General features: G+C 37.8%; 1 protein-coding gene and 1 pseudogene across 1 annotated transcript; both read left to right on the forward strand.

Annotated features, from left to right (window-relative positions):
- Nucleotides 1-14,089: 14,089 nt before the first annotated feature.
- SLC27A6 (solute carrier family 27 member 6) lies at nt 14,090-72,478 on the forward strand. The gene is made up of 10 exons (XM_060091904.1): nt 14,090-14,820; nt 24,865-25,068; nt 33,570-33,728; nt 35,024-35,148; nt 54,258-54,452; nt 63,047-63,137; nt 65,890-66,088; nt 67,373-67,470; nt 68,637-68,767; nt 72,124-72,478. Exons 1-10 carry the CDS (start codon nt 14,295-14,297, stop codon nt 72,298-72,300), a joined length of 1,905 nt encoding a protein of 634 aa, XP_059947887.1. The 5' UTR covers nt 14,090-14,294; the 3' UTR covers nt 72,301-72,478.
- A 988-nt stretch (nt 72,479-73,466) lies between these two features.
- On the forward strand, nt 73,467-75,756 carry LOC132485392 (HIV Tat-specific factor 1-like; annotated as a pseudogene).
- The last annotated feature ends 47,048 nt before the right edge of the window (nt 75,757-122,804 follow it).

Consider the following 122,804-nt stretch of genomic DNA (forward strand, 5'->3'; position numbering starts at 1 on the left):
TTCAGTTTTCTTAAATTTACTGAGGCTTGATTTGTGACCAAAATGTGATCTATCCTTGAGAATATTCCATGCACACTTGAGAAGAAAGTGTTACCTGCTGGTTTTGGATGGAATGTCCTGTAAATATCAATTAAATCTATCTGGTCTATTGCATCATTTAAAGCTTGTGTTTCCTTATTAATTTCCTGTTTGGATGATCTGTCCATTGGTGTAAGTGAGGTGTTAAACTCCCCCACTATTATTGTGTTACTGTCGATTTCCTCTTTTATAGCTTTTAGCAGTTGCCTTATGTATTGAGGTGCTCCTATGTTGTGTGCATATAAATTTATAATTGTTATATCTTCTTGTTGGATTGATCCCTTGATCATTATGTAGTGTCCTTCCTTGTCTCTTGTAACATTCTTTATTTTAAAGTTTATTTTATCTGTTATGAGTATTGCTACTCCAGCTTTCTTTTGATTTCCATTTGCATGGAATATCTTTTTCCATCCCCTCACTTTCAGTCTGTGTGTGTCCCTAGGTCTGAAGTGGGTCTGTTTTAGACAGCATATATATGGGTCTTGTTTTTGTATCCATTCAGCAAGCCTGTGTCTTTTGGTTGGAGCACTCAATTCATTCATGTTTAAGGTAATTATTGATATGTGTGTTCCTATGACTATTTTCTTAATTGTTTTGGGTTTGTATTTGTAGATCCTTTTCTTCTCTTGTGTTTACCACTTAGAGAAGTTCCTTTAGCATTTGTTGTAGAGCTGGTTTGGTGGTGCTGAATTCTCTTAGCTTTTCCTTGTCTGTAAAGCTTTTGATTTCTCCATGGAATCTGAATGAGATCCTTGCTGGGTAGAGTAATCTTGGTTGTAGCTTCTTCCCTTTCATCACTTTAAGTATATCATGCCACTCCCTTCTGGCTTGTAGAGTTTCTGCTGAGAAATCAGCTGTTATCCTTATGGGAGTTCCCTTGCTTCTTTGCCATTTAATTACTATGTGTCTCAGCGTGTTTCTCCTTGGGTTTATCCTGTATGGGACTCTCTGCACTTCCTGGACTTGGGTGGCTATTTCTTTTCCCATGTTAGGGAAGTTTTCAACTATAATCTCTTCAAATATTTTCTCTGGTCCTTTCTCTCTCTCTTCTCCTTCTGAGACCCCTATAATGCGAATGTTGTTGTGTTTAACGTTGTCCCAGAGGTCTCTTAGGCTGTCTTCATTTCTTTTCATTCTTTTTTCTTTATTCTGTTCCACAGCAGTGAATTCCACCATTCTGTCTTCCAGGTCACTTATCTGTTCTTCTGCCTCTGTTATTCTGCTATTGATTCCTTCTAGTGTAGTTTTCATTTCAGTTATTGTATTGTTCATCTCTGTTTGTTCTTTAATTCTTTAGGTCTTTGTTAAACATTTCTTGTATCTTCTCGATCTTTGCCACCATTCTTTTTCTGAGGTCCTGAATCATCTTTACTATCATTATTCTGAATTGTTTTTTTGCAAGGTTGCCTATCTCCACTTCATTTAGTTGTTTTCCTGGGGTTTTATCCTGTTCCTTCAGCTGGTACATAGCCCTCTGCCTTTTCATCTTGTCTATCTTTCTGTGAATGTGGTTTTTGTTCCACAGGCTACAGGATTGTAGTTCTTGCTTCTGCTGTCTGCCCTCAGGTGTATGAGGCTATCTATGAGGCTTGAGCAAGTTTTCAGATAGGAGGGACTGGTGGTGGACAGAGCTCAGTAAAACTTTAATCTGTTTGTCTGCTAATGGGTGGGGCTGGGTTCCCTCCCTGTTGGTTGTTTGGCCTGAGGCACCCGAAAACTGGAGCCTACCTGGGCTCTTTGGTGCAGCTAATGACAGACTCTGGGAGGGCTCATGCCAAGGAGTACTTCCCAGAACTTCTGCTGCCGGTGTCCTTGTCCCCATGGTGAGCCACAGCCACCCCCAACTCTGCAGGAGACCCTCCAACACTAACAGGTAGGTCTGTTTCAGTTTCCCCTGGGGTCACTGCTCCTTCCCCTGAGTCCCAATGAGCACACTAGTTTGTGTGTGCCCTCTAAGAGTGTAGTCTCTGTTTCCCCCAGTCCTGTCAGAGTCCTGCAGTCAAATCCCACTAGGCTTCAAAGTCTGATTCTCTAGGAATTCCTCCTCCCATTGCCAGACCCCCAAGTTGGGAAGCCTGACGTGGTGCTCAGAATCTTTACTCCAGTGGGTGGACTTCTGTGATATAAGTGTTCTCCAGTTTGTGAGTCACCCACCCCACTGTATGAGATTTGATTTTATTGTGATTGTGCCCCTCCTACCATCTCATTGTGGCTTCTCCTTTGTCTTTGGATGTTGGGTATCTTTTTTGGTGAGTTCCAGTGTCTTCCTGTTGATGATTGTTCAGCAGTTAGTTGTGATTCTGGTGTTCTCGCAAGAGGGAATGGGAGCACGTCCTTCTACTCTGCCATCTTGGTTCTCCTCGCACTTGACAAAGTCTAACATCCCTCTGGATAAATGCTTGTGCTGAACTATTTATACATGAGAATTTCCTCAACTCGATGAAAGGTAGCAATCAAAAGTCTACAGTTTACATCACACTTAATGGTGAAAGATTTAATGTTATCTTCCTAATATCAGGAATGAGACAGAGATGTCCTCTCACCACTTCTACTGAATATTGTACTGCAAATTCTTGGTAGCACAGCAAAGTAAAACCAAGGAAATAATAAAGGCATCTAAATTGGAAAAGAAGAAGTAAATCTATGTTTATTCATTGATGACATGATTATCTGTATGGAAAACCCAGTGGAATGTGCAAAAAAGTTATTGTAACTAATAAATGAGTTTAGCAACAGTTCCAGGGTATTAGATTAACATATAGAAATTGATGGTATTTCTTTTTACCAGCAAAGAAATGTCAGATATTGAAAAAGTTTATAAATACTGTATATAGTAATATCAAGATTATCAAATACTTATACAAATCTGACAAAAGCTGGGCTGTAACTGTGCAACAAAAACTACCAACATAATGTTGACAGATGTTAAAGAAGACTGAATAAATGGAGAGACATATTGTGTTACTGGATTCAAAGATCAGTATTGTTAAGATGTCTGTTCTCCCCAAATTATTCTTTAGATCCAGTGCATTTGAATAAAAATCTCACAGACTTTATTTGTAGAAACTGACAGACTTATTCTAAACTTCAAAAGGAAATGCAAATTATATAGAAAAGCCAAAGCAACTTTGAAAAAGAAAATTAATGTTTGAGGATTAATGATGTATTTAAAATTATAGCTAGAATAATGAAGATACTGAGAAAATTCTGTACAGGTGCACAAATAGATCAATGGAACATAATAGAGATTACAAAAATAGAACCATTCATATATAGACAACTGATTTTCAACAAAGTTACAAAAGAAATTCAGTGTAGAAAGAAGTCTTTTTAACAAATGGTGCTGGAATAGATAACAGTATACCCAAAAATGAAGTTAAATCCATACCCTGCACTGTATAAATTATTAACTCAAATGGATCATAAATATAAATATAAAACCTGAAACTCATATTTGTCAAGTAGAAAGTATAGGAGGAAATTTCTTTTGTGAAACCTTAGGCAAAAGACTTTTAAATGGGGTGTAAAAGGCATGAACCATAAAAGAAAAAAAATGATAAATAAGACTTAAACAGAATAAAGAACTTCTGTTCTTTGAAAGACATTCTTAAGAAATCTGAGGGGGAAAAGCAGACAAACTGAAGCCCAGGAGAAAATATTTGCAAAGCACATATTGATAAGGACCTTTTATCCAGAATATATATAAAAAGAACTCTCAAAACTCTATAAGAAAACAAAAAAATCCATGCAAAATAGGCAAATGATTTGGATAGACACTTAAGGTGTATGAAGGCAAATTAGCACTTGAAAAGTAGCTCATTATTACTCATTAGGGATATAAAGTCAAAAGCACAGTGAGATATTTCTACACAGATATTAGAATGTCTAAAATGAAAATGTTTTAGCTTACTAAGTGTTGATCAGGCTGTAGAGCAACTGAAACTCTCATTCACTGTTAATGAGAATAAAAAGTTGTCCTAGCACTTTGGAAAACATTTTGGGAGTTTCTTTGAAAGTTAGATAGATCCTTACCCTATGACTCAGCTATTCTACCCCCAGCTATTTATTCAAGAAAATTGAAAGAATATGTCCAGGCAAATATTTGTACAATAATGTTCATAGCAGTTTTACTTATATTGACCAAACACTGAGAAAACACTAAAATTTCATTAACAGGTGGATGGATAAACAAGTTGTAGTATATCCATTCAATGTAATACTACTTATCAATATAAAGAAATAAGCCATTTCTTTTTGTTTTTAATTGGGGTATAGTTCTTTTACCATGTTGTGTTAGTTTCTACTGTACAGTGAAGTGGAGTTCCCTGTGCTATACAGCAGGTTCTCATTAGTTATCTATTTTATACATATTAGTGTATGTATGTCAATCCCAAGCCATTTCTACTTGCAGCAAAATAAGTTAATCTAAAAATAATTATGCTGAGTGAAAGAAAACAGACCAAACCAAAAAAAAGTGCACATTATATGATTCATTTACATGGAATTCTAGAAAATGAAAATTAATATATAATGATAGAAAGAACTGTCAGGATTTGCTTGGGGACAGGGGTGGGGCAGGTGTGGTGGGGAGTGGCAGGAAGGAGGGATTCAAAGGAGGACACTTTTTTTTTTTTTTTTTTTTTGCAGTACACGGGCCTCTCACCGCTGTGGCCTCTCCCGTTGCGGAGCACAGGCTCCGGACGTGCAGGCTCAGTGGCCATGGCTCACGGGCCCAGCCGCTCCATGGCATGTGGGATCCTCCCGGACCGGGGCACAAACCCGCATCCCCTGCATCGGCAGGCGGACTCCCAACCACTGTGCCAACAGGGAAGCCCCTCAAATGCATTTTTAAATAATTAAGTTGCTTTAAGAAAAAAATCCTCATTCGTATTTACTAATCCCTTCCTCATTCTGGCTCCATAACGAAGCTCCAGTAATCCCTATATTTACTCCACCCCCTTCTCCTAATCTAGTGTGAGGAAATATACCAAGCATTAAGCCTGGGAAGAAAAGTGTTGGACTATTTGAAAAGTTTCCATTTTGCTAAATGAGGTCCCTTCCTCCTCCTACACCTTCCCCTGCTCCACTTGACCCTGTGCTAATGCTCCTGTTTTATATTAAAAGGATAGATTGACCTTTAAATTCTGTTTGCAGCTTAATGTCACCCTGCTCCCACAATTGGGTCTGCCCCTTCCCTGCCTCTGGCAGCAATACTGCTGGATTAATTGTCTTACACACATTCTAATATTTGTCTGACAGCCTCTGGAAGGTACAAGGGCAAACTTGAGGTATTGGTAGCAATACAGGGAGATGCAAAAGACAAAACAAAACAAAAACAAAAACCTGAAACATTAAAGAACTTCTCAATAACTCAGCAAATCATCTTTTAGTAAATTAAATATTGGTGAATGTGTCACTCATCAAATTGACCTTTAGCACATTAGTAGTTTAAGGATCCATCAAATGTAAGAGTCAGTCGGGGATGGCCAGTTGCAGGAGTTGAAAGACCCACCTACCAACCTGCTGATGTTAGAGCCTGAGGACTTCGAGGGGAGAGGCCCAGGAATGAGTCCCAGCAGTGACATTTCTTTCACTTGTGGGCTGAGGGTCCCTCAGATATCAGGCAGAATCACTCATCAGTCTTCCAGTAGGTGCTCTCTGCTAAAGGAGGGCAGGCTGGTCCCCTTGGTGTCCTGCTGATTAAATGAAGCCAAGGAACTACTCAAGTTTCTTATATGCTTGAGGTGGGCCTACATCCCTCCCATTCTACCTGATACTACAATTGACCTTTGTGGTTATGTGAATACAGGATTATCACATCATATATCCTAATCCTTTAGTCTTAGTATTCAGGCTGGTGAAGGAGAGGTGCAACCAGTTAGGACTCTGTGGGGTAGTGATGGGAGGGAATGGTGGAGGCCAGGGTTCAAGTCTTGGGAGAAAGGAAAAGAAGGGAGAAGTTTTCCTGGGGTATTAGCTTGGTCTCTAAGCATCACCCAAGGAAACTCTTCTTTATTTAATGGAAGGTCCAGGTAGGATGGTTATGGAGATGTGAGAGCTATTGCTTATGCCTACCAAGACTCCCTGATGTGTATGGACCTGGAGAATGTATGCCTTATTGGCTATGGTTATCTATTTCTGATTTACTTACTTTGAGCCCTTTTATTTGCCATGCAGCTTCTCTAAATCTTGCCTGCTATTAGAATAGCCTCAATGACAGTGAAAAGGATTAAAAAATGTTACAATGAAGAATATGTACTTAGTAAATGCCTGGAGAGAATTAGAATATGCTAACTTTGTCCCAATGAAGTAAATAATACACTAGGTGATACAGCACTGAGGCACCCCTCAGTTTACAATTTTCTCTGCGTTTGTTATTGACATAGGAGGGGGTACTATTTAGAACTGTATAAGTACATGGAATTTTTGAAAAGGGCCCACCAAGAGAAGGATATGAACTAGAATTCTTTAGTCTTATCATGTGATCTTGGAAGCCAGAGGACGTAAAGACCTGAGTGTGACAATCTGAGGATTATTCATATCAGGGGGTTGAATTGGGCAACCTTTGCTAATATGAGTGTGAAGATTTATATGTAAGACTGCTGAGACCAGATTCCAGTGTATTGGGGTTGAAGAGCAGGTAAGAAAACTACTTAGTTCATCTGGTCTAGATGACAAGATCAGGTGGGTTTCGCCAGGTGACCCTGAAACCCAGATTGTACGCTTCATTTCACTGGTGATCTACCAGTATTATGCCAGGGCGCAGGGAGCGCGCCATTCATAAGCCTCCCTGGTGAGAAATGACCTAACATTCCCTCTAGAGCCTTGTCAAAGACAGTCCTGAGTTGCATGAGGTGCTCCTGTGCCTAAGCTTTGACAAATTATGTGGTCAGATGGCAGCAGCGAGAGCTAACCGTGCTTCTGCCCTCCCCTGGGTAAATCCTCTAGCCAGAGGTTCTGTCAGTGTGTCATTGTTAGAAGTCGTGTCTCTTGTATTCTGATCTTTAAACAAGGGTGTCAGTCACTGTGTTTATTCTGGTTCTCATTTTGTTGAAACAGAGCCACAGAAACTGGCATTGACTGTCTGTTGGAAACTCACAGCTGTGATGGAGTAGCAGGCTTTCTACATCTGTTATTGGGTGTCTTTCATTAACAGTAAAATACATAATCAAATCTGTATTCTATTCATGAAATTTCCACATTGAGAAAGGTCCATATTAGGCCTTTTGTAATCTTTCTAAGGGTTCAAAAGCTGATTTTAAAAAGTTGACAGGTTTTTCCTGTTGGCATGCATCAGAAATTCCTTGTCTGTAATCTTTAGGTTTTCATTTGGTATTATATTATGCAGTTCATGGATATCAACTATTAAATGAGACAAAATTTGTATGTACCTCCTGTAGCAAATCAGAACACACATTCTTATAATAATTTGGAGAACAGTATCTCTTTGAAGTGTGGCCTGGATTTAGAGGCCACGTTGCTGCCATATTTCTCAACTCTGAAAAGGTCTGTTAATTTAATTTAGCTTTTGTTTTAAATATGTTTTTCTAATTTACTATATGATATAGGCTGGAAATTCAGTATCATCAAAATCATAAAACAGATATGAATTTTGAATTAAATAGTTTCATGTAAAGTAAAAGAAAAATTTACATTTGATAGGCATGAAACACTTCAATAATAGCATTACAAAACAGATCAAAAACCTTTACAATATATAACATAAACTAACTTGTACATGTTTGTGTAAATATTATACATAGTCCCTGATATTTCCAATTTAATGAAAGTCATTAGTAACTGCTTTTGCACTTCCCAGATAATTTCATACACTGATGGTGAACATGCCAATGATACAGCTGATATGGAGGGTAAATTGGCAATATCTGGAAAAATCACAGATATGTTTACTCTTTCACTTAGCAATCTCATTTCTAGGAAGCTATCCCAAAGTTACACTGGCAAAAGTATATACTATGTGCACATGCTCATTAACTGTAACAATATTTGTAATGGCAAAAGATTGAAAACAAACCCATCAGCAGGGAGGGAGTTGAGTAGGTTGTGATAATAGCACACAATGGAGTATATGCAACCACACACACAAAAAATGAGGATTTCTACATAATGACAGACTGTAATCACAGGGACACATTAGGTGAAGGAAGCAAGGTGCAGATCAGTGTACACAGTAAGCTACATTTCATCATCAATAGAGATGTGCTATTTCAGGACAACTAGATAGTATGTTTATCTTGATGTACTACAACCTAAAGTACATAGAATCACCTATAGTCTCCCCCGGAATGTTTAACCTGAGCCTCATCAAGTCCTTAGGTCTAATTCCCAGTTTATTTGGAATACAGGGGACAAAGGAACATGTTAAAGGAGACATGGGGAAGCATCAGACCAGTGCAGAAGTTGGGACACTCTGCAAGACCACTGGCCTGTTGTCTTTAACTAGGAAATGTCTTGGGAAAAGATACAGTGGTTGTGATAAGGTCTATTCAGATTAAAAGAGAAAGAGCTTGAGTTGATTCTGGTTTAGACCAACCAACTCTAAAAGACATTTTGGAAGGAATTAAATATGGACTAAGTATTAGATAGTACTAAAGAATTATTGTTAATTTTATCTGATGTAATTATTGTATGGTGAGTAGGTAGGGAAACATCCTTTTTTCAGAAGCACCCAGAGGTATTTAGGGTAGAAATACTCTATGTTGTCTGTAATTTAAATACTTCAGGAAAAAAATTGGGCAGAATGTTAACAATCATGAAACCTAGATGATGAGTATATTGGGGAGGACATTGTAAAACCAAGTCCCCTAAAACCGAGTTCCTTTGCCAAGTCTGTGATGAACCTCTCAGTCAAAAACTTTATTTTTGGGCTCCCCTGGTGGCACAGTTGTTGAGAGTCCACCTGCCGATGCAGAAAACACGGGTTCGTGCCCCGGTCCGGGAAGATCCCACATGCTGCAGAGCAGCTGGCCCCGTGAGCCATGGCCGCTGAGCCTGCATGTCCGGAGCCTGTGCTCCGCAGCGGGAGAGGCCACAACAGTGAGAGGCCCGTGTACCGCAAACAAAACAAAACAAAAACTTTATTTTCTTTCTTGCCCTGCCCTTGTTCCTCTCAGGATTGAGGAGTAGCAAAGAAAAGGGAGGATTGAAACCAAGTAGAACCCTGCAGGGCGTTCCTGGGTAAAAAAGCCCCTCCATGTCCCCTCCATATTTGTAGAAAAAGACTTTGGTCTCCTAGGCCTTCCCCAAGTTCCAAAGAGCAGACTCAAGCAGTTACTAATTAGAGAAGTGGGGGAATGCAGAAACAAAGGAAAAGCAGTTAAGCAAGAAAAGTATGATAGTTTAAAAACTAGTTCAGCGATGAAAGAGTCCTAGTTCCTCCTGAAGGGATATGTATAATAATCTGATACATATCTTTGAATTGTTCTGTAGAACCTAAGACCCTCATCCAGGTAGAGGATGGGGACTACACACTCACCACGGGCAGTAGACGCCAGACTGATCAGAATCAGAAGGCTGATAATTAAGATTTGCAAAACATCACCCTGTTACCTCACCACCAGCCCACCAAAAGAAAGTCCATGAGCTGATCAGGTACCCTACAACCCTCACCCCTAAGGTCGACATTAAAAACCCTTCCCTGAAAGTCATCAGGGAGTTTGGGTCTTTTGAGCACATTCTCCTTGCTTGGCGTCCTGCAATAAATACTGAAATTTCTTTCACCTCAACCAGGTGTCAGTAGATTGGCTTTGCTGCATTTGGGCAAGTGGACCCGAGTTTGGTTTGGAAGCAATATTTGTATTATTTCTATCTTTATGTATGTTTGAAACTTTTCACTTAATAAAAAGCTAAAAACTGAAACGTAAACAAAGAAACACCAACTGAGGTGTTGCCTGGTCCCCTCCTCTCTCAGTCGATGACTGGGAGCAGGCAAGAGCTGTAGCAGCTGCCTTGCTTTTCTAAGTGGAAGGCACAGGTTGAAGTCTGCAGAGTCATGCCAGCTCTGGACCACCTACCTGCCCAGGGAGAAATGATTATTATAATTAAGCCATTGGCGGAAATTTTTAATTTTAAGTGTTATAAACTTGCAGGATGTGTCAAGAAATAAGATATACACTCTGAATCTTAGAAGTCCCACTCTCCCTGCCCATACCTTCTAGACTAAATCTTAGACCTTATCAGGTATGCAAAAATAGGGGCCCATGGAAAAACTCACTGCAATATTCAGAACATTGTTAATTCCTAATAAAAGCTGCCAAAGAGTTTCTTTGATCTCATTAATGATCAGATGACCTGCCTCCACATAGGTGGCTTATAAAATAGAAATGAGGCTTACGCTGAGGTCTCAGAGTCAGTGATAAAACTTTATATAAACATCTTTTCCAAATAGTACATGTCACCAGCACTGAGGAAGGGGAAGTTATCATAAACAGAATTATCCAGATGTATGCAAACTGTTTTTAAAAACCATGAATAAAACATGAGTGTAAAATGTCTTGGCAGAATTCTGACTGGCATGACTTTCTAGGCATAGTTTGTATTCTGTGGCAAAAATGATAATTAAATATTTAATTTGGGAATTGTTCCCTAGACCATTATTACTGAATCACTTATTTGGTGCTATAAAAATTTTATATTTCAGGAAGTGTTTGGTGTATCTAAGACATGTGGTAATGTTAATACCACCCAACTCTCTAACAGGAAGCCTCATCTTTAATGTTGAGTCGCTTCATGAGTCCTTGTGAGGAATAATATCGTGGGCAATAATTGTTCATTAATACAAACAAACAGATTGTAGGATGAGTAAGCTTCCCATTAAAAACCGAACTCCGATCAGAGAGTAAAACAGTAATTAAAACCTTAACAAAACCCTGTTCTTGGACAGAATTTTAAAGTGGATGAGTCGTACTTACACTCAGCATTTCTCACCCTCATTTCACCATCTCTCTTCCTCATATATTCCACTCCACCCCAACCCCTTCCCCAAGTGCCAGCTACAGTGTAGGAACTCAGTGCTTCTAGGCCCAGTGCAAACATCTGTTATGGTATTTTGATGCCAATGTAGCATCATCTGGGGCCTTTCTAAACCTCTATCTTCTTCCCCAGATCTCCCATAATCCAAAATGTGACTGCTGTAGGATTTCATCAGAAAACATATGGACACAAGTAACTGATCTTCACAAAGTCAAAATTTTCAACTTACAGTGCTAAAATCCTATGGGCATAAGTCATGGCTCATCATATGATGCTTTGTTCAGTTTTACTTTGATCTACTCACTAAACAATTCATCCTCAATGTAACTGAGGGTGAAGAGTGGGGTGGGAGTGAGTTAGAGAGGAAAGTCAAATCGGAAATGGGAAAGGGTTAGAGTAGAGCATATTTGGACTGAAAATAAAGCAAGATTTTTCTTTTACATGGGGCTAATGCAGGAATACACACAATACTTCTAGCTGTCGCAAGATGATCATTGATTCCTTCTTTGTGGTGAGATTTCAGGCATGGAATTGGCCTTAGCCAATATAAATTTTGGCAACATATGTTTTTAGTTCTCCTAATAAATCAAACTGTCTCACATTTATGGTGCCAAATATTTTCTCAGCTTACTTATATCAATAGTTGCTAAAAATTTTGTTCCATGACCTGGGATGATGTTAGGAGGTCCGTGATATGAAAAATCAGTGTAACACATGAGTTTTTCATGAAGTTAATTTTATTTATTCTCAAAGACTGTCTTTTATTATAATGGTATTCCTTTCCTTCTTTAATGCTGAAATAAATTCTTCCCTTTATGAAACAGTGGTGACAGTAGATGGTAATTGTTTTAATGTGTGCTTAATATTTTTAATTTTATACATTAAAAAGATGGCAAACCTATGTTTCTTTGCTCGTTTTCCAGTAGAGGTGGACAGATTTTACTTGTATTGGAATTCAAAAGTCTGAGACCAACTGCTCCATATTCTATTCTCTGCTTCAAATATTGTTTTCTTGGAGGCGACTGATTCAGACTAGATCTAGGAGAGAAAAACATAGAATGTCAAAGATGCTTTTCAAGCTGTAAACTAACTTCTCAGTTGTAAACTACTGGGTACTAATACTTTTCTTTAAATGGAAAGGTGTTTCTGAATTGAAAAGCCCAGAGTTTCCGAATAAATTTAGAAAGCATTTTCTTGATCTACACCAAAGGGTTTTAAGGGCTTGTCTTTCTTTTGGGCTCTTCACTGTGACTTCAAAGTAATCATTTTCAGATTATTAAACCAGTCTGCCTTGGAATTATCAGTTTTTTCTTTATGAGGAAATCTGAGGTTAGCTAGAACCCAGTTGCAGAACATAAGACTGAAGGAGGAAAAGCTGACAAAGTGAGGCAATGCTTAATCATTTCAATATGTGCAATTAACCATTTATACACTCTTTTTAAAAGCAGAGAGCTGGGATGGTGGTATGTGAAAGAAAAAAATGTGTAATTAAACACCCCTCAGTTTATCTTCAGTAAAATTTCACCATTGTATAAAATTTATTGTTATTTGCAATTACCTGTTTCGGCTCTTCTTTGCCCTCCCCCCCCTTTTGGATTCCTTAGTTTGAAGTTCTGTTCATTCTTTAAATTATTTCAATGGAAAAAAATTATTTTATGCTTTTTAAAAAAATATGGATGTGGGTATGGACTTAAGCTCCCACATCAATCAGTACTGGAAAATTTTATAAAAAGCACTATCAGGGCTCCCCTGGTGGCGCAGTGGTTGAGAGTCCGCCTGCCGATGCAGGGGACACGGGTTTGTGCCCCGGTCCGGGAAGATCCCACATGCCGCGGAGCGGCTGGGCCCATGAGCCATGGCCGCTGAGCCTGCGCGTCCAGAGCCTGTGCTCCGCAGCGGGAGAGGCCACAGCAGTGAGAGGCCCGCGTATCGCAAAAAAAAAAAAAGCACTATCAAGGCACTCTAAGGATAGAATTCTAGTATAAATGTCAATACCAACCTACTGATACAAGTTTTCACAAATACTTTTTGTAGAACGGCAAACGAACTTTGTGATGTTTCATGAACAAAGAGTTCAAATATTCCTTGATCTATCCAATTCATAAATATCTTTTTGTTGTTGCCTGTCTCCCTGTTCCCTGCCTCCCCCCTGCCCCCTACGGCAGTTTTGGGGTTTTTTCTTTAATTCTTCCCCTCGCCTCTCTAGCCTCTAGTTTACTTTCCTGTATTGACTATTTATTGAATGAATGAACTCCCCGACCCTGTTCCAGCATCCTGGTTCCCCTCGACCCCATGCCATGCGGCTTTCCTTCCTGGGACTCCAGTCGCAGCACACTCGCCGGGGGGCTGGACTTGACGTGCGCCAAGGGAGGAGCCGGCGAGGGGGCCAGAGCCGCTCCAGCGGCCGCGGTCTGAGCAGGAGTTGGCTGGAAGCCTGGAGGCGGGCCGGAGGCGGGCAACAGCTCCTCCGTGGCTCGGAGCAGAGCTGCACCGGCTCAAGAACCCTCGGAGGGGAGCCGCGGCCGGCGTAGAAGGCAACTCTTCCAGCGGGCGCGGCGGTCACCTGGGAGCCCCGCGGGGACCCGACGTGCCCGAGGGGAGCTCCCGGGCGCTGGGCTGCGGCTGCGGCGCGGGGCGGCGCTGCGCGGCCCGGATCCCACGAGACCTGGGACACCCGGGACGGAGGCGTGGCCGCGTCACCCTGCGCGGTTTCTGGTGGATCAAAGCGGGAAGCCGGTGCGTTTCTAAGCAGTCGCCACCCCAGCTTCTCTCAGCTCGAATTCAGCCTCCAAGTTGCAGGCACCGGAAAGACTACCTCGACGAGGACGGCATCTGCCCGTGACTTCAGTGGGGTTTGCTCAGGGGTTTGCTCAGGGGTTTGCTCAGGGGCTTACAAGGCACCGGGGACTGACCCAACCAGCCTGGGGAGGACTGACAGGCGCCTGAGAAAGCCGCAGGGCGGGGGCCGCCGTCGTGGTTCGGAGGCGAGGGGGCTGTGCTCGATTCGTAGATCCCGAGGCCCTGAGCTTATCTCATGGGCTGTCTGCTCATCCACCAGTTGTCCCACGCCTGATCCCCGGCACTCCTTGGGGCGACTTCTGTGCAAACTTCTGATTCTGTTTCGCAAGATTCCCTTCTTCCCAAGGTTGGGACGAGCTGCAGGTGCTAGCCTTGAACATTGCAGACCAGCTGTCTCCGAGGAGAGGTGCACCTAGAAGAGGACAATGGCAGGGCCGGGATCAGAGCTGCCTTCTGGCCCTGTGGCCCCCATGCTCCTGTCATGGCTAACAGGACTAGGGGCTGGAATGGTTTTCCTGAGCTTCATGCAGAAACTCCTGTACCCTTACTTCTGGGACGACTTCTGGTACCTGCTGAAGGTGGTACGCTGTGGATTTCAGATGGAGATGTACAGACTGAAAGGGGAGCTGGTCACTGTCCTGGATAAATTCCTGATGCATGCCAAGAAGCAGCCTCAGAAACCTTTCATCATCTATGAGGGAGACATCTACACCTATCAGGATGTGGACAAGAGGAGTAGTAGAGTGGCCCATGTCTTCCTGAACCATTCCACGCTGAAAAGGGGCGATACCGTGGCTCTGCTAATGAGCAATGAGCCTGATTTCATTCACGTGTGGTTCGGCCTGGCCAAGCTGGGCTGCGTGGTGGCCTTCCTCAACTCCAACATTCACTCCCTCTCCCTCCTGCATTGCATCCGCAGCTGTGAGCCCAGGGCCCTCGTGGTGGGTGCAGGTAGAGTATGGGGTGTGGTCGGCTTGTGCAGAATGACAACTCTGCCTCCTACCCCTGCCCCCTCAGTTTTTCGTTAGAATCAATTCACAACTAATATTCTGGGTGTGTGATGAAGTGTGCATGTTAAGGGTACAAAATAGTTTCATAATTCTATGGCTAGCGGTTTAATTCCCCCTCTCCCACTTCAATCACTTACTCTGTTGTAAATTACTAATTATTAGGACAGCTTTTTAAGACTTCTGAAATCTCTGCTGCTTATTATTTTAGCGAAGACGGGTGGAGGGGAGGGGTGCGCATTTTACCTTTCTTGATACCCTCAGTGAGTGCAAGAACGCAGAGATATAGAGCTTGGTAAGTTCTAAATTTTGTCAGATCTGACAAGATTATTTGACGAGGAGGAAAGGGATCCTGATTTCATTGTGGAATACCTACTGCCTCGAATAGTAACATCATCAGGGTTGACTGCCTTTGCAGAAGAAACATGTTTAATCGCAAGTGCATGAATGCCAGTCTTCATGTCTGCTCTTATTCTGCACTGCCTGCAAGCTAGGATTTGCCTGGCAAGGTTGGGCTCCCACCTCCCAGCCAGTGGCGGGCTCTTGGCAGACTCTCAGCCTCTTTCTCTCCCTTCTCCCACCCCAACCTGTGCATCATTTTCTTTATTTCAGTAAGTGCTAACCTTCTTCCCGCTCCCCTTTGATTTAGGCTTTGCATACATATACTGACAGTGAACTACAAAGAAAAGTCTTTGGGTGAGTGCCTAACTAATGAAGGACCTAGTAAGATGGGTTGCATAACAAAGTGGAAGTGAGGTATGAAAACTGATGCTTTGGTATAATCTAAGTGGTTTATGCTTATGCTTCTTGCATGGGGGTAGGAAGGTGGAGCATGAGGAGGATCATGGCAAGGACCTTAGTGAAAATATTTAAGTATTTTAAGTTAATAGATATATACTGACACCTCATATAGAAGTTTTAGATTCACAGAGAGGTATGGGGGGGGGGAATCTACATTTATACACCAGTGGTGTCTAAAGTACAGTACTTTCCGTGTAACCTTTATTATATAATAATTGCACGTCACACGAAAATGAATTAGGCAGTATATAGTAGAAAGGTTAGTTATTCAAGGCTTTCGCTTTTGCTTGTTCCAGTTGTCCTTCCAGCTCAGTTTGTGACCTGATGAAATAGCAAAAATGTTTACTCTTTTTATTTTATGATGATATTTTTTTCATAGAAAGGCATTTTATCTTAAATATAGCAGTGTGTACATGTCAATCCCAAACTCCCAATCTATCCCTTATTACTCTTAAGCACTGATTTTATCTTATGTTATAGGAGTGGAGAAGCCAGAAGGCCTCTATTGTGTATTTTTGTTCATTTTTTTTTCCATTCAACAGTAATACCTCCAAGATTGAAATTCAGCTCCTCTTCACCTTGGAAGGAAGTTAACGAGTATGATAAAGTCTCTCTGAACTGTAGAAATAAGTAGGATAAAGGAGTCACACAGAATTTTGATAACATGGTGAAGCAATATTTACCTTTAGTGCAGGGGCAGTGATAATATGAATGCAGCAGGGAAAACTATCACAGTGCATCTCTGGATATATTCTGACATTTTAGTTGCTTGTTCTAATTTAGATTGCAGTTTCTGGAGCAAATCTAAACCTTAAATTGTGCAAAAAATTAGTAAAGCCATAAAGTCCCTTTAGAAGGGCAAACTAGAAGGGCCACGATATCTCTGAAAAGATTTCTGTGGCCATGATGTTGAGGCCAAGCTGAGAAACATCCCATATCCTGTCTCCTGAGGGACTCCTCTTGAAGGGCATAGGGCTGGTTACCTCTCAAAACAGAGTTTTCAAACTTTGCTCTTGACCAAGTTCTTGCCTAATTAGAACCAATTAATTTTGCAGTTTTACTTGTGCCAGTTTTTGCTTTGCTTGCCAATAACTAATTGCATAGTTTCCTTGTTTTTGTTTTTACCACTACCAGTCAGGTTTTGTTGGAATTTTAAGCCAAAAACATTTAATTGCTTTGCTCAGTAAGTAGGTACCTGGAGAAATCAACCTTAAATCCTAGTAACAGTTCTTTTTAGCATACCTCCAAAATACATATATTGCTTATGTTTTTCAAAGGTAGGACAGTTCTATTTTTATTAATTACTAGTTTTGTTTTGTTTTGTAAAACAGCATGGCTTAGATCACGGTCACTTTTTTGTATTTGAAGCTCTTACCCTGAAAACCGTATTCTTGGCATCTTGAGTCTAATCCATGAACAATTTATACATATAGCTTTTAGAACTTTCCATTTCAGAGGTCTTAAATTCTCATTGGATGTTTCTAATGGAGATGTATTATGAAATCATTATATCCCCAGGGAGAGTGTATCAGGTGGAAAGACCAGTCAAGTGGTTTAGGTCAAGGTAAGCCAGACAGTCCCAGGTTTCACTTATGATCTGCCACTCCTTAGCTGTGTGATTGAAGATAAGATTATCAGCTGCCCTGAGTCTTGCTTTGCTCAGCTGTAAAATGGTGATAATACCATCTCCTTCACAGTGTAATTCTGAGGATTAAATGACAGCTTTTGTAAAGTGCCTAGCTTAGTGCCTAGTATGTACAAAGTAAATCCTTGGTGAATTAACACAATTGCTGTTATCATTATAGAGTCATCGGGGGCTTTTACTAAGGGATCTCATTTGGATTTTGCTGCTACATTCTAATTTGGTGTTAGCTGTAAGAAAAACTAGTGAGTCGAACTATCTGTTTGGGATAGGACCTTTAACATTTCACTTTGCTGTGTCTTAGCAAAATGTTATTTTTCATAAATTATATAAAAACAGTGTCAAACAGGTTTTATAGGCAGGCCAGATATTGTCCATGGTGGTCCATGGTGATAGGTGACATTTTAATCATGGCAGGTGTCTGATAGTTCTGTCTGTATCAACTAAGCCACCAGGGAAATAAATGTTATTCTTGCTCTAATTGTCATTAACAGAAATACGAATGTTGTCATTTACTCAAGACTGACTGTGTAAAAGGCACTCCCAGTGATTCTGAGAGGCAGGTACAGAGCTATATTTTGGAAACTGAAAGGGAAAGAAATTCATCTAGGGTGTCTAGGGTGACACAGCTTAATAGGTACAGAGAGGACTCAAAACCTGGTATCTGATGTAAGACTCTGCTGTATTATACACTATAGCCCAATGGTTTCTGGCTCTGTTAATCCCCTTTTGATATAACCATGAAAAAAATTGCATTCCAGTAATATAAAAATAGTAAAATTAAAGTTGCCAATATTAAGACATCAGGTTTTTCATGCACAGATAACTAGAAAAAATTTAAATGTTTATAAAACTATTATTCCTATTTCTCATTCTGAAGATTCAAAAATAGTTGCAAAAAAGCTTTATACCTGTATAGTTTCATTTAGAAGATGTGACAGGTGGCATCCCAACTTTCCCTGGAAAATTTCAGCACTTACTGAAAATTAAATAGTCTTGTATTAAACCTAGTTCTTTCCCCCCAATATTTCAACTCTGATATTGCAAATAGTGCCTGCTGCCAAGATTATCATCCACCTAGATATGCTCTTCTCTTTACTTGGAACAAAGAGAAAAATGTTGAGATGTTTGTGTATAGCTTTTAAAAGTTTTTGTAATTATATCCTTTGACATATTTAGCAATAATAAGAATAATGGTAATAATAAATAATAATCTCTTCCATTTTTAAAGTACTGTGTAAATAACAAGCTGTTTTTAGACACATTATCTTATGTCATCCTCACCACAGCCATAGCCTGGTTTTAAAGATGAGGGAAGCATGGTTGGGAGTGGGCAAGAAATCTTGTTAAGCTCCTACTTCTAGGAGAGGCAGTATGGGAACTGGAGCCTGGATTTTCTGATGCTAAATCTCAAAACCTGTTGGGTATACCTTTGTCTTTCTCCTCATTTCTGCTCCTGCCCATTCCCTCATCTCCATCTTTTCCTTTCCTCTTCCCTTCACTTTCCACCCCTCCCTCTGCCCTGCTCCTTTTCCTTCTCTCTCTGTCATCTTCCATCCATTCGTCCACTTTGTTTCAGCACTTTTCCCACCAATCCTCTTGCCTCAGTCACTGTATGCTGTGGCTATCCCAGTGACTCAATGGAATGGTAAAGGTCTGTTTGCCAATTCACGTATAGATATTTGTGTGCCTCTGAGGAATAGGCCAAGAACTTAGATGTAAGCTCTTAGAGAAGGAAGTTTGTTTTGTTTGCTGCTAAGTTCTCAGAACTTAGTGTAAAGGAGATGCTCAATAAATATTTATTGCCTGGATGAATGAATAGGTGATTGAATGACCTAATGAAAAACTGTAAGGTACATATGGGCATTCACTAACTGTTTACTTACTTGCCTATTTTTGCCCATGAATTGTCCCTCTGCTGTTCTTTTGGTAGCTGATTTTGGCAGTAGATATATCAATGGAATTTCTGGTTGTGTTATTTTATATCAATGTTGCTAAATGTTAGAATCATGACTCCCCAAAAGTCAAAGCATTTTAGACTTTGTAGTCTTTAGTGTTTAGACTAAACATCCACAGAATTTCAGATTTACTTGCATGTGTGTATTTTGCACTCTCTCCTTTCTCAATATATCACATATTAAATCATTATAATTATAAGTGGATAACTAAAAAATATATATTGATATTATCCAGAACCTTTTTACTTTATATTCAGTAGTGTTTTGTGTCTCCACATTCTTGGAAGAGTTTTGTGTTTCTATTCACAAGAAGTACAATCCTCTGTCAGCTCTCTAAACTTACAGTAATGCATGCAGCATTGCCCTGTTCATTTTTATGATCTGTTGCATTCGGACTGTGCAGGGCAAATATTCCAGTTAACAATCAAGCCATTGTAATTCTCCAAATGACTTTCAACCATAAAGGCATCTTCTGTTCAAAGACCAAAAGGAAGAGGTAGAGGAAAAATAAGACCCTTTAAATTCTGTAGAAAGTTCTATAGAAAGTAATACATATTCAGATAGATAAGACATGGCTCATGTGAACCTGTAGTATTTTATCCATGTACTATGATAGCCTCACATATCTATTTTAATTTTTATGTGTAGTAGAATGAATGGCTGTTTTGCAATTTTTTTTCCCATTTTAGACTCAGCTCTGTCAAGGATTACCTCCATTCCAAAAGAAAATAACTGATTTTGATTGGAAGTTTAAGTGGCTTCCTGGTTTACTAGTTGGAAAAGGTAGTGTTCTAAGCATGTGTTATTTTCTTCACTGATCATGAGGATACCGACCCTGGGATTCTTATGTACAGTATATGTTGAACATGTGTTTACTGTAAGGGAATGGTGCTTGAATACTGACAGGAGCAAAAACAATTTAAAGAAGGATTGTGCCTCCTCAGAGAAGTGGCATGGCTGAATGGGAGAAACACACATCTGAGTAATAATTATTTACTGGCAATAGGAGATGTGTTGGAAATAATGTCAAATGAAGTATTCTACTTTTTATTTTCTTGCACAACTTTGCCAATAATAAATACACTGTCTACTCCCCAAAAGATGTGGGGACAGCTGAAAGTGAAAACCCATAAACCCATTTACAAACTTGTGTGCTCGTATTCAGGGCAGTTAATAAAGGTGCTTCGGGGAAGAATATGTTAGCACAGTTGAAAGGCTTATGCTCCAGTGTACTTCCTAGGGTTATGATTATCAATAAACTAATATTTGTAAAAATAGCTGGCACATTATTGATGATGAAATTAGTTTCTGGCCTGATAAGAAGTATTGTTATCTACATCATGATATACGTTGCTTTAGGACATTGCTTGCTTAAGCATCAGTTTTCTTAGACACCATAGCCTACCCATGTGTTCTTTGAGAAGCCTGTTGAGCTGCTGTTAAGCAGTAGGATGGTAGTTATGAGCATGTGATGAGACCTACAACTTCACTTTGGTTTCTGTGTGAATATTGCTTTGCATTATGGAAAGCTCAAGTTAACCCTGTGCAGATGAATTTCATATTAGTTGTATTAACACATAAAAGTTTAAAGTTAAATGTTTGCCAGTGTTTTAAGAGCTACAAGCAATACCTTTGAGATACCTATTAGTTTGTTTTATATAGAATAAGATAATTTAAAAATAATTTTTGTAAGTCAGAGTAACACAAACATCATATGATATTACTTATATGTGGAATCTAAAAAAAATGATACAAATGGACTTATTTACAAAACAGAAACAGACTCACAGACATAGAAAACAAACTTATGGTTACCAAAGGGGAAAGGGGGGAGGGATATATTAGGAGTTTTAGATTAGCAGATACACACTACTATATATAAAATAGCTAAACAACAAGGTCCTACTGTATAGCACAGGAAACTACATTCAGTGTCTTATAATAACCTATAATGAAAAAGAATATATAGGTATGCATAACTGAATCGCTTCTCTGTACACCAGAAAACTAACACAACATTGTAAATCAACTATACCTCAATTTTTTAAAAAAAGAGTTTTTAATGCAGAATGAATAACATAATTCACACTAATGGCATATTAGAGGAATATATTACATTTTTACTCATTGATTTCATAGTCTTAGAAATGTGAATAAGAGGCATTATAATGATGTAGAAACAAGAAATTAATTTGTACAAACAGCACTAAAGGATTGTAAGCAGAGATCATAATTTACCTCTTTTTATGCTTGCAACCCCTCCTAACACAGTGCCTTGCAAATGCGAGGAACAGTGTGTATTTCCTGGAAAGATCTATTGCTTTGAAAAGAGAGATTCAGTCTTCTCCTGTAGTGCAGACTTTGTTAAATCTCTTAGAATTGTGTCTGTCTCATTTTCTTATGGTAATTTACTGATAAGACCTGCACCTACAGTGGATCCCATGGACAGAGCTCCATTCCATATCCAGCACCTATGGTGTGTGTGCCAGGCACAGTCAGTGAAAGGATGGAGTAGGGACAGGCATCATTTTGAGGTGCTTACAATTCTACGGGTTTCAATGGTAGGACACTTCACTAAGGAGTAAATCTTCATGAAACACAAACAAGTTTCCATGAAGTATTTAAACACATGCTATTTTTTGGTGGGACTTAATATTTAAAATTTACTTGCAAAATGACACTAAAACTTTCCATTTGATTAAGAAAGATTGACAGTGATAAGTAAATAATGATTCTTTATCCCCTACAAGACTTTTCAAATTTTTATTTCAATTTTCACTATCCTCATCCACACTTCCTACCACTTTTGAAGAAATAATTTGGTTAGATAAAATTCTGTTTGATAATTCTAAATGTCTCAGCTAAGTCAATTTAATTGTAATGTATGAAGTAGATTAAATTGTACCTCCTCTGATTCCTAGGAAATCCACTCACTTCCTTTTTCTTGTAAAAGTCATCACTCTGTAAGTACTCTGATTTTTTAGACTCTACAGTTCTAACAAAGATTTGGGGCCACAGTTAATCATATTGTAACTTTCTTTGTACTTATTTTGCCAATTTAGACACACATATTATTAAGAATACATAAAGTTTGTGCTGTGAATTTACAATTCCAGGTGAGAAATTTGAAATTAAGGTAATGAAATGGGTCAAGTCAGAGACTTATCCTTATACGTTCAGAATGCCCAGGAGAATCATTTAAACAAAATCTAGTGCTAAAAATTAAAAGAAGATACAAAGTGCAGATCATTTGCTTGTCCTGCTTTTTCATTTATTTATGACTTGTTCTTCCCCTGGCATTCCTTGTAATTTTTCACTTCTCCTTCTCACCAAAGCAATCTGTATACAGCAGCATGCTGTGTATGCTCAGTACAAATAGATTTTTCTCTGGAATCTTACAGGTTATTTTATTTGGATTTGTTAAAGAAATAAAAATTAACTCAAAAAATTTTAAACCCCAGTTTGCCTCCCCAACCAACCCTGATATTTCAACTCCTTATCATTTTTCTGTTTTCACAGTTTTCTTGCAGGTTTTATTGTGAATTTCCTAGTCCTATTTGATGTATTTCTCTTGTTGCTTCTTTGTGAACAATTTGGGTTATAGATTTTGAGGCGGTAAATCATGAGGTTTTTTTCAGATGTTTAGTAGAACTAAGTAGAACTAAGTCAGGGCTGACAGATGGCTTTTTGAAATAACGAGACAGTGATTTACATTTCCGGGAAGATGTTTAATGCAGCACCCTGAATTCAGCTTCAAAATAGAATATATCTGGTGATTATTTTTTATTTTTTGTTTAAAAATTATTTTAAAATGTAATTATTTAGATGGGCAGGTTTATATTTACATGGACCTTATCATTCTGACCAGGGTATATTTTACATTTAATAATATTTTTAATCATTGATTTCTTTAATGAGGTAATATATAGATTTTAGAGTTAGGTTAGACTAACAGTTCTGTCCACCAACTTGTGACCTTGGTTGAATTAGTTTCCTAGGGCTGGTGTAATAAAATAACACAAACTGGGTAGCTTAAAATGACAGAAATTCATCCCCTCACTGATTTGGGGGCTAAAAGTACAAAATCAAAGTATCTGCAGGGCCATGCTCCCTCTGAAGGGTCTAAGAAAGAATCTTTCCTTGCCTCTTCCTAGCTTCTGGTGGTTGCTGGTAATCTTTGGCATTCCTTACATTAACTCTAAAAGGCCACTGCTTAATATCCCCGTGGATGTTAATGTAGATTTTAAGATAAATAATATAGCACCCAGAAATCGCTTTTATCTTAGAAAAGTATGATGTATTATAATATGAAAATAAAACTGGAGCACTCATGTAGAACATGAAAGTGGATCTTCACTGTTAAAGATCCATGTCAAAGGAAAGGAGTGTTACATTTTAAAAGAATTTAAAGAATATAAATAACTGTTTGTCTCTCTACTCTGGAAAAAAAAATGATGCCTCGCTCGCTTCCACCTCATCCAAGGAATGCCAATGTTCTGCTTCTTTTGTACCCCATAGAGTGCTAGATACCTTCACGCTGAATATTTCCTTCTCCAGGACCTGCACCCACTTTCCATCTCCCTCCTTCTCTAACACTACCCTCCTCCTGGACAGATGACAGTTTCTCCTACATTAAAGATCAAATTAAGAAGGTCTAATTCAGTCTCCCAGAGTGACTCAGCACAGTCTCCCTTCCACAGTTGCTCATTTGTTAATGTGTACAGTAGATGCTTCCTGAGAGAAGTATCCCTTTTCCTTTCTCCAGTCTGAATTTCAACCCAGACCCTTGACCTTGTGAGGACCCCTAAGCTCTTCAGGCCTGAAGACACCCGTGTTTCTGGTTTTTCTAGTCCTCTGCCTTCTTTTTTGCTTGACGTTGGTTCTAGCCAGGCCTTGGATCCCACTGCTGCTGACACAGGCTCTGCTTTCACCAGCCTGCTCTCACCTGCCATTGTCATAGCCTCCTGTGCACCGTGGATCCTACTGCCTTTTCTGGAAGGCGTTCTTTTTCTCCTTTTGCTTTCAAAGACCTTTTACCTTTAATTATTCTAATCCAGGGAAAGAGTATCTCTGAATCTCCTCATTTAACTTTTCACTCTGAAAAGGTCTCTAAGCCATAATCTTGTGAATCTTGTGAATCCAGTCAGGCGTTTCTCCTGGATCATTACATTATAGTAGAACTAAACAGTGACAGACAGATGGCTTTTTGGAATAATGAGCTACTGAGTTGTATTTCAGGGAGAATGTTTAGTGCAGTGTCCTGAATTTAAATTTAAAGCAAAGTACGAAAATAGAGTTTTATTTAAAACTTGGGGAAAAAAAACACAATCTGGATAATGGAATCTCCGAAGTTCAGTTTGAATTGGGCTATTTACATTGATTAAATCAGGTAATAACTAGATTTTCCTTTCTGTTGGTCATGTTGAAACATACTCATAAAATGGCTGGGATGTTCCTTATCCAACATGAAAAGGAAGTAAGCGTTGTATTTACATATCATCCCTGTTCCAACATGCAAAAGAACACACAAGGTGAGTGCTTTGAGATTTATGTCTTATTTACTTATTCCTAACTCTTTGGCTTTCAGATTTGCTTGGAACTATAGAAGAGATCCTTCCAAGCCTCCCAGGAGATATCAGTGTTTGGGCAATGAAAGAGTCTGTTCCACAAGGCATAATTTCACTCAAAGAAAAACTGAGCACAGCATCTGACAGTCAGGTGCCACACAGCCACCATGTTGCCTCAAACCTCAAGACTCCTTATCTTTATATTTTCACTTCTGGAACAACAGGTAAGATCCATTTGTTCTTGAAACTTAAGAAGAATGCAGCGTATTTGCAAAGCAGCAGTTTCAGGCAAATCTCTGCCATGTGTAGTTGTAACTGAGCAAAGAACTCATGTGCCCTTGACACAGAAAGCCAAGCTCTGACAGTGGGAGTCTGCAGCCCAGTAAGGATTTATTGCAGGGCGCCCAGCCTCAGATCCACTCCAACTTGATCTTTGAGTTAAGGGTTTCTTAAAGGGGAAGAAGAAAGAAGCTAGGGTTAATCATCAGCTTGTGACATTTCTGTGATAGTTTCGGGGAGTCAGGCTGTCTCTGATTTACAACTCTCTGACCAGGTGGTCCATGGCTTGACGGTCTGTGAGCTCATCTCACCCCAGAGGAACAAACTGGGTTTACACATTAATGATATCTGTAATAGCTACTTTATTACATTAACAATGTTATCCGCAAGAGCAATTTTAGTCATCTGACTCTGGTTGATTATTGTTCAGTTAGCCCAGAACTGAGGTCAGAGGGAACAAAAAAGGGAACAAACCTTTGGATATAGAGAGATTAATCATAAAGTTGGTAAGAGAACTTGGTTTTAGGGGCACTCGGTTTCATAGTCACCAGACATCTCAGAAAGCATGCATCCAAGAAGACCTGGGGTTCTTAGATCTTGGAACTCCCAAACTTGGATGAAAAAGGTAATTGCTTTAACTTTAACTTGACAAGTCACCATGTTCACTTGGCCGTTGTCTCATGTGGAAAGATTTTCTTCAAGTTTGGTAGTACAAATGGCACAGGAATGTGTGAAGACTTGACCCAACCCGGTTGCTCAGAGTGTGGAATTTGGCCAGCTTCTTTGGCAGGATCTTTGCTAGCTTTCCTTAGATGCATAATGTATAAAATAAAAAGATTAGTTTAAATAGTTTCTAATTATCCTGCTGGGTTAAAAAATCCATTAGTCTACTTTAAAATAATTTTCTTTATTCTTGTATAAAATGTTAAATCCTAAGCACAATCCAAGTGTAGCTGCAATTTAACCACCTGTAGCCGGCTCTCCTCCTTTTGCGTAAGTTGACTGGAACATGTGAGAAGCAGGAAATCTTGAAGGCATTGCAGGTTTGAGGAAGGATACAAAATAGAATCAAGTAACTAAACTTTCCTTTTTTTAGATAAACAACAACACACACAAAGAATATGAAACTACCTGAGAATTCAAAAGAAATGTTAAACTTAATTGGTTCTTAAGAAAAATTGAATGATATCTTTGGTAGTCTAAGTAAGCTTTTGTAATTAATTTGAAGATGACTGGGAGTTTGAATTAGAGGCATATTAAAAATATTGGTACTAATTTCTTATGCACAGGTAGTATTGTAAGCAAAACTACTATTGCATTGGTAAAATTTTCTTATTTTTTTCTTTTTCTTTTTCCTATTTGGAGGCTAACAATGATCTCCTCTATACTGGAGAGTAGACTATGGTTTTCTTTTTGACTTTGTTTGCAACAGCTTTGATAAATGAACTAGGAAATGCTAATATGTATCAAGTCGCCAGCATAAATTCAGACTGACTTTGGACTTTGAAAGAGACAATAAAATTTTGGAAATTATATGCTTTGAAAACTTCCAACGGAAGTTACTTGACCAATTTGTCTTTATGGTGTTTCCTTGTAAAAATCGAAAGTGACTTTGGTCTTCAAAACAATCTTTACCACTCTCTGCTCCCTCCAGCCCCCCTCCCCACCCCAAAAGAGAACAGTGTGGAGCAGACTGTTAACATCTTTTGTCCTTGAAGATTAAAACCAGAGTGTTTGATACATTTGCACAACAGGCTGAAAGCAAAAGTGCTATTAATTTTTTCTATTTGATATTTATTTGTATTAAAGTTACACAGCACAGAGATGAAAAATTCTAATAGTTTTAAAAATTTTAGAGAAAAGTACCCTGCTTACCCCTCTATTTCTCCATCCCGAAACCAATTACATTCAGTATTTTTAGATCTTTCCTTCTGTAATCACCTCCATTTATCTAAATAGATTTATTAATAGTATTTTACTGGGCCTCCCTGGTAGCGCAAGTGGTTGAGAGTCCGCCTGCCGATGCAGGGGATACGGGTTCGTGCCCCGGTCTGGGAGGATCCCATATGCCGCGGAGCGGCTGGGCCCGTGAGCCATGGCCGCTGAGCCTGCGCATCCGGAGCCTGTGCTCCGCAACGGGGGAGGCCACAACAGTGAGAGGCCCGCATACCGCAAAAAAAAAAAAAAAAAAAAGTATTTTACTGGATACTTAATAGGTACCTACTAAAAAGTATGTACTGCTTTTCCACAATGGAAGATGAGGATTTTATCTTCTTTCTTTACCACTCTCTCCCTCCACTCATTTCTTTCTCTTTGCAGATACTTTCTCTCTCCAATATCACCCTAATATTGTTTCATCATAAATTTTTGTTTGATTGGTATCAGTATCATAACTTAGTAAATACTATTTCTTGCTGAGCTCTATAGTATAACAAAATTATATTTATTTCCTTTCATGTAAAACTCTCCCCAACCTTGGATTAATCATCTGTTTTTGTTTGTTTGCTTGCTTAGTTTTCTATACACCTATAAATGGTTTGTACCCATCCCTTTATCAAACAGTAACTCACCTTTAGATATTGAAAAGCTAGTCTGAATTTTGTCAAGCCCATGTTCTTGGCTGCATCTTTCCCAGAGCTTTCCTCCCTATGATTCCAGTCTTGACCTGTTGTTCTCTTACTGTCCTGGGTTCATTCCTCACCATCACCCTGAGAATTCCCTTCAACTCTTTTCTTTTTTTCTGATCCCCTGATTCTTAGATTCTAAATTCATTTCCTTAGTTTGCTTTTCATTTTATCACTGCACTGCTTTCATTAGCTGCTTGATAAAGAGTATTTAGCAGGTACGTTTTAAGTCCTTATATGCCTGAGAGTGTCTTTTTCTACCCTTACACTTGTTTGTATAGAATTCTAGATTAGAAAATGATATTGATGCAGGGGTTTGAAGGCATTGCTTTTTTATCTTCTGTCTTCCAGTACACATATTGAGAAGTCTTTTTCTTTCTGATTTCTAATCCTTTACTTGCAAACCAGTATTGTTTTTCTTTCTTTCTTTTTTGGGATTTTTAGAATCTTTTATTAGCCTTCAGTAGTCTATGATATCATGATTATTTGTACTGGAACTAGTCTTACTTATTAATTTTGCTGGTAAATTTGTAAGCCTTTTAAATCTAGAAACCCATGTATTGCAAGTCTAGGTACTTGAAAATTTTTTTTAAAGGTGTCTACATATTCTTCTTTTTCCTTCTTTATTTCTATTCTTTCTGCCCATTCCCTCCTTCTATTATATTTGTTTGCTTGTTTGATCTTTTATCTTTGGAACTCTAACTTTTTAAAGATTGGCCTCCTTGCACTGAGTTATTAATTTTCTAATCTTTTATATCCTATTTTCCTTCTCTTACCTTTTGATTTACTTTTTTTTAAATGCAAAATAATAAATTTTTATTTGTTCACAGTTAAACACAAGCAACTGCTTTGACATTTTAGAGCATTCTAGGAAGGACAGCAAACCCTTTTTTAAAAAAATTTATTTATTTATTTATTTATTTAACATCTTTATTGGAGTATAATTGCTTTACAATGATGTGTTAGTTTCTGCTTTATAACAAAGTGAATCAGCTATACATACACATATATCCCCATATCCCCTCCCTCTTGCGTCTCCCTCCCACCCTCCCTACCCCACCCCTCTATGTGGTCACAAAGCACCCAGCTGATCTCCCTGTGCTATATGCAGCTGCTTCCCACTAGCTATCTGTTTTACATTTGGTGGTGTATATATGTCCATGCCACTCTCTCACTTCGTCCCAGCTTACCCTTCCCCCTCCCTGTGTCCTCAAGTCCATTCTCTACATCTGCATCTTTATTCCTGTAGGACTGGGCTCTTTTAGACCTCTCATCCGGGCAAAGTGCCTGGCGTAAAATGGGTCTCCTGTCTTTTAAGGCAGTGTGCCAAGCAGCTGGAACAAGGTCACCACGAGTTCATAGAACCTTTAAACACACGGGGACTTGATGTCCCTGGATCCTTTCTGCTGGCACCGGTTAGATTGTTTCAGCAAACCCTTTTGATTCCAATTCCCATTCACTAAGATTGTACCATTTCCTCTTGCAGTTCACGTTTATGGCATCTGATGTGGATTGTTTGACATGCTTTTAAAATCAAGATGGGAAGGTGTAAACCTTTTGACAAGAGATGACTTTCTAAAATTTAGCTTTTAACAGTCAGCCAAAAAAAAAAAAAAAAAACCTGTTTTTCACTGATGGGACCCCTTGATTTACTTTTTGAGAGAGTTATCTTTTAGCCCTTGTGTTCTCTTAATATTTCTAATTTTGTAGCATGTTATTTTTGTATTATTGATACTTCATTGTCTCAAAGCTCTCAGAATGTTAATATTTTTTGAAAATTTCTCCTCTCTACCTTGTCTCTGTTTTCTCTGACATCCTTTTATCTTTTGTTTTATGTTGGTCTCTGTTCTTTACCCTAGAGGATTTCCTCAAATATCTGGTGACCTTTGGCTGTGCATATTTAAAATGCAGCCACCAAAACACACATACACAAAAACAAACCAAATCCTAACTAGAAGCTCTGTGTGATTGAGTGGGATTGTGGGCTGGTTAGTTTCATTGTTCACAACATTTTGTTGGGAGATTCTTGACTGTCAGTTTTTACTTCTGGGTGCTTTAGATTCCTCAGATAAGAATCTTGAAGGGAAAACTAGTCAAGTGTAAAAAGGGAGCTGGAGAAGAATGCAGACTTTCTCTTATTCTCCCTACTTGTTCAGCCTCTCTTCTTCCCGGTGTTTCCAGAGGCTCATCTTTTTCCAGAGAATACACATCAGATCTTATACCAGTGTGGAGGAAGCAATCTGGGGCTGTAATTTTATTTTATTTTTTGCATTTTAAAATATCAAAAGCATTTATTGACATTCTTCCAAATTTGGATTGTGAATGATCTTATACAGGGAAAGTTTTACAGATAGAATCTCCTGTTAGCTTAAAGTTCTGAGCAACATGGGGTCTTGTAGAGATCAGAGCACAGCAACATACAGAATTAGGCATATAGTAGATGTCATGCTTTATAAATGCAAAGCTATCAAAGAATGTAACAAAATCACATTTTTTACTGACTAGGGCCCTTGGACTCTTTAATCAATAGAAAGTGATTAAGTTCTACTCAATAGAAATTGATAAGACGTCAGATGAGGGATTAATGCTAGGCTTTATTGGGACTCATGCTGCAGCATGAGGAAGTGAAAACAAGTAACAGGTGCCCATACTCCCTGAGGAGGGACTGGTTCCTTAAATGGGGTGAGGGTAGGGGTGGATTGGTGGGTTGGGCTGGAGGGTGGCTTAGGTGTTCTGCCCACCCCCTTGGTGGTACTTTCTGCAGGGATCACGTGCAGTACCCTGCTTTTGCTCCAGGCACCTCAGAAATGGCAGTTGATTTGTGGCCTTTTTGTATTTTATTGTTCATAATTGCCTCAACTGTGCATGCATGCAGTTATTTTTAGTCCCTTATAGTTTCTTTGTATTCTGTTGCTCAAGGTGAAGCAACTCCAGTAAAGGATCCCAGGCGCCAGCTCCCAGCCTGTCTCACGTTGAGCCTTGTTAGAGACTTAATTGACATTTTTTATTAAAAGCATCTCTCTTGTTCTCTCTCTCTAATATAAGCTGATGTTTTGCAACTCAAAACCCAGAGCTGAATTAAGTGATGATAATTGTAATGAACATGAGAATTAATATTAGTATGTCACCTATTATCATAAAAATCACTTGATTCTCACATAAAAATCTTATAATGTTGATAACGATGAAGGTGTTGGTGCAAGTTACGAAGTGATGTAAAGAAATGAGACTTGGAAAAGTTAAATGATGGCAGTAGAGTTTGCTCATAGGCCCTTTCAGGCAGGTTATAAGGGAGCATTTTGGATTATATTGAATCTTTCCTAATCATTTTACTACTATGAAGTCCTGTTTGCCCAAGCTCACCAAAATACTATATCCATGGACCCAGGAACAGACTTAGAATGTCTCTGAGTAAGGAAAGGATTGAGGTCAGTTTTTATACCATTCACGTGTCTTTGGCCTGGGAGATTCTGTGAGACCTTGATGAACAAGGGATGATTCCCTTATCTATGACTGTGATGGAATTGCTTCTTAAACAGAACTCCCAATTAGCTCCCTCTTTATAGTTCCATATTGATACTCCACTCTGGGGGGTACCTGGTCATCAAGTTTCTGAGCCTCGCTGGGGTTCTGTGGGAGCAAACCAACTTTCTTCAAGGCTTCAGCTTCGGTTTCATCTTCTTGGGTCTGCTGTGTCAGTCACCAGTTGTCCATCTGCCTTTCTGTTTTTTCCTTCCTTCCTTCCTTCCTTCCTTCCTTCCTTCCTTCCTTCCCTCCCTCCCTCCCTCCCTGCGCCGGGTCTTAGTTGTGGCATGTGAATTCTTAGTTGCGGTATGCATGTGGGATCTAGTTCCCCGATGAACCTGGGCCCCCTGCGTTGGGAGTGCAGAGTCTTACCCACTGGACCACCAGGGAAGTCCCCATCTGCCTTTCTAAAATTGTGTTGCTGTCATCTCCAGTCCCATTCTTTTGGCCTATGTATGTGTTCAGTCTGCCAACTTCTAGTTCTGTTGTTGCTCACTGAAATTGGTTAGGTGCCTGAAGATCTCTAGGAAAGGCTACTTAAGCCTGGACAGGGCAGCCTTGCCTTCAACCACTCCGGTAAGTAGTGGGAGGGGGAAAAAGACAGAACTGCCTTCCACGCTGCGCCTGGGGCCAGTTGCTATCACCATCTACATCTCTATTTACTTTTGTCTCTCCTTCTCCTTAATCTTACGGATTCTTTCCTTTTTCCATAATTATCCCCGAATCCCCCAGATTTTTTCATCCCTGCCCCTAAATTGGTTTTCCTCTTGATACCATCTGTTCCTCCTTCTTCCTGCTAATCCCCAATTCACTGGACACAGCCTCACTCCCACCTTTACGCCTGGACCTTATCCCAGTGGTCTCCTCACATCTGCGGACATGTGGAGAGTTTCAATGCTAGGGATTCATAGAAGGTTGGAAGAACAAAGGACTTCAGAGACTATCTAAGGTAGCATTTCTCCAAGCATGTGGCACAGCATGTCCCTTCATGTCTACAAAGAAGGGAAATAAAAGTTGTAAAGGGGCTTTATGACCACATGAGCTTGAGAAACATCATTGAAAACATAGTAACATTTCTGTACTGTTGGGCTTGTCGAAAGCTTTAATATGTTAATGTGCTTTCTAACTCTTCCAAGAAGGGACTCTAAATTGCAGTTTTAACAAGCGTCATTTATTCTGTTGGTTCTTCTTTCCTTCTTTAAAACTTTAAACTCTATGAACCTTTGATCACTTTCATTTGTTGGATAAGCTCCTATCTGTTGTCTCCTTTATCAAAAAGTCTGAGTACCTTGAATGATTTAATAATAAATTAATGAGATCATTATTCACTTAAAGCTAACCAAATTAGGAACGAAAACATGACTAATTCGCTCACTAAAGTGCTTTACAGGAGTGACATAAGCACACAGGTGGAAAATAACTAGATAAAGCATCCTTCTGTTTTTCAACATACCTCCAACTGAAAAGTTATTTTTAAGGCTGGGTTGCCATGAGGTCAGGAACAATATGGAAAGTAGGAAATATGCTGACTGAAGAACAGTAGGTGGGAACTTCTCGGAAGCAGAAAATGCATAAATATTTGATTCTCTCAATGAAGAAGAGAAAGGCATTGCATTATCAAGAATCAAGGATGCTAGTCTCACTCAAAATCTTTATACATGGCTTTGAGAAGAAATTTTGGAGGGATTCCCTGTGCATGTGGATGACCATAAACTCTTTTAGGGTGTGAGATGCCAACCTATCAGGAAAAGCCACAGAAACTTCTTTTGAAAAAATGTAATAAATGAATTTTGGTTAGGATGGTAGGCAAGATCATGCCAATTTTGTGTATGAGATCTTCCAGTTAATGGAAATGGAGCACAAAGCCTGTCAGAAAATATCAAAGCAGGTGCAGCAGCAAGGCGGACTTGAGGCTCACCCTGGTGAGTGTCTGGAAGTCACTGTGGACTGGGGTTCATAGCTACATGTGCTGCTGTCACCAAAAACCCATGACAACTTGGGCTTTATTCGGTAAATATGTTGAACCAGAGAAAGAATGATATATTTTTGGCATCTTTATAACAGATATGGCTCTTTGAACCTTACAAGATCTCAAACTCTATGTAATTTTATAGTTTTAATCCTTCTGGGTAGATCTAAGATTCTAGAGATTAATTACAGTTGTAGCTGACATTTGTATGGCCCCTTTTACCAAGGATATAGACTATTTTGATGTATTTTTGTCTCAACTGCTGTTGTAGTTGATACCAGCATAGTATCTATTCTATTATTTCTTTCTTTCTTTCTTTCTTTTCTAGGTCTCCCAAAAGCAGCTGTAATTTGTCAGCTGCAGGCTCTGAAGGGTTCTGCTGGATTATGGGCTTTTGGTTGTACTTCCAATGACATCATTTATATAACCCTTCCTCTGTATCATAGTGCAGGATCTCTCCTGGGAATTGGTGGATGTATTGAGTTAGGTAAGCTTTTATTTTCTGTTTCATAAGTTCTCAAAATGCCTAATAATTGGAACTTGCCTTCATTAAAGTTCAAAACTCTATCAGTAGAATTCAGAGTGATCGTGTGCATGTTATACAATTATAAAAAATATTTATTAAAAGGACACAATTTCATCACATATTTCAGTGTATGCCTGAAGTGGAAAGAGCAGTAATTTGGCCTTGTGGTTGGATCTGGCTGTTGACAGGGCTTCCCTCTCCATGTGGTCACTCACCCTTGAGTGGTTGCTGCCCCTGTCCTTAAATGGTGGTAGGAGCCTTCCCAGAGGGTGAACTCAGAAGCTGTGTAGCTCTTAAGTCTTAGCCTCCTCGGAAGTAACATGGATCATTTCACCTGCCTTTTGTTGATCAAAGCAAGTCACAAGCCAGTTTAAATTCAGGATTTGAAGAGTGGGGAAAGAGATCCCACTTCTTGAAGGGAAGGGTGGCAAATTCACACTGCAAAGGTAAGGGCGTAGGAGAAATTGTTGCGGCTATCTTTGCAAACAGTGTACCCCAGATACCCAAGAAGTCAGTTGGTAGAGCTGGTGACTCAGTAGATTCCATTCATAACCATGCTGAGATTATGTGTCTGTTACTAGTTAGCCCAGAAATAATATACAGAGATAATTCACCATTATTTATGTTTGTCTAAAATACTATAAAGTAATCTTATAGAATAGTATATTTAAAATATGATCAATGTCCACAATAAATAAAGATGAGGGTCAAGACATTAGCATTTTCCTTGGAACATATTCATATGACTTACATTATTATTAAAATTAGGTTATTAAAATTAGCAGTCATCAATGAACCTTTTTGTTGGTGCTTTCATACTAACTCTACCTTACCAGCTCTCAATCTCAAACTATATTGAGACTGCTTAAAATTTTTTAAAATGAATACTATGTATATATTCAACGTTGAAAGTAAATGAATATTCTTGGTTTCTGTGAAGAAGGATGACCTTCTCTATATTCATGCTCTAATACTTGTAATTCTCCTACATATTTTGATTGCTTCTTTCATCCCATATATTGCAAAAAGTATATCTACAGTCAAAATATAAAATTACAACATGAATATTTTTAAAAGACTTATTGGACTGTAAGATTAATGTTTTCAAATGAGCTTGATATAAATGGCCACTGATGGATTATAAAAGCCTTGAAAGTGAGCAAAAGTGTTCTAGACAGAGCAAAATCATTTGTGTTTTATGTTAATTCTGCCCTTGAATTTTTTTCCCTTTTGCCTTTTTATACCTTTTCTTGTAGGTGCTACTTGTGTGTTAAAGAAGAAATTTTCAGCAAGCCAATTTTGGAATGACTGCAAAAAGTATAATGTGACTGTGTTTCAGTACATTGGAGAACTTTGTCGCTACCTTTGCAAACAACCTAAGGTAAGACTAATCGTTGTCAGAGAGAAAAAGTAATTTCAGAAAGAAAAAATAATTGAGAGAAAATAATTTTTGTTTGCTTACACTCCATTTTCTTCCAGAACATAGTTTAACTGACTTACAAAGATGTATGCAAAACCCCAAGATAAAATAAGTATAAAACAAGTCAGAGAAAATAGAAGGAGGATATCAGGAATGTACTAATGTGTTTTATATTGAGGCAGGAGAAGACAGACTCGCAATCCAGTCCACTTCATGTTTAGACGGATTAAAATTTCTGTAAACATAGCATGCATCTGATTATGAAATTATTTTCTGGTTATAGAAAGCAGTTATTCCAAGGGTTGAATTAGATCATTTTTAAAATGCTGGTCTTTAAATAACACACAAAAACTAATAACAATGATTATACTTATTTTTCTATTTATTTTCTTTTGAATAAGTGATTACATCAGAATATCTTTTTGTTTGGTTTTGCTGTAAACTTAAAAAGAAACTTTGCTTTGATTTGCACTTGTCTCCCCACCACCTCAAGCAATCATTTCCATGAACTTTTGATCAATTACCCCCTTCTGAAAATAGACCCGCAGAGACAGTTGCATTGGCCTAAAGCTTGTCTTTATTAGTTCGTTTGCTTTTTTGCCCTCAGAAGTTGTTGTCCTTTTCCTGGTCTCATTTGTATTTTGAGATGCTTATTTTTTCACTGTCTGATTGTCTAAGCATTCTTGAGACTACAAGGAAGGTTCTCAGCCTGTAATCAAATCAAAACCAGCCCCCTTGAAGGATGGTGACAGAGGTTGCCTTTCTTTACCCACAGCACAACTGAGACGAGACTGGAGGCATTTAAATAAGACTTTATTAAAGATATGGAATTACACAGGAGAGATAACACAGAGAAGAATCTGAAACTGGATAATCTTATTTACAAAATGCCTGTAAAGTTAAGCTTGGAGTTTGCCATGGAGAGACCTTCCATCTAACTCCTGACCTGCCTCCTTGTGGGAGAAGCCATCTTTCTTCTTTTTTTGGTCAGGAGTACTTCAAATAGCTGAAGATTCCCCACATCCATAGCTAAGACAAGGAGTCCCAGAAAAGTGTTTTAGCTTTTTGACCTTTATTTTCCTCCAGGAGATTTTGCCAATATCAGAGTTGTGGTCTTACCTGAGGATTCCCAGTAGAATAATTATAATGCCACAAGCTTCATATTTTCTCTTATAGTCTTCATTGTATTCTTTGATGATATGATATCTGGACTATGTAATTTAAGGAATTAATGCCCTCCAGTAAAATGAAACCCTCCTTCAGTATAGAACATAGTAAGCACTACCTAATGAACTTCTTCATGGCTTTTCTAGACCGTGCCCCCAGCCATTCTATTTCCTCTCATCCTTTATTAGCACCATTAACTTTTGCAAGATCATTTGCTCTGTAAGTATCTATTGAATGGTTGGATTCATGCACTAATTTTTTTCTAAAGTTTTACCACCTTAAACGATGCTGTACTTAGTATCTTCATGGAATATAGTCAGTGTAGGGCCTCAGAAGTGAAGGTAGTCAAAGGACATGGGTATTTTGGTGATTTTTTTATGGCATATTTCCAGACTGCTGTTCAGAGTGGTGGATGTGATTTAGAATCTTATCGACAATGTGGGAGTATGCCCACTGCACAGTCTCTTTTTGATACTGAGTGGTATTAAAAATAGTGGTCTTCCAGTGTCCTTCATGGAAAACTAGACACTAGTTGTTGTTGTTGTTGTTGTTGTTTTGCGGTACACGGGCCTCTCACTGTTGTGGCCTCTCCTGCTGCGGAGCACAGGCTCCGGACGCGCAGGCTCAGCGGCCATGGCTCACGGGCCCAGCCGCTCTGCAGCATGTGGCATCTTCCCGGACCGGGGCACGAACCCGTGTCCCCTGCATTGGCAGGCGGACTCTCAACCACTGCACCACCAGGGAAGCCCGACACTAGTTGTTTTTGTTGTTGTTGTTGTCAGTCAATAACACTTACATTTTACTTACGTGGGTAACACCTAAAACACGTTATGCTTTTTAAGCTTCCTCAGAAGTCCCTGTAGGATGGAGAACAGGGAGAAAAGCCAGTTTCCATGGCCCACCCTGTCAAATATGGTAGATGAAACCCAACTTGCTTGGGCTTCGTAGTGATATTCTGTTTGAACAAAGAACGTCCTATTTTTTTTTAAAAAATGAGGAAAAGATTTCTAATTTTATTTATAATTTTGTAGACTATAAACAAACATTTTTAATTTCTTTGTTAAGATTACTGGCAAGGTGGGATAGTTTTCTAGCTGTATTTCCCTTTTAAAATACCTCTTCTGAGTCTTTTACTCATTTATCTCTTTGGCACATAATGTTTTAGCTTATTCATTTGAGCTCTCGTTTCATATAATAAAGGAATTAACAGTTTGTCATATTTGCTACAAGTCTTTTTTCAAGGTGTTTTCCTTTGACTTTTTTAAATGAAATGAAATAGTCTTTTCACCTCTCTGAATTTGTAATGCACTGATTTGGGGGAAATACTGTAGCTGCAGAGAATTTGAGAGAACTGAGAATTGAAAGCAGAACTCCTGGTTGCTTTTAGTTATTAAGTATTCTAATTCTTAATTAAAGTTCTTTGAGGGAAGACTAGTGTTTGTGTAATAATCTCTAACCACTTACCTGAAGACAAGTTGAGGAGGAGAGAGGGAAATAAATATAGATTTGCCAAAGGAAAAGTGAATGATTTTTTTTAGCAGAGATGCGTTGTATTACCTAATCCTCTTTGTTGATTTCTCACAGAAAGAGTACAAACAGTTCTTGGCATTAAAGATTGGGAAAGGGAGAAAGTCATTTTGTTATGACATCTTATCCCTTCAAGGAGATCTTGCTTTCTTGCTGTCCAGTGTTCATTCCTTTCAGTGAACTTCCCCTGAAAGGAAGTGTCAGTGTCTGCTGTGCAGCCAACATAGCAGTGGGTTCAAGTAGGGCCACAGAGTGAACAAGTGACATGGTCCACACCCTCAAAGACATTAAATTGCATGTCTCATGAGTCGTGGTTTGAAGCCCCATAGATATTTAATATAAATCATTAAAAGAAAGCAAAACCACATATTCCCTAAGTATATCCAGAGTTGTTGTCAATCTCAGGTAAGTAATATATTCCAAAGGACATTTACCTGCAGACAGAAGCCACAGTCTGAGTTGAGTGTTTGTATATAGTTGTATAAAAACATCCTAGGGTTGGTTTTCCCTGGCTGGAAGCACTTAGCACCCCCCACCCAACCCCATCTTTTTTCTCTTTTTAAAAACTCCAGTTACAATATTTCCTTTCGCATAAACACTGGATGTGCCTCAAACTGCTGGCAGCAGCACTGTCCTTAAAAAAAAAAAAAAAAAAAAGCTGAGGTACTGGCTTCTCTTAGTCATGGAGTGTTGGGGTAATTAGCCTCTTCCCCTGAGACTAGGAAGGCAGCTCTTTCCCCACTTTCCAATCTTCCATATTTTCTACATTACTGGAGACCATCATACATTTTATGATTGGGTCTAGCTTTAAATTTTCTTAATATTAATGCTGCATTTAATATTGATAGGTGAGGAATGTGGCGGAACTCTAGGCATCAGTGATCCTCTGGGGGACTCTTGCTGCACAGTTTATCTTTTTTAAATAACTCTGCCATACCTAGGTTACCGAGGAATAAGATCATGTCACTCATTTGTTCATGCAAGTAATGTTGTAGGTTTGACTCGACAGGGGCACAGAAGACAAACAAGACCCCTTTTCTCACGTAACTTACACTCTGGTTTGAGGAGAGAGAAAATAAGCCAGCACACACATGAAGAAGAGTGATTACAGATAATGATAAATATTATGAAGAAACAAAACCAGTTGAGGTGATGGAGACCAATGAGTGGCGAGAGTGGGGCATTGCTAATTATAATAGATTGAATGGTCAGGGAAGACTTCATTGACATGTTGACCTGTGAGCCGAGGAATCGTTATGACAGGTGGGATCCAGCCATGGAAAAGCTGGGGGACTGCAGTCTGGATGGAATAAACTGAAAACGAAGCAGCCCACAGAGGACATAGCCTGAGTGTTTAAAGAGAAGGAGCTGGGTCATCCATAGACCAGATCTTATGGGGCTCAGTAGACCCTGGAGGAGAAATTTCATTTTGTTCCCATCAGAGTATTTGGAAAAAGATGAAGGCAAACTGGAAAATACTATACCAATTTGGGATCTATTTTGAAGGAAAGGTAACAAGACTTGTTAGTTCAAGAATAGGGAGTGAAGAGTGAAGAAATGGATAGAATCAAGGATGAGTCCCAGGTTTCTGGTTCAAATGTCTAGGCAAATTGCAAACCATTTGCTGAGATAAGGAAAACTGAGATTTGGGAAATGAAAATTAAATTTCTTTTGGACCTGTTAAGTTTAGTGTGTTAATTAGACATCCAGGGTAAGAAGTAAAATAGGCAGTTGGATGCAAGAATATGGAGCCCAAAGAGTGCAAGGGTTGGGACCTAGTTCGCAAAGACCTATGTTATAATGCATAAGTATGATGCCTATTTTTCAAGTTAACATTATAGTTTATCATTTACACTAGTTTGTCTATAGCTCTCAATGTGGAACACCCACGTTTTGACATTCTCAAGGCATAGCTTATATTCTTTAGTATATATTTGTATATATGTTTTCTATTAATTAAATCCTGTTTCTTTATCTATTTTCTTAAAATCTAAGATATTTATTGGGAGCCAGAATGTATACTTATGATTCTGGATACTGTAGTGAAAGTATATTAAAACTTCGACAAAACAGATTATGCTCAACTCCCATCATGAAAAGAGAGAAATTTTTAAACACCTGAATGTTTGATAAATATTTATTAAATATTTTAAATTAAATATTAAATATTGTTCATTAACTTCCATATGGATTATACTAAATTTGTCACTAGTAATGTTTAGACAGTCCTGCAGTGAACCCCTAAGTGTTTTTTGAAGGTAAAAAAATGAAAATGTTGAAATTAATGATGTGAGATTTTTTCAGACTTCAACATGAAAGGACACCTACTTTATTTTCTCCAAAGAAAGTCTATCATTTCTTTCAAACTTTAAGAGGTGTCCTTGTTATATTTAGATAAGATGTAAGGATAAAGACAATGCAACAGTACCAGAGAATAAAATTCCAATAGGGGAGACTAAATGATGCTGACTTAACCTAAATCTCTTGAACTTGTTTATTTGTTTTACCAGTTATGTTTTGAATGGGTCTGAAGACAGTTACAGGCTAAGTGCATTGGCATTACCTTGTCCCTGATTCAGGGCATTACCACTTATTCTTTTCTTTTCTAATTGAAAATAGATATTTTTAAAGCATTTGTTCTTTTTATCGTGTTTTCATTTTCTTAGTTTCTATATAACTTCAAGTGTTTTACCATTATGTTTTCCCCATTTCACGTCTTATGAAAGATGTAGTTTCTCAAAGCATTGAGCTGTGGAAACATTTTCATCACACATAGTAACCTCTAAGGAATGCCGTTTTAAAACTATTGTGAATTTTAGTTGTTATTAAGATGTTCTGATTTAGTTTCATTACCATTGTTTTCTCGACAACACTCACAACAATTGATTTTACCTCCAAGACGTAGTCGTTTAAAGATATTTTTAAATTTTTTCTTTTCCCCAAATATTTGAAGCATATTATCACATGGTTGAGAAAATCAACTCTCTTTTAAAACCCAGTTTTTCTTAAATAAATCAAAGATGTGTTTACTATTCTCACACTAAATATGAAAGCATTTAGAAAAGTCGGCAAGGAACCAGAACTTTCTTTTCTGCTTAGAAACTACAAATATAGAAATATGAGGGATGACAAAGGAGAAGGCCATGTGAAGAGAGAGGCAGAGGTTGGAGTGATGCAGCCACAAGTCAAGGTCACCTGGAGCTACCAGAAGCTGGAAGAGGCAAGCAAGGATTCTCCGCTAGGATGTTCAGAGGGAAGATGGCCCTGCCAACAACCTTGATTTAAGACTTCTGGCCTTCAGAACTTTGCTGATCATCTGAGCTGTGATCCTCACACATGGTTTTTTGTCCCTCCTAACACCAAACAGTGGATTGCCTTGCTGCAGAGGGGAAATTGCACCTTTAAAGAGAAAATATCACAGGCTGCCTTCCACAATGCAGTTGCTGTGGTTATCTACAATAATAAATCCAAAGAGGAGCCAGTCACCATGACTCATCCAGGCACTTGACATATTATTGCTGTCATGATTACAGAATTGAGAGGTAAGGATATTTTGAGTTACCTGGAGAAAAACATCTCTGTACAGATGACAATAGCAGTTGGAACTCGAATGCTGCCAAAGAACTTCAACCATGGCTCTCTAGTCTTCATGTCAATATCCTTTATTATTTTGATGATTATTTCTTCAGCATGGCTTATATTCTACTTCATTCAGAAGATCAGGTACACAAATGCCCGGGACAGGAACCAGAAGAATTCCAACTAATAAATGATGAAGGGGACGTCCCTGGTGGTGCAGTGGTTAAGGATCAGCCTGCCAATGCAGGGGACACAGGTTCATTCCCTGGTCCAGTAAGATCCCACGTGCCATGGAACAACTAAGCCTGTGTGCCCCAACTAGTGAGCCTGTGCTCTAGAGCCAGTGAGCCACAACTACTGAGCCTGTTTACCACAGCTCCTGAAGCCCGTGCGCTCTAGGGCCCGCGTGCCACAACTACTGAGCCTGCGTGCTGCAACTACTGAAGCCTGCGTGCCTAGAGCCCGTGTTCCTATGCCACAAGAGAATCCACTGCAACGAGAAGCCCGCGCACCGCAATAAAGAGCAGCCCCCGCACGCTGCAGCTAGAGAAAGCCTGAGCGCAGCAACAAAGACCCAATGCAGCCAAATAAATAAATAAATAAATAAAGGCAGAAGGAAAAAACAAAAGGAAATATGACGGGGTAAGATAAAAAAAAAAGCTATTAGCAACCTAAATGTTAGTAGAATTAGGAGGGAATTAATGTTTTGGAAAGTTTTAGAACTGCGTATATATTAAATACTTTTTATAAGTGCTAATTTAATACTTAATGATTCATAGTTCATGGGTAGTGGTACGTATAAAGTATACATATCTTTTTCTGTCTATCTGCTTATACCTTTCCTGCTGTCATTTCCATTAAGAATACATATATCCTTTATTTATTAAATTTCCCTACAAATTTAGCTTTATGTGGAAAGCCATCAGATAGTGTGTTGGCTGTGGAATCAAAAGACAGGCTCAGTTTCAAGCTCTTGTTGTATGACTCTGCTGGTCTCTTCTCTTTGAGCCATAGTTCCCGTCTTTATATAAAATACCTACCTCTCCTAATTCAGCCTTTGATTCTCACCATCCGGTTTTGAGATATATGTGAAAAAATGTAAACTGGGAAGCCAATACAAATGGAAGGATTTTATTTTTATGCAGAACATGGTAATGTTTTCCATGAATGTCATTATAAAGTTAGAGTAATTTTTGTGGTGTTAAAAAATAATTGGCCTTTGACTAACAAAGATCATACAGCATTGATTGTAAAAGTCAATTTAGATCATGATTATTTTAAAATAAAACTTTTTAATAATGTTCAAATATTAACAATTTTATATTACACTTGTCATACAAAAACATTAGAAATAAAAATAAAATAAGAAACCCTGAAAATATTATACCTGTTTCCTCTTGGGATATATCCTGCTGTTACTGTAAATGTGGTACGTTAGTAAGGTTTTCCTACATTCCAGACTGATTTAACATTTTAAAATTTACCTTCAAGATTATTTATTTTACTATCTATTTGCTGTTTTTCACGTTGCCTATTCCTTTAATTGTCTGTTCCTGATACTCATGCTACGGACATACGAAGTCAAGGTCAGAAATGGTTGATCTTTGCCCTTCCGGTAAGGCTTACCAGCAAATACAAGAATCTTTAGCAAATTATTACCAACTAGAATTTTCCAATAGATGATTTTATTCCCAATGAAAAAAAGTAACAATGAATTTAAAGATATGGGGTTTTTTTTTGTTTTTTTTTTTTGTTTTTTTTTGCGGTACGCGGGCCTATCACTGTTGCGGCCTCTCCCGTTGCGGAGCACAGGCTCCGGACGCGCAGGTTCAATGGCCATGGCTCACGGGCCCAGCCATTCTGCGGCATGTGGGATCTTCCCGGACCGGGGCACAAACCCGTGTACCCTGCACTGGCAGGCGGACTCTCAACCACTGCGCCACCAGGGAAGCCCAAGATAAGGGTTTTAATTCCATCTTTTCCATTAATTCATCATGTGACATCAGGCAAAGCATTTAATTTCTTTGCCCCCTGGAGTTCGGGAGCTTGAAGTTCAAGCCTGTCTCCCCTGTCTTACAAGCTCTGTGATCTTGGACAAATTTTTGCTTTTCTGAGCAGCCTCCACCCCAGTTTTCTCATCTATAAAATGAGAGTAATAACAATTACATCCAGAGCTGACATAAGGATTAATGAGTTAAGTACTGAAATACAAATGAAAACAGATTGACCGTAATGCTGGGGGCTCTCTGGAAGAGGAGACAGCCTTCTCCCAAGAGGCCTCACAAGACAGTCTTGTTATCATAGCAGATGTGCCAAAATTGTTCTAGCCTCCAGCCTGACAGGTTCAGAACTGCATTTATCAGTACCTGTCATTACATTAGACGCATATAAGCCAGGTTCAGGAATGCCAGTTTATAGCTTTAAATTGTCTCCATTGCTGGATCTTCCTCAATCTTCCTGACCTCTAATTGTTAGTGTGTCCAGGACTCTCAATCAAGCTTTTCCCTTTTGTCTCTGGACATGTTCCCAGCTGCAAATACCATCTACAACTTAACTCTCAAATTTATATCTGTAGCCCTGTCTTCTCCCTTGATGTCAACTTTTTGTGTGTCTAGATTCCTACTTGGCATCTCCACTTAGAAATCTGATTGACATCTCTTCTCAAAAGTGGTGAACTTTGTCAGCACCTCCTGCCTCAGCATGTACTCCTTGCTTCCATCTTGACTGTCTCAGTTAATGACAACTCCATTCTTCCAGGTACTCAGTCACAAACACTCTAGAATGTCCCTTGCAACTTCTCTTTTTCTCACACCTCCTGTCCAGTCCATGAGCACATCCTGCAGTTTCAACCTTTAAATATATCCAGACTCAAACCTCCTCTTACCACCTGACCTGCTGCTGTCATCTCCATCAGCACTACTTCTCCCCTGAAATTCCAGCAATGCCTCCTCTTAACTCCATTTTGCCCCCCTAACTTCAATTCTTACGTAGCAATTGGAATGATTCTGTTAAAATGTAAGTCAGATTATGTTACTTCACTACTCAAATCCTTCTGATAGTTTACTTGGAGGAAAATCCAGATTCCCTTGGCACGGGCCACATAGCTCTATGTGATCTGCTTCCCCTGCTGGAACCTCCTCCCCTATCTGCTCCCTCACTCCACCAGACTACTTGTTTACTCCACCCCAGCCTCACTGGCCTCCTCGCTTTTTCTTCAATGCACCAGGACTCTCAGTTTCCTCCCACTGAGTGTTCCCCCGTATATTTGCATGCCTCCTCCTCCTGTTTTGGAGATGTTTCTCTGGCGACAACCTCTATAAACGTCTGGTATAGTCACCTTCCCAACTCCCGTGGACCCCGTACCCAAAATCTGGTTCAAATGTTGAGACTGATGACGATGCCACACATGCAGTAAGAGAATATGAACAGGTTTATCACTCCTATAATGGGGCTTTCTGGGGAGAGTAGGGCAGGGGCCCAAGCAGGTCAAAAACTGGCTTGAGAAAGCAGGGGAAAGAGACAGGTTCAGCTTTTATTGTGATAAGAGGCTAGCACTAGGGTGAGGGGCCTTGTGCATGCAGGATTGCTCACACGCTTTGAATTTCCTGTTGCTGCCAAAGGAAGGAACCGTGGGCTTTCTCAAGAGCTTGCCCAGATACAGGGCAGAAGAGGAAAGGGGTTTGGGGGTGGTTTGAAAGCTCGCAGCAGTCAAACATCAAGAATGGAGTCAGCTCCTTCTTACAGTGTTTGTCTCTCAGTCCTCTTTCCCTGCTCTATTTTCCTCATAGAACTTATTACCCCATTACATATTTTATAGATAATTTTTATTTGTTGTCACTTAATCTCCCCACCCTATATATAAGTTCCAGGAAAGCAGGGAGTTTATCATTTTTATCTCTAGTTATATCCTCAGTACTCAGAATGGTGCCTGCCATAGTAGTGCTCAATAAAAATTTGTTGAATAATTTAAAAAAATTAAGTAACAGGGCTTCCCTGGTGGAGCAGTGGTTGAGAGTCCACCTGCCGATGCAGGGGACACGGGTTCGTGACCCGATCCAGGAAGATCCCACATGCCGCAGAGCGTCTGGACCCGTGAGCCATGTCCGCGGAGCCTGCGCGTCCGCAACGGGAGAGGCCACAGCAGTGAGCGGCCCGCGTACTGCAAAATAAGAAAGAAAGAAAGGAAGAAAGGAAGGAAGGAAGGAAGGAAGGAAGGAAGGAAGGAAAGAAAGAGAAAGAAAGAGAAAGGGAGGGAGGGAGGAAGGAAGGAAGGAAGGAAGGAAGGAAGGAAGGAAGGAAGGAAGGAAGGAAGGAAGGAAGGAAGGAGGGAAGGAAATGTAATGAGACCAGTTGCTGGGACACCTATGTGTTCATGACCAGCACAATCTTTACCTAGTCCAGACCTGAAAGGAAAACTCAATTGTAATGAGAAAGTCAGAGTGCCTGGGGAGGACAGAGCCCAGTGAGAGACTTTGGAAAAATCAAAGTCAGCATCATTGCGTGAAGGGTGTCAGGCCATTGCTGCTTCCAGCTCACAGCAGAAATGACCCTGCACTTTTAATGGGCCCCTGAACTTTTCAGACCGTTCATTAGTGACTTGTGGTAGTTGTGGCTCAGGTGACCTCTTTCTGGGTTTCCAGGGAAGATCATCCTCTCTTTACATCTGCACAGCCTTTTTTTAGGTGAGTGAAAACAGTCATTTGGGTCAGAGGTGAGTCCCGCAGACTCCTGGAGCTGGTCTTTCTCTACAAGGCAACTGTGCAATGCCTCTGGTCTGAAGCATTGATTTCCTCCGATTTTCAGTTCTCACCAGTGCTGCCAGGATAGAAAGCACATGTGCAGAGTGAGTGGTCTGCAAATGGTAATCTCAATTACTTCTTATTTCTAGAAAATGAAGTGGAAATAAGCCCACTATGTGGTACGTCTTTCTGCTGTAACATTTGCAATCACAGAGGTCTTTTCTAGCTGTTATTTGTGACTTAAAATGGTTCATTGAACGGATGACTGTCATCTCTGAAACCGTGGCCTGCCCGTAACCAGACTGGAAAGACAGCTACACCAAGGCTCGGGCAGCTGAGCCCACGCTATCTTAGCCTTGGGGGCCTCTCCTTTTAAATCCTCTTATGTCCTTTCTCAAAAGAGTCCCCTGCCCTCTCCCCTCCACCATGCCTATCCTGCTTCAATATAAGAAACTGCTGTTTTGTGCCTCTTTTCTTGTTAACAGGATTCTCTCATATCCTGTTTGCATTTAAGGTTTCTTTGTCCCTGTTCTGTGATACCCACTGGGCTTGCTGCCTATATTTTGCCAGTGTGTAGTAGTAGAGTGTCCGTGAAAGAAGCAAACTGTTGGAATGTATAGTTATTCTTCTTATTACAGGGATGTGTGGGTGTGATACATGTGCGTATGTGATTATCAGTGGGTGTTAGGAAAAAGAGGTCTTCTGTTAAATAGAATCATGATGGAAGAATCATAATCCCTAACATATGTTGTTAATATGTTTTAGATGATCCTTTAGGAATTAGACCATACTTTTGTTTTGTGCATTAAGCCGCTAGTTATCCAGGGCTGAAGGCAGAAATGATTTGTCCCTTTGTTTCCACTTTGAGTTTATGTTTCTCTTCTGTCTCCCCATCTATCAACCGTCTTTGTTTCCTGAGAAATCAGGGTTGATACACAAAATTACTTGTATTGAAACAGAGCTTCCAGAGTTTCACTTTTCAGCATACAAAGAAGCTCTTCAGCCTGGGTGTGTTATAGATTCACTGAGTAGGATTAAGCACATGGTCTGGAAGAAAGAGTTTTTGTTTCTAAGAGGCGTTGTTAGAGACCTGCGTATTTTGGCAAGTGAATAAATCTGTGACTGGGTAGGAGGTAACTGTAGTTCAACCACTGCCTCAAATATAGCAGCTCAACAGACACTCCTGGAAAACAGCTCTCAAAGGATGTTTTGAAGAAACAAGAGCCTTGGTACAAAGTAACGTGACTCCTTCACTGCTATCCGCACATCACTGTGACGCGTGGTACTGAAAGCCAGAGGGACTGTCTACTGAAATCCATAACCCTGGGGTCTCTACATTAAAAGCTCTGACCCATTCAGCAAATACTCTCTTAAATTTCAAATGGGATTTTAAAGGGCTGACAATAAAATAAGTCCTTTCTGTGTACTGTAAAATGGCTTACTCTATGTGTGTGCCAGTGTATAAACATTTAAGCACTTACTGCTGAATTACAAACCCAGGTTTCAATTGCTTCCTATTACTGAAATCATGGGGGAAGGCTTGGAAAAACAGAGCAGGGGCTGTTAAGGGTTTTTGAGCTGGTTTTCTCCCTCCGCCTCTTTTACCTTCTTTCCTTCTTTCCTCTCACCCCTCGTTCCTTCCCTCCCTCTCTGCCCACAGAGCACTTACACTTTGATGAGCTCAAATTCTGTCTCTGTTTATTTGGTGTATGACTTTGGACCTGAACTTCATTATCCCCATGTGCAAAATGGGGATAATGCTTCTTATTTCATGGGGTTGTCATGGTGATTAAAATGAGATAATATAATAACCTGGTCATGGAGGCACAGACATATTTCACTCCCTTGCTTCTTCTGATACGGCTGCAGACGTGTCTTTTGTTCCCGTCCCACTCTCTTTGGATTTCTACTTTTCCCCCTTTCTTGGACTCTGTTTGCAGGTCTCTTTATTTGCATGTATCTCTTTCCGTGTGTCTCAATACTGATGTCTCTGTGAGCAGCTGTGTGTCTCTATGTGTGTGCCTCTCTGTCTTCCGGTATATGTGTCTAGTTTATATCTTTTTGTTGTTGTTGTTGTGTGTGTGTGTATGTGTGTGTTTGTGTGTGTGAGAGAGAGTGACAGAGAATATCCCTCTGTGTGCATGCTTCTTTGTCACTGTCTTTCACTCTGTGTGTGTTGTGGATCTCTGTGCTGTGTGAATGTGTCTCACTTTGCATCTGTGTGTGTGTGTGTGTGTGTGTGTGTGTGTGTCCAGCTCTCTGAGTGTCTCTGTGTTTCTCTCACATGCAGTGGGTCTCTCTCTGCCTCTGCATATGTCACTCTGTTTCTGTGTTTCTGTGTATCCCTATTTCACTCTGTCCCTTTCTCTGTTTTGTTCATATTCTCTCACTCTCTCTCTCTTTCACTTTCACTCTCTGCCTTTCCTGCTTTCTGTCTGTCTTTTTGTCTCTCATGCACTCTCAGACTCTCCATCCCTGTCTCTCTGTGTCTTAGTCTCTGCCACTCTGTGTCTTTCTCTTGTATATGTACATATGAAGGTGCTATGTGTTCATTAGTTCATTTAATTGTACTTGTATTTATGCATGCTCTTCTCATTCTGTCCCCAACACAGCTTAGATATCCAGTGACAGTTAGCTAGTAACTTCATAACTCAGGAAGAAGTGAAAGGAATAGGAATTTGTTCTAAAGAAGCCTTCAGGGACTCTCCTGGTGACACAGTGGTTAAGAATCCGCCTGCCAATGCAGGAGACATGGGTTCGAGCCCTGGTCCGGGAAGATCCCACATGCTGCGGAGCAACTAAGCCCATGCGCCACAACTACTGAGCCCACGCACCACAACTACTGAAGCCTGTATGCCTAGAGCCCATGCTCCGCAACAAGAGGAGACACCGCAGTGAGAAACCCACACACTGCAACAAAGGATAGCCCCCGGTCTCTGCAACTAGAGAAAGCCCCCATGCAGTAACGAAGACCCAACACAGCCCTAAATAAATAAATAAATAAATTTATAAAAAAATAAAAAATAAAATTAAAGAAGCCTTCAGGAGACTTATGGACAGAGAGGAGATTCTTTAAATTATAGATGGGCATTAGGAAGATTTGGTTGTATTTTAGATGATTTATCACTAATTTCAAAAATCACCTTCAAAATGGACGCATATAAAACCAAATATAATTAGCAACCTCAGACCCTTCTCTCAATTTCCATATACTCCAGGGCGACGTTTAAAGGCTCCCTTTGCCAATCTTGATGATTTTTTCTTCCATACATTTGTCTTTCTGCTGACCCTCCTTTTCCATTTCCCTGACCATAATCTGGGTTCCTCCTCTAATCATCTTTTATCTGGACCACTTTAGCTGCTATCTCTGACTCCTGCCAACCTCCCAGTCCATCGTGCCAGTTGATGCTGGGTTAATGTTGCTATTACTTCAGGCTCTGCTTGATACCTTCCCTTGGCTTCCAGTCATCTTCCAGGGTTACCAAGAGAGCTTCACAACATCACTACCTGGGTAGGATTTTTTAAAAGGCTCATGTGAACAGTATTTTGCCCACCTACCAATACGTTCAATGTATATAAGAAACTCTACACCTGCTTTACAAATAAAACCAACTCCCAGTTATTTCCAATGAGATAAAGTGTTTCTTAAGAAGACATAGAATGAACTTAAATGGGAATCTGGATGAGGAAGCTTCACCAATTTGTAGCACCAGTGTGTTGTCCAGTTTACCTGGTGGTGCTTAATGTGTGTAAATATTAAGTTGATATTTTTTTACTTTTTTTTTTTTATAATTTAGGGCAGAGGTCAGCAAGCTTTTTCTGTAAAGCACCAGATTAGTAAACATTTTAGGCTTTGTGGATCATGCTGTCTCTCACAACTACTTAATTCTACCTCTGTATTGAAAAAGCAGGGTAGACAATCCATATAAATGGGTGTGACTGTGTCCTAATAAAACTTTATTTACAAAAACAGGAAGTAGGCTGGATTTAGCCCCGCTAACCCTTGATAACATCTTGATAATATTTATGATAACACCTTATTGTGTATTATATACCTTTTAGGTAAAGTTTCCATTCCTGGGCAATCTAGTTTTTTTAAAACTTCTGTTTATCTCTCTCTCTGTTTCCATTATGTATATACATGTGATTGTGTGTGTGCCAAAAATAACTATATATATTTTGATCTTGCTACAGAGCTTCATATAATTTTTATATCATTATTATAGATAAAGCAATCATATTATTTTCATATATATATGTATATATATATTTCCATGCTCATGATTTTAATCAGGTAAACAAAAATCTGAATAATGTCACTGAAACTGGATTGTATCTCAATAAACTGAAAATAACTAATTTATATCCCTTATATCAATTGTCATTTGTATTTTACTGTTTTAGGAGTGCATGCATATCAACAACAGAAGAAATATGCATTCTCTTTTTTCCCACAACTCTAAATAATGAATCTGTTGATCTTTCTTCATACTCCTCAAAGCATGATCTTCTGGGCTTTCTTTTAAATGAAAGGAAAATAGAATAAATATTTAAATACTTTAAATAAATACATATCTTGAGAGTTAAATACATGACTTTGAAATTTCTAGACAAAAGGCTTATCCTAGTTTTGTTGATTTTATTTTCTATATCAGTTGAATGACTTTGGATGAATATTATTATTTAGTAAGCTTGTATAGCTATATAGCCCACACAGGTTAAAGTCTGGAATTTGGTTTGTAAACCATCTTCTTACTGGTTTTCTAGAGTGTGCCAATTCATTTTATAAATAATACTTGCTAAAACTCATCTCTAACCTGAAAAGCATCCAAGAATCATGATTGTTTTCTGGGCTTCCCTTGTGGTGCAGTGGTTAAGAATCTGCCTGCCAATGCAGGGGACATGGGTTTGATCCCTGGTCCAGGAAGATCCCACACGCTGTGGAGCAACTAAGCCCGTGCGCCACAACTACTTAGCCTGTGCTCTAGAGCCCGCAAGCCACAACTACTGAGCCCATGCGCCACAACTACTGAAGCCCACGCACCTAGAGCCTGTGCTCAGCAACAAGAGAAGCCACTGCAATGAGAAATGAGAAGCCGCAACAAAGAGTAGCCCCCGCTTGCCACAACTAGAGAAAGCCCGCGCGCAGCATTGAAGACCCAACGCAGCCAAAAAAAAAATTTTATTAATAAATTAATTAATTAAAAATAAATAAATAAAAATAAAAGATTGTTCTCTGTTAAAGAGAATAAATCCTAAGATTTGCAACACTACTGTTTTATATATGAAAATGGCAGTGAAAAATCCAAGAGCTAGTTCCATGCCAGCTCGGCAATACTGGACATGCCCATGGGAGGTGGAACCAGGACAGAATTGCTTCTGGTAGTATTTAGTGGTAGAAAAGAATCCTCTGTCTTGGAAGTAGCTACTTTGATTGAGGTTTTTGTTTGTTTGTTTTGTTTGTTTGTTTGTTTGTTTCTATCAGTGGAATATTTACCTTAAACCCTTAAGGGTTTAAGGGCCTAAGGAAATCAGCAAGTCAGATTCTGATGTATCCACAACCTCGGCTCTTATCTTATTTTTTTAATTTAATTTTTATTTTATTAAATTACTTCTTTTACAATTCTGAAAAATCAAATAGTACTCTCAAGAAAACAATACCCCCTCCTATCAATACTTGACCTCTAGAGGTAAACATATTTAATTATTTTAAGATATTTTGGGTTTTATTTACTTCCATATTTCTTAATAAAACATGTATGTTACTATTTCTTGATTTTTCAGTCTTAACTATCATCTACCTGGCTTCCTACTCACATATTCACACACATATGTTTCTTATCCCTTTATGGCACCAATCTAATTATGATCATTTTAAAATACTTTGATAATAAGTTTTTTCATTATAAAAATTACATGTTTTTTATTCATAGCTGACACATAATGTATTTAAAATAAAATAACAATTTTTAACTTTTTATTACTGAAAATAATTGACTTTTTAAATTTTGCTTTCTAAATGCCTGTTACTAATTCATCTCTCCATCATAGCCCGAATTTCTGAATGTGATTTAACAACACTTCAAGTATTTTTAATCAATTTTATTTATTTTCTTCTTGAAGATATTCCCCCTGGTTGTCATCAAAATATCAGTCATTGTCCTACCAAATGTGAACAATATTCTGATTTCTACCTCTGTAGATTAGTTTGGCTCTGAGTTCTCACCATTTAGTATTCAAGCTTGCATTGAACTTACTGTTTTCAGTAGATTCCTGCACCTGAAATGGTATCTGGTTGGGCTTCTCCAGAGAGTGTCTCCAGTGTTTGACCAGTGTGCAGAGGTCAGACTCCCAGATGTATTATCCGAATCAGGGTGTCTAAGGGTGCAGATGCTTCTTAAACAAATTTCCAGCCAAGTCTTCTGCCTTCCTCATTTTTTTGTTGTTTCCTTGACACTCTTAGGAGCATGTCTTGCGTTCTCAACTGTGGGCTTAGATTTCAGAATTAACTACTCTGCTTAGTCACATGCCTTTTATCTATTCACCTTTCAGTTTTTGAAATTACCTTTCACATTGTCTTTGTTCTTGAGAGTTAATAGATTAAAATCTCCTTTAAGACGGAGAAGGAACTAAGGTAAAGAATGTGTTCATTGGATAATTTTTAATTGTGTCAGGGACATTGATTTCTCTATTATTGTTGTCTATTTATTGTTATTTCTTGTTATTTTGTGTTACTTTTGTAAGGTTGGAGGTACTTCAGAAGGAATCATGGATTTACCATTACTAAGCTGATACTATATTCTTACTCTAATTTTTTAATTGAGGTATAACTGACATAAAACATATAGTTTCAGGTGTACAATGTAATGATTCAATATACTGTATATATTGCAAATTGATCACCAATATAAGTCTAATTAACATTCAACACCATACATAGTTGCAAATTTTCGTTTTCTTGTGATGAGAACTTTAAGATTTACAGTTGACCCTTGAATAGCATGGGTTTGAGCTGTACATGTCCACTTATATGCAGATTTTTTCAGTAGTAAATATCACAGTACTACATGATCTGCAGTTGGTTGAATCTGTGGATGTGAAACTGGTGATACTGAGAACTGACTAGAAATTACATTTGGATTTTCTACTGCATGGAGGGTCCTTGTCCCTAATCCCTGGTTGTTCAAGGGTCAACTCTACTCTCTTAGCAACTTTCAGATATGCAATTCAGTATTGTTAATTATAGTCACCACGCTGTACAGTACATCCCCAGGACTTATTTATTTTATAACTAGAAATTTGTACCTTTTGACCCCCTTTACCCATTTTTGCCTGCTCCTCACCCTGCCCCTGGCAACCACCAATCTGTTCTCTGCTCAGGGTTTTGGGTTTTTGCTTTTGCTGTTGTTTGTTTTTTTTAGATGCCACATATATGTGAGATCATACAGAATTTGTCTTTCTTTGTCTGACTTATTTCACTTAGCATAATGCCCTCAAGGTCCATCCATGTTGTCACAAATGGTAAGATTTCATTCTTCTTTATGACTGAATAATATTCCATTGTGTATATATACCACATTTTCTTCATTCATATATTGATGGGCATTTAGGTTGCTTCCATGTCTTGGCTATTGTAAATAATGCTGCAATGAACATGGGGTGCAGTATCTTTTTGAATTAGAGTTTTTGTTTTCTTCAGATAAATACCCAGGAGTGGAATTGTTGGATCATATGGTAGTTCTACTTTTAATTTTTTGAGGAACCTCCATTCTGGTAAGGAAGAAAGCATATTTCAGGAAAAATAAGACTTCAGCATCTCAAATTAGGAAGCGATTTTGCCAGATATAGGGAAATAAAGCTATATTACTCTGGGCCAGTGTTAGTTTCATTAGCTATTGGACTTAGTTCTGCCATGGACTTACATGATATTTTTTTTACTCCTTTGCATTATTGCACACACGCAACTTACTTCTGGATGGTTGCTATTTAAGTAATAGCAACGAAAGAAAAAATTGGGAACTGGAAATAATAAATTATAAGTAAAATCTTTTCTAACAGAGAGAAGGAGAAAAGGATCATCGGGTACGTTTGGCAGTTGGAAATGGCATACGGAGTGACGTATGGAGAGAATTTTTAGACAGATTTGGAAATATTAAGATGTGTGAGCTTTATGGAGCTACTGAAGGAAACATTTGTTTCATGAATCACACTGGGAAAATTGGATCAGTTGGGAGAGCAAATTTCCTTCACAAAGTAAGTACAATATTTTCTTTACAAAGGAAATATATTGAGATCTGCTAACCTCTCCTCTAGACTTTGTGCTTGTAAATTATGCTAAATATTATCACCTTTTTTTAAAATTTGAGAACTTCTATAAATAACATAGTGGCCACTAGATGAACTGTGGTGCCATAGACTGTGAAAACCTCAATTATCTCCCATCTTTTCCCCCTGTAATATGGGGATAATGATAGTTAGTTCTTTTGTTCGGTTTTCAAATTTAATGATATAATGTATAAACAAGCATAGGTCCCGACATATATTAATTTGACTCCATTTTCTGTGTTTTCAACCCACTATTTCTACTTTCCATTCATTTTTATATCACTCAAAAATTATATGTAGGCTTCTAATATATGGTTTCCTTAAAAACTATGTCAAGATATCACTAAAATTTTTAAAGTAGCCAAAAAATTACCTTCTTAGGAGTAAAAGACAGCTAATTTCTCAACAGCAACCATGGAAGACAAAATATAATGGACAGATATCTTCAACTTGTTTGGAAGAAATAATTATCAAAATAGAATTTATATTCAACAATATTATTTTTAAATAATAAAAATGAAAAATTTTTAAAAGTATCAAAATTTATATAACCTCAAGGGGAAACAAACAAATCCAGAATCATAGTAGAATATTTTATTTTAGCTCTTTATTATTTGATAGAACATGCAAAAAGTTTTTTCAATGACATAGTGTATTAGAATAATACAATAACTAAACTATTTGAACTAATGAACATATATAGGGCACTGCATTTAAAAACTGCAGAATATCCATTATTTTTAAGTGTTTATCACACATTCACAAAGATTACAGGACCACATAGGGAATTCCAGCAAATTTCATAGGCTTGAGTATATATGGATTATGTTCTCTGACCACAGTTTAATTAAGATAGAAATGTTTAGAATAACAGCTAGATCATCTCCTATATATTTGGAAGTGAAACATCTCTAAATTTCTATGAGTCAAAGAAAAAAATCATAATAGAGAAATAGAAATAGAAAATAATTTAAGCTGAATCATAATGAAAATGTTACATTTCAAAACTCAGATAAGAATAGCTGAAAATTAGTGAGATAAATATCCATTTCTGTAAGTTAATTTTAAAAAACAACTAAAATAAACTCAAAGAGTATAAAAGGAAGCAATAAAAAGCATAATTTTAAAAAGTAAAAAGAAACATTTAGTGAGGATTATCAAACGAGATAAAAGTATAATTTTTAAAGAGTAAAGAAATAGATTCAAAGCTGGTATAAATTGACCTAATGTTTGAAACTTAAAGAAGGTACATACTATTTTTATAATGCGTTTTGTGGGACTGTGAGGGTCTTGTTGACATTTCAGAAATACATGTGCATTGCGAACAAAAATAATTGGGGGAAAGTAAGTGCTGATATTACCGAGTATTATTACATTCTTTTTTTTTTTTTTTTTCTTTTTGCGGTATGCGGGCCTCTCACTGTTGTGGCCTCTCCCGTTGCGGAGCACAGGCTCTGGATGCGCAGGCCCAGCGGCCATGGCTCACGGGCCCAGCCGCTCCGCGGCATATGGGATCCTCCCAGATCGGGGCACGAACCCGTATCCCCTGCATCGGCAGGCGGACTCTCAACCACTGCGCCACCAGGGAGGCCCTATTACATTCTTTACAGTTAATTTTCTCAATGGATTGCGCTGGTTCCATTAAAAATTTGGTATTCATAATTAAAGCCTTTTGGTGAAGCTGAGTCATTCCTAGGTAATCATGTAATAGGAACACAATGAAGATTTGTATTTTGTATTACTGGCTTGACCTCATTATAATTTTCTAATATCTTAAAGTCCCTGTCAGACTGTTATAATGTCCACAATGCAGGAAGTTATTATTGTCTCCAATTTATTTGGGCAACTTCTGATTTTTTTTTGCTGTTTTTTTTTTTCTTCAGTTTGAAAACGAAAAAAAAAAAGTACCCAATGTCATGTGAATTGTAGTCTTTTATCATTTCATTTGCATGTTGTTTCATTACGTAGCAGATAATCAGAAAAAAATTGAACCAATAACTGTTTCATAACTATGTGAGGAGATTTAAGTGTGTCTCTAAAAAATTTAAACTTATTGGAGGCTTACACTTACCGTCTCAGAGATGAATCAGCCTCTAAATGGAGATAGGATGTTAAAACTGAAAGAAAAAGATGAAGCAGCAACAGAGTTCCTCTGACCCAAATGTCCTTCTTCTGTGCTATTATTCCTGTGCTTACTATTTAAATGCATGAAACTGAAGGGAGGTGTGTCCCATATACGCCCCCAAAGCAAATAATATAAAAACTTTAGTGACAGTGCATTTGAGAGATAAATCCAAGTAAAAATTGGGGACCGCCTTCTCCTTTTCTATGCCCAGTAGTAATAATTGGGAAGGAACAAACATGAAATCCTTAGAGGAACTAAAACTTGAAAGAAAGGGAGAAAATGAATCTAAATAAAAAACAACTAAAAATATATGTATGAATATCAAAATAATAAGTCCCCCCAAATGGCCAGAAAATGTTTAGGAAAACAATTTCCCATAGGTTCAAAAAATTATAATAATATTCTCTTTAAACATAAGAGCTCGGGCTTCCCTGGTGGCGCAGTGGTTGAGAGTCCGCCTGCCGATGCAGGGGACACGGGTTCGTGCCCCGGTCCGGGAGGATCCCACATGCCGCGGAGCAGCTGGGCCCGTGAGCCATGGCCGTTGAGCCTGAGCGTCCGGAGCCTGTGCTCCGCAACGGGAGAGGCCACAACGGCGCGAGGCCCACATACCGCAAAAAAACAAAACAAAACAAAACAAAAAAACATAAGAGCTCAAAGGAAAATGCAAGGAAATCATAGATCAACAAATGGAGTTGGAAAGTAGGCATGCTCAACCCAAAGGAAAAAGAATAAAAGGGAAAAATGAAAATATTACAGAGCTGAACACCACACTGAAGGACTTAAAAATAAACAAGACTGAAAAGATTGTTAGCAAGATGGATGCGATTAAGGAGTCACGCAGACGTAAAGAATAAGCAAATAATAATATAAAATAAATTAAAAAGGTAAATTTTGAAAACATAGACAATGATCTGACATGTGCTTCGTTCATGTTCTGGTAGAAGAAAACAAATCAAAGTGAAAAAAACTATCTGAAACCTAATAGATGAAAAATTCCTGAAAATAAAGATTTGAATCTTTAGCAAAAGAGCACATTATGTTCCAGGGGGAAAAATATGGTACAGAATGACCATCAGAAAATATATATATTCTGGTGAAATTACTGAATGTAAATTGAAGAACCATAAGAAGATGCTAAGGCAGAAAAAGCAAAAGATGTACAAAGTATACGGTGAAGATGGGAAATGTCTCAGGCATCTTTTGAAACAAAAACATTACACTCAGTGCCCCCCAAAAAAGAAAGTAATGTTTTCACCTAAGAATTTTAGTTCTAGCAAACTTGTCCTACAAGTCCAAAGGCAACAAAGTAGTGTTCTCAAACTTTTAAGAAATCAGAGAATATAATTCCCATGTACTTACAGAAATACACTACTTTATATTCACTGAATGAAAAATTCTAGTGAACCTGAGGATAAAGCAGTTTAGAAATGGAAGGAACCACCTTCACTTGAAAGGTTTGATTGAATCCACTTAAATATAGAGGATTGAAAAGCTCTGAATTATGTTTATAGATCAAATGGAAGTATAAATCCTGACAATATAAGAATACTTATAACTAACAAAAATGGTAATTGTGTGGGAGGAGAGAAGAAGGTATAAGTATTGATTATCTCATCTTTTATGGTGGTAAATCCATAGATACAAAGTAAAGTATGAGACTTAATAAAAAGGCTCCTTTTGCTCAAATTTGTATAAACTTCTTTTATTGTCTTAAAGTAGGCGTCTTTTAGAGACTAAGAAATTTAGCCAACTGTGAAGTTAGAAAGCAGTTCACGTGGGACCACCTTCACATCTGACATCAGTTGCAGTTTGGGAGTCCCTAAGACCACCTTTAAGTTTGATAATTCACTGGAAGGAACACAAAACTCACCAAAAACCATATAATAGTTACAGTTTATTACACCTAAAGGATATAGATTAACATCAGTCAAGGGAAGGAACAGTAGAGTAGAATCCAGGAGGGTAACAAATGCAAAGCTTCCAGTTATCCTCTCTTGTGAAGTCAGGAGGGTATTACTCTCCTGGAATTGATGTGTGACAATACATGGAGTATTGCCAACTCAGGAAGCTCATCCAGCCTTGATGTCCAGAGTCTTTTGCAGGTGCTCAATCTTTTAAATCTAGTTGGCTGCCTCTGTGGTCAACCTCCACCTCCAGTCCCTCAGGAGTTCAAGCTGGGTGACCCAAAGCCCAACCCTACATAACATTATTGGCATGGCTCAGAGACCCACTCTCAATCATAGAGTTACTATCTGGTTGCCCAAGGTCCTTAGGCAAATAAAAAGTCCTGTCCCTCATGACATTGTGAGGGCTTTGAGATTATCTCCCAGAAGCTGAGAGCAAAGGCCAGGCCTCTAATTAAATTTGTGGTTAAAGTTAAATTCTTTTATCCCATAGGGACTGGTATCTCTTATGCTAAAGACACATTTTAGTTTAACTTTGGTTCCATTTTCTTTTGTTAAATTCAAGAAAATTTAAATTGATTGCATTTACTAGAATGGTGTGATTTCATTTTTCATAAATTATTTTACTAATCAGTTTCATACCTTTCCCTCTATTGATTTAAATGCATTTGTAATGATGTTCATCAAATGCCTTTCTTTATATATATTTATAATAAGTTTCCAGTATGTCTGACACAAGTGAGCACAGTGAACAAAATGCACATAAATTCCTGCCCATGTGCAGGTCATGTTCTATTGAGGAAGACAGAAAACAGACAAGATTAATAAATAAAATACAGTCTATAGCACATACTCATAAGTGCAAAAGAGGAAAATTAAACAGGGAAAGGAGATTGTGTGTGTGTGTGCATGTGTATTGGGAGGCGTTTTTGAAATTTTAGGTAGAATGGCCACGGATCACTTTGTATTGAGAATATATTACACCATGTTAAGAATGGTTTACTTTTGGTTAAAATTTGGGGAAATTTAACTTTTTCTTCTTATTTTTCTGTTTTACTTGATTTTTTTCAAATGATTGTTTTTTAAATACAAGTCTGCGAACCATTCAGAAAACTATGCTGTTGCATAACAGTGCATCCTGGAAATGAGTATTCATAATGTCCCAACTCTATATAATATTACATGTTACTATAGGTATATAAATGTATATTTATGATAGATGATAAGTTTATGAGTGTGTGTGTGTGTGTTTGTATCTTTTAAGGGTCTTCTGTTTAAGGAAACAGAGAAACCACCCTTTACCTATGGTGTGGGATAAATGAGCCTGTACTGTATAGGTCAAAGCAATGTAGTATAACGCTGAGGCAAAAAATCCTGAATTGGAATCACTGTAACTAGGGCTCTAGTTCCAGCTCTGCCACTACCTGACTTTTTGACTTTGACAAGTCACTTTCTTCTGGATTCAAAGTCTACTCATTTATTTAAAGAGGAAATAATTTTTGTGTTCCCTTTCTAACTTCTAAATTTACAAATCTGAATATGCAAAAGCATACAGGTATGTGTGGGAACTCCAAGGGCCAGTGTGCACAGTCACATAGATGTATGCTGTACAGTTCTGGGGACCCATTTGTCTAGACTGTTACAAATGAGACCCCCTGCAGCTGTGTTCTGGCCATGTATACCTCTTCCTATACCTATACCTGTACATGTATGTATACTATACATTTAAGAGATACTGAAGTGTGGCATCTATTTCTTTATTTGTGTTATTATAACATAACCATTTTTGTAACCTCATGGGTCCTCTTGAAGGCAGGAAAAAAAATAGAAATCCTTCTAGCTGAGACTTAATGCTCTGATTCAGGCTACTTCTAGAAGGTGCTGTGATATATTTAAATTTCATTTGTATTATAAAATTACTCAATTTCTGACCATAAAGTCCCCTGTATCTGATAACAGGTGCACTGAACAGTGATTTGGTGTGGAATGAATCTTACCCATGTGTGTGGTTGCCAAATTAATCTAAAAGAAATAATGTTGAAGATGATATTACCAGTTGCTGGGCAAATTTTTCAAAATATAAAGCATGTTAAAACAGGAGAGAGTAATAAAAAGGACTCTGTTCTAGTTTGGCCAAAATGATAAATGCAGTTCTGGAACCTCTGGAATCTTTCTTTTGACCAGTCATTAGGCAAGTTGCTAATATCCTATTAGCCCAATTACAAAGACCAACAAGATGCAAACTTGCATTTTAATAGGAATCTTTATGTTAAGAGTAACAATTTTTTTGCTTTGCTGTCTCTTTCATTGGCCCTCATCTTAAAATAGGGTAATATTAATTTCTACCTTATAGGGTTTTTGATGATTAAATTAAAAGCTCTTAGCACAGTGACTGAGACACAGTAAGTACTCAATCAATATTAGTTGCTCAGTGGTTAAGAATCTGCCCGTGGGGCCTCCCTGGTGGCGCAAGTGGTTGAGAGTCCGCCTGCCGATGCAGGGGATACGGGTTCGTGCCCCGGTCTGGGAGGATCCCATATGCCGCGGAGCGGCTGGGCCCGTGAGCCATGGCCGCTGAGCCTGCGCGTCCGGAGCCTGCGCGTCCGGAGCCTGTGCTCCGCGACGGGGGAGGCCACAACAGTGAGAGGCCCGCATACCGCAAAAAAAAAAAAAAAAAAAAAAAAAAAAAAAAAAAAAAAAAAAAAAAAAAAAAAGAATCTGCCCGTGAATGCAGGGGATACGGGTTCAATCCCTGATCCAGGAAGATCCCACGTGCCGCGGAGCAACTAAGCCCACGTGCCACAACTACTGAGCCTGTGCGCCTAGAGCCATCTCAACAATAGAAGCCATCTCAATGAGAAGCCTGTGCACTGCAATGAAGAGTAGCCCCCATTACCCCAAGTAGAGAAAGCGTACACGCAGCAACGAAGACCCAACACAGCCAAAAATAATAAATAAATAAATAAATAAATTTATAAAATATATATATATTAGTTGCTCTCATTTGTATTTTAATTCAAGCAATGAATCGTGGTTGTAGTTACATGCTGACTTTCCTGAGATGTTTGTGTTTAGTCTTTGATAATAAATAATACTATTACAGGGCTTCCCTGGTGGCGCAGTGGTTGAGAGTCCGCCTGCCGATGCAGGGGACGTGGGTTCGTGTCCAGGTCTGGGAGGATCCCACATGCCGCGGAGCGGCTGGGCCCATGAGCCATGGCCGCTGGCCCTGCGCGTCCGGAGCCTGTGGTCCGCAGTGGGAGAGGCCGTAATGGTGGAAGGCCCGCGTACTGCAAAAAAAAAAAAAAAAAAAAAAAAAATACTATTACATTTATCTCATTAATTTTATTCATATTTTCCCATTTGTTCTTTATTTGTTCATTTCTCTCCTTCTCCTCACGCTCCTCCTTCCTTTTGTTTGTCCTTCCTAATTATTATCTTTTCTCACTTCATTTTATCACCTCCATTTTAGTTTACTATGTGCTGGTTCAGCTTAATAAGATTGCTTGTTTGATTGATTGGGAAAACCTCAATTTTCTTATGCATGAAATGAGGGAGTTGGATTGAACCAATGTGCAGTTCTCTCCCAGGGTCAGATTTTGAGGATCTGTGAATCTGCATGACATGGTAATATGAATGTTACAAGAGCAGAGGAGCTGGAAATATTGGGGGTCAAGGAGAGATGTCCAAGGAGCTTGTTTCCTGATGTGATGAGGATGTTCCAACAAATTTCCATCTTACACCACAACTGTGTACAGAAGTACTGAGGGTTAGTTTAAGGACATTAAGTTGAAAGGCCTGGGGAAAAGGTCTAAGTAAGTGACAAAAACAAGTACTTTTGAGGCATCTAATCTCTTTTCAAGGAATCGTAAGTTAAAATACACAACACAATCCTTGCATTCACATAGTTGACATTTTAGTTCTATTAAAACTTTCCATTTCAAGGGATGTTTGAAAAATTGCAAAAAAAGAGAAGGCAAGAAAGTGTCCTCTTAACTATAGTTAGCAGAGTATGTGATTTCATGCAAGGATTGCTTCCTGGTACTCAAATTAGGGGAGTTCCTTGGCTGTCCAGTGGTTAAGATCTCGATCCCTGGTCGGGGAGCTAAGATCCCACATGCCTCGGGGCCAAAAAACCAAAACATAAAACAGAAGCAATACTGTAACAGGTTCAATAAAGACTTTAAAAATGGTCCACATCAAAAAAAAAAAACTTTAAAAAAAGATTAAAATTAGTAAGGCTTTTCTAAGGTAGGGTGCAGCATAAAAGAAGTGAAAGTAAATGCCAGTACATGAGCACTGGTTACTAACACCTTCAGTTTTGATTTTTAAATATTTATTTAACTTTTTACCAGGAAAGCTTACTTGTTTTAATAAATCCACATTCTAATTCTGTATTTCAGTTGACTGAGATTTAAATCTACTACCAGGAGATGTCATTGCACAAGTAAATAACTAAATCTTGTTTTTGTTTCATTTTGTTTTTGCAGCTTTTTTTCACTTTTGACTTGATAAAGTATGATTTTCAGAAAGATGAACCCATTAGAAATGAACACGGCTGGTGTAGTCATGTGAAAAAAGGTAAGATTCTTGTATTTGAAGATGTCTCCTCAGGCAAAGTTCCTGAATTTCTCTTTAATTACTGAATTTAGAAGAGAAAGAATGGTTATTTCTAATTTAATGGAATTTTAATACAGGTAGAATGATTTAATTATTAGAAGTTAGAGGCCCCACGTGGGTCACTCAGATGGTAATTACGAAAATTTAAAAGTGATTACTGTGGGCTTATAGTTTTCTTAATCCACCACTCTTACAGTGGCATATGTCTGATGTCCTGTACCACCAAGATATAATATAAAAATTAATGGCAATTTCTGATTCTATGTATAGTGGAAAGTGAGACAGACTTGGATTTAAATCTGGGCTCTCACACTTAGAAACTGTCCAGCTTTGGGTAGGTCACTCAACCTGTCTGAGTCTCATTTTCTTCATATGCAGAGTGGAGGTGGCAGTATTTCTTTCGGGAGGTGATTGTTGATAGTTTAATGAGATGATGTATGCAGAGCCCTCTGGAGGGCTTGTCATGTGGCCAGTTACCTCCCCCCCTTTCTCTTCTTCCTCCCACTCCTCCTCCACCAGGCTAGTCTTTCTCATAGTTTTGGGTTAGAAATTTTAATGAAAGCAAGTGCCCCAGTTAACATGCGGCTGCATATAATCAATCTAGAAAATTAAATGTAGAGATGTGCCCTTAGAATTGGTTTGAGATCCAGTCTGAAAGAATCAGGCCAAAGTTACTTTTTATTGCCTCAGAATATGTTTAAACTACATTTCAGAGATGACTTCAAATATGGAGCTAAAGGTCACAGACCCGGGTTTCTTTGTTTTAGTTTTAGGGTTTTGGTTGTTTTCCTGGTAGCTGAAAGATTGGACAAAAATATAAGCCTCGTCTTTTTAAAAACAAATTTCCCAATCCTCTGAATTTCAAGAGCGTTTATCAAATATCTTTCTCTAATTCAACTCTATAGACAGCATCTAAGAAAAAAGTCACTTCTAAGGAGATTGCAAAGAACTTTATTTAAGCACTCTTTTCTAGTGTGTTTTATTTATTACAATTACAATAATATCCGATATTGGAACTTGAATCCCAGAACTACTTATGCAACCTCAGGGTTTTTCAAAAACAGATTGTCCCCAAATATCTGCTTTACAATTTTGTAATTCTCATTATGGATTGCTCAATTTTATTTTACATTAAAGCATTGTGTCTTTCATAAAGTATGCCTGGGAGGGAAAGATAAGTATACACTCTGACCTTTTTAAGCATTCGCAATAATTAATTTGTCAGTGAAGAAACTATCACCTGTGTCCTGAAGAAGAAAAATAAAGCATAAATTTTAAGGGAAATATAAGAGACTTAGAGAATTCTGAAATGTATATAGGGGATGTAGATGGATGGGATACGTGAGGGAGGAGAGCCTTTGGATTCAGATGGACCTGGTTAAAAACATTCCAACTTCAACATTTGGCAGCTGTGTAATATTGGGCAAATTACTTTTTCTTCCTCAATTTCACTTGTAAAATGAATACAATATGAGGCCCTGTCTTACAGGTTTGTGATGAGGATGAGATGGGATACATATGTAAAGTGCTCAGAATAGTGACCGGTACCCAGAAAGTGCTCAATAAGTGTAACAATGGCAGTGATTATGCTAACGATGATAATGATGGTGTCGGTGATGACAGTGACAGTGAGGGGTCCCTGCTGAGTCAGGGCAGGCTAGTCTTGGCCAGTGGCATGTGTGCCCTTGGAACCCATAATGTCCAGAGGAGTGGGAGCAATAAGAATTGAAAAGAGAGTGTTAAAATGACATAAATCGCTTTAGAGTTTGCTGGAATACAGCCTCATCTAACCCATCACATAGATGTTAGTTGTCTTCACAGTGGCCAAAACAAGCCAACAATGGCCTTGAAATCTTCTGGGGAAGTGATTGCTGCTCCCCTTTGTCTTCTACTCTTAGAAGTAGTTACCTTGTTGATTGCTGGGCAGTATCTTGATTAACTTTAATAAGTCTGATTAAAAATTATTTTAAATAATGTGTCTAAATGTAAGTAAAACTAATAAATTTCGTGGCTTATCTCCTGTCCATTGAGGATTTCCAGAGTAACATTCCAGAGGAATAAAACATATTCTTAAGCTTCTAATAACATATTTATTAAATCAGAGATAATATTGTACAGAAAAATCATAGGGACTTGAATTTGAGTTCTAGGTCCATTCCTTTTTATCTGTTGGGCTTTGCTAACATACTTCCTTCTTCTGGACCCTAGTGCCTTCCCTGTGAAATAGGGATTATAATGATCAATTTCAAAGGATTTCTTTGAAAAATTAATAAGGTGACAGTTGCATTTCTCATGGGGCTTGCTCCATAGTAAGTGCCCAATAAATAAATATTGCTACCATCATAATCTTATTTAAAATTATTATTGTAGTTGTTATTTATATAATTGTCATTATTATCAGTGTTAGAATCTACATAATCAAAAAAAGTAGCCATTGCTGTATCCACCCAGGATGTAAAATAAATTTAATATTCCTTTCTTTACATTCAATTTCCTTTTTGTTAGTTTTTCCAAAGTGATTTGTGCTTTGGCAGTCTGTGAAATGGTGTTAGATTTAGGCACCCAGAGTAATTGATGTCAAATATAATAAAAATAAGTTCAGAGGAAAGTAAGATAAGCTACACTGGATGTGTTGGTCATATGTAACATAGGTACATGCATGGTGTGTGTAATAATAGTTTTAATCAAACCACTGAAAATACGTCTCTCCCAGGGGAACCTGGACTTCTCATTTCTCCAGTGAATGCAAAGAATCCCTTCTTTGGCTATGCTGGAAATAGGAAGCACACAGAAAAGAAATTGCTTTGTGACGTTTTTAAGAAGGGAGATGTTTACTTTAACACCGGAGATTTAATGGTCCAAGACCAGGAGAATTTCCTTTTTTTTTGGGACCGTATTGGAGACACTTTCAGGTATGAAGTAGCGTCGGTTGCAAAGCTTGCTCCGTGATTGTGAACCCTGCTCTGAGTGAGGCTCTGTGGAAACATTATACACCACCTGCTGTCTACCTTCAGGGAACAGAGAGCTTTTATCTCAATAATGTCTCCCAGTTTAAAAATTCACTGCGCATCTGTTTCTAGATTGAAACATAAGTTACATTTTGATGTCATTTTTGTAATTATCTTAATGAATCATTTGTGTCCAAATCAGTGAGCTCCTTTTTTTTTTAGCATATGATACAGTCAGGCTGATGTGAAGTCTAATTGGTAGGGTTAAAACAGAAAACCAATTTAGTCAAATATGGTCTAATTCTTGACCTAATGGCAAAAATAGTGAAACAGCAAAATTTCCCTTTCTTATATTTGCTTTTTTAATTCCTTAGGGTTATTTTAGGCTTATGAATTTATTTTTCTTTACTAATCAATGACTATAGAACAGTAGAGGACAGACAGTAGACAGTCCAAAAACGTTTGAATGAATAAATGAATTATACCTCCTATTTCCTCACCTTCTTTGTGACATGTTAGGAGGTCACCTTATGTAAAATCATTTTAATTAAAACATTCATATGCATTAAAAGATCCAAAGGGGTTAATTCCTAGAAATTCAAGGGGGTCAGTACACCAAAAGACAACTATAGCTTTCCTTTCAGTTTTTTCTCTCATTAGAGATAGAGAATGCTTTGTACTTCACTGTTATTATATTACAAAACAAAGAGGGATTTGTTGTTATTTTATTTTTTATGACATATTAAAAAAACCCTTTTACAGTAGCAGTTGATACCAATGAGACACAGATAATGTAATTTTAAATAAAAAAACAGATACTGGGCTCCCCTGGTGGCGCAGTGGTTGAGAGTCCGCCTGCCGATGCAGGGGACACGGGTTCGTGCCCCGGTCCAGGAAGATCCCACATGCCACGGAGCGGCTAGGCCCGTGAGCCATGGCCACTGAGCCTGCGCGTCCGGAGCCTGTGCTCCGCAACGGGAGAGGCCACGACAGTGAGAGGCCCGCGTACTTCAAAAACAAACAAACAAACAAAAAACAGATACTGATGTAATTTTAAATAAAAAACAGATACTAACTTTGTTGACTTCTCAAAAATGTTCTTCTTTGAAATGTTTTTCATTTTGAAAACTGCCATTATTTTTTATTATTAGGTGCTTGCATAGAGCCAAATGCAAGGCACTAAAACTTAAAGCTGGGCACCTCATTCTTCAAGTATAGGTAACTAACTGGAACTTGTTTTTTGTTTAGATGGAAAGGGGAAAATATTGCAACCACAGAGGTTGCTGATATTATTGGAATGTTGGATTTCATACAGGACACAAATGTCTATGGTGTGGCTGTACCAGGTATGAATATATTTCAGGTTTGGAAATGGTTCTCAGAATGTGCCACTTTCCTTTCACTTTGCAACAATTTTATTAATTCAGCATTTCATTTTTCACATATTAAAATAAATATCTTAGTTTTGGCTTGGCAAGTAATGCCCTAGACCAAGCTCGCAAACTTCGTGGTCACACCAGGGGAAAGGTACCAACTTCATTTTAATGTATGTGTGTATTTCTAAGCAGATCTTGAAAACTCTGATCAGTGACTCACTGCTAGAATATTTAGAGCTTTTCAATGGTCTATTATTTTTCTCTTGATGACTAGAGTTTATACATACCACTAAATAGGAACTTGTTCTAATTTAAATGTTTAATAACACTGACTTGTAGTTAAGTTGAATCTTTTTCAGAAATTATTTTAAAATGTGGTTGGCCTCATTTATCATTATAAGTATGCCTATGAGGATTGTCTCACATTGGTGAGACAATGGCAAAGAAAAGTGACCAACTTGAAATCACAGGACAGCTATTCCCCTTTACTGCCTTTTTTTTTTTTTAAGCAAATGACAGTATTTTCCAATTAATGTTTGTAGGTGCAGGGGACACTGAGTGTGGGAATGTTTGGATGGGGGGCAAAGAAAGAGGACGTTAACTCTAATAGACAGGCACTGGGTGCTGGGAAAATGCTACAAGAGATTCCATAGCCCTGGAAAAAAGGTGGCATGATAAGCAGTAAGCGATCTGTGGAATTAGTTGTGGAAATACCTGCCTCTAGTTTCTTAACTTGAAGATATTGAATAATACCCTTTATTTTTTGCATTGATGCTTAACATGGACATTTCTCTCAAATATAGTTGCCTTTAAAAAATATTTCCTCTTAATATTTTATAATAATAGTGGCAGGATGCATATTATGGGTCACTTATGGTGTTTTCTATTCCATCTAGTTCGCTTTTGTAGTGTAAACAATTAAACATAGACTCTGCACTTCCTTTCTCCTAAATCATTTCTAGGGAGTAAATCATATGCTCAGGGAAAGACCCACTTATTATGATACTGTTGCATTGTTATTGCTGCAATAGATGTAATGTCTATATTTGTAACAATTAGTGTGTAATTAACTGGATTTTTTTAAAAGTTCACCTACCACTTGTAAAACTGATGCTATTACAAACTTTTTTTTTCAGATTGTGAAGGAAAAGCAGGAATGGCTTCTATAACTTTAAAACCAAATACGTCTTTAGACTTGGAAAAAGTTTATGAACAAGTTGTAACATTTTTACCAGCTTATGCCTGCCCACAATTTTTAAGAATTCAGGTAATCTTACCTACCCATAAAATTTAAGACCAGAAATCTGGAGATGGTTTAGTTATAAAATAATATTTACCGCTTAGATAATAGGTGCATTTTATTTTTATTAGAAAATTTCAAGAACAATGAAAAACATTAGGATGCTAATTTATGCCATATTTGAAGCCTAATTATAGAAGGGAGGACATTAAAATGCTAGGAAGTCTTTGTCATTGTCCTATTTGTTGCTCTCCTCCTCTTCAATCAGATAAATGAGGGTCCCAGTGATGGTGGCAAGCCAAACCCAAATCTTACACATGCCTTAATGCTTTGTGAAGACATTTGGTGCTGTGTACCTAAAATTAGGTTCTACCAAGCTGACATCAAAGTGTCTGCAGGATGTGTGTAGACCCTCAAGGCAATTGGCTTTAAGCAATTTTGCCTTTAATTTTTTATCTTCATTCTGTCCAGTCTCTTTCGGGGACCTTATATTTTGTGGGAATTCTGAACTCATTGGTTTTGAGAGGTGGGCTTTCTCTTGTTAGGCTGCTGGAGTAAAGTCCAATAAAAAGAAAACAAATTTTCTCAGCTCCTGGGTAACTTTGCCTGCTCATTTATCCAGCCATTTATTCATTTAATATTGTGCCTCAAATATAAGTTCCCAAAGCTAGTCCTCATCATCTCTTAACATCCAATCACATAGAACTTTTCTGGATATGTTTGTCATATCACTGTTACATCCCTGATAGAGCAATAGCTGACTTAATATTCTTTTTTAAAGCATTTGCTGGGTAATCCTTGTGGCCAAGTCACTGCTTGGCCAATGAGACACATCATCTAAACTGTCATGAATACATATTCCATTTACATAATATTTTAAGAACTTTTACATATATTGTGTCAGATTATTTTCATAGCAGTCCTCTGAAATAATAAAGGTAGCTAAATATGAAAAAGAAGTAACCCGGTTTTAATTGAAATTTTTGAAATAATTGTAGATTCACATGCATTTGTAAGAAACAATACAGAGAGATCCTGTGTAAATGATTACAACCAGGATATTGACATTGATACAATCCACTCATTTTATTAAAATTTCCTCTGTTTTACTTGTACTCATTTGTGTGTATGTGTGTATTAAGCTCTATACATTTTTATTACCTGTGTAGCTTCATGTATCAATGACCATAGTCAAGATATGGACAATTCCACCACCACAAGGCTCCCTCACGTTACCCTTTTATAACCACACCCAGCTCCCTCCTGCCCCTCCCATCTTGCCCCAGAAAGAATGGATTTTAATTCTTAGTAGAGTAGAAAGTTGATGGATCAAATAATATTTTAAACATTTTCCTCCAAGGGCAACTTAAAATTCACTGTCATTAAGTAGAAGAAACATTTTGTCATAGGACCCCTCTGTAAGATTAAATCAGTCTTGTACAAATTTAGAAAATATTTTAGGATCATTAAACACCTAAAAAAACTTGGCCCATGAGTGTTACGTTTATTACAGTATTTGCTATAGTTAGCACAATGAATGACACTTAGTTGGCACTAAAATTATTTAATAAATAAATTATAATGGTCTGATATAAAAAATGCAAACATATAAGTTACTTCTGACAAAATGAATAAGACAACTATCTTATTAAAAATCTGTTTAGCACAAATTTAAAAAGGATTCTTTTTGACAATAAATTTACAAAAAATGTTTAAATGTGATATTACTCAGTATGGCTGAGATGAAATTAAACTGGTCCTTTCATTTTGCTTCTGGGAACACAAATTGTTATCATCTCTCTCAAAAATAATTTGGTAAATATGTGATCACGCTCTTAGAATTTGCATATATTTTGATTTAGTAATTTCATTTCCAGAAATTTACCCTTAGGACATAATTAAAGATGCACAAATGTTATATATAAAATGTTATTATTTATGTAGTAAAAGTTTTAAATATTCTCTATATAGGTTCAAGAATAAGAGTAAGGTTAATTAACATATTATAATTAGATGAGATCTTATGAGACCATTAAAAATTGCCATTTTGATGAAAATTACCTAACCTGGAGAAACATACCGGGAATAATTATTTTTTAAAGAAGGCAGACTGTCAAATTATATAATGTGAACTAATTTTTTTAAAAAGAGAAAAGAATATGTGTTTTTCCACAGTTACATCTCATTCTGTGATGACAGTGTTGGGTAGAGGATGAGATCAAGGAAGAAGGTTCAAAGAAAAGTTGACTTAGTTTCATTCGTTCAGAAGGATGCATAAAAATGCTCAAACTACTCATAGAACGTTGTATGGACCCTGCCTGTCATCTGACTTAAAACAAGGTTGCTTCCCTATGCCTGAAACTACCACAGAGATAATATCCTTGTCTCCTTTAAATTCCTTAAAGCAAAGATTCTTAAACTTTCTCGATTCATAACATCTTTAGTGTCTTAGTAATTATTTCATGGCACTCTTGGGCCAAAACAAATACCTAAACAGTCATTTATTCAGTACTTAGGACAACGCAAAATAACTATTTAGGTCTAATAAATTAGTTGCTGTTTGAAAAAATAATGCATATAAATGGAAAGAAAAATGCTTTTATTTCATATTTAAATAACCACATGTATAAGGAGATGTAAGTTGGGCATTGCACAGCTCCTCAAATGTTGGAATTAGATTGTGCTGAACAGGGCCAGACTAATTCCATATTCCACCTTCATTTTTGGTTATACTTGCTTTTTGTCATAGCAACCACCAAAAACCCTGTTTCTCAAAGATATGATGTCATTGAAAAGAATGTATCATAAACTAATATTGAAACTGAACTACCTTGACCAAGTAGTTGGTAGTGTGACAACAGATGTCACTGGGTTTACCTTGAAATTTTTAAATATCCTATGGGGACTCTGGCAATTCACTGAGGTACTATGAAGCACCTCAGTGCATAGTTTGGGAAACCAAGTTTTAGATCATTCCTTACCCCCTCTGGTTCTTGCAGTATTCTGCCTTATGGAATAGATTGCTGTCTTTTATCGCTTTTATCTTCTTGCCGTCTAGTAGCATTCTTTGTACATAATATTGCCTTGACATTGGATTGAAGAAATAAACCTCTATGTTTTAGACATATTTGTAATCAGTTATTAACTATATTGATAATATTTATATGTTGAATGAAGCTCACAGGAAAATCAAGGTAAAGATTTAAATGTTCTAAAGAGCATTTTAAAATTTCTAATGTTAAATTATTAGTAGTGAAAATAGAGATGGTCACTGGATATAAAAATGTTATAATTAAATATTACAGTCTATATTGTTGAATATTTTATTTGTATATTATACATAATGTTGACTGACTCCACTAATCCTGGTCACTGTTTTATAGGAAAAGATGGAAACAACAGGAACATTCAAACTACAGAAGTTTCGGTTGGTGGAAGAAGGATTTAGTCCATTGAAAATTTCTGATCCACTTTACTTCATGGATAAGTTGAAAAAATCATACATTCCATTGACCAAAGAAATTTATGATCAGATAATATTAGGGAAGATTAAACTTTAAGCTTTTTTATATATGGGATTTTCCTATGCTGCTTAGGAGAAGTGAAAGGAGAGTATGTGATTCTTTAATATGAAATGGGGAGAGGGAACTGACATTAAGCATGTGCTATATTTCCTTAACTTGCAACAATTTTTCTTTAATTAAGTACTAACTTTAATTTGTTTTAATTGATAACAAACTTTGGGTGATTATTCTTTTTACCTATTTGGGATTCAGTGCATAAGTAAATATCTGCCTTAAAGTTTTTAAATAATTAATAAGTGGTTAACAATTTAGACATCTGCTAAAAAATTTACTTATTAATATTTAAAATTTCTAGTTTTGAGTAAAGGGTTAAATTTTAATCAAATATTTGATTTTTATGTGCCCTGTCCTATAACTCAATAAAACCATCTTTATTAATATGAGTTTTGAAGTTTTGTTTTGATGTTTTGAATTGTAAATTAAAAAATTTGTAAATTAAAAATGGTAAATATTCATTCAAAGGAAGGTATGCGCTCCTGTCTCCCTTATCCTAAACTCACATTAAGATGCTAGAAGAAATGTAAAAATATGAAACAACAAAGCATGAAAACTGGTAAGCCCAAAGCATTTAGGAATCTTGGGAAGATATATAAATGGGATCAAATTGATGCTAAATTGATGCTACAGAGCTGTAGGAACCACTAATAATACAGGGAAAGAATAGACTAGACTAGGACCCATGTGTGAACACTAAGATCAGAGGCATAAAGGCTTTGAGTGTGAACAGGTTTTTGAGTAGTTAACTGGGAAATGTATCATAAGGATAGTGTAATAAGCACAATGGTACTTATCTCCATGTGGAAGCACGAGCCTCCAGTGTTTGCCTCAAGCCAAAAACATATAAGAGACTCTCTTACCAAAGTGAGCTAACTTCCATGGGAGGGGGTGGTGGAGCTGGACTAAGAAGCAGGGTAGGGGACAATGGCGACTGCATCAGCCTAAGTAGGCCTCCATTTTCAAGTGGTTTCTGGACGTTGCCGCGGGAGCCGCAGTCGTCTCAGACCCAATCGGTGGCAGCAGCTCGTGTTTGCGCTCCTGCCGTGTTCTGGATTGAGCAGCAGCAGCAAGACCTGGCAGGGTGAACCAGCATCAGCTTGGCCTCTTCGCTCACCTGGACCCTGCCCCTGGGCTGAGTTGGCAACATGAGTGGCAACAACTTGGATGCGAATGACGAGTTTGATGAGCAGTTGCGAATGCAAGAATTGTATGGAGACACCAAGGACTGTGATACTCAGAAAGATCCCAGTGGAGAAACTGATTCTTTCGGGCAGCAGCTGACTGACACCCTATATGAATGGGACCTGGACAAGAAGGCTTGGTTCCCCAAGATCACTGAAGATTTTATTGCTACATATCAGGCCAATTATGGATTTTCTAATGATGGTGCATCTAGTTCTACTGCGAGTGTCCAAGATGTCAGTGCTAGGACTACAGAAGAACCTCCACAAAGAAAAACTCCCGAACCCAGTTATCTCAAAAAGAGGGGAGAAAAGAGAAAGGCTGAATCAGGATGGTTTCATGTTGAAGAAGACAGAAACACAAATGTATATGTGTCTGATTTGCCTCCAGACATTACAGTGGATGAATTTATACAGCTCATGTCCAAGTTTTGCATTATTATGAGAGATCTTCAAACAGAAGAATTTAAGGTCAAGCTTTACAAAGATAATCAAGGAAATCTTAAAGGAGATGGACTTTGCTGTTATATGAAGAGAGAATCTGTGGATCTCGCATTAAAACTTTTGGATGAAGATGAAATTAGAGACTACAAATTACACATGGATGTGGCAAAGTTTCAACTGAAAGGGGAATATGACACCTCAAAGCAGAAGAAGAAGTGCAAAGACTTCAAGAAAAAGTTGTCTATGCAACAAAAGCAGTTGGATTGGAGACCTTAGAGAAGAGCTGGCCAATCCTGAATACACCATGATCAAGTTGTCATCATCAAAAATGTTTCATCATATGGATTTTGAGGATGATCCACTGGTGCCAAACGAGATCAGAGAAGACCTTCAAGTAGAGTGTTCAAAGTTTGGACAAATTAGGAAGCTCCTTCTCTTTGATAGGCACCCTCATGGTCTGGCCTCTGTGTCCTTTAGGGATCCGGAGGAAGCTGGTTATTGTATTCAAACCCTCAATGGAATGTGGTTTGGTGGCCATCAAATCACTGCCCAGGTGTGGGATGGGACTACAGATTATCAGGTGGAGGAGACCACAAGAGAAAGGGAGGAAAGGCTGAGAGGATGGGAGGCTTTCCCCAACACTCCCGAGGCCAACAGAGGCCTTCAGCTTTCAGATTCCATCTGTGCTCCAGAAGGGTGGGTCCTTCTAGAGTTAGGCATTTTTCAGAGCACCCTGGCACATCTCAAATGCATGTTCAAGAAGCCGCAACTGAAATGGCATTTGAAGAACTTATAGATGAAAAGAAGTTTGAAAAAACGGAAGATAGGGAAGAGGATGAAGAAGTTGCTTCTGAAAAAGATGCTAAAAGAAGTGGCCCTGAAAAAGAGGCTGAAGAAGATTGTCCCCAAAAAAGAATCTGAAGAGAGCTGCCTCGAAAGAGACTTTGAGGAAGGCTGTCCCAAAAGAGAGCATGAAGAAGACTTCTCCAATGGAGAGTCCAGAGAAGGCAGCCCCGAGATATAGCATGAAGAGGGTAGTACTAAAAAATAGTCAAAAAAGAATGGCCCTGAATGAGGGTCCAAAAAGAAGAGACCCAAAACGAATCCTGATGAGAATGGCCTTGAGCAGGAGTCTGAGGAGGAGGCCAGCCCCCAAAAGGCAGCTGAAGACAACAGCTCAGAACAAGGGTCTGAAGAGTGCTCAGAAAAGCAGTTTGAAGATGACTCTGAAAAAAGAGTTAAAAGAAAACGGCCTTGAGAAAGGTTTTGAGGAAGAGGGCTCTGAAAAGGAATGTAATGAAAATGTTTCTGAAGAAGAGTTAGAAGAAAATGACTCTGAAAAATCAGAATTCAAAGATGACAGCTCCAGGAAAGTGTTTGATGAAGAAGGCTCTGAGAAGGAATTTGATGAAGAGTCAGATGAGAAGGAAGAAACATATGAAAAAGTATTTGACAATGAGTCGGATGAAAAGGAGGATGAAAAAGATGCAGAAGAAAAGGGGCTGGGAGATGCAAATGAAAAAGATGAAGAAGACGATGCAGATGAAAAGGTGTTTGAAGATTCAGATGGAAAAGAAGATGAGGAAGATGTAGATGTAAAGGAAGATGAAGACATAGATGAAAAGATGTTCAAAGATGACGATTCCACCGAGAAGTTGTTTGATGACAATTCCAGTGACAAGTTGTTTGAAGATTCTGATGAGAGAGGGACTGCAGGTGGTTTAGGGAATGTTAAGGAGGAAGGGCCCCCCAGTCCACAGGCAGCAGCTTTGTCCTCAGTAGTGATGACGATGATGACGATGCTGTTTAATCCCTTAAACTTGCTTTGTAGGGCAATTCCTCCATCTCCATTTTGCCTCTGCTCCCGGGTAATTACTAGTAGTGTTACATGAACGTGTGCATAGAGGTAGGATGCCATCAGATTAATGCAGTGAAGTATTCATGGTTACCTGTACTTAACAATTTTAAATATATGTGAATTGGCTATTCAGTTCAAACTTCATAGCATAATACAAGTCAATTGGATCCTTGCCCTTTGTCAAATTTGTTAAGCGCATACAGAATAATATTTTTTAAAGTATTCTGATTGAAGTTTGTGATATTCAAAAATAAAAAATAAGTTGTTAATATAAAAAAAAAAGGAAGTAGAGTAGGACCCAGCAGCAAACTCCTTTGCCCATAAACCTAATTCTCTGTACAACCAGAAGTAAAGTTGACTTTGCCTCATGTTGCCTCCACATGCTAAAAAGTTTATTTTGGTGGGAAAAGAAGTTGCAGATAGTTCCTTTTTGTCATTGTTAGGAAAACATGTGTTATAAAGTTAAACATTTTTTAAATGTAAAGGTTAACCATAAGTAGCATAGAAATAAAAGGTCACACTTTCAAATGAAAAAAATGAAAGAGAAATAATATCAGTTTTGCAAAAATCCATAATTTTAAGAGAAAGAAATTTTTTTAATGAATAGAAATAGAAAAAGTTAAATAAATCTAAGGATATCCATGTTACCACTATATAAATGAGAATGGATTAATTGTCTTTATTAAAAAAGTATTAAGTAAATGAAGAAATTGGCATTTAATTTTTATATTGATGATCTGGCTGTTCTTTACCTTTCCCATTAAAAAACTGTTTTGACTTTATATATATATATTTTTTTCTTTTTGCGGTATGCGGGCCTCTCACTGTTGTGGCCTCTCCCGTTGCGGAGCACAGGCTCCGGACGCGCAGGCCCAGCGGCCATGGCTCACGGGCCCAGCCGCTCCGCGGCATATGGGATCCTCCCAGACCGGGGCACGAACCCGTATCCCCTGCATCGGCAGGCGGACTCTTAACCACTGCGCCACCAGGGAGGCCCTATATTTTTAATTTAGATTAAAATGCTATAAATCTGAATGAACTTTTTTTACTAATTCATAGCTCTTTAAAATCTTTGGAGACTAGATTGGGAGACAAGATTGTGGAGCAGAAGGACATGAGCCCACCTCTTCTTGAAGAAACACCAAAATCAAAATTAAATGCTGAAAACCATCAACAAAAAAACACTGGAACCTACCAAAAAAAAGATACCCTACATCCAAAGACAAAGAAGAAGCTACAATGAGACTGTAAGAGGGGTGCAATCACGATAAAATCAAATTCCATACATGCCAGGTGGATGACCCACAAACTGGAAAATAATTATACCACAGAAGTTCTCCCACAGGAGTAAAAGTTCTGAGCCACATGTCAGGCTCCCCAGCCTGGGGGTCTGGCAATTGGAGGAGGAGCCCCCAGAGAATCTAGCTTTGAAGTCCATCAGGGTTAGATCACAGGAATTCCACAGGACTGGGGGAAACAGAAACTCCACTCTTGGAGGGTCCACACAGGGTCTCATATGCACCAAAACCCAGGGAAAAAAGCAGTGAACTCATAAGAGACAGGGCAAGACCTACCTGGTAGTACTGGAGGGTCTCCTGTGGAGGTGGAGGGGTGGCTGTGGTTAGCTGCAGGGACAAGGACACTGGCAGCAGTAATTCTGGGGAATACTCATTGGTGTGAGCCCTTTTGGAGGCCACCATTTTCTCAACAAGACCTAGCCCAACACAGTAGCCTGTAGGCTCCAGTGTTGGGACACCTCAGGCCAAACAACCAACAGGGCAAGAACACAGCCCCACCCATCAGCAGACAGGCTGCTTAAAGTATTCCTGAGCACACAGCTGCCTGATTGACACACTCCATGACTCAGCCCTGCCCACCAGAGGGATAAGACCCAACTCCACCTACCAGTGGGCAGAAACCAGTCCCTCCCAAATGGAAGCCTGCACAAGCCTCTTAGACAGCCTCATCCACCAGGGGAAGACAGCAGAAGTAAGAAAAACTACAACCTTGCAGCCTGCAGAATAGAAACCACAATCACAGAAAGCCAGACAAAATGAGACCACAGAGGAATATATCCTAGATGAAGGAACAAGATAAAACTCCAGAAGAACAACTAAGTGAAGTGGAGATAGGCAATCTACTGGAAAAAGAATACAAAGTAATGATACTGACTATGATCCAAGATCTCAGAAAAAGATAGAGGCACAGATAGAGAAAATACAAGAAATGTTTAACAAAGACCTAAAACAACTAAAGAACAAACAAACAGATGAACAATACAATAACTGAAATGAAAAATGCACTAGAAGGAATCAAAAGCAGAGTAACTGAGGCAGAAGAATGGATAAGTGAGCTGGAAGACAGAATGGTGGAATTCACTGCTACAGAACAGAATAAAGCAAAAAGAATGAAAAGGAATGGAGACAGTCTAAGAGATATCTGGGACAAAATTAAACACACCAACAATTGCATGATAGGGGTCCCAGAAGGAAAAGAGTGGGAGAAAGGACCTGAGAAAGTATTTGAAGAGATAATAGCTGAAAACTTCCCTAACATGGGAAAGGAAACAGTCACCCAAGTCCAGAGAGAGTCCCAAGCAGGATATACCCAAGGAGGAACACACTGAGACACGTAGTAATCGAACTGACAAAAAATAAAGACAACGAAAAAATATTAAAAGCAACAAGGGAAAAGCAAAAATAACATACAAGGGAACTCCCATAAGGTTATTGGCCAATTTCTCAGCAGAAACTCTGCAGGCCAGAAGGGAATGGCACAATATAAAGTGATGAAGGGGTAGAATCTACAACCAAGAATACTCTACCCAGCAAGGCTCTCATTCAGATTTGACAGAGAAATCAGAAGCTTTACAGACAAGCAAAAGCTAACCGAATTCAGCACCACCAGACCAGTTTTGCAACAAATACTAAAGGAAATTCTCTAGGTGAAAAAGAAAAGGCCACAACTAGAAACAAGAAAATTATGAATAGAAAAGCTCACTGATAAAGCCAACCATACAATAAAGGAAGGAAATCATTCACACACAAATATGATATCAAAACAAGCAACTGTGAGATGAGGAAAGCACAACGTAGGATATTGGAAATGCATCTGAAATTAAAAGACCAGCAACTGAAAACAATCTTGTTTATATATAGATGGCCACGTCAAAACCTCATGGTTACTGCAAACTGAAAATCGATAATAGATGCACACACAAAAAAATAAAAGGGAATCCAAACACCACACTAAAGTTAGTCATCAAATCACAAGAGAAGAGAACAAAAGAGGAAGGTAAGAAAAAAGACCTACAAAAACACATCCAAAACAATTAACAAAATGGCAATAAGAACATACATATCGATAATTACCTTAAATATACACGGATTAAATGCTCCAACCAAGAGACGTAGACTGGCTGAATGGATACAAAATATAAGACCTGTCTTATTTTGTACACTGTCTACAAGAGACCCACTTTAGATCTAGGGACACATACAAACTGAAAGTGAGGGGATGGAGAAAGTTCTTCCATGCAAATGGAAACCAAAATAAAGCTGGAATAGCAATACTCATATCAGACAAAATAGATTTTAAAATAAAGACTGTTACAAGGGACAAAGAAGGAAATTACATAATGATCAAGGGATCAATCCAAGAAGAAGATATAACAATTGTTAATATATAGGCACCCAACATAAGAGTGCCTCAATACATAAGGCAGATACTAACAGCCATAAAAGGACAAAGTGACAATAACACAATAATAGTGGGGGAGTTTTAACACCCCAGTTAAATCAGTGGACATCTCATCCAGACAGAAAATCAATAAGGAAACACAGGCCTTAAATGAAACTTCAGACCAAATGGAATTAATTGATATTTAAAGAGCATTCCATTCTAAAAGCAGAATACATATTCTGCTCAAGTGCATATGGAACATTCTCCAGGATTGATCAAATGCTGGTCCACAAAGCAAGCCTCAGTAAATTTAAGAAAATTGAAATCATATCAAGCATCTTTTCCTACCATAAAGCTATGAGATTAGAAATCAACTACAAGAAAAAAAAAACTGTAAAAAACACAAACACGTGGAGGCTAAACAATATACTACTAAATAACCAATGGATCACTGAAGAAGTCAAAGAGGAAATCAAAAAATACCTAGAGACAGATGAAAATGAAGGCACAATTATCCAAAACCTATGGGATGCAGCAAATCAGTTTTAAGAGGGAAGTTTATAGCAATATAGTCTTACCTCAGGAAACAAGAAAAATCTCAAATAACCTAACCTTACCCCTAAAGCAAATAGAGAAAGAAGAACAAACAAAACCCATAGCTAGTAAAAGGAAAGAAATCATAAAGATCAGAGCAGAAATAAATGAAATAGAGATGAAGAAAATAATAGAAAAGAAAAATGAAACTAAAAGCTGGTTCTTTGAAAAGATAAACAAAATTGATAAACCTTTAGCCAGACTCATCAAGAGGATCATAAGAGACTACTACAAGCAACTATATGCCAATAAAATGGACAACCTAGAAGAAATGGACAAATTCTTAGAAAGGTACAATCTTCCAAGATTGAACCATGTAGAAATAGAAAATGTGAACAGGCCAATCACAAGTACTGAAATTGAAACTGTGATTAAAAACTTGCAACAAAAAAAGTCCAGGACCAGATGGCTTCACAGGCAAATTCTATCAAACAATCAGAGAAGAGTTAACACATAGACTTCTGAAACTTCCAAAAAATTGCAGAGGAGCACTCTCAAACTCGTTATATGAGGCCACCATCACCCTGATACCAAAACCAGAAAAAGATATCACAAAAAAATAAAATTATAGACCAATATCACTGAATATAGATACAAAAACCCTGAACAAAATACTAGCAAACAGAATCCAACAACATATTAAAAGGATCATACACCATGATCAAGTGGGATGTATCCCAGGAATGCAAGGATTCTTTAATATACACAAATCAATCAATGTAATACACCATATTAACAAATTGAAGAATAAAAACCATATGATCATCTCAATAGATGCAGAAAAAGCTTTTGACAAAATTCAACCCCCATTTATGGTAAAAACTCTCCTGAAAGTGGGCAAAGAGGGAACCTACCTCAACATAATAAAGGCCATATATGACAAACCCACAGCAAACATCATACTCAATGGTGAAAAATTGAAAGCATTTCCACTAAGATCAGGAAGAAGACAAGGATGTCCACTCTCGCCACTCTTATTCAACATAGTTTTGGAAGTCCTAGCCACGGCAATCAGAGAAGGAAAAGAAATAAAAGGAATCCAAATCAGAAAAGAAGAAGTAAAACTGTCACTGTTCGCAGATGACCTGACGTTATACATAGAAAATCCTAAAGATGCTACCAGAAAAGTAATAGAGCTCATCAATGAATTCAGTAAAGTTGCAGGATACAAAATAAATACACAAAAACCTGTTGCATTTCTATACACTAACAATGAAAGATCAGAAAGAGAAATTAAAGAAATAATACCATTTATTATCACATCAAAAAAATAAAATACCTAGGAATAAACCTACCTAAAGAGGCAAAAGACCTGTACTCTGAAAACTGTAAGATGCTGATGAAAGAAATAGAAGATGACACAAACAGATGGAAAGAAATACCATGTTCTTGGATTGGAAGAATCAATATTGTCAAAATGACTATACTACTCAAAGCAATCTACAGATTCAATGCAATCCCTATCAAATTACCAATGGCATTTTTCACAGAACTAGAAAAACAACAATAGAATCTTAAAACCTGTATGGCAACACAAAAGACCCCAAATAGCCAAAGCAATCTTGAGAAAGAAAAACAGAGCTGGAGGAATCAGGCTCCCTGGCTTCATACTATACTACAAAGCTACCATCATCAAAACAGTATGGTACTGGCACAAAACCAGAAATATAGATCAATGGAACAGGATAGAAAGCCCAGAAATAAACCCACGCACCTATGGTCAATTAATATACAACAAAGGAGGCAAGACCCTAAAATGGAGAAAAGATAGTCTCTTCAATAAATGGTGCTGGAAAAACTGGACAGCTGCATATTAAAAAATTAGAACATTCTTTAACACCATACACAAAAAATAAACACAAAATGGATTAAAGACCTAAATGTAAGACTGGACACTATAAAACTCTTAGAGGAAAACATAGGAAGAACACTCTTTGACATAAATCACAGCAAGGTCTTTTTTGACCTACCTCCTAGAGTAATGGAAATAAAAACAAAAATATACAAATGGAACCTAATTAAACTCAAAAGCTTTTGCACAGCAAAGGAAACCATAAACAAAACAAAAAGACAACCCACAGAATGGGAGGAAGTATTTGCATACAATCCAACCGACAAGGGATTAATCTCCAAAATTTACAAATAACTCATGTGGCTCAATATCACAAAAAAAAAACCGAATCAAAAAATTTGCAGATCTAAATAGACTTTTCTCCAAAGATGACATACAGATGGCCAAGAGGCACATGAAAAGATGCTCAACATCACTAATTGTTAGAGAAATGCAAACCAAAATGACAATGAGATACTACAATAAAGATGTTTTTTAAAAAAATAAGACAATGAGATATCACCTCACACCAGTCAGAATGGCCATCATTAAAAAGTCTTCAAAAAGGGCTTCCCTCGTGGCACAGTGGTTGGGAGTCTGCCTGCCGATGCTGGGGACGGGTTCGTGCCCCAGTTCGGGAGGATCCTGCATGCTGCAGAGCGTCTGGGCCCGTGAGCCATGGCCACTGAACCTGCGCGTCCGGAGGCTGTGCTCTGCGAAAGGAGAGGCCACGGCAGTGAGAGGCCTGTGTACCGTAAAAAAAAAAAAAAAAAAAAAAAAAAAAGTCTGCAAACAATAAATGCTGGAGAGGGTGTGGAGAAAAGGACCCCTCCTACACTGTTGGTGGAAATGTAAAGTGATACAGCCACTATGGAGAACAGTATGGGGGTTCCTTAAGAAACCAAAATAGAGCTACCATATGATCCAGCAATCCTACTCCTGGGTATATATCCAGAGAAAACCATTGTTCACAAGTATACATGCACCCCAATGTTCATTGCAGCATTGTTTACAATAGCTAACACATGGAAGCAACCTAAATGTCCATCAACAGATGAATCAATAAAGAAGATGCGGTACTTATATACAATGGAATATTAGCCATTAAGAAGAATGAAATAGTGCCATTTGCAGCAACATGGATGAACCTGGAGATTATCATACTAAGTTAAGTATATCAGACAGAGAAAGACAAATATCATATGATATCATTTATATGCAGAACCTAAAAAATGATACAAATTGAACTTATTTACAAAACAGAAACAGACTCACAAATTTAGACAACAAATTTATGGTTATGGGAGGGGAGATTGGGCGTTTTGGGTTGACATGTACACACTGCTATATTTAAAATAGATAACCAACAGGGAGCTACTGTACAGCACAGGTTTGAGGGTTTGAGGGTTATTTTTGAAAGCAATCTTGGCAATAGACATAAAATTTTTTCAGTATACCAGAAGCTCAGCAAACCTCAAACTGGAAAAATACAAAGAAAACCATACCTAGGCACATTATGATCACACTGCTGGAAACTACAGATAAAGAGAAATTCTTGACAGTAGTTAGAGAATAAAACAGCATGTTACATTAAAAATAATAATAAAGGACTTCCCTGGTGGCACAGTGGTTAAGAATTCTCCTGCCAATGCAGGGGACATGGGTTTGATCCCTGGTCTGGGAAGATCCCACATGCCATGGAGCAATGAAACCCATGCACCACAGCTACTGAGCCTGCACTCTAGAGCCTGTGAGCCACAACTACTGAGCCCACGTGCCACAACTACTAAAGCCCATGTACCTAAAGCCCGTGCTCCACAACAAGAGAAGCCACTGCAATGAGCAGTCACCACAATGAGAAGCTTGTGCACCACAATGAAGAGTAGCCCCCGCTCTCTGCAACTAGAGAAGGCCCATGTGCAACAGCGAAGACTCAACACAGCCAAAAATAAAGAAATAAAAATTTTAAAAAATAATAATAGAATAAACCGCCAGTTTGAATTATGGCTGACTCCTCATTGAAACTATGAAAGACAGAAGAAAATGGAATAATATTTTTAAAATGATAAATAACTGAAGCCAGAATTCTATATGCCAGAAATGTATTCTATAAGGATGAAAATGAAATAAAAGAAGTTTCAGATTAAAAAAATTTATAGCCAGGAATCGTGTATTAGAAGAAATAAGATGGTAGCTTCTATAGACCAAGGAAAAATAAGAGCAAGTAGAAGCTCCTATCTTCAGGAAGGAATGAAGAGTATTGAAAATGGTTGATATGTGGGTAAATATAAAAGATTATGTTATTTCTTTGTTTAAAAAATATTATTTCATTGTTTAAAGCATAATTTGTAATACTGTTTTGGGGGCTTATACTCTGTGTAGATATAATGCAAATAATAATTATAGCATAGAGAATGTGAAATTCAATGGAAAAATTATAGATGTCTATGAAGCACTGGGGAAAGAAATCTTAAGATTCATTACAAATTAGGAAACTGTAACTTAAAATAAGGATGAGATACTTTTTACCAATGAGATTTGAACAATTAAAAAGATTGGATCTGTCTAGAGCTGGCAACATACTAAAAATAGAACTCTTATAGGCATTGTTGGTGGGCCTATAAATGGGTTCAACTTTCTGGAGGATAGTACCTATCAGAATATAAAATGCATGTATATTTGACCCAACAATTCTACTTCTAGGAATAAAAAGTTATTGATAGTGAGCCAGTATTTATGTCAGATTATATTCAGTTCAGGGCAACATTATTAATTGAAAAATTGAAGACAACTTAAAATATAGAAAAGTAAAATAAATATTGGTAGAATCCATATTTTTTGTTGCTCTGCAATGATTACAAAGAGTGACTGAAAAGTCAGCATGTGCTGACATGGAATAATTTCCATGTTATATCAGTAAGAATGGAGGTTACAAAGGGTATTTATAAATTGTTAAAAATACATTGAGACGTATAAATATTTACAAGGACAGTTTCAGATCGTCTAATTAATTAAGTATAGAACTGGATGGGGAATGGGTGGGTTTTTACTTTTTACTCTTTACCCTCTGTGTCATTTGAATTGAAAAACTGCCATACACTGCTTATGTATGCTTTCAAGACAATTTTAAAGTTAAGTATCTTGGCATCTTTAAGGAAAGCATAAGACAGATAGCAGAGAATTGAATTAAGTGTTATTACAGGGGGGAATTTAAGATACTCAGCCTTTCTCAGTAGAAGTAATTTTTAGGTTGTCATTTTCTCTCTCAATAAAATTCACTTCCCTGTAGATTCTACCACTTGTTGACATATTTAAGATGAATTAAGACAGTTCAAGAGAAGAGGAAAAAGCATCTGATATTTTTTATAAACTTCATACATGAGTGTTATCTTCTTGAGGAAGAACACTGGCTGTTAATTCTGCCTACATATCAGTAAATTTGTAAGTAAATTTTAAAATGTGTAACAAAAATCAAGTTTGAACCACATTCTTGATGATCTTTCATTGTTTGTTACATCTGCTTTTTTACTAGTGAAAGGATTTATTATTGAGACTGTGGTTTTCGGACCAGAAAGCTCTGGGCAATGTCTTCACCAAATTAAAAGTCAAAGTTAAAATGCAGTACTAAAACTGTCTATGGAGTTTACTAACCTCTTGCAGTGCTTTCATTGTCTTTTCCTTAGTCAGAATTTTGGTCTCTTGATTTAATCTGACATTTAGTCTATGTAAACTATTAGACTCACATCCTTCTGGAGACAGGGGCATAGCTGTATGATTACCATACAGCTGTGTACTCTGTCACATTTCATCAGTGAGGTGAGAGAGTGAAAGTATGATTGCGTTTCTCAGTCAACACAACCTGATCTTGTGAAGAGTGATGCTTCCTCCTCTTCATCAAACTACTGCAGGAAGCTCTTATTGCCACAGTCCCCAGCCTCCAACAAGAGACATGGTTCTCAAGGCCAGAGTGAGTAACAATCATTTTTGCATCTTTTAATATGCAGATTCTCAGGTGCTACCCAACTCTCCTGAATCAGAAACTCTGTTGAATATAGGTCCTGGGAACTTGCATTTTAACAACTCCCCTAAGATTCTGAGCTCTGGCTATGTATTGTGTCCCATTTCTTTATTCTCATTCTCTAACTCTCCCTGCTCCCCAGAGTTTCCTCTAGGCCCTCTTGGAACCCAGATCTATGCATACCAAATCCCCTATAAACCCTCAATGTCTCATCAAACCCATCCTTCCAACTATTTGCCTTATTGGAAATGTGGCTGTCCCTGGGGGGTACCATTTTCCCTTTGGTCCACTAAAGTGGAGTTGGTAAATACTCATATACCCCAAATGTTGTGGTCCAGAGGTTATGCTCTGTGTACCTCATGGTCCCTTCTGGACTATTATGATTCCTGGTCCTGTGAGGACCCTGCAATCTTGCTATAACATCCTCATGTCTTGGTTCTGCCACCACATCCTCTGAAAACTTCATCAAAGGGCTCACAGCCTTCTTCTCTCTCTAATTTATGTCATCAGTCAATCCCAATCTTCATTAAACCAATTGGTTTCTCATGTTTTCTTCACTATATAATACTTCCTCATGCTTTCCCAATCTTCCATTCCTCATCCACCCCACTCCATTCAGCTGATAGCTCCCCTCACACTTAATTGAGAATACATAAGTCACCATATGGGAACACCATCATTTTCATAACATTCAAAAAATTTAAGTCTATATGCCAATTACTTTCATTTTTCTTGCCATGAAATGAATGTTCCTTTTACTATCAAAAGCCATTCTTATTATATATGTTCTGAAACTCATCTTCTCTGTCCCACTTAAGAATTTTTCCTGATTATCTCCCTTTCTCCTCTGAATTTAACCTCTCCTCTCTATTTGATTATTTTCCTCAGTATATAAGTATGTTCTGTTATTTTCCATATTTAAAAAGACTTCCCTATTCTAGAACTAGACAAGGTGATTTTAAAGTATGTGTGGAAAAATATCTAAGATAATTTTGAAAAAAGAAGAGCCATGAGGGCTAATGAGTCATATCTCATATTAAAACATATTATAAGGGCTTCCCTGGTGGCACAGTGGTTAAGAATCCGCCTACCAACACAGGGCACATGGGTTCAGTCCCTTGTCCAGGAAGATCCCACATGCTGTGGAGCAACTAAGCCCATGTGCCACAATTACTGAGCCTGTGCTCTACAGCCCGTGAGCCACAACTACTGAAGCCAGCAAGCCACAACTACTGAAGCCAGCGAGCCACAACTACTGAAGCCCACGAACCTAGAGCCTGTGCTCCACAATGAGAGAAGCCACCACAATGAGAAGCCCACGTGCAGCAACAAAGACCCAATGCAGCCAAAAATGAATAAATTAATTTTAAAAATAAATAAAACATATTATAAACTCTCAGCAATTAAAGCAGTGTGTCCCTGGTTCATGAATAGACAGGTAGGCCAATGGAAAATGATCAAAAGTTTGAAACAAAGACAAGAATTTAGTACACAGTATGACAGCAATAGGACAAAGATGAAATTTTAAATAAATCTTCTTGAAACAACAAGATTGCCATCTGGAAAAGATAAATTCATACCACACACTGTATATAAGGATAACCTCTAAGCACTTGAAATATTTAAATGTGAAACACTGAAAGAAAATATGGACCAATTCCTTTATAACACTGGAGAGGCAAAAGCCTTTCCAACTATAACTCAAAATTTGCAAATCAAAATGGAAAGATAAAGATATTTGAGTATATAAAAGGAAGGACAGGAAAGAGAGGAGACTGAAAGGGGCAGGAGAGAGTGGGGAGGAAACATGAAAGAGAGAGAAGAAGAGAAGGAGGAGAAAGGAGAAGGAGGAGAAAGAGGAGAAGGGGAAAGAAAAAAAAGAAAACAAGAGAAATTTCTGCTTGGGAAAAAAAACCACAAAATCAAATGACAAATGAAAAACTGGGGGAATATCTGCAACTTGTATCACAGATAAGAGATAATCTCTTAAATAAAGATCTCTTAGAAAAGATAAGTAACAGTAAAAAAAACAAACAAAAACAACAACAACACAAAAAAACAAAGGTTATGAACATAAGCAGTTCAGAGAAAATAAGTGTGTAAAAAATGTTCAACCTTATTCATAATAAGGGAAACATGTACTGGAAATACACTTTGCTTCTATTTTTCACTTATCACATTGGCAAAATTCAAAAGTTTCACAACAGTTGGCAAGGGAATAAGGAAACAGGCCCTCATATATTGCTAATGCAAGTGTAAAGTTATATAACCCCATAGAAATCAGTTTAGCAAAATCTATTAGCATTTTAAAACATGTGTCTTTGGTCTGGTGATCTCATTTCTGGGAATTTATTCAAACAGATGCACCTGGCTGTACGCAGAAAGAAATATCTACAAGGTCATTGACTTGGGCATTGTCTGTGGTAACACGGTACTGGGAACAATCCAAGAGTGCATGTCCCCACCAGTCTAGAGCTCAGTGGGTGGTCTGAGTTACAGATAAAATTTTGGAGTTGCCACATAAATGTAAATGTTAAGGAGCTCAAGGACACCTTCTAGTAGCAGAATGAAAGATGACCCAAGACCAAGCCCAGAGAGCCTAGGACCAACGTATAAGGAGAACCAACAGTTAGAGCTCAGATGGAAGTGGAAACACCGGAGTGATCAGAGAAATAAGAGGTAAGTGAGTGCTACTGTGTCACAGACCTAACAAGGTAATAGTCAATAGTGTAGAATGATACAGATTGATCTAGAAAGACAGGGCTAGAAAGAAAACTGTTATATGGGTTTGGCAAAATACATATCATTAATGACTTCAGCAAGAGTACTGGTGGGGAGGCAATAAGACAGGTTCAGATACGTTGAAGAGTGAATGGTAGGTGAGAAAGTGGAGATAATTTTATGAAATTTTGCATTAAATGGGGACAGAGAAAGAGTTTGAAGTGTATGTGGAGTCAAGAGAGAATTTAAATATTTTATTTGTATTTTCTTTTAAATAGACCATCTGGTTTTAAATAAAACAATACATAAAGCAAGATGAAAAGATACATCGATGAGTCTTGGTTCCATTCTGACTTGTCTCCTGCCCTTAGTAGAGAACCATTTTTATTCATTTCTTGTGAAAACTTTCAGTGTGTCTTTATGAAGATATAATAAGTATAAATACATATTCTTATTTCTTTGCCCATTTCAAGCATATAAAATACTATTCTGTACCTCAAGTTTTCCATTTAATAATGTATATGGGAGATCTTTCCAAATTAGTATACAAAGAGCTTTCTCACTTTTTATAGTAGTTTTTGATGCCTATATCATACTTTATTTAAGCAGCCCCAATGCCCCCCTCCTCCCCAAGTATCCTTAGCACACTCTCAAAAACTTAAGACCCAATGTCAAGAGAAATGATAGATGGAAGAGAAGCCAAAATTGCCCGAAATTAAGTGCTGAAATCTTGCCTTTTCAAATGGAAATTAGATTAATTCTGGCTTGAACTTAAAGTTCAATTCCCTAACTTTTAATCTTGACATAGAATTACAAAGAAGCCTCTCTACCGATAGATACTCAGAGGACTGTTCATTGACTGTGCTTCTTGGGGGTCTTCTAGGATGATTCACAATTGACAGCTATGTTACTTCTTTCTAGTTGTTTGTGAATTACATCTGAAATAGGAAGAGCAGCCAAGCAATTACTATGGCTTCATTGTGCACGATGAATGGAAACAAGGAATGCGTTATCAGTAATGGGTGGGTCAAAGATAAACTTGTGCTGACCCCAAGCTGCCAGATGTGGGAATGGAAATAGGTAACGCATTTGCTATCTTTTTATATTGTGGCTCTTTGTGCTATTTCTTGAATGTACTATTATCTCTAACTGGACATCTGAGACCAAAAAATACCATTTTCTATAGATATATGTTTTATAAATTGTCAATAACTTAATGGAAAATTAAAGCACTTCTCCATATATTAAGAGCTGCAGTATTCAGACCAGATATTATATTCTCATGAAGACAAGCTAAAAATATTGAAGATGATACATGAAAGCTTATGCCAAAAAGGCAATAACATAATGAACAAATTTCTGTCAGACTGAGGTAAGTAAACAAAAAGACAATTCTTTTTTTGATGGTGCCGAGAAAACCAGTAAGAGAGAAATATGAACTAATTGGTTTATATCAAAGCTAATGATCAAACCTATGCCTGTAAATTCTGTGTCAGTCAAATATTTTGGTGATTGGTAAGCAAGCCAAACTATTAAGCTTAAAGAGGAAGTCTATGAATGGTCAATTGTCTTTGATCTGCATCAAAACCTGATTTAACTATTTAATTACCTTCATAAACTATTTAAATCCAAAAAGAGAACATTATTTGAAGCTATTATGATCTAATTTTGTGCTGTATGAAAACATGAAAGACGTTTAGATCAAATGGAGTTTTGTAGTAAAATGAACCAATTTTTTACAGGACATGTGGGAAAGTTCTATATATGAGAAGAGCAAAGCAATAATACAGATTTCTCATATGCTTTCCTTAGATGTTAGTTATTGACACTGGACTAAAAAAAGACAATATGTAGGCAATAACCTATAGACAACCCCAGTCTTATCATGAAAAAGAAATCAGACAAATCCCAGTTAAGAACATTCTACAAAATACTTGTCTTGTATTCTTTAAAGCTATCAAGGTCAGTAAAAACAAGGAGTTTAATTAAATGGCAATTAAATGAATGAATAGTATATAATATATTTATTTACTTTTATTTAGCAGACCCCCAAGGAGAGAGAATGTGCTTGATGGGGAAGGCTTGCAGGAAGGGGCATGAGAAGGAAAGATTTGGATATAAGAAATTTAGAAAAAGCCTGCTTGAAGCTCCATGCTTAGGGAATAGGTCCCTGGAGTGTAACTGTCAAGATGCAGGAGTGGGGGTGTCTAGTAGAAAAAATAAGTCCATAAATGACCAATATGTTTAATTTCCTAAACCTACCTGGAATGTTGATTATAGTGATGGTAATGATAATGATGATGATGATTTTCTCCTTCTATTTATAAGATTTGTGTAATGATTTCATGGGCTAGAAGTGGTTGGTCTTGCTATTGCCTTTACCAGTGACTTGTTAAGAATAGAAATGAGCCTCATATTCTAATTAATGAGACACCAGGGCAAGTTTTCTGAGGAGGTCCTTCCTTACTTTTAATGGACAGCAATGGAAAGCCAGACTTTCCAGCCAGATGTGAATAAGGGCGCAGGTTGCCATAATTGTTGATGGCAGTTCTGTTACAATGATAAGGAGAATCAAGCTAAAAAAAAACCCCAAAAAACAAAACAAAAAAAAAACTGACACATACATATGGAAGTGCAGAGTTGACAACTGCAGAGAAATGGAGCAAAGGCCCTAATTGGACCACTCTACAATTTGTTCTTCATCTGGACTTTTATTTATGGGAGGCAATAAAGTCCCTTTAGTTAGCTGTCATTGAAAATATCCTGAGAAGGGCTTCCCTGGTGGTGCAGTGGTTAAGAATCCGCCTGCTAATGCAGGGGACACGGGTTCGAGCCCTGGTCTGGGAGGATCCTGCATGCCGCGGAGCAACTAAGCCCATGAGCCACAACTACTGAGCCTGTGCTCTTCTAGAGCCTACGTGCCACAACTACTGAGCCCATGTGCCTAGAGCCCATGCTCCATGGCAAGAGAAGCCACTGCAATGAGAAAGCCCACACACAGCAATGAAGACCCAATGCAACCAAAAATAAATAAATAAAATAAATTTATTAAAAAAAAAAAAAGGCATCCTGAGAACCCTTCTACACTGTTGGTGGGAATGTAAATTGGTGTAGCCACTATGGAGAACAGTATGGAGGTTCCTTAAGAAACTAAAAATAGAGCTACCATATGATCCTGTAATCCCACTCCTGGGCATGTACCTGGAGAAAAATATGGTCCGAAAGGATACATGCACCCCAATGTTCATTGCAGGGCTGTTTACAATAGCTAAGACATGGAAGCATCCTAAATGTCCATCAACAGAAGAATGGATAAAGAAGATATGGTATGATAAAGAAGATATACAATGGAATATTCCTTAGCCATTAAAAAGAATGAAATAATGCCATTTGCAGCAACATGGATGGGCCTAGAGATTGTCATACTGAGTGAAGTAAGTCAGACAGAGAAACAGAAATATTGTATGATATCGCTTGTATGCAGAATCTAAAAACATGATACAAATAAACTTATTTACAAAACAGAAACAGACTCACAGACTTAGAGAACAAACTTTTTTTAAACAAATTTTGTTTAGGCAAAAATGGTCTGAGATAGCATGGGAGAATTTCTTCTTGTGCCAGCATGGCTTGGGAGCACAGCAAAGTATTTTCCCAAGCTTTTAAGAGGGGCATGATAGTAATGAAAGAATTGGAATAAAAAGCTATAAAGTTGGGGAGAAGGATGACTCAGCTGCCACTGATGTGCCACTGGTCTGATCTGCAGACCAGATGGGCTATTGGAATGATGGACAACTCAGCAGGTGAAGTGAAGTGAAGTGATCAAAAGTTAACCAGAACTAGTTTCACTTCCTGTGCACCTGAGTTTGTGACCTGATACATTCACCAGTCACTGCTCATGTTTTCCCATATTCTTCTGTGTTTACTTTACTGAAGGAGAGGAATTAATTACTTCTTTGGCATAAAACTTTTAACACAAATAGCATCTGCTCACTTACATATCAATTTGGAATTTTAAGAATATGTGTACATCTGAAATATAATAATAAAACAGAGATTTGAGTCTGTGGAAAAGGTTGAGACAATTTAGAGTGTCACCTACATAATCAATTGCTTAAAAATTATCTTTTATTTTAAAATATCTCTTTTACTAGTCTTATTGCAGCATAAAATTGCAATATATTAAAAGTTTAGTTAAAAATAATAGAATTAAAATTCTATAAATGATTACAGTTCATGGTGAGAGATATTTAGGAGGAATATAAGCAAAATTAAAACAGAAAAGAAAAAATTTTCAAACTGTTGATGATGTTTGAACATTTTGAAAAACAGATGCATTATGTAGATGACAATAAACATTTTAAAGTGCATTTTTGCTAATAAATCTGCATGATCAGATGTAATAATTCAGAAAAAATTGTTGCACAAAGATTTTATTGAGTTTAAAGTTTAAGTGTTTTCCTGTAACGGTAATGTCATTTTTTTATCCAGGTTATATGAACCTAACTTTTTCTTTTTTTAGTGAGGACAGAGTAGCAGTACAAAGTGGAGAGTATCTCCATTGTCTAGCATAGTACTTGGCACATAGATGCTTTCAAAACGATCTTTTATGAATGAATGAATGTTATCCCCTTTTCTAAATATAGTACTATTAATGCAGCTTAAAATTGCATTATCTTAAAAAACTCATATTGATCATGGAGTCAGCTAAAAAAAACTATAACAGTTTATTTTTGACAATATTTCTGTGAAGTCATGTCTTTCTCATTGCATGTTCATGGTGTTTTTTACACTTGAAGTGCAAGAGGTTTGATTGATTACATTGTACTTTTAAGATAAGCTGCCCACTATGTTCTTTTTCCTTTTTTTAAATAAATTTATTTATTAAAATAAATTTTTATTTTATTTTATTTTATTTTTGGCTGCATTGGGTCTTCGTTGCTGCACGTGGGCTTTTCTCTGGTTGCGGTGAGCAGGGGCTACTCTTCGTTGCAGTGTGCAGGCTTCTCATTGTGGTGGCTTCTCTTGTTGGGAGCATGGGCTCTAGGTGTGTGGGCTTCAGTAGTTGTGGCACATTGGCTCAGTAGTTGTGGTTCATGGGCTCTAGAGCACAGGCTCAGTAGTTGTGGCACACAGGGTTAGTTACTCTGCAGCATGTGGTATCTTCCCAGACCAGGGATTGAACCCATGTCTCCTGCATTGGCAGGCAGATTCTTAACCACTGTGCCACCAGGGAAGCTCCTACTTTGTCCTTTTTCTATAGTTTCTCAATTGATCTCAAAATATAGGATCATTAGACCATGTTTCCATAGTGTACAGGTTTTACATTAGAGAATTGGAAGCAAAATTATTAACTTGTGGCTACCAGCATCTAATTTTAGAAGTTTTTCACAATTCATTGGAGAGGCTGTTGTTAGAAGTAATAATTTCTACTAAGTACTGTTAGAACTTTTAACTTCTACCAAATGTTAGAAGTAAGTTTAAGATATTAACTGAAATCCACAGTTATTATTCATTTTATTTGACTGGTCTTGAAAGTAAAGGTAATCAAACAAGAGCTAGTGCATGTTAGAAAGATGTAAATGAAATTAATGCTGTGGTGGAGAGAATAATGTCTCTCCCACATACACCCTAAGATTTCTATGTCCTAATTTCCAGAACCTGTGAATATGCTACCTTAAATACAAAAGGGACTTTACAGATACAATTGAGTTAAAGATATTGAGATGAGAAGTGTAGCCTAGCTTATCCAGGTGGGCCTAGTGTAATCACAGGAGGCCTTATAAAGGAAGAGAGGAAAGCAGAGGAATCAGAATCAAAGTCAGAGGCAGGAAGATGAAAGCAAAAAGATTTAAAGATGCTAAACTGTTGTCTTTGAGGATGGAAACCCATGCCATAGACCAAAGAATGCTAGTGGTCTCTAGCAAGAATCTGGAAAAGGCAAGAAAACAGGTTCTCCGAGAACCTCCAGAAGGAAGGAAGTCCTGCCAACACTCTGATTTTAGGACTTTGGACTTCCAGAGGTATAAGATAAATCTGTGTTGTTTTAAGCCACAAAGTTCATGGTATTTTGTCCCAACAGCTGAAACTAATCTAGATGCTGAGTTCTAGGACAAAAGAGGATTGAGTTAAAAACAGAGACTGTCTGTTCAGTAGGTGCCTGCCTTCTGATTTTGAAATCTTCTCAGATGTAGCCCATAGGATTGTGAGACTGCTCGTTCATCAGGAAGGGATCAACCTGAAGCACTGAGAGCCAGAGGTTCTGAATTTGGAAAACATAGATCCCGCAGGAGATCTGTTTCCCCAACGAATTGGATGCACCAACCTGGGAAAAGGGGCCATAGCTTTCCTGAGTTTCTCAAAGTAAGTCTAGAACCCCCCCAAAATTTAAGAAGCACTAAATTAGAACGGTGGTTTACTGTTTAATTTTATTAAGTAGTCTTTAAAATCGCCAATTATCATTAAAATTTCAGTCGTACGAGGATGTGAACTAACTGTCGCTACAGTGACTGCCCACAAGTTCTTTCTGGCCTGCTGAGATGTCCAAGCTGTGCACGCTTAACACAGGATGCTCTCGTTTACGCTATTTGTCTCCTACAGGCATTGTGTTGGTAACAATGGACTTTCGGGTTTGTGATCAGGCAGCTTGGTAGCCATTTAGCTTAACATGTTCTAATTTTATTCTTACAAGAGCATCCTGAGGGTCACAAAGAGTCTCCTGAAGCACATGGCTAATCGGGAGTGATCTGGGATTTCAATGCACACCTGAATTTTCATTGACTCTAAGAAGCCATGTGGTGGGGGGAAAATGAATGGGGATTTCTCAAGTACCACACAAGGAAGAGTATTTTGTGCAGCTACGTAGAACTAGGCAGGTGTGGTTCTGGGGCAGCAGCAGCAGCACCTGGGAACTTTAGAAATGCAATTATCTGACTCTTCTCCAAACCTATTGAATCAAACTCTGAAGGCAGGCCCAGCAATGTGTTTTAACAACCCTCCAGGTGTTTACAGTGTGAAAGTTGGCAAATCATTGAGCTAAAGCATAAAATCCCTTACCTGCTTATTGAATATTTTGCATTGATTTTTGTATTCAAGAAACAATATTCAAATTATAAGTTAGTTTTCCAGGATGGGGAGGGAGATGAGGAAGGAAAAGAAGGAAGGCAATGCAAGTTAACAGGAGAAGAGGAGAAGTTAATTTGATTTTTCTTTTTTCCCCCCTTTTCTCTCCTTAAAAAAAAATGTTAATACAATCCTTTCCTGATCACTTGTGGTGGCAAATAATTACTTCTTTCTAGGGCACTGGCTCTTAGCCTAGGAGACCCTGAGAAAGGTTCCAGGGGTTTATGAGCCTCTTAGGCATTTTCCCTGAGATTAGATTTTTATCATCAGGTCAGTAGTTCAGCCTTAGCTAATTTCCTATAGTCTGAGCAGCTAAACTTATAATACCAAGCATAACAAGGTCAGATTAGATTAAAGCAAACTGCATTGGCTAGGAGTGGCTTAGGACAAACTCCAACAGCCATGGCCATCTGATTTAAATTTCTTGGCTCTCCTAACTTGGCATATTCACTCAACTCCAGCGTGACCTTTCTTAGTTTTAACATTCAGCTAGGTGTGCCTAAATCTAGGCTTTCCATATGACAAATGCTGAATAGAAAAGGAGGCTGGGACAACACTTGTAGACCAGGCAAACAAGGATGTGTGATCTCTATCTAAATAGCAAAGGCTAATATAAATAAAAGAGTACTAGGTGCAGTGAGTTGTAGTGAAATCTTCAAAACCCCTTTTCTGAGCTCTTATGTTGTATCATATCTTTAGGCATGTCCTCTTCTTTGATTTCTGCCGTCTCATATATTCTCTGTATCCTGACAACTGGCATTTTCTTTAGTTGACGGACTGGATGTCCTCGAAGTCTCAGGGTAGCCTAACTGATGAGAATATAACCTTTGTGGAACATTATCAACTCCCGTATATCCCATAATGGTCATTCAACTTCAGTCTTGCATGCAAGAGTTTTATGAAAATCTATTATTGGATTTGTTCGCTGTATAATTTATCTTATTTAGAGACTTCATTATGTGGATGACTATTACAAATTGTCATTCCTCATAATTATAACATTTATATTAAAATCAACTTCAACTGAGTTTTCAGAGTGCAGCTTAATCAATGTATCTTGCTTGGTTTAGCATCTGATCATGCATCATCTACACAACTAATCTTCTACAAACATGTTCACATCTCTATCTTCATTAAGCAGTTTCGCCTATCCTCAGTTGTTAAAAATGTCCTCTCCTTTTTATAGCCAACCACTTTCTAGTACTTCCCATCAAGACTGCTCTTTCTCACTTGGTATTTTCTCCATCAGTTATGAACTTTTTCTCTTATATTTATCCTATCACTCCCTTGGGTCTTTCTCAGTCTTTAAGTTTATTCCTTCTGGAGGAAAACAAACAAACAAACCCTCCATCAATCTTGCACCTCTTTACAGTTACCATCCCGTCTCACTATAACTAAGATAAAGTCTTGAAAGTCTACTCTGACCTTGTTATTTCCAGTTACTTACTCCCTTTGCATCTTAACTCAATGATATCTTATTTTTGATGCCAAAATTGCTCTATAAAAGTACTTAATCATCAACTTATTGTTAAGTCCAATATTTATTTATTGGATAACAGTAAACAAAATTTGTTAAATTTTTTCTTTAGAAATGTAGGGGTTTTTTTGACATCTTTGAGTACTTAATTTCTTGAAACTCTCGAATCTCTTGGCTTCTAATACACTACTTTCTCTGTTTTTTTTTTTTTTTTTTTTTTTTTTTTTTTTTTTTTTGCGGTACATGGGCCTCTCACTGTCGTGGCCTCTCCCGTTGTGGAGCACAGGCTCCGGACGCGCAGGCTCAGCAGCCATGGCTCACGGGCCCAGCCGCTCCGCGCATGGCATGTGGGATCTTCCCGGACCGGGGCACGAACCCGTGTCCCCTGCATCGGTAGGCGGACTCTCAATCACTGCGCCACCAGGGAAGCCCTCTCTGGGTTTTCTATGTTATCTCAAAGCGCTTTGCTCCTCTTTCTCAACTCAGTTCTTAAATATGGATGCATCTCAGGATTTCAACCTAACTGCATTTCTGATAACAGTAAACGGCACCATTATCCACCCACCCAATTACTCAAGTCAGAAACTTTTGTCTTTTTAGAGTCAGAAATTGCTCCTTTGGTTCTCACATAATGAGATCTTAAAATATATCTCTTAATTGTCTCCCCGCATCGATTGCCCTTCCCCCATGCCCTTTTCAACCTTTCTAATTCATACTCATTATTCAACAGTCATCAGAGACTTTGTCTTAACTAGGAAATCTTCCCTACTCCATAAGCAGTTTCTGAACAAATCTGCATTAAGCAGAACTTGAAGTATTAAAGTAACTGAGTCCGTCTCTTGCCAACTGACTACACATTGCTCATTCACACTAAGAAAAGCAACTGAAAGCCTTTGAGTTATTTAAGACTAACTTCTATTTATTTAAGTTCTGGTAGCTGTCTCATCCAGCCTGTTAACTGGCCATACAATCTGGCCTTGTTTTCATTATCAAGAATAACCAAGCATAAAGCTGTGAAACTGAGATGGGAGAAGGATTGATACAAACCCACAGTTCAACATTATTTGCATACTAGGAGAACTGCCAGCTATTCTAGAACAGCTTCAAAGAGCCATAGTAAATCCTAGGAAAACTGAGAGAAAGTGGAATTTGTCTTCTGCACATATCTACCTTTATTTCTATCCTTTCTTTCAGCTTCATGGTATTCCTATCTCTCGTGTGTCTTCTAAGCTATAAATATTTGGAGTCTACTTTCCCCATATCCCTAATATTATATCTATGTTCACTATGTTTTTCCTTAGAGTTAGCTAAGGTAAAGGAAATTGATGTTAAATGTGCTTGCATGAATCTTATGCCCATTTTAATATTGATAGAATTGGGTATGGGGCATTGCATACCATGAATCTGTTAAACCCTTGGCTTATAAATATTAAATATAATATTAATGATTGAATTCTGAGATTCTGACTTTCAATGGATCTTATGCTATTCTATTAAAACTCTTATTTTTAATAAGCTTAATAAATGAAGAAAACATTTTAACTAGATTAGAAAGAGATGAAATGACATGTAAAAAAACAAAAGGGGAATTATCTTTACTGATAGTAGCAAACTAGGTAATTAAAACCACTCTTCTCACTGAGAACAACTAGAAAACTTGCACAAAATTTGTTGTAAAACATTTACTTGAAGTGATCACTGTCCTAACAAGACAGTAAAAAATTAGTGGATGAGAAGACAGAAATGCAGAGAATTAAATCTTGACACAAATGCAGAGAAATGCAGCATCCCTCTGGGGCTGCTTTGGCCCAGAGATCTTTGGTCAACCCTGAAGTAGTGGTAGAGAAGCTGAGCAATACTATTGAAGAAATTAGGGGATATTGGAGCAAAAGTTATCCTCCAGAGCCCACCAATTGTGGGGACCCTTATAAACACCCAATGCCATAGATTAAGACTCAAAAAATTGCATTCTAGGAGTTAGCGTAAACTGGGAATGAATCAGCTCTTGCAGAGACTATAGAACAGCTTTAAGGCATCTGAGACATTCTGAAAAATCCCAATCCTAGCACTTAGTAATTTACATTTAATGTAACTAGTACTTGAAATTATAACCAGTATCAACAGTATTTGAGTTAAAATTTACAATCTTGCTACTTGCTTTCTGCGTAGTCTATCTCTTTGCTTTTCCTTTCTCTACTTTTGTGACTTCTTTAACCATCTTCCTATTTATCTGTCACTAACTTAAATTTTATCTTGATTAGAATTTGAGTTTCTTGAATCTAATGATTGAAGTCTTCCATTAGTTTTAGGAAATTCTTAGTTGTTATCTCTTCAAATACTCCTTCTGTCCCATTCTTTCTTTTTTCTTTCTGTAACTTTAGCTAAATGTATGTTAGACATTCAGAAAAATACAACTTACTTAAACTGGTACAAAAGAAGATAGTAAATCTGAATATTCTATTAAGTAAATTCAATCTTTAATTAAAGATCTATCATACAGTTAAAATACTTAATATATTATCATAGCATCACAAACAGAAAAATAAAGGAAAAAAGAAAATACAGAAACCATTAACATACCTGTGTACATATAGACATTTGACTTATGAAAAAAGTAGCACTAGAGAGTGGTGGGAAAATTACATTGATTTCAAAATATTACTCTGTGAAAATTAGATATCCATGTGGGATAATAATGAAGCCTGTTTCAGCATTATGCCACAAGCAAAAATCAATACAAATTGATTGCAAATCTCAATGTGAAAGCAAAAACAATAAAGTTTTTAGATGATGAGAGAATATGAACTCGGGAGGTGAAAAATTTTAAACAGAACCAAAACAGTAGCTATAAAGAAGGCTAATATCTCTAATTCAATTCAAATTAAGACTTTATGATTTTCTAAATCTATCATTAAGAAGATGAAAATTCCAGCCACAGATTATGAGAGAACATGTACACACACAGAGAAAACCCACTTTTTATTGAAAAGAATATATAACATTAGGTAAATGGCTAGAATAGCAAAAATCTATAATCCTATATTAAAATAAACTTATTTTTGCATTTTGCATTTTACCCACTATGTGCACAAATATTCTTATATTGTAATCATGGAATGCATAAAATTTTGGATTACTTTAGAATAAATGTTTTAATTTTCTATATTCCCTATTTTTAAAGCCTTCATAGATGTAAATAATAAGGCATTATGCATAATAAAAGCTGATGCTAATGTATATTTACGTTTTAAAGCAAAGGAACTTTACTCATGAAAAACAGTATGGCATAAGTGGATAACACATGGAAAATATTAAATAAATTAGTTTTATCACTTTATGTTTTATGGCTTTCGTTATAAAAATTAAATAGATTAAAATAAATCAAGTATAAGAAAGCTTTCAGATTTAAAACTTTGTGATAACATTTAGTAAAATTTAAATTTCCCTGAGATAAAGCCTTAACATTCAAATTAAATTTAACCCATCTTATTTAGAAAGCAGAAGAGTAGCCCATAGTCATAAAATAACAAATATTAGAAATATATGATTATAAATAATGACAAATATTTTAAACTGAAGATGAAATTTTTATTTATTAGTTTAAAATTCCAGAAGAACATGACCATAAAACCAAACCATTCAAGCTGTAACTTGATTCTTGTTTGAAATTCATCATGGAATACTACTGTAATTAACCTTAATTAAAATATTTAAGCCTCAAAATTATTAGATATAATGTAATATAATTTTATATCTAAAATTATTAGATATAATGTAAGATTATGATTAGATTATGATCAGATCCTATTCCATATTCTGTCACTTATATGTGATGTATACACTTATCCATCTCTGTGTCCAAGTATCCTTTATTGTTTTTTAATATTTATTTATTTATTTGGCCACGTTGGGTCTTCGTTGCTGCGCACGGGTTTTCTCTAGTTACGGTGAGCTGGGGCTACTCTTCGTTGTGGTGCGCGGGCTTCTCATTGCGGTGGCTTCTCTTGTTGCGGAGTGCGGGCTTTAGGCACGCAGGCTTCAGTAGTTGTGGATCACAGGCTCTAGAGCACAGGCTCAGTAGTTGTGGTGCACGGGCTTAGTTGCTCTGCAGCATGTGAGATCTTCCTGGACCAGGGCTCGAACCCATGTCCCCTGCATTGGCAGGCGGATTCTTAATCACTGTGCCACCAGGGAAGTCCCAAGTATCCTTTATTATATAAAAATACTTAGTGACAAAAGTTATACTTTTATTTTATTATTATTTTTTTAATTTTTGCATTTTATTTTATTTATTTTTTTATACAGCAGGTTCTTATTAGTCACCCATTTTATACACATCAGTGTATACATGTCAATCCCAATTGTCTGATTCATCACACCACCACCCCACCACCCTGGATATACTTTTAAATTTATATAACAATTTAACATATTTGTATACATGATTTATGTATGTGTACCTGGACAGGAATATGTAAATATACAAATGGTAAGAAATTCCTCTACTTAAAATTGTTTTTCAGTTTTTATGTTATTGCTTAGCCGTCCACATATACTTTATCTCAGCAATTATATTCTACACAGGAAAAGAAATACTTCTAGTCCAAAAGGGATAGTTTGATCTTAATAATAAATAGTCACTGATAACCGACTAGTTGTCAGGCATTGTGTTCGATGCTGCTTTCTGAAGACAAGAACATATGAACAATTATATTTTTTCATTTTAATAACTTTTAATAATTATAATCTAGATGAGTGCCAACATTGACCCACACATGAATCACCAGATGATGAGGTTAAAATGCAGATTCTGATTCTGTAAGTTTCAGAACCCAAGATTCTGCATTTCTAACAAATTCCCAGATTATCCCCATGTTGCTAGTGCAAAGATCATACTTTGACAGCAAGGACAAGCCTCCTTCACTGACTTCTGTTTAAAAGTTCCCCAGGTTTTTTTCTTTTCAATTGTTTATTCCCCTTGGTGTTTGGCATTCTGTACTTGTTACAAGGTTATTTCCTTACTTCCTGGTGTTACTCCTCTTGAAGTATAATCTACATATTAAAAGATACCCCATACTTTCTCATTTATCATTTATTTTTCAGCCAACTATGCCATCAGTTAATGAAAACAGTTGCTCTGTGAAAGTTCCCCATCCTTGTGAAAAATATTCCCTCTCTTTTTATAGATCTATCTTCTGTAGGGGAAAACTCAGTTGGGACCAAACAAACTAGATGCCAGAAGCACAGATATGAGACTTCAGTCCAAATGAGCTCAGGGGCTGTAGACGGCACAGGCAGGACAGATGGGAAGAAAATGAGGTGGAAATAGATGAGAAATGCGTTTGCTAAAGGAGTCCTGGAGTTTAAATTTAGTTAGCCCACAAGGGAATTTAATTTTGCAGACCTAGAAACTGACAGACATCCCTGGGATAAAAGTAAATTGTGTCATATCCTGCTGCCTATCTATCTTTATACAGGCTACACAGGGTTTTAACTTCATCATATTAATTGGCAAAACATTGGAAGCTCCTTGTGTCTATCTTTTCCAGGTATCACCCTAGGCCTAGTTTAGCATGAATAAAATGCCAGACTACTTCCTGATCCTGCTTATTGATAAAAGTCACAGAAAAATCACTAAACTAGTATTTTTCAGCAGTTCTTAACTTCCTGAATTGGCCTCCTATTGCTTCCAGCATTAGCCTATGTATACCCTAATGTATGGGTGTGTGTGTGTGTGTGTGTGTGTGTGTGTGTGTGTGTGTGTGTGTTGGTTGGAATTTAACTTGTTTTAGTTGGCAGGTCTCCATTTCTAGAGTAGCCACATCCAAATTTGAGGTAGAGACTGATGAATGCAATGCAGAGAGCCAAGGTATTGAGCTTAATGCCATGACAGAGTGGGAATTTTTTTTTTTGGCTGTGCCATGTGGCATGGGGAATCTTTAGAACCTGACCAGGGATCAAACCCATGCCCCCTGCAGTGAAAGCTCACAGTGTTAACCACTGGACTGCCAGGGAAGTCCCATGAGTGGGATTTTTGGACTGTCTTTCTTGGAGTAGGGGACAGAGAGTGAAGCAGTTGAACCACATTTGATAAACAGAATGATGGTTTTATATAGTCACTATGCTGTTTATCAAATATTTCCAATTTCTTTCCAGGCATATCATGGAAAGTCTGTCAGTTCCCGTTGAAGTTATAGGTGGCCATGAGATTTGCTAGGGACAACCAAGTGTGGTCAGAAACGATATATATCAATTTGGAGAGAAAGCTCTGATGATCACAGAAGCTTTAACCTCCCAGATAATTACATTGGTCAGAGCCTTCTCTAACCCATGCTGAATATGTAATGTACTTAAGGAAAAATTATTTATTGGGTTAAGTCATTATATTAGGGTTTGTTATTTTAGCACAAACTACCACCTATTTTGACTAAAGTAGACTTAATTTGCTCAATCTCTGTTCTAATCTTTTCTGTCTCTTCTTGCTCTCATCTCTCCCCTACCTCTCTCAAACTGTAGAGTTTCCTTCAGTCTGTACCTCATAATCTGTGATGAACGAGTAGGCTTTTTCAGAGTCTCCCAAAAGTCAACACATAAGGAGCCACCAATATCTACTTTTAAGGTCAAGCCTGGGAAATGCCACAGTACTCAAGTGGAATTCATAGGGACAATATAAATGATCTCTTTGTCATCTGGAAATGACTCACATTAGCTAATGTCTGGCCTTCCAAGTACTGGCCATATGTTTTTGTTGTAAATACTATTAACTGATGGACTGTAGCCATTATCTCAATTAGCAGATATTTAAGCCTGGATGAGCAGTACGAAAATCCTCGACAGTTGGCAGCATGTTTAGATTCTGTTGTGTTTAGCTACAGGGAAGGTGAACTATAAGAAGTTCAGTGCTTGTCTTTCTTTGATCTGTGTGGAATCTATGTTTGTCCCAAGAAATCCCTTTAGTGAACTACATGTATTAATGAAAATAAAAACAACTTGAAAATATAATTTCCCACTAGAGTTAGCAAATATCAGTTTGACTTTTAGGTTAATTTGTCAAGCAATATATCAGACCACAAGATCAGCAATGACATTTGGGATGCTTATATTTTAAAATGAGTTGAGTTTTGAGAATATATATATATATATATATATATATATATATATATACACACACACATATAGAATGCTGGAAATCAATTAATAAAAAATAAACACAAATGGCAAAGAATTAAAATAGGCAGTTATTAGATGAAATCTAAATGTCTAACAAAAATATAAGAATGTTTAACCTTATAATTAATCAGTGAAAGGAAAATTAAAACCACAGAAATATAATTAAATGCTGTAAGACTGGCAAAAATAGAGAAAGAGTCAAAGAATTGGCCAAAAGGTATGGAAAATTGAACCTCATATTTTCCTAGTAGAATATGAACTCAATGAGAAACCAATTTGGCCATATTTAATAAACCTCCATATGATCCTAACCTGTGACCAACAAATTTCATTTCTGATAATATATTCTAGGGAATCTATCACAAGTTGACAAGGAGCATATAAAAGAATGTTCATTGCAATATTTCTTTGGAATAGCAAAAAACTGAAGACCCCTAAATATCCAAATATAGTGAATGAATGAAGGGATTGTATTATATTCACTCAATGAAACACTATGGAAGTGTTGCAATAAATGAACTAGAGCTGTAGAATAAATGTGGATATATATTGAATAGATAATGTTACATGGAAAATAAAAATAGATACCATTCAAGTAATTTAAAATATTCCAGTAATCGTAGATTTTTATTCAAACATACTTGCATACCCAGAGTAAAATACTTGATCAGGAAAAATATGCACAAACTCCAGAAAAGGTTTTCTCTGGGGTGAGGAGAGGGTTCTCAGGAGACATTGTAAAGGGATTTCAACTACATCTGTCATATTTTATTACTTAAAGGAACTTTTATGATAAGCAAACAAAAAAAACAAGGGAAAAGCAGTAAAATAATCACTAAAAATGTAAAATATAAAAAGTCAAAACAAAGTGAAAAATCATAGATAATATCAGTTAAAATTTTGTTGCATTAAAAATTTTTCTATAGATGAGTATTTTAACCTAATTAAATTTATACTCTTTACAAATGTCTCTTGCTTTTAAATTTTTATATTTTAAATATGTTTTCATATTGTATTGTATAGACTTTGCATCACTTTTACCAGTGGAAGGTGGGGGAAAGTGATGTCTGTCACTTCTGGATTAAGGCTTTAAGTGAATATAGCTTCCCCGTGCTCTCTTGTCTCTTCTGTTTTCCAGGTGCAGATGATGACATAGGGAATGGCAGTGCTTTAGAAACAAGCCTCCTCATCTTTAAATCAGGATGTCTAGGAAAGTCACCCTACCAGGGCTGTCACATGAGTGAGAAATAAACCTCTTTTGTGTTTAAACCAGTTTACATGTTTGGAAGCAGTTACAGCACCTTAACCTACAGCAATTTACAAAATAGAATTCTTAGATCAAAGATCATTAATATGTTCAAGGTTTTTTTTTTTTTTTTTTCTTTTTGCGGTATGCGGGCCTCTCACTGTTGTGGCCTCTCCCGTTGCGGAGCACAGGCTCCGGACGCGCAGGCTCAGCAGCCATGGCTCACGGGCCCAGCCGCTCCGCGGCATATGGGATCCTCCCAGACCGGGGCACGAACCCGTATCCCCTGCATCGGCAGGCGGACTCTCAACCACTGCGCCACCAGGGAGGCCCAGTTCAAGGTTTTTGATACATGATGTCAAGTTGTTTTTTAAAAGGATTATATTAATTTACATGCTGACCGGAAATATATGAAGGATTGTCTTATTCCACCTACCAACATATAATATTTAAAAAAATATTTTTATATGATGTGGTATTATTCTTTGAATACATTTTTCCAGTATTTTGTAGAATAGCAATACCTGTGGTGTCTCAGAACTGGTGGGACAGCTTAAGGCTATACACTGAAGTGCATGTGAGCTCTTGTGCTAGTTTGGTCAAAGGAGAATGAGATTCTGTGGAAGGAAGATGTGGCCTTTGGGCCAAGTGACCTGACCCTAAGAGCGTGGTGATGTGAAGAACTATGAAATTTGCTTTGGTGAAACTGGGTGTATGGGGGAGAGAAATAGAAAATGATTTGGTTTGAATGGTGCTATAAAGAATGTAGACTTGGGAAAGGATATAAATACAGAGCTTCCTGGAAGAGAAAAGCTGATTCATTAAAATAGCCTCACCTGAGCAAGAAAAGCAGAGATAGGTAGGTCAAAGACTTCAAAGGGCAAAGGCTATAGGTCTCCATAGCCCAAAGGTTACAGGATTGTCTACTAGAAGTGTGACAGATTTGATGCCATGGAATGTTTAGTCTAGAAAACCCTTTCCTGGAATCTATGGGTTACCAAAGAAGATTTAGGGTTGAAATATTGGAAGTACAGGGGTCTAGAAAGCTTTTCCAGAAGGGTCTATCTTAAAAATTAAAAATGATAAGGAATATCTAGCTTATTTACTGCTTATTGCCAACAATGGTCTTCCTTTGATAGATTGGTTGGAAGTCCATTCATGCAGCAAATACTTCAACTGGATACAGTTTATATAGCATACTTTTCTCACATTATTCTAAAATCCCTGCACTTAAAGTGATTTTGTGTATATAAGATGATAAAGTACACAATGGAACAAAGAGTCCTGCCAAAGATGAAAAAGTGGGGAAATTCCATAACCTAGGATTACTGCCTTTAAAGGAGAAACTTCTTTTCATTTGATTTCTATCTTGGCGCATCAGTCTGGAGAATTCTTCTATAGGAATGATGGAACCTGGGTTCAAATCCAGATACTGCCATTTAATGACTATTTGATCTTGGATGAGTTGTATAATCTCTCTCTGTCTCAATTTCCTCACCAGTAAATGGAGATAGTAACTATATTTCTCTCAATGGCTGTGTGATTAAGTGAATTATATGTGTAATGTGCTGTAGCGGTCTGAATCATGGCCCCCAAAGATACCTGGTCCTAATCCCTGGAACCTGTAAATGTCTCTTTATATGGTAAAAAGTGACTCTGTAGATGTGATTAAGTAAAGGATCTTGATATGCCAAGATTATCCAGGTGGACACTAGGAGTGATCACATGTATATAAATATATCACGGGTATATATAACAGGGAGGAAGATTTGACCACAGACAGACATAGAAGAAGGTGATGTGAAGATGGAGGTGGAGATTGGAATGATGTGACCACACACCAAGGGATGCCAGTACCCACCAGAATCTGGAAGAGGAAAGAAGTAGATCCTCCTCCAGAGTCTCCAGAGAGAGCATGGCCATGGTGACACTTTAATTTCAGCCCAATGATACTGAGTTTGGATATTTAGCCTCTAGGACTGTGACACAATATATTTTTGTTGTTTTAAGTCACTAGTTTATGGTAATTTGATAAAGGCCACAGGAAACTAATATGAATGCTTAGACCCATGCTTGTAACATACTAAGGATTATAAAAGTATATGCTATTAGTATTCTAAGAAAATGGCCATAAGGTCACACTCTGAAGTACAGAACTGGACAGCTCAAAGACCATTAACTGTGTATTTTCAAGGAACTTATTTGTGTCTGTTTGGGTACAGAAGTGAATTCAAGAAAGAAGCGAATGCTGTTGTGGGAAGTGAATAGAACACATGTGGCTCCTTCCACCAGAAGACCTTTCAATCAGGTGCAGCAAGGAGGAGGGACCTGTGGAGCCTTAGAGGGAGACAGTGACCATACTGCAATGCCCTCTCCTTCTGCTCAACTAAGAAGATATCCCATTTGTATTCCAGGCAGCAAAATCACCTGGGAGGTATGTGAAGTATTTTCCTAAGCCTTGAAACCAGTGGCCCTGAATAGTATCTTGAGCTAAAATTTGCTTCCCAAATAACAGTGAGAAACCCATTCAAAAGAAAGTGGTCTACTGCAGTGATTAAGAGCCTTTGGAGTGAAACTGACCTCTTACTGAACCCCTAATCTGTACTTACAAATGACATGACCCCATACAGCTGTCTCTTCTCTCTGAACCTCCATTTTCTCTGTAAACTTGGGGTCGGGGCGGGGAACTAAGGGAGAGGAAGACAACATTGCCTCATTGGATTATTATAGGAATCAAATTAAATAATGCATGTAAAGTGCTTAGTCTTGGATTGGTAGCAGTAAATATTCAGTAAATAGTCTCCAGAAAAGGTGAGGCCAAAGCAGTAATTGATTCAGAAACATGGAGGATTAAGTAGACAACTAAGTTCAATAAGGCTAAGGGACTGTAAAAAAATTGTGCACAAAAAGTCCCAATAGGTTTTTCTTTATTTGTTTTAGCCCCATATATTGTTTTTTTTTAACATGTTAATCAGAGTATAATTGCTTTACATGGTGTGGCAGTTTCTGCTTTATAACAAAGTGAATCAGTTATACATATACATATGTCCCCAAATCTCTTCCCTGTTGCATCTCCCTCCCTTCTACCCTCCCAATCTCACCCCTCTAGGCGGTCACAAAGCACCGAGCTGATCTCCCTTTGCTATGCAGCTGCTTCCCACTAGCTATCTATTTTACCTTTGGTAGTGTATATATGTCCATGCCACTCTCTCACTTTGTCCCAGCTTACCCTTCCACCTCCCCATATCCTCAAGTCCATTCTCTAGTAGGTCTGCATCTTTATTCCTGTCTTTCCCCTAGATTCTTCTGACCATTTTCTCTTCTTTCTTTTTTTTAGATTCCATATGTATGTATTAGCACACGGTATTTGTTTTTCTCTTTTTGACTTACTTCACTCTGTATGACAGTCTCTAGGTCCATCCACCTCACTACAAATAACTCAGTTTCGTTCCCTTTTATGGCTGAGTAATATTCCATTGTATATAGGTGCCACATCTTCTTTACGCATTCATCTGTTGATGGACACTTAGGTTGCTTCCATGTCCTGGCTATTGTAAATAGAGCTGCAATGAACATTTTGGTACATGACTCTTTTTGAATTATGGTTTTCTCAGGGTATATGCCCAGTAGTGAGATTGCTGGGTCATATGGTAGTTCTATTTTCAGTTTTTTAAGGAACCTCCATACTGTTCTCCATAGTGGCTGTATCAATTTACATTCCCACCAACAGTGCAAGAGGGTTCCCTTTTCTCCACACCCTCTCCAGCATTTACTATTTGTAGATTTTTTGATGATAGCCATTCGGCCTGGTGTGAGGTGATACCTCATTGTAGTTTTGATTTCATTTCTCTAATGATTAATGATGTTGAGCGTACTTTCATGTGTTTGTTGGCAATCTGTATATCTTTTTTGGAGAAACGTCTATTTAGGTCTTCTGCCCATTTTTGGATTGGGTTGTTTGTTTTTATGATATTCAGCTGCATGAATTGTTTGTATGATTTGGAGATTAATCCTTTGTCAGTTGCTTCCTTTGCAAATATTTTCTCCCATTCTGAGGGTTGTCTTTTCGTCTTGTTTATGGTTTCCTTTGCTGTGCAAAAGCTTTTAAGTTTCATTAGGTCCCATTTGTTTATTTTTGTTTCTATTTCCATTTCTCTAGGAGGTGGGTCAAAAAGGATCTTTTTGTGATTTATGTCAGAGTGTTCTGCGTATGTTTTCCTCTAACAGTTTGATGGTGTCTGGCCTTACATTTAGGTCTTTAATCCATTTTGAGTTTATTTTTGTGTATGGTGTTAGGGAGTGTTCTAATTTCATTCTTTTACATGTAGCTGTCCAGTTTTCCCAACACCACTTATTGAAGAGGCGGTCTTTTCTTGACTCCTTTATCAAAGATAAGTTGACCATATGTGCGTGGGTTTATCTCTGGGCTTTCTATCCTGTTCCATTGATCTATCTTTCTGTTTTTGTGCCAGTACCATACTGTCTTGATTACTGTTGCTTTGTAGTATAGTCTGAAGTCAGGGAGCCTGATTCCTCCACCTCCGTTTTTCTTTCTGAAGATTGCTTTGGCTATTTGGGGTCTTTTGTGTTTCCATACAAATTGTGAAATTTTTTGTTTTACTTCTGTGAAAAATGCCATTGGTAGTTTGATAGGGATTGCATTGAATCTGTAGATTGCTTTGGGTAGTAGAGTCATTTTCACAATGTTGATTCTTCCAATCCAAGAACATGGTATATCTCTCCATCTATTTGTATCATCTTTAATTTCTTTCATCAGTGTCTTATGATTTTCTGCATACAGGTCTTTTGGCTCCTTAGGTAGGTTTATTCCTAGATATTTTATTCTTTTTGTTGCAATGGTAAATGGGAGTGTTTTCTTAATTTCACTTTCAGATTTTTCATCATTAGTGTATAGGAATGCAAGAGATTTCTGTGCATTAATTTTGTATCCTGCTACTTTACGAAATTCATTGATTAGCTCCAGTAGTTTTCTGGTAGCATCTTTAGGATTCTCTATGTATAGTATCATGTCATCTGCAAACAATGACAACTTTACTTCTTTTCCAATTTGGATTTCTTTTATTTCTTGTTCTTCTCTGATTGCCGGGGCTAGGACTTCCAAAACTGTGTTGAATAATAGTGGCAAGAGTGGACATCCTTGTCTTCTTCCTGATCTTAGTGGAACTGGTTTCAGTTTTTCACCATTAAGGGTGATGTTGGCTGTGGGTTTGTCATATATGGCCTTTATTATGTTGAGGAACGTTCCCTCTATGCCTACTTTCTGGAGGCTTTTTATCATAAATGGGTGTTGAATTTTGTCGAAGGCTTTCTCTGCATCTATTGAGATGACCATATGGTTTTTCTCCTTCAATTTTTTAATATGGTATATCACATTGATTGATTTGCATATATTGAAGAAGCCTTGCATTCCTGGAATAAACCCCCCTTGATCGTTGTGTATGGTGCTCTTAATGTGCTGTTGGATTCTGTTTGCTAGTATTTTGTTGAGGATTTTTGCATCTATGTTCATCAGTGATAGTGGCCTATAGTTTTCTTTCTGTGTGACATCCTTGTCTGGTTTTGGTATCAGGGTGATGGTGGCCTTGGAGAATGAGTTTGGGAGTGTTCCTCCCTCTGCTATATTTTGGAAGAGTTTGAGAAGGTTAGGTGTTAGGTCTTCTCTAAATGCTTGATAGAATTCGCCTGTGAAGCCATCTGGTCCTGGGCTTTTGTTTGTTGGAAGATTTTTTATCACAGTTTCAATTTCAGTGCTTGTGATTGGTCTGTTCATATTTTCCGTTTCTTCCTGATTCAGTCTTGGCAGGTTGTGCATTTCTAAGAATTTGTCCATTTCTTCCAGGTTGTCCATTTTATTGGCATAGAGTTGCTCATAGTAATCTCTCATGATCTTTTGTATTTCTGCAGTGTCAGTTGTTACTTCTCCTTTTCATTTCTAATTCTATTGATTTGAGTCTTCTCCCTTTTTTTCTTGATGATTCTGGCTAATGGTTTATCAATTTTGTTTATCTTCTCAAAGAACCAGCTTTTAGTTTTATTGATCTTTGCTATCATTTCTTTCATTTCTTTTTCATTTATTTCTGATCTGATCTTTATGATTTCCATCCTTCTGCTAACTTTGGGGCTTCTCTAATTGCTTTAGGTGTAAGGTTAGGTTGTTTATTTGAGATGTTTCTTGTTTCTTAAGGTAGGCTTGTATAGCTATAAATTTCCCTCTTAGAACTGCTTTTGCTGCATCCCATAGGTTTTGGGTCATTGTGTTTTCATTGTCATTTGTTTCTAGCTATTTTTGATTTCCTCTTTGATTTCTTCAGTGATCTCTTGGTTATTAAGTAGTGTGTTGTTTAGCCTCCATGTGTTTGTATTCCTTACAGATCTTTTCCTGTAATGATATCTAGTCTTATAGCATTGTTGTCGGAAAAGATAACTGATACGATTTCAATTTTCTTAAATTTACCAAGGCTTGATTTGTGACCCAAGATATGATCTATCCTGGAGAATGTTCCATGAGCACTTGAGAAGAATATGTATTTTGTTGTTTTTGGATGGAATGTCCTATAAATATCAATTAAGTCCATCTTGTTTAATGTATCATTAAAAGCTTGTGTTTCCTTATTTATTTTCATTTTGGATGATCTGTCCATTGGTGAAAGTGAGGTGTTAAACTCCACCACCATTATTGTGTTACTGTCGATTTCCTCTTTTATAGCTCTTAGCAGTTGCCTTATGTATTGAAGTGCTCCTATGTTGGGTGCATATATATTTATAATTGTTATATCTTCTTGTTGGATTGATCCTTTAATCATTGTGTAGTGTCCTTCCTTGTCTCTTGTAACATTCTTTATTTTAAAGTCTATTTTATCTGATATGAGTATTGCTACTCCAGTTTTCTTTTGATTTCCATTTGCATGGAATATCTTTTTCTATCCCCTCACTTTCAGTCTGTATGTGTCCCTAGGTCTGAAGTGGGTCTCTTATAGACAGCAAAAATACTGGTCTTGTTTTTGTATCCATTCAGCCAGTCTATGTCTTTTGGTTGGAGCATTTAATCCATTTACATTTAAGGTAATTATCAATATGTATGTTCCTATGACCATTTTCTTAATTGTTTTGGGTTTATTATTATAGGTCTTTTCCTTCTCTTGTGTTTCCTGCCTAGAGACATTCCTTTAGCTTTTGTTGTAAAGCTGGTTTGGAGGTGCTGAATTCTTTCAGCTTTTGCTTGTCTGTAAAGCTTTTAATTTCTCCATCAAATCTGAATGAGATTCTTACTGGGTAGAGTAATCTTGGTTGTAGGTTTTTCTCTTTCATCACTTTAAATATGTCCTGCCACTCCCTTCTTGTTTTCAGGGTTTCTGCTGAAAGATCAGCTGTTAACCTTATGGGGATTCCCTTATGTTTTACTTGTTGTTTTTCCCTTGCTGCTTTTAATATTTTTTCTTTGTATTTAATTTTTGATAGTTTGATTAATATGCATCTTGGCATGTTTCTCCTTGGATTTATCCTGTATGGGACTCTCTTTGCTTCTTGGACTTGAATAACTATTTCCTTTCCCATATTAGGGAAATTTTCAACTATAATCTCTTCAAATATTTTCTCAGTCCCTTTCTTTTTCTCTTCTTCTTCTGGGACCCCTATAATTCAAATGTTGGTGTGTTTTATGTTGTCCCAGAGATCTCTGAGACTGTCCTCAATTCTTTTCATTGTTTTTTCTTTATTCTGCTCTGCAGTAGTTATTTCCACTATTTTATCCTCCAGGTCACTTATCCGTTCCTCTGCCTCAGTTATTCTGCTATTGATGCCTTCTAGAGAACTTTTAATTTCATTTATTGTGTTGTTCATCTCTGTTTGTTTGCTTTTTAGTTCTTCTAGGTCCTTGTTAAATGTTTCTTGTATTTTCTCCATTCTATTTCCAAGATTTTGGATCATCTTTACTATCATTATTCTGAATTCTTTTTCAGGTAAACTGCCTATTTCCTCTTCATTTGTTAGGTCTGGTGGGTTTTCGCCTTGCTCCTTCATCTGTGGGTGTTTCTCTGTCTTCTCATCTTGCTTAACTTACTGTGTTTGGGGTTTCCTTTTTGCAGGTTGCAGATTTGTAGTTTCCATTGTTTTTGGTGTCTGCTCCCAGTGGCTAAGGTTGGTTCAGTGGGCTGTGAAGGCTCCCTGGTGGAGGGTACTAGTGCCTGTGTTCTGGTGGATGAGGCTGGATCTTGTCTTTTTTTGTGGGCAGGTACATTTCTGGTGGTGTGTTTTGGGGTGTCTGTGGCCTTATTATGATTTTAGGCAGCCTCTTTGCTAATGGATGGGGTGTGTTCGTGTCTTGCTATTTGTTTGGCATAGGGTGTCCTGCACTGTAGCTTGCTGGTCGTTTAGTGGAGCTGGGTCTTGGCGTTGAGATGGAGATCTCTGGGAGATTTTTGCAGTTTGATATTACGTGGAGCTGGTAGGTGTCTTGTGGACCAGGGTCCTGAACTTGGCTCTCCCACCTCAGTGGCACAGCCATGATGCCTGGCTAGAGCACCAAGAACCTGTTCTCCACACTAGCCCCATATATTGTTTTCTTCACTCCTAAAGCTTACAAATCCAGTAGCACAATCTCTGGGGGTATCAGAATAGGATTGGAGAGGTTGTTCCTGAAAAGGAAAGTAATAGGAGATAGTCTAATCTTTTAGTAAGCTTAAATTGGGGGAAAGGTACTTCCCTGGTTGCACAGTGTTTAAGAATCCACCTGCCATGGGACACAGGTTGGAGCCCTGGTCCGGGAAGAAGAGCCCACATGCCACGGAGCAACTAAGCCCGTGTACCACAGCTACTGAGGCGGTGTGCCTAGAACCCATGCTCTGCAACAAGGGAAGCCACCACAATGAGAAGCCCATGCACCACAACGAAGAGTAGCCCCTGCTCGCAGCAACTAGAGAAACCCCACGCGCAGCAACGAAGACCCAATGCAGCTAAAAAATAAATAAATAAATAATTTTTTTTAACAATTGGGGGAAAATCCTGCCTAGGAAAGTAGATGCTGGCTTCAAAGCAATATTAATTATAGAAATTCTAGTTTTCCCAAGTTTTAGCTCCAGAAAGGCAGTTATGAGAAATCACTTTAAGTCTTCATAGCTTGATTTTAAAATTTAAGGAGATGTCAGAATCGACAATTTAAAGTGGCCACAGAGCCCACATGTATTACCACAGTGAAGAAAGCACAAGGCCTCCCTGTCTGCTTCAATCACAGTGCTCATGTGTTGAAAACATTGCTGGTTTGCAAGTAGAGTAATGGAGTGGAATCTGGGGCAGTTGCCATCTGCCGACTTTGCTAAGCAAAGCCAAAAAGGGAAGGCTGAAATTTGGCTAAAGTTGTGATAGTTTATAGCCCTTATTCTTTATTGTCCACCAGAAGCTATTCCCTCCTTCCTCCTTAGTATGAAAATACCTACTTTTATTTCTACAGGTGGGTATGTGCCCCATTTCTGGCCAACGGCATGCCAGCAGAAGTTTGCTCAGGGGTTTCTGGAAAAGATTCTTTCCTTTAATAGTGGCAAGGGAGTGACAGAAAACTGTCTCTCCCTTGAGTTGCGCTTGCTTCCAGGCACTGAATATAATTGTGTGATGCTTGGAACTGCAGCGCCTACCATGGGACCAGGAGAGGAAAGGTGAGAGAATTAGAAGCCAACCTTAAACTAGACATCACTGCAGCCACAAGCCTCCTCTGTACTTCTAGTTACATGCAAAATGTAAACTCTTTCAGGAATTCTATTTCTTGCAAGTAAAAGTATTTCTAATGTATACAATACATATAAATAAATTCAGATTGTCAATAATTTAGGTTCAGAGACCTTGGAGCACACTATGATGTAACTATATTACAACATCTTTGGGGAGAGAATGGGAAATGACTTTGAATTACTCAACCAGAGAATAGAAAAGAATGTTAAGGAGAATAGAAAAGAGTGTTAAGGAGAAAGACTAATCAATTAAATTTAGTTATTCATTGGTTTGTTCGAGTATTTATTGAGTTGTATTTGACTGGTACTGTGCTACTGAGAATAATTTGATGAAAGAGGTGAACAAAGTATCTGCCTTTGTGTAGTGTGTACACTTCATAAATAAACTTATGGAAAAGATGAATACTGGATGGCAAGTGCTTAAAAGAAAAACAAAGATAATAATATGATGAGCAAGGGGGTTCCACTGCCGGAATCTCCTCTAGATAGAATTGAAGGATGAGAAGGAGCCCAGCATGGTAAAATCTTGGGAAGCAACCTTGCAAGCAGAGTAAGTACAAAACTTTGAAGCAGGAAAATTCCTAGAGAATTCAATGTGGCTGGGGCAGTGTGATATAAGCACAGACATGAGGTGAGCACAGAGAGGCAGCGCCTAAGTCAGACTTTGTGAGTCCTAGCAGACCAAGGTGAGGAAGTGGATTTTATCTCACTTTAAATTGGAAGCTAATGAGGGTTTTTAAGGAGAGAAGTAGGATGTTCTCATTTATGTTTTCAACTGTTCACCTTGTCTGGAGCATGGGCTAGGGGGCAAGAGTCAAATCAGGGAAACCACTTGGCAGTAATCCAATAACAGCTGATGTGCTTCAACTAGGAGTGTTGCAACCTGAGAGTCAATAGTTGGTAGAAGCAATGGACTTTGCTCGTGAAATGAATGTTGTCATGCTGGAGGGGAATAAGTCAAGAAGGACTCACATGTTTCTAGCTTGTTCACTGTGAGGCAGTCTCACTTTCTGAGATAGTGCTACTTTCTAAGATGGGGAAGACTTTGAAAAAAACTATTTACAGAATGAAAATTAAAAGTTCTGCTTTGACCATGGTATGTTTGAGAAGTCCTGGAGACATGGGTGGAGAGGTCAAGCTGGCAGTTTGACACATGACTCTGAAGGTCAAGGAGGAGTTGGCACTGGAGAAATAAATTTGGTTTTTGTAACATCTGGATGGCGTGAAAATGATGGGAATAGATCATAATCATTTGAGGAAAGTGTGCAGAGAAGAAAAGTGGATCCAGGACTGAGGCCTGCTGTGTGCTGACATTTAAAAGTCAGATAATGAAAGAACAACATTAAAAAAAAAAAAGGCTGATGAAAGCAGTCAGCAAGAAGGAAAATTAGGGGAATATAAAGTAATGGCAGCTACAACCTAAAAAGGTTTCAAAAAGCAGAGAGTGATCAGAGATGTGTTGAATATACTTGAAAAGTCTGGTAAGTTCAGGGCACAGTTACGGTCCTTAGCCATAGGCATGGTCACGGGATTTGGCAAAAAGATCACTGGTGACCTTGACAAGAGCAGTGGACTGAGGAAGGCAGAAGCCATAGCAGGGTGAGTTAAGGAGTAAATGGAAAGAGAATCGGAATTACCTCTTCCAAGAAGTTTTTCTATGGAGAGCAGAGAAATGAGCTCATATTTATAGGAGAAGAGGAAAAGAGTTAATTCATTATCACCTCACTTCATGTCTAATGAGCGAGATCAGTAGAGAGGGAGAAATTTTTCATGTAGAACAGCAGTGGGGATAATTGAAGAACAGAAGTCTCTGAGAGATGGAAGATCCAGAGCCCAAGTGGAGCCCTTGGTAGGAGCAAGGGTGCTTCCTTCAGCTTGTGAGGAGGGAAGATGTGGATGGTAAACGCTGTGCTGACCTGAAAAGCTCTGCGTACTATGCCGTCTTACATAAGGGACTTCAGCATCCACAGATTTTGGTATCTGAGGTGGGGGGTGTCTTGGAACTATTCCCCCATGGATACCAAGGAACAACTGTACTAACTTCTGTCAAAGAATGGCAAATCACAAAATTGCATTTGCCAAGCATGACACAGCCATCTGCAGCAGAGCAGTGAAGACAAGCAACAATGTGATTAAGGATTCCAAACCAGCCATAACCGAACTTGAGGAAATTAAAGCCATGCAAATTGTGATTAAAATTAATTGGGATTAGTGAGATGTTGCTAAACTGTCTTAGGTTGATGATTTCAAGATCTTAAGATAAATTTTGGACACAATAGGAGTTCTGGATTTAGGAAAGTGCTTATAATTCTGCTTTTTCCTTTCTACTCTGGGAACCCCTTTATTGAAAAATGAGCCAGACTCAGCAATGCACAGAAACTTCCTGATGAGATATGTGGACATTCTAAAATACAAAATAGAATAAATTAGAAACACCTTTCTGTCTTCAAAATATGACCACGGTAAGGTGAATGTTTTCAAATAGAAATGTGACTCTGAAAGTATGTTCTTTGAAAAGAAAATAAGGAAAGACAGAGTTAGGAATACCTGACCAGGCCAAAATTATGACTGCCTTTAATATAGTAATATATATATATATATTACTATATATATATATATATATAGTAATATATATATCTTTAATATAGTAATATATATCTAAATTATACCAAGAAATAAGGATAATAGACATTTAAGACCTTGTTGTAAATAATACAAAAGAAAATATAATTAGGCAACTCCCTCATTTTCTTATTCCAAAATTATTAACCTGCCTGTATGTTTAACAAAATTTCATTCTCAATAGAACAACTGTCTTTGATCCTACAAGAAGCCCGAACTCCCTTCAATCCTATTCACTGGTTGAATAAATTGATGAATTGATGAAAAATTCAAACAATTCAATTTTATATTAATGTGAGTTTGAGTAAGATTATGAGTGACACTCACAGCTGGATGCACCAGCAATTAACTGTAAGATCTTTGGTGATGTTGTAATCAAATAATAATAATAAATCCTAGCAATAAGGTTCTGCTAGATGTCTCTACTAAGTGATCTCTAAGGTCTCCTCTGGTCCTAAAATTTATCCGGTAGCTCTTCAAATCATTTGACTGCACCATAATCTATCTATGTATAAAATGACATCTTGACACGCTTCCCATTCCTTTGCAGAAAATTGTCAGAATTCTCCAGAGAGGAGAGTATAAAAGCTGTTTTGATACTTGACTTTCTTTGCTTTCCTTACCACACACTTTCCAGAAAACACAAATGGAGTCAGATAATCTTGTTTGGAGCCTGCTGAGAAATCCAATAATCCACTAATAGTTGTCTCAGGATTCATTTACAATGCAGACAGAGCAGTCACCTAGAAACAAATCCCCTTTGACTAAATATACCTTGGATTTGAAATATGGTAAGCTTGAAGACAAATTCAGTGTAACAACCCTTCACCAAATATTTGTAGAGAGCCTACTGTGTGCTGGGTTGTGATACAGCATGGAACAACACAAGCAAGTCTCTGCTCTCACAATCTATGCAAATGGTGATAAGTATTAAGAAGGAGAAGAAAAAAATGAAGTAGGAAATGGGTATAGATTGTGATCACAGTAAGTGATCTATTTTATATAAGATAGCAGGGGTAGATGGCTTTGATTTGAGGTCCTTATTTGAACACAGATGTAAATTAAATGAGGGAGCAAAAACTCATATAGACTCATATAAAGCTCAGCGAGTGTGGCTGTCTGGGAGAATAGTTTTCAGGCAGAAAGAGCAGCAAGTACAAAGATTGAGACTGACAGGGGGTCAGTGGGGCTGGAGAAGAGCATGAGTGACAGAAATTAGGATCAGAGAAATAAGACATTGAATTGTACTTTTAATTTTTAATTATTTTAAGATAAAAATTCCCATACAGTAAAATGCACAGATCTTAAATACACAGATAAAATACAGAATATTTCCATTATCCCAGAAAATACTGTCCCCCCTTCCAATCATTCCACTTCTTCCCACAGGAAATCGTTGTTCTGACTTCTATCACCAGAGATTAATTTTATCTCTTTTTGAACCTCATTTGAATGGAATCACACAGTACACACTTTTTGGTGTCTGGCTTCCTGGTTTTGTTTTTTGTTTTTGCTTTTAGATTCAACCACATTCTTAGGGTATCAAATATTCATTCTTTTTTATTTCTGTGTAGTATTCCATTGTATAAATATATCACCATCTGTTTCTCAGATCTCATTGATATCTGGGTTATTTCCAGTTTGGGGAAATTGTGAATGGAGCTTCCATGAATGTTGATGTATAAGCCCTTTTGTGGATATATGTTGTCATGTCTCTTGCATAAATAGTGAGGATTGAGATTTTGTGATTAAAGGCCAGGTACATATTTACCTGTGTAAAAAGCTTCCTTATCAATTTTTCCAAAATGGCTGTGCCATTTACATACCCACTACAGTGTATAAAAATTTTAGCTCTATATTGTTGTCATTGTCTTTTTAATTTTAGCTATTTTAGTGGGGTGAAGTAGTATTTTTTGTTGTTGTTGATTTAATGTTTACTTGCCTTACAACTTGTGACATTAAGCACTTTTTCATGTACTTTTTGGATATTTATCTTTTTTTATGAGGGTTCTGTTCCAGTCTTTTTCTCCCATTTTAATTGGGCTGTCTTTTTATCATTGATTGATAGGAATCCTTTATATATTCTGGTTGTCTACCTGGTGGGATAGTATCTCTCTTCTAGAGGCTCCTTTTAGTGAGCATTACCATACAATATGAAAATTGTCACACTTGGTGCTTATTCCCATATGAACACATTCATGTGTCTATCCCAGATCTCTTTGTTCCTGATTTTCCAATCTTTCTTCTTCCAGGTTCCTGACTAGCTTGCCAAGCCATTTGCACTGCTCATGATTCTCTGTTTTTTTCTAAGCTCAGCTCAGGCAATTTCTCTTTCCATGCAAAATAGATGACCAGCTTGCTGCTCAAAGTTTTGCCCACTGGGAGGATTTCCCCTCATTCCTGACTTCCAAGGCTTATACCAACATACTAAGCCAATCCATTTGTGAACTAAGCTCAAACTTTTTATACCCCATCAGCTAGTGATAATGAATTCCCTGTCTGACCTGAGGGACAGGCACTGGTGAAACACTGGTGGATTACGTGGGTGTTTAGACTAGCTGCTCATGTAGTTCAGTTGTTCTGTCCATTCTTGCTTATTATTGATCCCATAAAAATCACTTCCAGCTTTCTATGGGTTTCCTCTTGGCTTTCTTAACCTTAGGTTTTGGTGGATCTGACAGAAATCAGCTCAGGATGGGCAGTTCCATCTGCATGGTTACTTTATGTCCTATCAGAATATAAATTTCTGCTGCAGGTGGCATGGCTTTGTTCCAGAACTTATGGTGTCTGCATTGTGATTCTTGCACTGAGGTTTACCATAAATCTAACAGCATCCTTTTGTACCATTAGTATGTCCAGTAACATAGGATTTGTCAGGTTGTATGGTCTGAGAGGCAGGGCTGCTTGCACCACTGCTGGGACCTACTGCAAAGCCATTTCTACTACTCTCGGCCCCACTCAAAGCTGGAAGCATTTCATGTTGTGCAGCATGAGTCTTGGCTTATGCTCAGTTGTGGAATATGGTGTCTCTATGATATACTAAAGAGGTCTCCTAGGCGGTGTGCTTCCTTCTTCACGGTGGGAATAGCAAGTGCAAGAAGCATTAATTTGTCCTGTACTTTGACGGGGGTGTCTTAGAATGCCCTAGATACTGGACCCTAAAATTTTACGAATGTGATCGGTCCTTGAAACTTCTGAGAGTTTCTCTCTCCCCTCTGGAGCTCTTTGGTCTTACCAAACCCTGCCACGAATAATTACTTTTTCCTTATCTTCTCCAATTAGTGTGATGTTATCAATATAGTGGATGAATGTGATGTTCTGCAGGATGTCCAGCCACTTTATATCTCTTCAGAGGGAAAGACAGCTACCATAGTTTTGGACTGAGAAATGTAAATGTGTGGTCCACGTAGGAGCTGCCCTAGAAGCACTGTGTCTGTTCTATCTCCCAAAAGCTTTACGAGGGTGTTAAGTTCTGTATGCTGGAAGTTACTTGATTGATAAACTTATGCTCCACCTCCTTGATCATGCACCCTCACACTCCAGTGCCATTCATGGTCTCAGCTCCTGCTGGTTAGATTCTGCAGTTCCTTTGAGATTCCATTCCTTTTTTTCCTTATCAGGCCCAGTACATCTATGGCCTGGTTTTGCTGTTGCTTAAGCCTATGTATGGGCCTAGGTACCGGGAGGGAAGGTGGAGGGAAAATCCTGGGAGAGTTCATGTCTTGCTGAGGAAAAGCCTCTGCACTGTCTTCAAAATATTGGGGAATGCTAGTCATTAAGGAATCTGAGGACTCATGATTTTTGGTGTTATCAGTCCCATCCCGTGTGTCATGGTTCCATTTCTCAACCAGGGCCCTGACCTTGGCAGAGAAAATATGTATTGTTTAAGAGTTTAATGTTCTTTGGAGCTCTGCTATTCTTGATATTAAGTCCTAGTCCTTGTCCTCAGCATTCTCTATCTTCTCACTGTAGGAGCTGAGAGCCTCTTTCAACGCTACCAAAAAAGGCATTCTGGATTTCACACTTATCTTTTAATTGGCAATTATCTTTCTGTCTTTTTCTAGAGCATCAATAAAGACTTGTAACTGTCACAAGTTTTCTTTATCTTTATAGTTATTATTCCTTTATCTCTATAATTATTATTTCCTCCATATTTTTCAAATGGTTGATAAAGCTAAGGCACTTCTTTCCACTGGAATATGATCCAAGTTCACTCTTCGTGAAGTTTTAACAGTTGCCAGGACAGTTGCCAGGAACTATCTATGTTCCACTCTCTGGAAATGGTAAGGTATTCATTACTAGCTTGACAGCTTTCAAATCCCATTCACCGTGACTTTCTTGGATCATTCCTCACACCAAATGTCACATGTGGGTTTCCTTGATACTAAGCTCTTAGATAAATGTTAGCATGCTGAGGACTTAATAAGAAGTGCTATTTTGGGCCAATATTTCATCAGATATTCTTTCTGTCCCACTATGTCTTGATTCTCCTTCTTGGACTCCGATTACACATACATTAGACCACTTGATAGTGTCCTACAGATCTCTAAGGCTATTTCATATTTTTAAAATCTCCTTGTGTTCTTCACCTTGGATAAACTCTATAAATCTTTTTTGCAATTTCACTAATCATTTCTTCTGTAACTTATAATCTGATGTTTAGACTATCCAGTGAATTTTTTCCCAAATATTGTACTTTTTAGTGTTAAAACATACATTTGTTTATTTTTTGTCATTTTCATTTCTCAGCTGATATGCAGCAATATCTGCTGATATTC

The sequence above is a fragment of the Mesoplodon densirostris genome, chromosome 3 (assembly GCF_025265405.1).
Source record: "Mesoplodon densirostris isolate mMesDen1 chromosome 3, mMesDen1 primary haplotype, whole genome shotgun sequence".
In the NCBI taxonomy this organism is placed as follows: domain Eukaryota; kingdom Metazoa; phylum Chordata; class Mammalia; order Artiodactyla; family Ziphiidae; genus Mesoplodon; species Mesoplodon densirostris.

Coding starts and splice junctions, on each gene's coding strand:
- SLC27A6 (XM_060091904.1), top strand. CDS start 14,295: ATGGCAGGGCCGGGATCAGAGCTGCCTTCTGGCCCTGTGGCCCCCATG. Junction 14,821..24,864: donor GGCCCTCGTGGTGGGTGCAG/GTAGAGTATGGG, acceptor TTTGGCTTTCAG/ATTTGCTTGGAACTATAGAA. Junction 54,453..63,046: donor GAGCAAATTTCCTTCACAAA/GTAAGTACAATA, acceptor TTGTTTTTGCAG/CTTTTTTTCACTTTTGACTT.